The sequence below is a fragment of the Canis aureus genome, chromosome 14 (assembly GCF_053574225.1).
Source record: "Canis aureus isolate CA01 chromosome 14, VMU_Caureus_v.1.0, whole genome shotgun sequence".
Lineage (NCBI taxonomy): Eukaryota > Metazoa > Chordata > Mammalia > Carnivora > Canidae > Canis > Canis aureus.
In genome coordinates, this window is record NC_135624.1 from 38,994,781 (window position 1) to 39,126,169 (window position 131,389).

At 60.8% G+C, this 131,389-nt stretch overlaps 3 protein-coding genes and 1 long non-coding RNA gene across 8 annotated transcripts; 3 read left to right on the plus strand and 1 right to left on the minus strand.

The window, feature by feature from the left end:
• The first annotated feature begins 2,703 nt into the window (after positions 1-2,703).
• PTP4A3 (protein tyrosine phosphatase 4A3) lies at positions 2,704-8,897 on the plus strand. The gene is made up of 5 exons (XM_077847449.1): positions 2,704-3,243; positions 5,230-5,322; positions 6,745-6,875; positions 7,410-7,484; positions 8,314-8,897. Exons 1-5 carry the CDS (start codon positions 3,139-3,141, stop codon positions 8,429-8,431), a joined length of 522 nt encoding a protein of 173 aa, XP_077703575.1. The 5' UTR covers positions 2,704-3,138; the 3' UTR covers positions 8,432-8,897.
• A 2,683-nt stretch (positions 8,898-11,580) lies between these two features.
• LOC144283399 (maestro heat-like repeat family member 5) lies at positions 11,581-81,369 on the minus strand. 4 transcript variants are annotated; one of them, XM_077847447.1, is made up of 30 exons: positions 81,126-81,369; positions 71,447-71,628; positions 70,058-70,203; positions 69,143-69,271; positions 64,485-64,644; positions 63,094-63,146; positions 50,855-50,962; positions 50,429-50,545; positions 49,820-49,939; positions 48,631-48,777; positions 47,870-47,992; positions 47,051-47,130; positions 46,481-46,616; positions 44,788-44,883; positions 43,173-43,277; positions 41,812-41,947; positions 41,337-41,509; positions 37,200-37,349; positions 36,284-36,405; positions 28,218-28,377; positions 26,740-27,170; positions 20,132-20,269; positions 19,684-19,798; positions 18,790-18,933; positions 14,031-14,207; positions 13,269-13,424; positions 12,557-12,679; positions 12,295-12,397; positions 12,041-12,115; positions 11,581-11,805 (listed from the first exon to the last, which is right to left on the minus strand). In XM_077847447.1, the coding sequence occupies exons 1-30, from the start codon at positions 81,272-81,274 to the stop codon at positions 11,711-11,713; spliced, it is 4,149 nt and encodes a 1,382-aa protein (XP_077703573.1). In that variant the 5' UTR covers positions 81,275-81,369; the 3' UTR covers positions 11,581-11,710. The 4 variants fall into 4 exon arrangements, with proteins under 4 accessions (XP_077703573.1, XP_077703572.1, XP_077703574.1 ...); XM_077847446.1 differs by having other exon boundaries at positions 12,557-12,676; positions 36,284-36,438; XM_077847448.1 differs by having other exon boundaries at positions 12,041-12,089; positions 36,284-36,438.
• Positions 81,171-84,127, plus strand: LOC144283401 (uncharacterized). 2 transcript variants are annotated; one of them, XR_013351965.1, is made up of 5 exons: positions 81,171-81,592; positions 81,679-81,803; positions 82,480-82,548; positions 83,025-83,065; positions 83,948-84,127. It is a non-coding gene; the product is annotated as an uncharacterized LOC144283401 (long non-coding RNA). The 2 variants fall into 2 exon arrangements; XR_013351964.1 differs by lacking the exon at positions 83,948-84,127 and having other exon boundaries at positions 83,025-83,544.
• Positions 84,128-89,227: 5,100 nt separating this feature from the next.
• Positions 89,228-92,714, plus strand: C14H8orf90 (chromosome 14 C8orf90 homolog). The gene is made up of 2 exons (XM_077846620.1): positions 89,228-89,339; positions 92,253-92,714. Exons 1-2 carry the CDS (start codon positions 89,276-89,278, stop codon positions 92,711-92,713), a joined length of 525 nt encoding a protein of 174 aa, XP_077702746.1. The 5' UTR covers positions 89,228-89,275; the 3' UTR covers position 92,714.
• Positions 92,715-131,389: the final 38,675 nt, after the last annotated feature.

Consider the following 131,389-nt stretch of genomic DNA (forward strand, 5'->3'; position numbering starts at 1 on the left):
GGCTCGTGCAGCGCGGGGCGTGGGGGCCCCCGCCCAAGACCCCGCGGGTGCTGCGGGTCCCAGCCCTGCCCACGGGGCTCCCGGTGCTCCCCCGTGCCCTGCCTGGCCTCTCCTGGGACCCCACGCCGTGATCTGTAATCCCCGGCATCTCCCTGGGTCAGGAGGGGCTGCTCCGCTCTGAAGCCCAGGCGGGGAGCAGGGGGGCAGGGGGGCAGGGGGCGGGCTGTAGCCTCCCTGAGTCTGGACTTGCCCTCCTGTGAACCGGGCTTCAGGGTTGCTGTTGCCGCCTCGACTTGAGATTGAGGAAACCCGCGGTCTGTCTGGTCGGGGCCCAGAGGTGCTGCTGCCTTTCCCTGGCCTGTCGCCTCACCTGCGGACCCGGATGACCCGGGTCTCCTAACGGGTCTCCACACGATGGCTGCTCTGGACACAGCAGAGGGTTCGGTGCCTGCAGGTGGAGGAGGCTGCTGGGGGCCCAGAGCCGGGATGCGGGCCACAGGCAGGAGGGCCCGAGGGGACCCATCGGCTGCCTCATGGTGCTGGGCATGGGGGTGGCTGCTGGCGAACTTGGGTCACCCCTGCCTAGGGGCCCCGGGGCTCACTGGGGGGTGTCGTTGGGAGGAAGGGCCCCCTGGGTCAGCAGGGGTGAGGCATCCCTGCCTGCTCCCACCTCGACTCCACACAGACAAGCGAGGTGTGGGGCCAGACCCCAGTCCAGCTTGGGCCAGACCCCTGACCCCCGTCTAGCCTGGATCCTGCTCCCGCCCTCCAGCCAGTCTAATGCCTCACTCCTGCCCGTGGGGGGCAACTTCAGCCCCAAGGACCTGTTCAGGGAGCCTGGGTCGCAGAGCGAGGCCCTGCGCTGTGGCCCCCGGGTCTCCCCAGGTGGGCGTGGGGTGGCAGGGCAGCCCCTCAGGGAGAGGCTGGTAGTCCCGTGGCTTCCTTGGGCCTTTTTTCTTCTTACTTTCTGGTAAACACACACACATGCACACACTCGGGATCATCGTACCGTCCCAGGAGGGACAGGTGTTTGTGTGGTGTTCAGGGCGCGTGCGGCTGTGCTTCCCTCACCTGTGCTCCGAGCTGAAGCTTGCTCTGGGCCCACTTGGCTTGGGGCCGGCTGAACCGGGACGGGCTTCCTTCTCTCTGCCTGTTTGCCCCTCGGGGGCCGTGGGTGAGGTGTGGCACCTGCCCTGAGCCTGGGAACACTGGGTCAGCTGGTCCCTTCTTACCCAGGGTCCCAGGCCTTGGGCCCTTCCTGCTCCTAAGCTGAGAACCCCCGGGCTCTGCCTGCCTGGGGGGACAGCTGGAGAAGGGGTGCTGGGGCGGGGGCAAAGATAAGAGATGGTGGGTTGGGGGATGGAGGGCCTGGCCCGGTGAGCAGGTGAGTGCCGCTGGTGGGGCTGGGACCGCCTTCAGTGGCTGGAGGGGTCACGGCCAGAGGGACCATGGGGGCATCTCTATAACTGATCATTGTGCAAGTGGGGAAACTGAGGCCATCGATGTGCCCAAGGCCCCCCAGCCAGTCTGTGGGATGAAGGTGGGGCTGGGTGCTCCTGCTGGGGTCCCTCGGCCAGGAACTTGGGGCCAGAGAGGGAGAGACAGTGTGGAGGTGCCTGATGGCTGTCTCTGCAGCCCGGCCGCATCCCTCCCTGGGCCCACCGTGGGGTGACCCACCCCTGGCCACCTGCATAGTCACCCTTGGTGTGTGCCTGGTGGCCGCTGGCCCTCTGGCCGTGGCGGTCGGCCTCTGCTTCTCCCCAAGGGCAGAGCCCTGCTTGTTTACTCCCGTGCCTGGCCAGCCCTGTGGTGAGTGGTGGAGAAGCAAGGGGTGGAGGCTGGCAGGAGCCGGAGGTTCCCATGGGGCACCCGAGAGATGTGTTTACGGTGGTTTGCTGCCGTGAGCGGGGCTGGAACCCCGTGTCCCCCCTGTGTCCCGGCACTTTGGCATCCGGGCCTGACCCCCCTCCCTGAGGACGGGCCGCCCCGGAATAATCTGGGCTCAGAAATTCCACAGAGGCCCGGAATTCCGCAGGGCAGTGTGACTGTCCCTGGGCCGGGGTGGGTGTCTGCTGGTCACAGGCTGCAGGGGTGGCCGGGCCCCGGGGGGCGGGGGTGGACTAGGCTCCGGGGGGGCAGGCAGGCCTCTTGCTACAGACTGCCTTGAAATCTGCTCACTGGGGTGCAGCATGCTGCTGGGGTGTGTGTCCCCGGCATCCCTCCCTCTGTCCTTTTTCAGGCCACCCTGGTGTGGCCGCCAAGGCTGTGAGTCCACCCCGCGGGAGCTGTCCTTCCTTGTGCTCCCAGGTGGGGAAGCTGAGGCCTGACGAGGGTCCCTCACTCCCCCGGCACCCCTCCCCGGCCGCAGCGGCTCCCCGGGACCCCGCCGTCTGTTCATTTTCTCTCCTGTCCTCCTGCAGACGGTGCCTGCTGCTGACCAGCCGGGGATTTATGGAGAGGGCCTCGGGGGGCAGCTCCGGATACTGCCGGGCCCAACATCACTGCCGCGCGAGCTGCTGAGGAGGCCCCGGCGCCTCTGGGCCTCACCATCGCCCCCGCCCGCCCATGGCCCCCGCTGGCCCGCCCCGGGCCGGCCCTGCCGCCTGAGCCCCCGGGCCCCCCGCGGGACTCGCAGTTCCCCGATGGGGTAACGTGACAGAGGCCCCGCGTGTCTGTGCCCCCGCCCGCCGCCCCCGCCCCCAGGCTGCCCCGTGGCTTCAGCCGCGCTCGGGCTTCTCCGGCCCCGGGGGCTCGGGGCGCCCCTTCAAGCGCAGGGGGCAGCTCGCCCTCCACGGGTGCCGCACGGAGCCCAGACGGCAGACTCACGCTGGGCTTCGTGAAGGGTCCCCGGCGGGGCTTCGGTGGTCCCCTTGGCCCTCCGCGGACCGGCTCCCAGAGCCGGGGGCCCGGCCGGCGCTCCGTGGGGGCTGCACGTTTCCTTCTCCGTAAAGAGCTGGACTCCTCGCTGCCCGGCTCCTCCGCCTCCCAGCTATCTGCACCGTATCTGTGCGGCTGGGGCGGCTTGACGAGGCCTGTTCTGGGGTCTCGGTCTCCTCAGGGCGTGGGGGGCCTTCCCTGCTGCGGTCCCACAGCCCCGTGCAGCCCTCCTCCTGGGGCCCCGCCGTGTCCTGGGGGAGCATGGCTCGGATGAACCGGCCCGCCCCCGTGGAGGTGAGCTACAAGAGCATGCGCTTCCTCATCACGCACAACCCCACCAATGCCACCCTCAGCACCTTCATCGAGGTGAGTGGGCCCCGGGGGGGGTGTCCGATGTGCCCCCCCAGAGTCGGTGGGGCTGGGGTTTGGAGTTGCAAACCCTTTGGGGCAGAACTGTCACTCTGGTTGTAGGACCCCAAGGCGGGGGGCCCGGGGGGGTGTCCTGGGGAGCTCCATGTGAGGGTCAGCAGCGCCCTGGGGGCCTGCAGGGTGGATGGCTAGGGCGGGAGGCTCCACGCTAAGCAGACACAGAGAAGCGGGTGTCACCTCCTCCGGCATCACCCATGGCTGGAGCAGTCCCCAGCCTCTGTGTGGAGGCTGAGCAAGAGGAAGGAGGAAGGAAGAAGGAGGGAGGAGGGAGGAGGGAGGAGGGAAGAGGGAGGGGTCCCACCCTGAGAAGTGGCCGCTGACACAGCTGGGACAGGCACACAGGCTGTCAGGGCGTGGAGTGGCCCCATGGCCAGCCCAGGCTGCAGGAAGCCTGCTGGCTCTTGGGGAGGCCTTGGGTTAGAACACGCTGGGCTGGAGGCCTCGGGGTGAAGATGTCTGGGAGGAGGGGCTGGGCAACAGTCTGAGCTGGCCACGGGGAGGAGTGGCCACTGTTGGGGTGAACTGATGTGTTTGCAGAGCCTGCAGCTCTCCACATGCTCTCCTGTAGAAGCCTGGACTCTGTAGAACTCCTTACTGTTTGCAGAGCCTGCACAGGACTGTTTGCAGAGCCTGTGATGGTGCATGAGTGCATTTGTGGTCTCAGACCGTCAGCCCTTCCCTCTCCGACATGAGAGCAGCCCCCACGGGGGCTTGTTGTAATTAATCTGGAACCTGGGCCTATATAGATGGAGATAGGGGCACCCTGCCATCAGGGACCTGGGGCCTGGACACTGTACCAAGAGCCCTGCATGGAGGGCTGCCCCTTTTCACAACTGAGACCCTTGAGGTAATAGGACGTGGGGAAAGACTCAGTCCAGCAGTCAGCCTGTGACCAGGCTCAGGGTCTCTGTCTGACCAGGGTCAGGGGTCAGGGCCCAGGGTGTGACCAGGGTCAGGGCTCAGGCCTCAGTGTGTGACCAGGGTCAGGGCTCAAAGTGTGACCGGGGTCAGAGGTCAGGATATGACCAGGGTCAGGGCTCAGAGTGTGACCAGGGTCAGGGTTCAGGGTGTGACCAGGTCAAGGTCAGTCTGTGTTGAGGGTCAGGGCTCAACCCTGGGCTGGGTGGCTCCAGACTTTGCTGCAGGCACAGAGGAATTTCGAGGTGCCCCTGTGGCCTCAGAGCCCTGTCCGCTTCCGTCTGTCCTGCATTCTCAGAATGGCTGTGTCCTGCTGTCATTGTGCCCAATGTCCTGCATGATAAGCAGGGTCCAGCAGATGACTGCTCAGTGCTCCCAGAATAGCTGTTGGAGCAGGTGGGGTGGGAGTGGCCCCTGCATGTGGCTCCCATGGAGTGGTCCCCGCGCTTACAGGATAAATATAAACAGCCTGGCTGTCAACTACCTTGACCTTTTCTCTGGTAGCCTGGGGCTTCCCTGCTGGTGTGCATGGCCTGGCTCCCTCCTGGCCACCATCTGAACAGATGCCTGCCCGCGTGCCCGAGGTCGCCCTGCCTGCTGAGGCCTGTCCCTGGAGGTTCTGAAGGCCCTCGTGTGGGGCCCATGAGACCCTGGCTACGAGGGCAGCTCTGAGTGGGGACCTTGTAGGGCCACATGAAGGCTGCGTTGTCTTGCCCCTGACTTGTCTGGAAAATGCTGGTACCATGGGGGCTCCTGAGCGCCCGAGGTGAGGGTGGGAATGTTCTGGAAGCAAGGCTCAGGACTGGCTAGCCACACTGCAGTTCAGCAGGTGGGGAACGCCCTGCCCGAGAAGCGTCGGGAAAGCGTCTTCCACCCATAGTGACTCGTTGGGTGGTTACGCTTGGCATCAGCCCTTCTGCTTTGTTGAGGGGGCCGCGGACAGGGGGTGTGCACCCGGGAGCCCTCGGCGCCAGCCCAGCCTGCCTTCGCCCTCCCCCCTGCCAGGACCTGAAGAAGTATGGGGCCACCACCGTGGTGCGAGTGTGCGAAGTGACCTACGACAAGGCTCCTCTGGAGAAGGACGGCATCACCGTTGTGGTGAGGGCCCCTGGCTCTGGAAGCACGGGGCGTGGGGGGGCTGCGGGGCAGGGGCGGCCGGGTCTGTGAATTTGGAGCCCCGTGCCGGGAGGCAGGCCTTGCTGCGCACCCCCTGCTGCCCCCGGCATGTTGGGGCCGGGCCGCAGGACGTATCGGCACATTGTCTGGGTGGCCCAGCCTGTCCCTGGCCTTGGGGCCTGGGAGCGGGAGCACCTGGTGCGTGCACGGAGCCGGGTCCTCCCCGGGGCCTGGCAGCACCACCGCTGCTCGCGGCACACCTGCCCCACGGGGGCTCTGCCGTGGGAGCCTGAGGCTCGGCTGCGGGAGGTGCCGGAGCTGGACCCCCTGGGGAGGGGACCTCGTAGCAGCACCCCACCCCCCCAGGCGGCGCGCCCTGGCCTCCACGGCCCCGCGGGACGGGCGTCCTGAGCATCGGGAGGGTGGGCTGCCGTGGCCCCTGGCCGGCTCGCCGAGCCGGGCGGTCTGGGGGCTCCCGTGCCTCTTGCTGCCTGCTGTGTGGGGCGTGTGGGTGGGCAGGGGTGGGAGGGGAGGGCAGGTGCACCTGTGCCGCCCGTCCCCCGGAGGCTTTCTGCGGAGGCTGTGGGGAGGGAGCCTTGGAGCTGTTTCCTTGGTCCCCTGCCCTGGGGACCGAGTCCAGGCAGAGGATGGGGTGGCTGTGCCGCCTCACACCCGCGGGGTTGTGGCATCTCCCCTAGTGCAGGGCTCCCTGGGCACGGAGTGGGGGTCCAGCGGGGCCCCCCCACCCCCAGCTCTGCGGGCCATGCCTGCTGGTGTCGGGGAGGATTAGTTGGTAGCTTTGGCTCGGGGCCCCGCCTCCCCGTCAGCCTCCGTGGGCCCCTTGGCCTCACCCTTGGCGCCCACCGGCTCTGGCTCAGGAGCGGCCCCCGCTGCCCCCCTGAGCGTCGGTCCTCGCAGTGGCCTGGCTACGCTGACCCCGCGGCTCGCCTCGCCACCCCCTGCACAGCGCCTGGGCCGCTGAGTTTTCAAAACCGAATGAATCCCCGAACGTCTGGAGAGGTCCCCGCCGTAGCTGAACCGGGTGTCAGCCCACCGCCCTTTCTTGGCCCCTTCCTGGTCGGTAACCGGCCGGCCGCGTGGTGCGGCAGGCGCCCGCGCCAGCCAGGTGTGCGGCCCAGACCCCTTGGGGCTGCTGAGCCAGAGACCCTCAGGCTGGTCGGGGTCACGGTGGGCGGGCACGGAGGGGACAGGCTCAGGCGCTCGGGAAAGAAGAGGGCGTGGTGTTCTGGGAGGGCTTCCTGGAGGAGGGGCGGCCGAAGTGAGCAGGAGAGGATGAGGAGCTCTCTGCCCCCAGGGGCCTGCCCTCCCGCACCCTCGTGGGGTCCCTTGCTCATCGTCAGGGCTGCCCGGCCCCCCAGCCTCACGGCCTTCTGGCCTCCGCAGGACTGGCCGTTTGACGACGGGGCGCCCCCGCCTGGTAAGGTGGTGGAGGACTGGCTGAGCCTGCTGAAGGCCAAGTTCTGTGACGACCCGGGCAGCTGCGTGGCCGTGCACTGCGTGGCCGGCCTGGGACGGTGAGCTGGGCGGGCGGGGCCCGCTGCCCCGGGGTCCCGCGGTCTGGCGCGCCCTCGGCCGTGACCGCAGGGAGGAAGTCCTTCCCCAAGTCTGACCCCACGGCCTGCGGCTGGGTTACTGTGTTGTCCCCGTACTGGAGCCAGACGCGGCTGCCAGTGGCCCCCCCAGACACAAAGAGCCCCTCCAGCCAGGTGTGACTGAAGTGACCCAGGTGGTGCACCCCTGTTTCCAGGGCAAGGCTTGCTGGCCGGCATCGGGCCCTCCTCTCGGGCCGGACGCACGCCCAGGGTTGCTCTCCCTCTGACTGTCCAGCACGGTTACACCCGGGGAGCCTGAGGCCCAGAGAGGGTGCCTGGCCTGCCTGAGGCCACACAGCACGTGGTGGGGCTGGGCTGCCGCCTGTGCTGTCCACGGGGGAGCCTGGGGGGCGGTGAGGGTGAAGGCCTGGGCCTGGGCCTGAGCGGCGGCCCGGCAGGGGAAGGGGCGGGGGAGCTGACCGAGGCTTGGTGACACAGCCCTGCGTCTCCCCCCAGGGCTCCGGTCCTCGTGGCTCTGGCTCTCATCGAGAGCGGGATGAAGTATGAAGATGCCATCCAGTTCATCCGACAGTGAGTGGCCGGCATGGGTGGGTGCGGAGGGGGTCTGGGTGGAGGGGCCGTGGTCCTGCACGCCCCGCCCCGTCTGGCCAGCGGGCGCTCCTGACCCCCGGCTGCAGGGTGACCTCACAGATGTCCCGGGTCCCACGCAGCCAGGCCACCCGCCCGGGCGAGGATGGGTCCCTGTGAGGCTCCTGGTGCTGGGAGGGGCCAGCAAGGAGAGGCTCCCGGCTCCGTGGCCTGCGGCTGCGTGGACGGTGACAGGGGACGGGCTGCAGCACCGGACAGGTCCAGACCCCAGCACCAAGCACAGCTCAGGCTTGACCCCGTGACTTTTAGAGGCGGTGAAGAGGGGCTCTGCTCGGGGGCCCTGGGACCTCTCCAGGGTGGCCAGTGTTGAGGCCGAGAGGCTCAGGAAGCTGTGCTGGGCACACATGTGTCTCTTCCATTCGTGCTCCATTGGCCAGAGCAAGGGCCATGCCTGAGGCGCTGGGGGTGGGACAGATGACCTCCTGCAGCCTAAGGTGTCCCCCGCACCCTCACCTGTCACCTGAGGCCCCCCTTCTGTCCCTCCCTCCCGGGCTGCAGAGATGCCCAGGCTCTAATCCATGGCAATGGGGCTGGGGCGGTGCCTGGGTGAACGAGGGGCCTTGCGAGGGTGGGCGCCATGGGGCTGCCTGGAGGAGGTGACAGCCAGGGCAGCCGAGGGCCAGCAGCAGTGACGACGGGTGGGGAAAGGTGACGCCGGGAGGGGACGGCCCGCAGGGGTACTCGAGCTCCCGGGGCCTGGCCGGCGCCGGGCCCGCCCCCACCTGCCCGCCCCCCTGTCCCGTCTCCCCAGGAAGCGGCGCGGAGCCATCAACAGCAAGCAGCTCACCTACCTGGAAAAATACCGGCCCAAGCAGAGACTGCGCTTCAAAGAGCCGCACGCGCACAAGACCAAGTGTTGCGTCATGTAGCCGGGGGCTCCGAGCAGGCACCCCGCGCCCCGCACCCCCTGCCGCGGCTCACCTTCTGTCCCGGCGCCTCGGCACCCCACGCCCGCCGGGCCCGCTCGCCCTGCGTGCCCCATGCCGGCCCCATCCTCCGTTTCCCCGCGTGTCCGTGCGCTGTGTCCGCCCCTCTGGACGCGCGCCTCCCCTTCCTCCCGCCCCCGCGGCCCTGTCCCCCTCCGCGCGTCTCTCAGAGGCTCAGTGGGGCGCCCCTGGCCTTCGCCCTCCTGCCCTGCCCTCCCACCCGGTCCCCCGGGCAGCTTTCCTCTCAGGCTCCTTTGTCAGGGGGCAGGTGGACTTTTTAGCCACTGGGCCTGACCCCTCCTCCACGGCCTCGCGCCCTGACCTGTCCTTGGCACTTTCAGTGATTGGGTCTGGAGACCGTCAGATGTCCTGGACACTCGAAGGCAATAAACAGGACCCTGTGGCTGTGTGTGTGCGTGGAGAGCGGGTTGCGGGCCAGGTGGGGTGGACGGTGCCCCCCCCCAGACTGGGTGGACCCCCGGGAGGTCCTCCTGCACCGGGGCTCCCCCTGGCGTCCACGCCCTGTCCCTGTGCGCCCCGGGTTAGGGCCAGGGGACGTCCCTGATTTGCTGGAGGGAGCGCCACCCCATGTGGGCCCACCCAGTTTTCTTGCCATTTTGGGGGGCCCCGGGGCATTAGAAGGTGAGGCTGGGTCACCAGTGTCGCCCCTCTGTGGGGTGGGCGGGGGTTCACTTGGTTTCTCAGGGCCCCCATCCAGTGGGGGCGCCGTCCGTCCTGCCCCCAGCAGGTGTCCTTGTTTCAGCCTTAGAGGCACAGAGAAGGGTACGGGCAGTGGTGGCCGACTTGGCTCCAGGCGGAGGGGCGCACCATCCCATCAGCCCAGGGGACGGAGGGGAGCCAGGGGGGCAGAGGGTGACCCTGGGGCACAGGGGTGAGTGAGTCTGAGGGTGCAGGACGGGGCGGCCAGGGCCTGCCTTGGCGCATGGAGGGCTGTGCTCGGGTGCCCCTGTGGACGGGCCTCCCAGAGCTGGGGCCGGCCCTTCCCTGGCTGAGGAAACGGGGGCACAGGTGGGAGGAGGGGCCTGGCTGCGTGGGGAGAGGCTGGGAGAGTGGGGTGTGACCCACCTGCGGACACCCCCCCCCCCCCCCCGGAGGCCTCACTGATGGCATTTCCCCCAGGCACTGGGCCCAGCGCCTGTCTCAGGAGTCACCCTGGCCCGAGCCTCCCTCCGTCCACCCTGCACCCTACACACTGAGAGGTCTGCGGGGAAGGGCTCACCAGCTGCCGGGGTTGTCACCCCTTCCCCGCTTCCCAGGGGAGGGGCCCCAGGGCCCAGGAAGGGCAACGGCCGAGCCTTGGCACAGATGGGCGTGCTTGGATGCAGGTGCCCCTCCCTGGGCCCATTCCACTCGTACTTGAACGAGGGCCCTGGGGTGGCCGTGTGGGCCGCCCCTTCCTCGGGGCCCCGGGGCTTGGCCAGCAGGGACCCAGGCCCGCTCCCCGTGTCCCGGCCTGCCGCAGCTGGCCTGGCAGTGACTGTTACCGCGGACACTGCTAATGGGGCGCCTTCCGTGTGCCCGGCTCCATAGAGCCCAGCGGCCTGCTAGGTCGGAGCTGGGCCCCTCCCCGCCTCCAGACTCGAGGCTTGTCTATCACACCACTGTGGTCTGGGAACCCATGGGGTGCAGGCCCACTCGGCCCCCGGCTTTCCCTGAGCCGGGCTTCCCGGAGGAGAGTGTGGAGGAGGCCTCCTTGCCCACGGCCCAGCCGGGGCCGGAGGGAGCAGCTGGTGGGAGAACTCAGGGAAGTCTCCCCTTTTAGGGGCGATGGTAGCTCTGCCCAGGGGCCACAGCCACCAGGCTGGCCCCAGGGGACCCCGTGAACCTGGAGCATGGCCCCCCTGCCCCGGCTGGGGGGTGGAGCACCCACGGAGGTTAGTGCACAGGATGGGAGTGGGGAAAAGGCAGACGCCCTCCCCTCCCCAGAGTCGCTCCTCTGTGGCCCTGTTCAGAGATGGACAGACGGATAAGACATAGGGAGGGGGAGATCTCAGCCCTCTCTGTGCCCCGGGGCAGGGAGGGGGGCCCCCAGCTCCACCAAACGAAGCACCTCCGAGAAGGCTAGTAAATCTGTGCTCTGTGAAGCTCGCTGTATTTTTTCAACCCAGGGTCCAAGCTGCGGGGACTCCCCCTGTGCCCGCCCTGGAGGCCGAATCCCTGCCCCGAGGGGCTCACAGTCTCTGGGGGGTGGGGTCTGGTGCGAGGGAGGGGAGGCCCAGGCTCCGTGGCTGAGGAGGGGCTGGCTGGGGGCTCCCTGTGGCGGGGACATGCAGGCAGGCCCCCGGGGCACGGGGCAGCGTGGAGGGCCCCCTGGGGGGGAGGGTGGGAACGTGCTCCAGGTGGAAGGAGGGGTCAGTGTGGGCACCCGGCACACAAGTGGGGGGCTGGCTGGCCTGGGGTGAGGCTCTGAGGAACTGCAGCGGGCAGGGGAGAGGCCCATCTGCCCATTTCACATGTGGGCAAACCAAGGCTGAGAAGGGAGGACCTGACTGATGGTCAGCGGGTCTCCGGGTGGCCCCCTGGGAGGCGGGGGTGCCTGCGAGGTCAGGACCTCCTGTGGACTCAGCCCTGTGAGGGGTCTGGGAGGCAGGTCTTAGTACCCATTTTACAGATGGAATAGCTGAGGCTCGGGAAGCAGAGACCCTTGCCTCAGGCCACATGGCTCATCCCGGCCCCACTGGGAAGGTCTGGCTCTGGTCCTGACTGTCCCCACGAGGATGGGGTCAGGGTGGACGGAGACCTGGAGTCCTGTGGCCTGAAGGAGGCCAGCCAACGGCCGTTCTCCCCACCCCCCGCAGCTGGGCAGGGACTGTAGGGGTGAGGACTTGGGGGTCAGGGAGGCCCCGGTGAACGGCTCCATCTGCTGGCTTGGGCTCTGGTCAGGTCGGGTCGGGGGGCTTCCACCTGACCCCCGCAGGGGCGCACGGGCAGGGAGGGGCGGTCACTGGGGGGCCCTGCACACACGTCACGGTTTGTCTCTGGGAGACCTGGTCTGTCGGCCAGTGTCGCCTGGGCTGGCCTCCATCCTCTGGGGCCAGGTGGTGGGCAGGGAGCCGACAGGTGCGACGCTCTTTGTTGAATCTAGATCTTTCTTTCAAGTGGAAAAATGTTATGCAACCGAGCTCTGTGTGGATGGGGCAGGGCTGACCAGTGCGGTGGGCACGGGGGAGGGGACGGGGACGAGGGAGGCGGAGGAGGTCACTACGGTCTGGCCGCCACCTTCTGGAGGAAGTAGAGCTGCCTGGTGGCGAATACTCGGATGCTGGGCTCCGGGTCTTTTTTGAGATCTTCAAAAGCTTGAGGGGGAGGAGAGACAAGCCTGGGGTGACCGGGGTCCCGTCTGCCCACTGGGGTCCCTGGGGGGCAGCAGGGTGGAGGCGGTGGCAGGACGTCACCCAGGTCCCCACTCCCACCTCCCAGGCCGGGGTGCTGGCCCTACTTTAGGGAAGGCACCGGCCGCCCTGCTTTATCATCAGAACCCCGGGTGGGGGTGGGGGGGTGGGAGGGACGCGGGGGCCGTGGGGCGCTTACTGGAGAACAGCAGGTTTGTGTCGACGCTGCTCACCATCTGGGACACGGCCTGGGGGTGGTAGCAGATGGTGTAACCTGCGCGGCAGACGGGGGAGCTGGCGGGTGGAAGGGGCTGCGGGGGTGCGGCTCAGCCCCTGCCCTGCCCGGCCCGGGCCCCTCGCCCGCCGCCCGCCGCTCCTCCCTTGCAGGTGCCAGCGGGCGGCCCGGGGCAGGCGAGGGCCGGGGCGCTGGGGCAGGGCCGGGCACCCGCTCACCTATGAAGAGCGCTGCCCAGGTCTTGATGTGGCGGTGGCGGCTGTGCAGGTAGCTGAGGGCCTGTGCCAGGTGGATGCCGAACTCCTCCTGGCTGTGGGTCATCTGGCCGGGGGACAGCATGGTCCAGTGCTTGCTGGACGGCGGACCCGGCCCCTCCCCTGCCAGCCCCGGGGGGGTGCGTGCGGGGTGGGAGCACACGGGAGGGCCTGGCCCTGCCCCCCAGCCCCCGGCGGCGGGTCCCTCGTGCCCCAGGCCCCTCACCAGGCAGGTCCAGAGGAAGTGGCGGGCGCTGAGGCCCCTCTCCCACGCCAGCGTGCAGAAGAGCGTGTGCCGGAGCCGCCAGCGGAGCAGCACCGCACAGCGGTACAGGGTGAACTTGGCCTGCTGCAGGGACAGCGCGGGAGGGGTCACCCGCCGCCCCGGCTCTCCTGGGCCTGACGCCTGTCCCCTCCCCAGACCACGAGCTTCGAGTGGGCTCTGAGGCCCGACGCCGGGCTCCCCAGCTGTACCCTCAGCCCACGGTCGGCCCGGGAAGTCCCCACTCCCGCCGCCACGGCGCAGCCCCAGCCTGGCCCCAAGGGAATCCTCCGGTTCCTTTTGGAACCGGCCGCTTGTTGCCTGTCTTCCCGGCGGCCAGGCTCCTGCGGGCCTCAGCACGGGGCACGGCGGGTGCCCAGGAAAGCCTGATCCTTTCACCAAGTTTGGCAAAGGACCCGAAGCCCTGCCACATGTCACACGATGGGGACGCAGCCGCGAGCGGAGCAGGCCAGGGTCCTGCCCACATGGATGGCACAGCCACAGGTGTGCACACACGTGTGCCTGCGTGTGTGCGTGTGCCCAGGGTGGACCTCAGTCAGGGAGGCAGCTGTGCTCTCGGGGGGCCCTGCTGCCACCTGCGGAGCCTCGGCCCCCACCCCGGCTACCCGTCAGTCCCCAGCCCCACCGAGGGGAGAGCCCGTCAGCAGGCACTGACCGTGACGACACCCGGACAGTGGTCCTTCAGGTGCAGGAAGAGGGGCACCATGCTCTGGTGGACCTGGGTCCGCAGGCTGCTTATCTCCTTGCCCGCCATCGTGGCCACCAGGTCCCCGAACAATGCCATGGCCGCCGCCCGGATGCCATCCCGCTCCTGCAAGTCCCGGGGGCTCGGAGTCACAGATGGACCTGCCTGGGGCCCCCATCTCCACTCAACTTGGGCTCCCCACCCACCTGTGGAGGGGAGGGTCTCCGTGCCCACAGCAGAACCCCTTGACCAGGCTCTGGTACCACCCCCTCCCCCGGGCAGGGCCGTGCCTCCCCCTCCAGGGTCCCAGGCCTCTGCAAGGACCTGAGCTCATCTTTGCTCCCTCACAGTCTCATCCTGACCACCCACGAATGTGGCTGGGGGCGGGGCGGCCAATCCCTCTAGGTCCCCAGGGAAGGGAAACAGTCGCTGTGAGCTCTGGGGGGGGGGGGGGGGAGGCGTGGGGAAGGTGAGGACAGCAGGGCTGCAGGGGCGAAGGATGCTGTGGTCCAGCCCCGTGGAGAAGGGGCGGAGCGCCACCTGGCGGCCACTCGGCCCGGCTCGGCCCAGGAGTGCCCTGTGCACACCCAGGTGTCCCCACCGCCCACCCCTGGGGACCTCGTCTCCCCAGCCCAGGTGGAGGGCAGCCGGGTCCCCCTGCCTCTGAGGACCAGGGGGCAGCACAGGAGAGGCACAAGTAGGGAGACCCCGCCTCTGCCCGGGTGCACTCACGTCGTCGAAAAAGGAGCGGGCGTTGATGGCGACCCCCAGGCTTTGGGCGGCGGCGCTGTGTGCGCCCAGGCGGTGCAGCACGTCCGACACGGTGCCCATGACCTGCACGACCACCTGCTCGTTGTTCTGGAAGAAGCCGTCGAGGAAGGGCGGCAGCTGTCTGCGGAGCAGGCTTTCCTGGGGGCGACGGAGGGGACGGGGGGCTGAGGCCATGGGGACTGGCTGCGCCCACGTCCTGCCCCAGCCCTGCCCCCTGGACCTAGCTGCACCTAGCACGAGCGCAGACCCTCCCTTTGCGGCCCTTCCCAGCCCCCCTCCTGGCCCCGGGCACCCGCACGGTCCCCCGCGTGCCCGCCCGGCCCTGTCCGCCCAGCCTCGCAGGGATCCCACCCTGGCCCTGCACACGCAGCCGCCGTGCTCCTCCCTGGTCTGCGCGCTGCGAGCTGTGTGGTCGCGGACACGGCTTCCCGTCCTGGTTTCAGGGATGTTACCCCCATGCTAGGTGGCCCCCACCTTCTCCTGTCCCCATGCTGGCCGGAGGGCCCCTCGCCCAGTCCTGGAGACCACCCTCCCCCTTCCTCTGCTGCGCCCTGCCTGCGCCCCCATTCCTGGGGAGGGGGCCTCCTGGTGGGTCAGCCGGGGCCTGGGGGCGGGACGAGATGAGGTCAGCCAGGTGTGCACATCTGGGGTCACGGGCTCCTCCCACTGCGGGGTCGGTGGGTGCACTAGAGGCGGCTCGGCACCTCCTGCACCACAGTGACCACTTCCCACTTTTGCACGACTGTCAAGACGACTGAGTCCATTTTCGGCCGATGCCGTCGCCCCTGCCATTCGCCCGGCGCTCCCAGAGCGTCCGGATGAATGGACACAACACGGCGGCCAATGGACGTTTCCCGCCATCGGGCCCCTTGTCAGTGATGGTGGAAGGCCAGGGCGATTTTTACAACGTTAAGACAAGTTTTAGGCCGCCTTGGTGGCTTCCTGAGCTCTGTCTAGTTTTACGGTATTAAATTTTCAGCCAGTGAGTCGTTTGACAGCAAGGCTTTCTGAGCACCTACTGGGCGCAGCGCGGGGGCTGGGATGGAACGAGCAGAATGGGGTTCTCGTGGCGGGGGACCAGAAAACAAAGCACATGCCACCCAATGTGTGCCAGAGGTGGGGGGGGGGCAAGCCGTGGGAGAGAAGATGGAGCAGGGCGGGGCGTGGAGCAGGGTTACTTTAAGTAAGTAGGGTCAGAAAAGGTGTCACCAAGAAGGTGACAATGGAGGAAATGCTTATGGTGGTGCTGGAAAAGCATTCAAGCAGAGGGAGCAGCATGTGCAAAGGCCCTGAGGCAGGAGTGTGCCTGCCCTGTTGGTGAGAGGAGGACAGATGGATTCAGATCGTCACAGGAGCCTGCTGGCTGCTGGGGGAGCCTCCGGGGCAGGAGAAGGGACCAGGCAGGGGGTGCAGTGTCTGGGGGTGGTGCTGGTGGCTTCAGGGAGGGCAGCAGGGCAGTGGCAGAACAGGTAGATTCTGGGTTTGCTTGGGGCTTTTTCCCACTGCCTGGATGGCCCCTAGGTCTGGGGTCCCCATCAGCGGAGATGAGGGTCACAGGAGGTACCCGTCTGGGGTGGGGTGAGTTGTGTGTTGTGCACACGCCGTGTTCGAGATGCGGGTGAGGGTCCGAGCAGAGTCACGGGCTGGGGGCGGGATTCGGATCTGGGGACAATTGGCCAGGAGGCGTACGGGAAGGCTGCAGAAGAGCAGCAGGGGCGCGGCAAGGAGGGGGTGGGGGCAGGGCCCAGGGCCACGCCAGGGACGGGAGGCTGAGGGGATGTAGGGGCAGCGTGGGGGGGAACCAAACGAGTGAGGCGTCCCGGGCCCAGGGGATGGAGGTCACGCAGCCCCGCGTGCGGATGGGCCGGCTGAGGGGCCCCACGGTGACCTCACGGGGTGGCGGTGGGGGGGCTGCTGCCTGCCGGGCTGCCCGCCTCCCCGGCTACACCTGTGCTGCTTTCAGGGGCGGGTGTCCTGCGGCGTGATGGCGATGGCGTCTTCACGCGGTGTCCGTCGGGCACCAAAGGCGTCTCGCCAGGAGGGCGCCTGCTGTGGGGGCCGCACAGGTGCCCCGACGGGGATCCCCCGCCTCGCCTCCCCACGCCGGCCGTCGGCCCAGAGCAGAAGTGAGCGAAGCCCTTGTAGGTGGTGCCCCCAGGGGTAGGGTGTGCCTGCTGACTGGAGTGGCCGCAGTGGTGGTGAGGGCAGCCCCCGGCCGCAGGGGCGCAGCGGGGCGGGGCCGCGGGGCCATCGGGAGGAGCCTGCGTCCCCGAGACCGCAGACCAGGACGGCCGCAGGGCTGGGGGGCTAGAGCCCCAGTCAGCTTGGCTCTTCTGTGTGGGCTTCACGTCGGGCCTCCTCGCACGCGGGCCACTACGCAGCTGGTGGGCTCTGTTTGATGGCAGAGGGGTGGCCGAGAAGGCGCGCACGGCGGGTGGGAACAGGCTCTGGCGTGGGGGCCCTGACTGCTGACCCCCCTCAGCCCTGGGCCTGCCCCATCCCTGCCCAGGTCGGCTGGTCCTGGCCCCACCCCAGCAGGCCTCCTTGGCTGGCAGTGCTCTGGATCCGCACGTCCCCCAGCCCCGCTGTGGCCACCGGCCCACCCCCCACTGGGGAGCCATGCCCCTTCCCCGGCCCTGGCCTTCCGGGTGGCGGCCCTCCTGTCTGTCTTCTCCATTCCCCACAGGACCCCAGCCAGTGTGGCGCAAAGAGACACATGGAAGGTTCCTACTGATTGCCTGCAGGAACAGCTGGAGGAAGGTGTACGGATGATTCACCGACTGACCGACTAGTCCACTGACCAACTGAGTGAATGTCAGAGCGAATGTGAATAACTGAGTGAGTGTATAATATATAAAGAATGAGCAGAAAATAATGAAAGAATAAATCATAAATGAAGGGCCCAAGGAACAAATGAGTGGATGGATGGGTGGATGGACAGATGGATGGGCAGATAGGTGGATAGATGGATGGATGGGTGAGTATACAGCTGGATGGACGAGTGGAAGGGTGGATAGGTAGATGAGATGGACAAACGGATGAGTGGATGGGTGGATGGATGGGTGGGTAGGTGGATGGGTGGGTGGGTAGGTGGATGGGTGGGTGGATGAATGGGTAGGTAGATGGACAGACAGATGGACGAATGGAGGGATGGATGGATAGGTATATGGATGGATGCAGGGTGGATGGGACGAATGGAGGGATGGATGGATAGGTATATGGATGGATGGATGGATGGATGGATGGATGGATGGATGGATGAGTGGGGAGGTGGATGAAGAGGTGGGTGGATGGGTGGATAGGTAGATGGACACACAGATGGACAAATGGATGGGTGAGTAGGTGGCTGTCTGGCTGGGTGGCCGGCTGGCATGGGTAGATGGGTGGGCAGATGGGTGGGTGGACGAGTGGATGGACAGACCAGTGAAGAAGTGCTGTTGGCCCTTACTCAGTACCTACAACATGTCATGTGCAGGGCGCAGGGCTTTGCCAGCAGTGACCCTGAGGGAGATCTCCTCTTAACCACGTGGGGACGTGCGCGGTGAGCAGAATGGGACCCAGGTGGAGTGACAGGCGAGGCCGCAGAATGTCTTCAGAACCTGGCCCTCCTGTGGCGCCCCTGCCGTTGGACGCTTTCTCCCACAAGCCCTGAGAATCCTTATGTTCAGGAGTGGAGGTGGGGTCGGGGCCTCTTGTCTTCTTGGGTGTTCAAGCAGCCTCTGGGACAGATGGAGGAGGCGGGGGGCCGAGGGCTCCCAATGGGGGGGGGCCGCGGGATCCCGATAGAGGAGGCAGGGTGGGGGGGGTTGAGGAACTCCCAATGGAGGAAGGGGGGTGGGGGGTCGACGGGTGGGGGGTCGACGGCTCCCGATGGAGGAGGCGGGGGGCCGAGGGCTCCCGATGTGGGGGGGCGGTCGCCAAGGACTCCCGGTGCAGAGGGTGAGGGCTGCGCGCTCCAGATCAGGTGAGAAAGTATCTTTCTCTAACCTGACGTTTCTATCGCACGGTGGATGGCAGCCACTGGCCCGGCCAGTCCGCGAGCTGCGGAGGAAAGGCCGCAGCCCGCGACAGCAGACGGCTGGAGGTGCCCCCTGTGCCGCACACGCGTGGTCTCCGCCCCGCACGCGTGACCCCTCCCACGGTACAGAGACGGGCACTGAGTCAGGCCCAAGGCTGAAGAAACTTGCTAGTGCGGGGTGAGGCCGGGAGGGACCCGGGTGCTCCACCACTGGGGGTGCCCTCGGATCCCACAGCGGGGCGATGGCAGGCAAGTCAGGGCTGAGCTGGGGGCCCCAGTGGGGTGGCCAGGTGCCCAGGGCAGTGTCGCGGGCCTTCTCTCCTGCCTGTTTGCTGATGCCCCCCGGCTGTTCACCATGGGAGGGGGCTGCTACAGTGAAGCGGGGCGGGAAGCGGATGGGAGGACCCTCCCCTGAGATTCTCAGGGCAAGTTCCCCTCTGGCAGCTGTGGGTGCCGCCTGGTAGCCCCCCAGGCCCCTGGAGCCGGCAATAGTGCTCAGTGTCTCCTGGGTGTGGAGGAGACGACGTCGGGGGGGGATAGACACTCAGCCCCTCCCATGACCCTGCCGAGGGGCCATCACCAAGCCCATCTACCGTTGAGGTCCACTGAGGCCCAGCGTCCAACCCAGGAGGCCCCTCCAGACCCCCGCACCCAGGCGCTCTGGAGGGCGTGTGCCAGTGGCGACGTCCCTCGGGCCCTTACCTTCTCTGGGTGGAAGAGGATGTTTCCCAGGCCCTGCAGGCTCAACACGCGGACCTCGGGGCTGGGGTCCCTGAGGCTTCGGGCCAGTACAATCAGGGCAGCCTGCCTGGGGAGTACCTCCAGCAGGGTGGGGCTGTAGAGGAACTGGGGCAGCCCCCGAGGGCAGGCGGGTCAGGCCTGGCACCTTCCTGTAGGGGCCTCCATGTGCGTCTGGGAGCAGGGCTCCAGGGCCAGGTCTGGCAGGGGCTTGGGGGCGGGGGCGGGCAGGTGATCAGCACCCTCTGGGTGTCTAGGTTAGTGAGTATTTGAAACCCCCTCCAAGCTGGTTCAACTCTTCCATGTATAGCTGGGGAAACCGAGGCCAGAGGGGGAAAGGGCCTGGCCCGATGTCACCACAGCGAGGCTGGGGTCAGGGGACAGCACTAGCCTGGCTCAGGGGGCACCTGGAGACAGAGCCCTGTGGACAGTGGCTTAGATGTTCCTGCTGCTGGGGGTTGGGGAGTGGCACGGGGCTCGATGTCTGTCATGGAGACGCCACACGGCCCCCACGCCTTGCCCCGAGCCCCGCCACAGCCCCGCACCTCTCTGGGTCTAACCGGTGTCCCCTTGGCCTCCCGGTCCCAGGGTGGACCTGAGCCCAGTTCTGCCAACTGACCAGCCCTGTAGGGGTTGGGCTGGGAGGGCGAGGGGAGAGACAGGTTCACCCTGGCCACAGGCCGACGGGGGCCTGAGAAGTGGGGGGCCCCAGGAACCCCAGACCGTGCACCGCCTGGAGCCAGATGCGGGAAGGAGGGGGTGTGAGGTGGGCCTCGGTCCAGGCAAGGTCCTGGTGGGGGCACTGAGGCAGCTGGAGGAGGCGGCGGCTGTGTCGCAGGCCCCCGCCCGGGCCCCTACCTCAGTGAGGATGAGGATGGCCACCTTCCGCTCCCGCGCCTCCTTGCTCTGCAGATTGGGCAGCAGCTGGCTGGTCACGGCCTTGATCTGCTTGCAGTGGTTCTGCACCATGGCCCTGGGGCGAGGGGGAGGCCTAGCTGGGGCTGAGGGGCCAGAGGTGGGCGGGCACCCCTTCTTTGTCCCTCTGCCCCCTGGCCGCCCTCGGGGCCCGGACCTGGGCTGGTGCACGGGAAGCAGAGCAGCAGGCCCCTGGGCGGCCTGGGCCGGGTGGACCCTGCAGGCTCCCGGTGGGCCAGCGCGTGACGGGCACAGGGGGCACCGCCCTCCATGCCTCACATGTGGAGGTCCCTGGGCTGTGCACCAGGCAGGTCCTGGGGGGCACCGGGGTCGGTACGCCCAGCTTCCTGGACAGGTGGTGGCCTGGGTCAGGCCCCGGCCCCATGCCTACCTGGCGAGGAGACTCACGCCCTGTGGGTAGGTGTCGATGGTGGAGAAGAGCTTCCAGCCGCCCTGCAGCTCCAGGTGAGCGAAGTCCTGCCAGTGGCCCGTGGTGGACAGCAGGCTTTTCAGTGCTTCTAGGGACGTGCTGCAGTGGGACGGGGGGTCACTGACCAGCCCTGCCCCGGGGAGGGTGCCCACTGCCCCCTGCCCTGGAATCAGGGGGGTCACTGGCCAGCCCTGCCCTGGGGATGGTGCCCGCTGCCCTGGAATTGAGGGGTCACTGGCCAGCCCTGCCCCGGGGAGGGTGCCCACTGCCCTGGGATTGGGGGTCACTGGCCATCCCTGCCCAGGGAGGGTGCCTGCTGCCCTGGAATCAGGGGGTCACTGGCCAGCCCTGCCCCGGGGAGGGTGCCCACTGCCCTGGGTGGAAGGGTACATTCTGGCTCTAGTCTTGCTTGGCTTAGGGCCCCTGCAGCCCCGAGGCCTCCCTGGGGGTGAGGCCTGGCATGGGTGGGAGCTGTGCTGGGTGAGGGGACAGAGTCCATTCAGACCCCGGGCCTAGCTCTAGGGTCTGTTGCTGGGGCAGGAGCCCGGGGGGCTGCCCCTTTAGGAGTGGGGGGCAGCTGTGGCAGCTGTGTGCATGGGAGTGTGAGGAGGGCTTGGAGCCCCTCAGGGGACACCCGGACGCGTCCGTGGCTGGCTTTCCAAGGCTGCAGCTCCGGGGCCGGGCCCGGGGCCGGAGGGAGATTCGGAGGTCAGTGGGCACCCACAGCACAGGGTACGGAGGGTCCAGGCTGAGCCCTGGGGGGTGATGCCGTTAGACGTGGGGGAGCGAGGAGGAGAGCTGGGGAGCACGGCGCCAGGAAGCCCGGAGGAGTGTCCAGTTGCCCCTCCGGACACTCCTCTGCCTTCAGGGGACACAGGTTCCACAGGGCACATGCACGTGAGCAAGAAAGGACGCCAGACATGGAGCCCGGCGCCATCGTGTGCTCGGCAGCTGCCAGGTGGGGCACGGGCCCGGACCCCGTCCCAGCCTGGCTTCCAGCCTGCCCCCAGGGCTGCCCCCCGCACTGCAGGCCGGCCTTGGGGAGCGGGCCCGGGAAGAGCAGGGCGGCCCTGCGCAGTGGCCTGTGTTCCCACCCAGCCACCCTGTGCCCCGTCCTTGAGGTCCGGCCCCGCGTCACCCGTCGAATCGCCCTGGGTGTATGAGCAAAGCCCCCCGCGTGAGGCGTCAGCTTGGACCAAGCACGGTTCTGAGCCAAACCAGTGTCAAGGGATGGAGTCCCACTCGGCCGGAGGCCCCGGCGGCATCAGAGCAAATGCCAGCTGGCTTGTCGTGTCACCCCCAGATGTGCCACACGGCCCCCACGCCTTGCCCCCCACGCCTGCTTGAAGAGCAGCAATCTCGGCCAGAGTGACGGCAGTTTCAGGAGAAGGGGACCTCAAGGCAGAGTAGCGCTTCGTCCCTTCTGGGACGACTCTTGGAAGGTTCGGGTCCCCGGGGCACCTAGGGCGTCAGCGTCCGTGGGATCGGGCTCCGGGGAGACGGTGTTCGGCTGACGTGGGCGTTCCGGGGGATCAGCTGCCCCTGCAGGGCCCTGAAATCTGGAACCACCCGCAGCCCGGGACGCCGCCGTGCACAGGCCCACGTGTGGCCTGACACCACGCAGCCCCAGACCCCCCGGATGCAGACGCCCTCGAGTGTGAGCCCGGCCATGCAGGTTCCGAGGCCGTGACCCCCCAGCCTCACCTCAGCACGGCCCGTCTCCCCCTGCACGTCCCTCTGCTGCCTTTTTTTTTTTTTTTTTTAAAGATTTTGCCCACTTATTCACAGGAGACAGAGACATAGGCAGAGGGAGAAGCAGGCTTCCTCGATCCCAGGACCCGGGGTCACGCCCCGAGCCCAAGGCAGACGCTCAGCCGCTGAGCCCCCGCGGGCCCCTGCTAACTTGGACTGTGGCAGCACGCACGCGGCGTCACGTTCCCCATCCTACCCATTCCGCGTGTACAGTTCGGCAGAACCAAGTGCATCTCACGTCCGGCCCTGGAAGACTGTCCCGGTCAACACCACGCCCCTCCCCTGGCCCCTGGCGCCACCATCCGGCTCCGTCCCGCGTGCGCGTGGTGGCCCAGGGTCCTCTGAGGAGCGGAGCCTCGTGCAGCGTGGGCTCCCGGGTCGGGCCGTTCTCGAGGGGCGCGCGCACGTGAGGACACGGCTCAGCCCTGTCGTGCCAGGGTCGGGAGGGCCTCTCGAGTCGCAGCATCGTGTGGATGGCCCACGTTTTCCTGATCCCTGCATCCGTGGACGGACACCGGGGTGGCTTCCGCATCCTGGCTCCCGGGAAGGGTGCTGCTGTGCGCACGGCGTGCACACCTGCCCCGAGGCTCCTGCCCGGAGGGGGCTGCTGCGTCCCACGGTGATCCTGTGTTTGACATGTTGAGGAGCTGTCGCTGCACCGTCCTTCACCCCCGCAGCGGGGTCTGTGTTGGGAGGTGGCCGTCCTCCCGCGTGCGAGGGTCTCTCATGTCGCCAGTGTCCACCGCCTTGGCTGCAGGTGTGGGTGAGTGGAGGTGAGTGGGGAGGTGCAGGTGCCTGGAGCCCGCCGTGGGCTCTGAGCTGGGCGTCCTGGGCAGCATTCGTCTGACCCTCCGATGCCTCGGCCGCCGTCCACTGCCGTCCCCAGTAACGCCAGGAGGAAATGAGGCCCCGGCTTCTCTTTTCGGCTAAGAGTCCAGATGCCCTTTCGGGAGTCTCCGGGTCACATGGGAGCCGCAGGAGGGCCGCCCTTGGTCTCCCCCACCGGGACACTGTACACTCTGGCCACCCTCCCCAGTGCCCATCAGACCCTGCCACTCGCTCTGCCACAGAGCCCTCCGTGGCTCCCCAGTGTCCCGGTGTGCAGCTGACTTCGAGGCCTCCTTCCTCTCCCCCTCCGTCCTGTCCCCTCCGCCAGTCAGGGAGCTCAGCCATCACTCAGGTCTCGGCTCCGAGCTGGGTCCTCGGGGACCGCATGACAGGTGGCACGCTCCGGGTCATCCTCTGTGGAGGCGGTGACTCTCCTCCCTTGGGGCCTTCTCCGCAGTGTCACCTGTCCATCTGTCCATCTGTCACTGGGCTGTCATTGACCCCATCTGCCTTTCTCCCGGGGCTCTGAGCTCCCAGGCAGAGAGACCCATCTCTGGTGACCAGTGTGGTCTGGGACCTGGCGAGCGCCTGTGGAAGTGGAAGTGCCAACAGTGGAGCACACGGTGGCCCCTAGCAAATGCTGACGAAGATGACCGTCCGCCAGTCCTCCTCCTTCTCTTCCTCCATGAGCTGGAGGGAACATGGAGCGGGGCCAGGTGAGCCAGGAAAGGACACTAGGTCAGGGCGGGGCTGCGGGGTCCCCAGGGTGGTAAGAGCGGACGGGCTGGGATAGTGCCACGTGAGCCCCTCCCTGCGGGTCCCGGGGCCCTGAGACCACAACGTGCCAACGGGGCAGATGGACAACTGGGGCTGGGGTCGTGCAATCGAACCCTTCACCTTAACCGAGGCCCAGAGGAGTGTCGGCCCCTTGTCCAGGGCCCCTCATCGCGTTGTGTCCAGGACAGAGGCTGCCCAGTCCACCACCCCTCCCAGCTGTGTGGGCAGGGACCAGCCCATCACACAGAGTGCTCGTCGGGGAGGCTAGGACGAGGGCTTAGATCGCACACTCAGGCCCGGACAGCATAGCATTACTGATGGCTTCTTAGTCTCCTCAACTGCCAAAATCCAGGACTGTGAACCATGTTTTAAATTAAAAAAAAAAAAAAAAAAAAAAACTTTAAACTTAAAGCTTTACGTTAATTTTCATTTATTTACTTTTAAAGCTTTAAGTTTAAAAGACAAGTAATCAGAAGGAGATGAGAAGCAAAAAGGAAGCACCAGGCTCTGCTGGAAACTGACGTTCGAGGTGAGCTTCCTGGCAGCCAGGGCCAAAAGGACAATGTGTTGGTCGTACTTGTAAGTGGTTCAAGAGAATGTCTTTGAAATAAGGAGCAATCAGATGCCCCGTGAGAATGGAAGAGAGTCAACGCACGATGGAGACACGAAAGGACCCCCCCGGTGTGGGGCGGGGTGGACGTTGGCTGGAGGAGGACCCAGCTGAGAACTGACCGAAGCAGTTACAGTGTCTAAAGAAAGGGGCTTTGGTCGTCAGAGATGCAAAGGAAATGAAGGGTTGGCAGAGCTTTTGCAGCCCTGCCGGGGGGAGGCCGCCATGCCCACACCCCCACTTGCTGGTCCGAGAGGCCGGCCCAGCTCCGCAGGGTGCCAGGGACCTCAGCACCCTAGGAGTAGCCTGAGCCTGCCCCGAGGCCCACTGGGCTGCCACCCGGCGCCCTGCACCACCCCATGCGGCAGGGCACCTGCAAGCCAGGCGGCCTCTCAGCAGTGGGCGCCCAGATCCCCTCCTTGGCCGCGTCTCCCTCGATGGTATCCCAGCTGCCCGGCATCAGAGCCTGGACGGCAGCGACCCACCTGGGTGACAAGGCCCTCTGAGGCCCTGGGAGCGGCTGCTCACCCCCTGCCACCCCCGGCTGTCTACGGGCATCGCTGCTGGTCGGCCTGTCCTTCCTGTGGGCCCCTTTGGGTTTCTCTCCGGGTAAGGTGGGGGCCAGGAGCTCCATGCGCCCCTGTGGTCCAGGCGATCGGCTCAGGGGTGAGCATGTGATCTGAGACAGGCCAGTCAGAGCCAGTGGACTACCCCTGGGGCCACCCCCTCCTCCCTGGAGGGGACTCACGGGAGAGAGGCCAGGCAGCCGAGCTGGGGGCGGGAGGGGCGGCTGCTGCTTGAGCGGCTCCAGCCAGCCTGCCTGAGGGGGCTGCCCAGGAGCCCCGGGGGGCCGGTGGACAGCTTCGCTTCTGGGGGAGCCCCAGGGGGCCGGGGGTCACCCCTGCTCTCTGGGGGAGCTCCAGGGGGATGGGAGGACACCCCTGCTCTCTGGGGGAGCCCTTTCTGCAGGGTGCTGATAACAGTTGCTAGGTGGTGCTGGCCTTTGGAGGGGAACAGCAGAATGGGAGCAGGACCCCTATTTTAGAGAAGGTGTTTGGAGAGACTCGCAGTAGGTGAGGAAACCGGGGAAGAGCATTCCAGGAAGAGGGAGCAGGAAGTACAAAGGCCCTGAGGCAGGAGCAGACAGTGTGGGTGAGGGGTGTGTGGCAGGAAATGAGGTCCTGGGGGCAATGGGGAGCCAGAGGGAGAGGGGTCTCTGGGCCACTGAAAGGATCTGGCTCTTTCTGAATTAAGTGGGGAGGGGCAGGGGGGCTTGAGGCTGTGGACACGTTTTGAAGAGGGGAGCTGGGCTGCAGGGGGAGGGTGGGTGAGCAGGGTGGGGTGAGGGGGGCAGGGGCAGGAGAGCAGGGGTGAGGGGGGTAGGGGCAGGAGAGGGGGGCAGGGGCAGGAGAGCAGGGGGCTGGCCTGAGCGGGCAGGGGGCAGGGGGCAGAGCAGGAGAGCCGGGGCTGGCTGGGCCGGTGGAGCCGCCTCCCTGCTCCCTCCTCACTGTCGCCGTCCCACGTACGTTTCTGGGAGGAGAACGTTTTATTAGCTTATTAGGGAAGATTCATGCATTTTGCATGGTTGATCTGAATAAAAAAGGAACTTCAGCGCACATTCGAATTCAGGAGCAATATGAGAAGAGGTGACATTTTTTCCAGGGACGTGCTCGGGGAGAGCTGTTCAAAGTGACAAACTGCACGAAGCACATCATAATACAAACAAGTGAACAGTCGCCCCGCGGCTTTCAAAGAGCAGCTTGTTGGCTTTCCCAGGACGTGCCCGGCGGCGGGAGGGCCAGGCAGGCCGCCTCGGGGCCGAGGGCAGGGGCGGCGCGTGGACGCTCCTCCGTGGTCCCGGCCGTGCTGTGCAGGGGCGCGGGGTGCGAGCGTACCGGGTCGGGCAGTGGCCAGGGGCCCGGGGGCCTCCGTGGGGCTGTTCCCAGCTCGAGCCCAGCCGCGGGCATGCTGCGTGTCCCGGGGAACCCTCTGACCCTGAGCCTTGGTGTCCTTAGGCGTACGGTGGGCAAGACAACGTCCCTCTCACAGAATTCCTGCGAGGACCACAGTCGGGAGGACGTGGTGCTGGTGTGGGCGGGTGGCAGTGCTGTCCTGTGAGGTCCCCACATGCCAGCAGGCTCTGGGTATCTGTGCTGCCAAGCGGCTGGGGTAGCCCGGAAACGGCCCTGTGCCTGCCCTGTCCCCTCCGTGCTGCCTGCTGCACCGGCCACGGTGGTGTTCGGGGCTGAACCGTGTCCCCGAAAACTATACCCGAGTCCTAACGCCCAACATGTGGACGTGACCTTATTTGGAAACGGTCTTTGCGGCTGGACTGGAGTTAGGATGAGGCCAGTAGGGGGGCCCTAGTCCAGCATGACCCGAGTCCTTGGAGGAAAGGGAAACCGGGACAGAGACACGCAGGGGAGCTCACCAGGGGAGGAGGGGGGGGAGGGGGGAGCTCGTCTGCAGGCCAGGGAGCACGGAGACCATCGGGTGTGCCGGGAGGGGAGGAGGCTGGGGGTCCTCCCGCGTAGGCTCCAGAGGGAGCGTGGCCCGCCTCCCTGAGCCACCTGCCCCTGCCGCGGAGCACCCCTGGCCTTACCTGTGCGGGCTGGGCATGGCCTCTGGGGCCTCGTGGCCGGGCTGCGGCTCCGGGGCTGAGCGCGGCTCCTGGGGCAGGTGCGGCTCCTGGGGCAGATGGGGCTCCTGGGGCAGGTGCGGTTCCTGGGGCAGGTGTGGCTCCCGGGGCAGGTGTGGTTCCTGGGGCAGGTGTGGCTCCTGGGGCAGGTGGGGCTCCTGGGGCAGGTGCGGTTCCTGGAGCAGGTGCGGCTCCTGGGGCAGGTGTGGCTCCCGGGGCAGGTGTGGCTCCTGGGGCAGGAGCGGTTCCTGGGGCAGGTGCGGCTCCTGGGGCAGGTGCAGCTCCAGGGTGTAGTGCAGCTGGGCGAGCAGAGCCAGGAGGAGCTGCGGGAAGGCCTCCTGCACGGCCTTCTTGAACTCCCGCGCAAACTGCAGCTCATGCAGCATGTTCATGGCCTGTGGGGGGCAGGGGCACGGCTGACCTGTCTGTCCTTCCCGCCCCAGCCTTCAGGACCGCGGCCCTATCTCTGGGTGTCCCTCCGGCCCCCTCCCTGTGCCCTCCGACCCGGCACGTCCCGGACACCTCCCCCGCAGCCCCCTCCCAGGCTGCCACCCCTGCGTCCCACCCCTGCTCTGCGGCCCTGGAGTATTGGCCGGGTGGGCCTCTACCCCTGTTGGCACAGCCGGGGGACAAGTGGCCCTGGAAGGCAGAGCTACCGGACAGCGGCCCCGAGGCACCCTGTGCCCCTCGGAGCATTCGGTGCAGAATGTTCTTGGGGTGTGGCGGCACACAGTGGAGGCCCCCCTGCTGACCCCATGCTGCTGTATGGTTTCTGAGAGGAAGGGCCCGCATCAGCCCGGGGCTGGGGGTGTCCGGGAGGAGCGGGAGCCGGACACACAGAGGGCACTTGGCCTCTGCATCCATGTTCCGCCATCACACACCTGTGTTCAGGCCGCAGGTGTCTGAGGGGCCCCGGATGGGGAGGGGCCGTGGGGAGCTCTGGGCTGCTGTGTGGGGGGTGGCTTTTGGGGTGGGGGGTGTCTCAGCCTGGAAAAACACGGGGTCGGGCCACTGCAGCTGCCTCGTCACAGTCCACCAAGGGCAGGTGTGGCCGGCTCGGGAAGTGAGCCCCCTGTTCCCGCGGCCCCGTGAGAGGGAAGCTGGCTTGGAGGGCTCCTCCGGGAGCACGGGGGCTGCAGGAGGCAGCGTCTCAGATGCCTCCCAGATCTACAACCCCAGACCCCAAATGTGGACGGAGGGCCCCACCGTTGTCCCCACAGCCGTCCTCTGCCTGAACCTGCCTCCCGAAGGCCCTGTGCTCCAAGGCCACCCATGGGGAGTCCTGCCTCCTGGGTGCATGCAGGACAGGGTGGCTTCCACGGCCTGGCCCTGGGGCCGCCCCTCCCTGGGGACAGCGGTGGCCAGAAGGGCCGTGCACATGTGAAGCCAGCCCCCACTCGGTGGCAGCGGGGGCGGCGTTGGGGGTAGTGGCAGAGACTCACAGCGAGCGAGCGCGGGCAGGGCTTGTCCTTGGGCTGGGGGCCGCTGTCTCGGGGCCCGGGGGGCAGGGCCCGCTCTTGCAGCCAGGCCAGCAGCACAGCCAGTACCTGGCGGCTCACGGGCTGCTCGGCCCCCAGGGCCCTCCACAAGCAGAAGGCGTGGCTGTGGGCAAAGAGGAGTCGTGAGGGGGCCGCAAGGGCCTGGGGAGGGGGGATGGGTCCTGCGTGGGACCCTGGCCTGTGGGTGAGGGTGGGTGGCGGGGACCCGGGGGACACCAGTAGACGGTGGGCCAGCCGCCCTGCTCCGTGCTCCGGGGGCCCCTGCTTCCAGGGTCCGTCCTGCAGGCTCCCTGTACCCCAGCGACAGACCCTGACTCCATCACCCAGTGGCTCCAAGGTTCTTACAGGACAAGTCCAGCTGAGCCCTGCCCTCTGCCCTCTGCCCTCCCGTCCTGCCTCGGGCCTCCACGGGGCCATCCCCCCTGTGCTTAGAGCACCCCTCCACACCTGGCCTGTGCCCGCTCCGCACACCTGCCCAGAGGCCCGCCCTGGCCGCCTCCTCCTAGCCTGGGTTTGCTGGGGTCCAGCTCCCTGGTCCACCCGGGTCGGGGGGGTGGGTGGCGTCCGCCTGTATGTGCAGAGCTTCACAGTCTCCTCGTGCTCCTTTTGCAGGTGGGGAAACTGAGGAATGATCAGGCCCTCCCCTGACCGATGAGCGGGGGCTGGAGGCCAGGTGTGGTCTGGGTGTGTTCTGGGGCCTTCCCACCTGGTCCACGGGCATGGGCCTGGGGGTCCTGGGGGCTCCCGAGGTGTCAGTGACCCTGACGGCCCTGTTTCCTGTGCTAGGTGGTTGTTGGGCCCCAGTGCTGGGTGCAAGGGGCTGGAGGGCAGGGGTGCCCCTGGAGGGGCGGGGGGGCCACAGTGGGGACCTGGATAAGCCCCCACCCCTGCTCCAGCAAGGACCCTGGGCCGGGTGGGCACGACAGCTCCAAGGACTCTGACATCGTTGTCACAAGGACCCGGGCACCAGTCCCTGCTCTGTGGGACTCTGGGGGCGTCTCTGGGATGGGGCCCGCCTCGGGAGGCTTAGGTGACCTGCTTCTGCAGGAGCCGGGGCGCCCAGCGTGCACCGTCACATGCGGGCAGTGAGCTTGGGGACAGAGCAGTGACAGGACCGGTAAAGTCCTTGCCTGCGTGGGAGTGACCCCATACGGCTCCACAGCCAGCAAACAGGGTGCGTCAGACTAAGTGCATCGGGTGGAGGAGGGGTGGGGCGGGAGGGGGACAGCAGGAAGGCGCATCTGGCTGTGGTCAGGTTTTCGGGGACAGCTGGGAGGCCTGTACCCAGAAGGGATGGCAGCCAAGACCCGAGGGCGTGAAGGGGAGCCACTCTGCCCTGGGGCTGGGGGGAACCTTCTGGCCCCTGCACAGAGCTGATCTTGGTGCGCCTGGGCCTGGCAGGGCGGCAGCCTGGTCGGGGTGGAGAGACTGGGTCTGGGAGAGGAGGACCATGAGATGGCGGGGCCAGGTGCTGACCTTGACACCACTGGGAAGGTGTCGCCTGGACTTTGAATGGGGGGCCTCCGAGGGTCCGCAGCAGAGGAGGGATGTGGTCCGACTGATTTCTAAAGCCTCCACACCGCTGCTAGGAGGGATGGGGGCCCCGGGAAACAGCCAGGGACTCCATGTGTGCTGGCCATGTCCCGACTTGGGGGAGTGCAGGGCTGGAGGGGATGGGGCGGGGGTGGCCAGATGAGGTGCAGGATTCCTGGAGGAGGGGCCTGGGTGTGGACAGGGGAGTCAAGGTGGCCCCTAAGGCTTTGGCTTGAGAAGCTGGGCTGATGGCATCACCGCGGGGAAGCCCACCAAGAGGACAGTTTCAGGGGAAGGCCAGCGGGGGTGGGGTGTCCAGGGGGTTCCAGTGTGGGATGCCTCCCGGATATCTAGGTGCGGTTGTCAGGCGGGGCTGAGCATTCAGGAGGCGTCTGCTTGGGGACACTTAAAGCCCCAAGGAATGGAAGCGGCCACCAGGGGTGTGGGTGTAGCTGAAGGGAGCTCTGGGGACCAAGCCCCGTGGCCCTGTGCTGAGAGATGTGGAGAGAGGACGGACCAGCGAGGAGGCCGAGCTGGACTGGCCAGGTGGTGGGAGGAGAGCCGGGCGGGCGTGGGCTTCTGGGAGCCAAGTCAAGAAGGTGTTCCCGGGGGAGACAACGGTTGCCACGAAAAGACAGAGGAACCCGAAACGTGTATCGCTGAGGACTAGAAGCCAGCCCGAAAGCCTGCATGCTGCACGGCTCCAAGTCCATGACCTTCTGGAAACGGCAAAACCACGGAGACGGTAAAAGGCTGTCAGGGGTTGGGGGGACGGAAAGTTTTTCTGGCAGCGACGCTACCCTGCAGGACACGCGATGGTGGCCCCACGTCACTGCACATTGTCGAGGCCCACGGGACGAACAGCGCCAGGAGCGAGCCCTGCTGGGTGTGGGGCCGCAGTTAACGACGATGCACCAGTATGGGCCCGCCGCCCCACGCAGGGTGTGAGCAGAGGAGGAAAGCGGCCGGGACGGGGCATGCTCTGCCTAAGTCCTCTACAAATATCAAACTGCTCCAAAAGCAAAGACTTATTAATTTAAACATCAACAACAATGAAAAAGGGCTGGGAAGAGCCACGTGACACAGTCCCAAGGAAGTGAAGCTGGTGCTGCTGGATTTGTACTACGACAGACGACCTGCATCTAAAAATTTGTGTTAACATCGGGAAGTCAGGAAACAAGTCTCCAAAGACTACAGGCACCACCACCACACTCTTCAGTGAAATTGCAAAAACTACAAGAACATGTTTTTAGGAATACGTTTAGCCACAATGAAGTGAAAAAGAAGGGAAAGGAATGACGAGCGTTGGGTGGGTGGGTGGGTGGGGGTGGGCTGGGGGCCGGGGACTGGTGGTCCTCCCCTCTGTCCCTGTCCTTCGCTGGAGGTCATGACCTGGATCCCAGCCTTCGTGCAGGTGTCGGCCTCGCCGGCGTGCATTCGATCACTGGAATGAATGAGCGCCGTAAGAGCCAAACTAAGGCAGGACACGCATGCAGTGATGATGGACAGCCAAGGCTCATGCCCACGCCGCTGGCGTGCAGCTGAGTTGTCATCAAAAGGTAAAAGAGAAACACAGGGAAAAAAGAAAGAAAACTTGGCAAGCCGAGCATAAGGTCACGTAGGAATGTGAAATGCCACACTCGGAGGGCAGCCGAGGCAGCGTCGGGGAAGGAGGAGCGGGAAAGCCCTTCTGTATCTGGTGCGGAGAAGCTGTAGGATGTCATAGGAATTGGGACCTTGGGTGTGAGCACGGGGACAGGCTAGCGACAGACTGCGGCCTGCGGGTGCTTGGCTGGGAGGGAGGGAGCATCCGGGCTGCAGGCCTGTCACTGAGCGATGCTGGCGGTTCCACAGAACTGCAGCCCGACCTCACGTCCGCAGCCACCTCCCTTATGGGTCGGCTGGAGACCTGTGTTTGAAAGGCAATCACCAGAACTTTTTTCGTGTAAGATCGTGGATGCGAGTGATTGAACCTGAAACTCCTTTTTATCAAAAAGCACATCCGGGGAGCGAAAAGACAAGCTGCAGAGTGCGAGGAGATGCTTTTAACACAATCGACAGGGGCCTTGAATCCAGATCACATAAAGGATTCCCGGGAATTGATAAGAAAAAGAGGGGACGACCCAATAGGAGGACGGGTCGGATGCTCCAACAGATCACCAAAGGAGATACTCAGATGGCCAAAAAAAAAAAAAAAAAAAGCAGATAAAAAGATGTTCAGCTTCGTTATTTAATTAGGAACTTGCAGATGAATGTCACTGTGCGATTCATACCACCGGGTTGCTAATGTTTTGATGAGTTGCTAGGAAGTTGGGGCTAAGGGTGCATGAAGATGTGAAGCAACAAGAATGTCCCCCCCAAAATCCCTGGCAGAGTGTGAGGTGGCAGGAACATTCTGGAAAACGATTTGATGTGCCTGTTGAATTTGGGTACATGCAGGGCTTTGTGGTGCAGACGTTTGCGTCCTAGACACACATACACACGCGCGCGCACACGCATGCTGGAGACGGAGTGCTGATGTGCATCGGGATGCGCAGGAGCAAGTGGGTGCGGTCCTTAGCCACATACCCAAGCAGGGGACAACCCAAGTGTCCGTCTGCGGCAGAAAGGGTAACCGGCATTCACGATATACCAAACAGCAACAAAAACAAATGAACTCCGACTCTGTGTAACATATCGGAATGAATCGTAAACGTGTTGTCGAGGGGAAAAGCCACATACCCAAATTATATTGGAAGGCTACGTACTACACAATTCTGTTCACAGTGTCAGGACACGCCACATTGTTTCCAGTGTTTCTAAAAAAGAAAAATTCTTCCAGGTGGGGATCTACGTCCATCACAGAGGTGGGCCCCCAAGGGCTGCATGTCCAGCGTAAGGATGATGGAAACCAACCCAACTGTCTGCAGAAGGAAACAGCCAGGAAGCCCGCCGGCCTCACTGGGAGAGTCCGAATCACAAAACCTGTTCCGGGGTCTGAATTCACACCAGCAGTGAGGCTCAAAGAAAGCCTCAGGCATAGACTTTTAAATCTGAAGTGGTTCCAGGCTGACAGCGTCCCCGGGTAACTGTGAGTCCAGGTGTCGGGCACACTCGACGACGACGTAAGATGCATTCCCATCTTATCGATGTTCAAATGTGAAAAATGTGCTTCTTAGAAGGGAGGAAATAGGGTATAAATTGCAACGTGGACCGAGGTGAACCACAGCCTCCTGGGCAGCTGGAGACAACTGTGGCCTCCAGGGTCCCCACCCCTGAAAGACAACGTGGAGCAAGAGGGAGGAGAAGTAAAACTGCATGGAAACTGTGAGGATGCCCAAACTCAACATTACTGAGAGCAAACAAGATAAAAGTCCCAGAGTCGAGCCCACTCACCTCCAGGATGGTGAAATCCATCCCCAGCTTGAAAAGAGAGAAGAGCATGACCACGGGGAAAGGGATTGGGCAGCCTCCAAGATGCACAGCTCTGGGAGAGAAATAGGGGAAAAAGAACCAGGTGCCTTTGGAGATTGGGTAGTGAAAGGGACCATGCAAGAGAAGGAAAATGTAAAACTCTATGGGAGAAAAGAGAACTAAAAACAAAACAAAACAAAACAAAACAAAACAAAAAAACCCACAAAAAACCCAACCCCAAAACAACCCCCAAACAGGAGGACGTATGAACCTTTCACTTGCTGCCTAGACAAAGAATCAACTGAATTCTCTGGACTCTGCTCTCCTAACAGAAGAGGGTGCCATTGAACGTGAAATCCTATAAAACACTCCAACAGCGTTTTATAGGAACAGGAACAAAATGAACAGATACACCGAGTTATTGCAAAACAACAACAACCCAGAAAAAAAATATAATCAGTGTATGACAAAAGAGGAATAGCTCCCGTCCAAAGCAGCCATGGTGCAGACAACGCCGTGAGGCTAATACCCCGGATGGTGCTCCTTCTGCTACAGCAGCACGAGAAACAGGCAGACCCACCGTGAATTATAACTTCAAAAAAAAAAAAAAAAAAAAAGGAAAAAAAAAAACCCCAACAAACCTCAGCAAAGAAAGGAAAAGAGGGTTTGAGTGAGTTCAGGAAAGAGGCAGAAAAAAGGACAAAATTATCTCAGAAGTGGAAAAAAATGCAAGATGCCCAAGAGGGACAGGACGTTCGCTAAGGGGCGTTGGGGCAAAAGCAGAAAGACGACTGTGAAAACTGGGAAAAGGACCAGAGGGAAAGTGTTGGAGATTGGGGAAGGGCGGGAACAGGGTGGCAGGGCCAGTGCCACGGGGGAACAGACGTGCTGTTTAAAACTATCACCTAGAGAACTTTCCAGAAGCAATAAGAACGCAAGCCCTAAATCTACATATTCTAAGGACCTGCCGGGTCCCTGGGAGGATGAACACAGAATGATCAACTCTGACATATTTCTTAATAAAACTGTTCCATTTCCAAGGTAAGCAAACACCCTCCAAGGTGTCCAGGTGGAAAGACCTCTTACAAAGGCAACCAACTAGACAGAGGCAAAAACAAACAAACAAACAAACAAACAAACAAACAAACAAACATCATCATCTGTAGACTTTTCAATACAAAGCAAGGTGACAATTGAGCAGCACTTGAAAAATACTCCATAAAAGAAAGTGCGAACCAAGGATTTTATGTCCAGCCAGGCTGTCCTTCAGGCACAGGGGAGCCGCTCGGGAGCAGCGTCTGTCGGAGGCAAGTCTGGGTCCAGGGGCGAGAGGACCAGAGCCTCCAGCGGAGGATGGAGGGCGCTTGTGGGGACCCAGGAGCGACGATGTGGGGCCCTGAGCAGGTGAGCAGAGGGCAGACTTCCACCTCCTGAATATGCGCAGCTGAAAATGCAGGAGGAGCAGGGGGCAGGTGGTGATGTGCAGGTGCAGGCCCGGTAGGGGTGCCGGAAAAGACCCCATGGATCTGGGACACCCGGGTGGCTCAGCGGTTGAGGTCTGCCTTCAGCCCAGGGCATGATCCTGGAGACCCGGGATCGAGTCCCGCATCAGGCTCCCTGCAGGGAGCCTGCTTCTTCCTCTGCCTGTGTCTCTGCCTCTCTGTGTGTCTCATGAATAAATAAATAAAATCTTAAAAAAAAAAAAAAAAGCAATGGACCAGACAGTGAAAGCTCAAACAAGAACACAAGGGTTGAGGGCATCAAGGTGGATCGGGACACCTACTGCAAAAATACACCTCTTCTTTAATTAAAAAAAAAAAAAGGATCAAAGAATACACAGCCTGTAGAAAAAGAAAATAAGGTAACAGACAAAGCCAGGTGCACACGGCTACGGGACATGATGCCGGAGCGGAGAGTCCACAAACCGGTCGTGTCCACGAACGTGAAAGGAAGGATTTCACTCGCTTATTGAGAGAAACGGACTTGCAGTTTGGATCACAGATCAGAGCCAGGGTCTACGCTGCGTGTAAGACAGGGAGCACGTACCGGGCACGACGGGAGAAGGTGGACACAAGGTGCTCCTGTCATCCTGAGAACAAAGTGGAACCCAAGCCCCTGCAGCATTAAATGTGACCGGGCCGGGCACCGCTTCACGCTGAAGTCACGCTTGCTAAGGGAGGTACATGTATGCAGACCCCTGTGCGGCGTAAAAACCGCAGGACATGGGAGGGGCCGTGGGGAGAAACGCACTGGTAACGGCTCTGATGTGTTCTAGGATGACACAGATCGGGGTGGACGGTCGTCCGGGGAATCTGTGATCTACACCAGACTCCCACCTGATGCAGAGAGAACGACGCCCTCTTCCCAACGGCAAGGGACGCTGAGAAGGTGGGTGGTGGACTGGAGGCCGTGCAGGGCAGAGGAGACCCAGGCATGGAGAAGTCGGGGTGAGGGAAACCCCAAGATCCAGACGGGGGGGGGGGTGGTGGGGAGTGAGACGGTGTCTCACCGGGAGCGACACCTTCAAGGACCCAGGGATGATGCAATGCAGGTGCCTGATGGATGCATAGCTGGGGGGCTAGACTGAGCACCTACCTGGGCTTCAGAGCTGGGATTTTGGGGAGGAAGAGGACCCTGGCCCACCTCCAGACTTGGGGGTCTGAGGAATTCACGAGAAAGCCAGCTCCCCACCGCCCCCTGCGCCATGAGAGTTACAGGGTGGCCACGGCGGGGGGGGGGGGGGGGGGAGGAAGAGGAGGTCCTTGGAGGATCAGGAAGGATGGTGAGACTTTGGTGTTGGCTGGGGTCTTGCTTGGCGCACACCTCGGGGCCTGGCACCCTCCCCCTGAGGCTACAGGTGAGTGATTGAGGTTGCGGCGGCGGCGGGGAGTTCTGTGGACGACACCTGTAGGATGGGTGACACCCGCAGGATGGACGGTGAGCGGTGCCTCCCCGGAGCCTGCCTCGGGAGCTGGGCGGTAAATGAACGGGTACGTGGGCTCCCTCCCTGCCCCCAGAGCCCTGGGGGTCCCTGTGAGGGGGCAGGCAGGAGGGCAGAGCTGAGGGCAGAGGGGGGCTGGCACCTGTCCAGGGGTACGGAGAAGTCCAGGAAGGTGGCCACCAGCTCGGGGGTGTGGTTCTGGGCCAGCAGGGTGATGGCGTGCAGAGCCTTTTCCTTGGCTTGGGGGATGCAGACAGAGCAGAGCTGCAAGTGGATGGCCCGGCCCAGGTTGGCAACCTTATGGGGAGGCGGGGTAGAGGGGAGAGGGCTGGTCTGAGGGGGAGGCCAGGTGCCGCAGGGACGTCTGAGGGCGGCACTTCCCTGCTCCACTGCCTGGCCAGGAGGGGGGTCCCAGGCCGAGGGGAGCGAGGCCCCACCCCCGAGGCACAGTGTGAGAGGCGCTCCCACTCTGTCCCAACACGGCCCAGTCCCTGGAAGGCACAGACACACCAGCTGCACATCTTCCGAGCACAGTGCGTGCTGGCCTGGCCCCCCGGGACCACCTCTGGTCCCTCTTGCTCACCCACCCGGGTCCAGTGTTGCCTACCAGGGGGGCTTCCTCATCTGCAGGACTTGGCATGGATCATCCTGTTTCTGGGGAGGGGCCCGCACCCCACTGGGGGCACATCGTTGCCTTTGCATTACCTACGCTGTCCAGTCCTTATCTGTGTCTATCCCCTCCGTGAGACTGAGAACTTCCAGAAGGGTCTGTGCCTTCTCCTCCCCCATGTCCCACACCAGAGCCTGGAACGGCTGTTCCATCCGTGCACGCGTGCCCCATGGCCCTGCAAACACCACTCGGGGCCCCACCTGCTGGGGCCATTCCTTCCTTCCTTCACTGGAACCTGTCAGCCCGGGGGGCGGGGGGGGTGCTGTGTCTCCTGCATCAGGGGCAAGCTGAGGCCCCCAGAGGCCCGAGCCCCAGGGTGCTGACTGCCGGGCGTCCCTCTGCCCCCGCCTGCCCCGGCCCACCCTGAGTGGGCGCCCCAGCCACTCACGGTCTCCAGCTTGGCCCCATGCTCCCTGATGGTGGTGAGCAGCATGTCGGCGGCTGCCTGAACGCGGAAGGGGCTGGCGGAGCCCAGGCCTTCGATGGCTGTCCAGATGAGGTCGGTCAGCTCTGCCTTCGTGAGATGCTTCATGACCTCCTGTAGCAGCAGGAGAGGAGGCAGCTGTCACCCGGGCTGAGTCACCTGTGCCCAGGTGTCTGCCTCCTGCCGTCTCATTTCCCTGTCTCCTTGGCTTCAGGCTGCCCGGGTCGCTGAGCACCTCCAGACTTCTGAGCCCTGCTCCTCTAGACCCCCACACGTGTACCCCATTTGGCAGGCTGCTTGCCTGCACATGTTTCTGAGCCAACCGGGTTCAGGAAGGGAGAGCGTGATGCCCATCGTAGGGCAGACGCACAGCTCCCTTCCTCACTCAGACCCTGGAGCTTGTCTCCTTTCCACCCCTCCTCACCTCATGGACCTCCTCGTCAGCTAGCCTCCACCCACCTGGGTGCTCCCTGTGCCAGGCTCCTGTCCTCCTCACAGCATTTTAATCAAGAAGAACTGAACTTCAGAGCTGTGAAGGGTCTTCAAGGTCACCTGGACCAACTCTCAGGCCTCAGAGAGGTGCCTGGGCACCCTCACCCCGGCACAGGCTGGGTCCAGAGCCCAGGGCTCCTGTCCCACAGTAGGGCCTTCCCAAGAGGCTCTCTCTGCCCATGTTTTCCCAGGAGAAGCTCTAAGTCTAGACCGTGAGCTACTCGGGGTAATGAAGAGGAGCTTGGGGAGATGCAATGTGGTGGGTGGGACCCCTGCTCCATAGCTCGGACCACAGTCTCTGAGAGGGAGGGCTGGGCCAGCCTGGGGCTACCCAGGTGGAACCTTCCAGAAAGACTTAGAGCATTGTTGCCCAGCGTGGTAGCCACCAGCCACGTGTAGCTGTTTAAACTTAATTAAGTAAAATTGAAAAACTCCGTTCCTGTTAGCACTAGCCACATTACAAGTGTCCAGTAGCCACAGGTCGCCGGTGCTACCTTGAATAGTGCAGATAGAGGCACTCTCTCCTCCCAGAAAGTTCTATTGGAAGGCTCTGATGTGGAGCACTTGATAATCAGAGGAAGATAGAAGACTGGTAATGGGGGGCTTGGTAGAAAAGTATAAGGTCTGCAAGCATGTTGAGGGTAGTAACATGCTTCTTTGCATGTTAGGATGTTTGTTAAAACGTTTGAAAGTCTGTTAGGATGTCTGTGTTTATATTAGATAAAAAATAAGTATTAAATAACATGTTAGAATAGTTATTAGAATAATTACTCTAAAATTTTGGTAAAATGTGAGAACGTTAGGATTATTTGTTGGTTAGAATGTTTAAAGTGATTTTAATGGCATATTTGTAGTTTATAACAACTTTAAAAAATAACCTTAAGCCATTATACATCTGGTTAGAACATTTGTTACAAGATTACATTTAAAATTGTTTTCTGAAATGTTAAATTTTGGTTAAAGTTCTAGCATTGAGCATATTTGTGAAGAAATGCAACTTGGATTGTTGGTTAGATTCTTAGAATCCAGCAATACTGCAATCTCAGGATTGGTAAATACCCATGAGATGTCTTACTTCAACCCAGGGCATGAATGAATGTGAAATGACATGGTGGTTATGATGGTGATGATGGTGGTGATAGGGGTGATGGTGGTGATGGGGGTGGTGATGGGGAAGATGGGGGTGATGGGGGTGATGATGGTGGTGATGGGGGTGATGGTGGTAGTGATGGTGGTGATGATGGTGGTGATGGGGGTGATGGGGGTGATGGTGGTGGTGATGATGGTGGTGATGGTGGTGGTGATGGGGGTGATGGTGGTGATGGAGGTGGTGATGGCGGTGATGATGGTGGTGATGGTGGTGATAGGGGTGGTGATGGGGGTGATGGGGGTGATGGTGGTGATGATGGTGGTGATGATGGTGGTGATGGGGGTGATGGTGGTGGTGACGGGGGTGATGGTGGTGGTGATGGGGGTGATGGTGGTGATGGGAGTGGTGATGGGGGTGATGGGGGTGATGGTGGTGGTGATGGGGGTGATGATGGTGGTGATGGGGCTAATGGGGTGATGGTTATGGTGGTAATGATGGTGGTGATGGGGATAATGGTGGTGATGGTTGTGGTAATGCTGGTGGTGATGGGGATGATGGTGGTGATGGTTATGGTGGTGATGATGGTGGTGATGGGGGTGATGGAGGTGATGGTTATGTGGTGATGATGGTGGTGCTAGAGATATGGTGGTGGAAGTGGTGGTGATAATAGTGGTGGTGGTGATGGTGATGAAGACGTAGTGTATCCAAGATCACAGAGGGAATCAAGGACATACTTAGGGACAGAATCCAGGTCGGGTCTCTGTTCCATACCTTCCCACATCCACCATCCCTTGCTCAGCACACCCTCCTGTCCTCTCCTCTCCGTGCCCCTGCCGGCCATGGTGTCTTGTCCGAGGAGAGAGAGCCAGGGCTTAACACCCACTCCCTGTCCTGGGACAGGGCAGGATACAAAAGGCCCACTCAGCCTATCTGAGAGCCTGAGTGTTTAGTGTGGAAAATCTAAAGCCCTGGGGCCCCTTCAGCACGGGCTCCCTCTGAGCTGGTAGCCAGGGAACCCTCCTGCCCAGCCCCACCTCTGCCCCCAGCCCAGGTTCTTTGACATAAACTGAGGCCAAGCCAGGCTTACCCATTCTGGGACTGGAAAATTGATATTGGCCTAAGGGCTTTAGATTTTCCATATTAAACTTTTTTTTTTTAATTTTTTTTTATTTATTTATGATAGGCACACAGTGAGAGAGAGAGAGGCAGAGACACAGGCAGAGGGAGAAGCAGGCTCCATGCACCGGGAGCCCGACGTGGGTTTCGATCCCGGGTCTCCAGGATCACACCCTGGGCCAAAGGCAGGCGCCAAACCGCTGCGCCACCCAGGGATCCCTCCATATTAAACTTCTAATCGACTGTGGCACTGAAAGCTCACTGCAGTTGCAGGGAATGCAGGTGCTGGACTCAGCCAGGACTGGATTCAGAACTGGCTGGGGCACGTGTAGCGGGCACTTAATGGGTGTTTATCAAATTCTGGCTCTACCACCACGGCCTGCACTGGGCCCTGGCAGGACCCTGCTTCTGGCCCGGAGCGCTCCAGGTCTAACAGGGGGAGACTGACAAGCACCCCGAGGACGCGGGTCCTCCTGGCCACAGGCTCAACACCAGGGCTGGGCCAGCAGAGTCGCCGCAGAAATCGTCAACTGACCACCCAGAACATGAGGCTCCGGGGAACTTGGCTCGTCCCCTCGACACCAGCATCCAGCCCACACTCCCGCGCCCTAGCCGTGCTCGTGTTCAGGAGAGAACACACGTCAGATCAGGTGCAGAATGTCATAAAGTTATGGGACCTCCCTAGGGTGATGAGGGGGACACTGGGGAACTTGGGGAACTGCTGGGCTCCCCCAGGCTGCCGACCAAGGAGGATCTGGCTGAGGTAGGCCAGATGGCAGTGCAAGAGAAGCCGTACATGCTCTGCCTTCACAGGAGGAGGGCCTGGCTTTCAGAGGATTCACAGAGGCCCCCGGGAAAACGAAAATGAGTACTGTGGGGATATTTCTGCGGAGTGCTGCTCATCCTGCAAAAACTCAGACTCAAAGGGAAGGACAGTGTATGGTGCCTCAGAACCCCTGCCATGGGAGCCATCCTAAAGCACCATTTACCGGGTCTTCATGGTGGCCAGGACTTCGTGGCACCATTCTACCCATTTTACGGAGGAAGACGGAGGCTCAGAGAGGAGAAGGGGCTTGTCGAGGTCACACAGGTATGAGGGACAGAGCGGGGACTCAAGCCTGGGTTGCTGACCTTAGGGTCTATCCCTGGTTCCTCCCTCCAATTTTCTCTCCCCCAACTCCCCAGTCCTAGGCCAAGGGCCAGGGACCTCTTCAAACACTCCCAGTTGATCACCAAAGATACAGGGGAGATCCCAGCCTTGGTTTTAACACTCACACCTGGCCCAGGCTCTGACCCCTTGGGTCCAGCTGGAAGCCCTATCAGAGGGGGCGGCAGTGGGGGTCAGAGCAGAGCATGGCCACGCCTACCCACCCGAACCTGCCCGCCACCCTAAGGGCTTTGACCTTGATGACTTGGGAGCTGTCAAGCTGGAAGATGTGATCCTTTGGGAATGTCATCTCCGGAGGGGTGGGGGGAGCTGTCTTCTGGTCTCCGCTGCTCCAGACGGGAGCCCCATCCACGCTGGCCGGGGAAAGCTGCTTGGGGGCTTGCGCATTCACCATCGGAGCTGCCCTGGCTGGCCGGGGGTGGGAGTGGGCAAGGGTGAGCATAGGGCAAAGGTGGGCCTGGGGTCTAGGATGGGACAGGCAGGAGCTAGGGTCAGGGTCATTTGGTGTCAGGGTCAGGTCTGTGCCGGTCTGGGGAAGGGAGTCCAAGTGGGCCAGGGGTGGGAGACATTTTATAGGGCTGTGGTTGGGGCTAGAGGTAGGTTTGGGAGTGGATCTGGGGTGGGGTGTGTTGGGGGGTGTGGACATGGTCTCAGCTGTGGCTGTGGCTGGGGTGGCAGTGGGCCCACTGGGGCGGCCCTCGGGGGCTCACCTGTCTGGCTTATTAGGAGCTGATACAGGTGGCCCAGCCCTTCCACGCTGGATTGCTGGATGGCCCTGTCCGGGTCCTGGCACAAAATCCCCAGCATGCCCACCAGCTGCCCAATCCGCCTGAAGTCCTCTTTTGGCTGTGGTGAGAGACCCGACCCTGAGTCTCCCTCCTGCTAAGCACTCACCCCAGGAAGGCCAGCATCAGGAATCATCCCCTCTGACAGTAGTGGCAGGGCTGGGACTCAGCAATCAGGACCCCAGGCCCAGGCTCTGCGCACCCAGCTGGGCGACTACAGTTATCAGCCCAGGGCACACTGGCCAAAGCTTTCCCAAAGAGGTTGCCCCCAAACTTGCAATATTTTGATGCAATATTTAGAAAAATCAAAATGAAGGTAACAGTCCCGAGGAGCACAGTTTCAAAACTAAATACAGATGGTCTGTCCCTGCGCTTCCATGACCTTACCTCATCTTGCCTCATTCCCCTGGCCCTAACCCCAGTCCTGATTTCAATAAAATTTTATTTACAACAACAGGCAGCCAGGCTGGTGGCCATTTGCTGAGTGGATTGTTTTAAAACATCACATTAAAGTGTTTATCTTGATTGTGGAGAGCCCTGGTGCCTGGTAGATTTTGTGCCCCAGGTGAGTGACTCCCTGTGGACGGCAGGCCCCATTCTGGTCGTGGCAATTGATTTCGAGTAAACTGCAGGCCCTTTTAGGCCCTCTAGAGGGGTCCTCCTCACCCCGGGAATGCCAGAGGAGTGCGTTCAGGGCGCTCTCCCCTGGCAGGGCAACCCCTGCTGCCCGTGCCCGCCGGGCATCAAGCAGAGGAGCTAATTTTCTCACGACCCCACGAGTCTCCCTGAGGAGTGAGCGCTGCTTTGGGCTGAGAAATGCAGAAGCGCTCACTCCCCGAAGGCGCCCACATTCACTGAAGCCAAGGGTTATAGTGGCAGGTGGCTGTTAGGCTGTGAAGCAGGACAGGCTGGGTGGGGGTCACGACGGGTGGAGGGTCGTGGTGGACGGAGGCCGTGCCCGCGGTCACTGCTGCCCCCGGACTGGGGCGGGGCTGCACCTCATCTGATCCCCAGTGTACCCCTCTGAGGACTCACATCCTCCCGTTTCAGGGGCGGGTAGCAGGCTCGGGGGTGCAAGAACCTGCTCAAGACTTCGGGGAGCGGGGGCAGGAGCCCAGCGTCCTGGGTCAGGGGTCCGGGTTCTGGGCCCAGAGCCCAGCTGGCAGGACTTGAGCAGAGGGACCCCCTGTCCACTGGGTCCCTGAACCCCACGAGCCCGCCAGGCTCCGGGAGGAGAGCGGCCCGGCTGGGGCAGCGGAGGGCGGGCGCCTGGGGCCGGTACTCACGTCCAGGGAGTGGCTGTGGCTCAGGAATCTGAGGAGGGCGGTGCTGCGGTCCACAGCCCGCTGCCGCTCCTGAGCCTTCTCCGACGCCAGCCAGGGGTACAGGTGCTGCGGGGAGGGCAGGTGCGGGAGCGGGTGCTGCGGCGTGCAGCCCTGCCCCGGCCCCGCCCCCACCCCCAGGTCTCGGCTCAGGCCCCGCCCACCTTCGGATAATCCCCGCCCCCGTCCGCCACGCTCCCTGCCCTGCCCACCGGCCCCCGCCCCGCCCACCGGCCCAAGGCCTCGGCTCAGGCCCCGCCCACCGGCCCGGCCCCGCCCACCCCAGGCCTCGGCTCAGGCCCCGCCCACCCTCGAATAATCCCCGCCCCCGTCCGCCCCGCCCCCTGCCCTGCCCTCCGGTCCCTCTGCTCCGCCTCCGGGGTCCTGTGCTTCCCACCCCCGACCCCTGGCGCCAGAGGACGGCTCACTCCCTGCCCAAAGCCCTTGGAGGCTCCTGGCTTTTAACCCGCTTTGCGACACGCACCCCGTTTCCAAACAATGCTTTTCTGTGCACCCCGTGAATGCACAGAATTACAGGGCAATGCCAGCAGGTATATCGAGCAGTTTCAAGCCCGATGTGAGCCTCCTTGTTCAAGCGACAGATGATTCCAGTTAGTGATCCTCAAGTCGGATGACAGTAAACAGTACGTGGAGATGCTGTGCCCCAGCAATGTCCTGTGACCCAACTGCCACTCCCGGCACTGCCGTGGTTTGTGGCCAACATTTCCAGAGGAGGGACACTGTTGCAGTGGGCGGTGAGCGAAAATGCAGGTATTTCCCCCCAGCCGGGCTCACACCCCGACTTCCGTGTGTGCACCTGCTTGAGCAGAGCCACCGACTCCCCTTACCTCCCCAGGCCCCCAGGCTGGGTGGGGTCTGGCCCTGCTGACTTAATCGAACCCGCACCCAGCTGGCCCCCACCTGAGCGCCCTCCTCATGCTCCAGCCGTGCAAAGTTCTCTCCATTCTGTGCTGTGCTCACACGTGTCTCACCATTGGTTCCGCCACGCCCTCTGCCTGCTGGGCCCTTCCCTTCCCTTCCCTTCCCTTCCCTTCCCTTCCCTTCCCTTCCCTTCCCTTCCCTTCCCTTCCCTTCCCTTCCCTTCCCTATCCAGTGACCTCCTCGGTCCAGTGTCCCCTCTCTGATTCCTCCCTTCCCCCTGGACTGTCCCTGCCTGTTGACTGATCTCCCTCCTCTCAAGGTGAGCGCCCTGGAGGGCAGTGAGAGAGTGGAGGTGTCGCTTGTGAGCCCCCTCCTCACAGCTGGAGACATGGCTGCAGAACAAGTTCTCTGGGAGGGAGGGCAGGTCCCAGCCAGGGGCAGGGCCTGTTTCCTCATCAGCTCCCTGTATGTGCAGCGCTCGAGGCCCACCTAGCACCCTGTGCACCTGCTGTACCACCCTTCAGTCCTCCAAGCCACTGTGATCCCCGATGGTGGACAGCCCTCAAGCCTCCGTGTTCCTGGACTCCCCTACCCCACCCCAAGTTGAGGCCCTACCTCCTCTGGGACATCTTCCTTTGTCCATCCTTTGCCCTGCCTGGGCCGCCCCACCCCCTGCCCAGTGCCAGCTGGTCCTCACCGACAGCAGTAAGTGCAGCTCGTCGGTCGTGGGGCTCTGCATGATGAAGCTCTGCAGCAACTGGTCCAGGGCACTTGAGGTCTTGTTGTAGAGGGTCTGTGTGGGGACGTGGGGCAGGTCAGGTGGCCGCCAAGCCCCAGCTGCGAAGGAGTGCCAAGGCCTGCGGCGGGGCCTGAGTGCACTCGTTTCTCAATGAGAGTGGTTCCCATTCCTGCACACTCCCGAGGTGGGCTGCACACCCTGGGCGTTCACACCATGTCCAGGCAGGCCCCGGTCACACTCCCTGCTCGGAAGCTGGGGAGATCGGGGGGGGGGGGGGACATTCTGGGTCAGACCTGCCTGAGGTCTGGTCCTCAGGGGCCCAGGTCAGTGCATTCCCAGCAGGGCTGGCTTCTCGGGCAGGCCACCTGCAGAAGGCCTGGCGCCCGGATGGATCTACTTGGTTTAGTGCTCTGTGGTCCCATCTTGAAATCCTTCATAAGCTTTAAGCAAGGGCCCACATTTTCATTTTCCATGAGTTGTGGCAAATTCTGCAGCTGGTCCTGACTCTTGGGTCTCATGGGAGACCTCCAATCTTTGCTGCTTGGCTCACCAGGCATGCTCGGGGAGGGAGAGGGCCACAGAAAGCACGCAGTCCACCTCCCTGTCAGAGTGCAATGGAGCAGAGCCCTGGGCGCTGGCCATCAACTCCCTGGATGCCCTGGGGAACTCGCTTCAGCTCTCTGGGCCTCCCTTGGTGACCCAAGAACTGGGTGTATGGCCAGCCCCACCTGCCAGGGTGGGGGTGCACCCTGAGTGGGGATGAGCAGGAGCCCCAGCCTGGTGCCTGGCACTAGGCTAAGCTCCCTGGGTGAGCCAGCCATGATGTCATCTGGTGATGGGGGTGCTCTGGACTCCTGTGGGTTGGGGGAGCTGCTGTGGTCTTGCCCTGGACCCAGGGGACCCTTTGTACTCTCACTGCTCCCCCCACCCCAAAGTGCTTATATGTCCTATTCCAGTCTGGACCCAGCCTAGGAGTGTGGCGTGAAGATCAGGGCCCAGGGGCCGGGGTGGAGTTCGACCCTGACTCTCCCACCAGACACCTCCATTTCTCTGAGCTGGTTTCCTCGCCCTCTGGACGAGTGCTGGTGAGAGGAGCTAACGTGCACACAGGACCGGGCACATAGCAGCTGCTCAGCTAGCACTAGCTCCCTGCCCTTTACAGTAAACACTTGGGGACCCGTTGCTGGTGGTGCCTCAGGGAGACGGGTACATGCCCCCTGCAGTGGAGGCTTTTATTAACAGATCGCAGGAGGGGGTGGGCATCTGGCCCAGCGAAGGGTGGGTCGGCAGGGTCCTGGGTGTGGTGTGACCAGCTTAAGGAGCTTCATAGGTGAGACTGAGCCCAGGGCTGCTTTCAGGGCCGGCAGGGACTGAGGCCGCGTGTACTCCTATTCAGAGGACTGCACCGGGATGCCAGTGTCCCTTCCAGCCCGAGTATCACGCACCATCAGCTCCACAGTTATCACCCCCATGTCATAGGTGGGCAAAGAGGAGGCTCCGAGCAGTTAAGAAACATGCCCAGGATCTCCCAGCCCTGTCTATAGGGGGCCAAAGGCCCCGCCTGTTTAGCCCACACCCCCTCACAAGCCATGAGCAGCAGGCAGAGCCGGGGCTCCTCTCATGGAAGGGGTACCATGTGTCCGCTTTGCACCTGTATGTTGGGCGGCTCTAGAAAGAGACAGGTGTGTTTCTCCAGGACGTCTAGCAGTGGCAGGGCCAACACGCTGTGGAGGCAGGTGGACAGCAGCTGTGACTTCTTCTCCAAGTCCAGGGGCGGCCTCAGCTTACTGTTTGGAGGTAGAGGGCTGTGAGGGAGAGCTGTGGGGGCTGGTGACTGCAACAGGGCCACCTTTTGGAATAGAGTCAGGGAGCCCCTTGCAGCAGCCCCTTGCACAGTCTGCTCTTGACCAGAGAGCGTACACTTGACTTGTAGAGTGTACACTTCTGCCTCCCTGGCCTGCAGGCCTCCTGGGCAGGTGAATTCCAACAAGGGTTTGTAAGGGGCTAGTGTGGCCTGTTTGGGAGCAGACGCTTGACAAGCCCTGTACCCCAGGCTCCCCCTTAACTGGACAGATCGGTCTCACCCAGGCCTGGTTCTCAACCTTCCGGGAACGTTGGTGGCTCGGTTTTGGCACATGATGCCAGCTGTAGCTACTGTTTGCTGCGGGCCTGTTACAGGACTGCCCTGGGGTCTGGCCCTGTGTGGGGCTGGGGAGCCTACCAGAGGTTGGAGATGATGTGAATGGTCTGCTGGCGGGTTGGCGTGCACAGCGTGTCCCGGGGTTCCTTCTCCATCAAAACCTGCAGGTCCCCACGTGAACCTGAGTCATTCAGGCCTGGGCCTATCCCACTTCTGACACCCAGGCCACCCCTCATCCTGAAGACCTCGGTGCCTGGTGCTCCCGGGACCCACAAGACTATGCTCCAGCTTCTCACCCACCCGTGGGCGCCTCTGTCACCTGGCTCCACTCAGAGAGCTAGATCACAGCCTTTTGCATGCACAGGTCATGTCTGGGTCCTGGCTACCCACGTACAGGCTGCATGACCTTGAGCAAGTCTCCAAGCTGCTCCAAGCTTTGTTTATTCACAAATAACATGACGTTGTTGCACATGTGTTATGTGTGAGGCAAGGTGTGCCGAGCACAGTGTCGGAGTCACAGCAGGAGCTCAGTAAATTGTTATCTTATTGTTACGGCTCTGATTGTCCCTCACTTGCACGCTTCCTCCACTACCCTGGGGTTCTCTGAGCCCCAGATCTCTATGAGCAGAGGTGAGAGCGAGGGCAGTATTAGCGGAATGGATGGTGTTGGCTTTCTGGGCTCAGCTGCATCAGCTGTGAGGTGGACATACCTGGGCAGCTCAGGGTCACCGAAGAACCAAGAGAAGAGGGGGGCACGCATGTGCTCTCAGCTGCAGGAGCCTATGAGGGGCTAAGCTGCACCCCAGAAATCCAGCTTCCCCACCCCTTTCCAACTCCTGGCCCTTGTGGATGCTGCTGGTCCCAAGAGGCCCCTTCCTCTGCCCCGGGACCTTGACTCACCATCAGACAATCGAGGAGCTCAGACACCTGGGAGAACTCATAGCTGTGGGCCCCCTCGTTACGGCTGACGGCCCCCACCAGCATGAGGACGGCGCTAAGGAAGCTCTGCTTCAGGGTCTCGTCCTGGCATGGGGTTAGGCCGTGGGGGGGTGCAGGGGGCACAGAAGGGGCAGGAGGGAGAGCCACAGTCACCCTGGCTGCAGGGCACCGCTGGGGGGGTACAGCAGAGATCTCTAGCTGGGGCCACCTAAGTGGGGCTTTGGCCGGGGGACCCTGTGGGGTTTGGTTTAAGAATGTGACTATGTTGACCACGTTCCAACATCAGGACGGCCCGATGTCTGGCCTCCCTGGACATGTGGTCCCCTAGAGCTCAGAGATCTGGGGTAGGCAGCGGCCTCACAGGCCTGGCTGGGCCTCCTAGCCCTTGGGGTGGATGCCCCAGGTGCAGAGCGTAGAGTAAGGGGAAGGTCGTCCTGGGGGTTGGGGGGGTACTTAGCCGGCCTTCCAATGCCACCTGGTGAAAACCAGGGAGATTGAGGGGCTGGGGTCCTCATGGAAGCCCTGGTGGCTGTGGGAGGGGTGATGAGGTGAGTAGGTGGGGCAATGAGGAAGCCTGGCTCTTCCTGAGTCCAAGGTGGGGTAGAAGAGGGGGGGAGGGCTCCGAGGCCCTGAAAGGTTCTAGAATTCTCGGACTCAGGTTGTGGTGGGGTTGGGGCTGGGACGAGGCTGTGCTACAGAGAGGGGGCCCCCGGGAGCCGTACCCAGGAGCTGTAGTGGAAATAGAAGACCATCCGCGACAGGATGTTGTCCACCCACGGGAGGATGTGCGCCTTGGCCCTGACCGCCATCTGACCGTAGGACAGGAGGATGGTACTGCTGGCCCACTTCCACTGGAGGTCCTCTGCGTTCTGACCACAGCGGGGGCAGAGATGGAGTGTCAGGGCCCTCCTGACCCTTCCCCGGGGGAGTGGCGACAGGAAGTACTCTGGGCCCTAGCACAGTACCGCAGCCACCCTGTCCTGAGTGCTGGCAAGACTCAGTTTACCTCATTAGGAAAACAGGGCAGATGAAATTGTCTCTGGAGGGTTGGAATGGGCCTGGGGGGTTGCCCACGGTGTGTGCAGGTGCTTGGCTCTGCCACAAGGGGCCAGAGTCCTAGCCCCACCCTCCCTGCCCTTCGGAAGCCCCTTCCCCTGGAGCCTGGGACCAGTTACCCCCTCATTCCTCCCCCCCAACCCGGGGCTGCTGGGGACCATGCCTCAACCTAGAGAGGTGGGATCTGAGGGACCCCCAGAGAGCAGGGGCCATCCGAGACACCCCTCAGATGTCACCCAAGGGCCACACAGCTCTGCGCCCACCAGTGGCCAGGCCTCCTCTGAGAGTTTGAGCTGTGGGTCCCTGTCCCTGCTCTGCCCCCCGCCGGCTGTGGGACCCCGAGGAGGTGGCCGGCCCTTGCTGGGCTGTGTGTTGCTAACTGACTTCCCCATTTGTTCTGGATGAGGCCCCTCATGCACTGTCTTTGCCTGGAGGCGGCATCCGGGGAGCGGCGAGAGCAGGGCCCAGGGCATGCCGTCCATCACGGGGGCACAGGCCCTGCTCTCTCGTGTCTGGCAGGGCACGTGGTCAAACACCACTCATAAACACAGCAGCCCCCACAGCACCGTGAGAGCTGTCCCTGGAGCACCTGCTGTGTGCAAGGCACCTCGAGCCGTGCCTCATTTCCATCCCAACAGTTGTTGGTGGTGAATGGAATGGTCATTCAAGAGGAGAAACTGAGACAAGAGGGCACAGGCAGGTGGGAGGCCAGGATGCTTGGTGCAAAGCCTATGCCCCTAAGGATCCCAGGATACCCTGCTGGAGGCCCAGACCTTCATGGGGCGGCGGGGGGGGGGGGGGGAGTCCTGACATCCCAGCCCCTTGCTGAGGCCCCCAACAACCCAGAGCCAGAACCTTCAGGCAGAAGCTGTGGAGGCTCCATTTAATGGGTGTGCTGCGGCCAAACTGCTCCAGGACAGCCCAGACGTGGTCCAGGTGGCGGGCTGCGGCCAGCCCTATGGTGAGCGCGATACCCTACAGGCACAGGGGAGCAAGGTCACTGATGCAGGTCACAGGACCAGGCCTGGACTCTCCCCCGGGGGTGTGGAACTTGAGGACCAGAAATGGAGGGGACTTGTCCAAGGTCACAGGGCATCTGTCTCCCATCCCCGTGCTCTTTAGGACATGCACCTCTGAGGCCCACCCTGTGGGGGCATCACTTATGGGGGCCGGTGGGTGGTGTGGGAGCAGCAGGGAGGGTGACTCCTTGGAGGCCTGTTACCTCCCTCTGCCCCCACTACCTCTGAGCAGACCTGGGCCAGAGGAAGGAACAAAGGTCCAGAAAATAGACGAGTGACAAAATAGAGGACACAAGCTGTGATGGGCTCAGGGTGTGACCAGGGTCAGGGCTCAGAGTGTGACCAGGGTCAGGGCTCAGGGTGTGACCAGGGTCAAGGCTCAGGCTGAAGTCAGGGGAGCTGACTTCAAGTCAGCTCTGGGATGGGTTGGGGGCTGAGTCCTCACCTCCCTCTGCTTGGGCCACTGATGGGACGTGTCCAGGAGTTTTCTCAGGTGTGTCCTGACGGTGGTGCTGTTGTCCTCAGCTTGAAGGATCAGCCCATAGTAGATGAACAGAAAAGCCTGGGGGAGGTTCAGCTTCTTGTCCTGGGCTGGAGCCACTTCTGTCCACCCCAGTGGCCCGCCACCTCCCCTGACCAGGCTCCCGCAGCCACCCTCATGCCCTGAGACCATCAAGCCTCTGCTGGTGGTGGAGTTTCAAGGGTGCAGCTACAAGTTCTGCAGCTCAGGCTCCTGGCTCTCTGCTTTTCTGGGGTCCTAGTGTCTTTCTAGGGCCCCAGGCCCTGCTTTAGGTGTGCATCCCAGGGACAGAGGCCCTGGGCCTGTGTCGTGGGCACAGGGGGTGCTGGTGAGGGACACGGTGTGGCCCACCTTCTCGGGGGGCTGCTCCTGATGTGTCCGGTCGGGCTTGGTGAGTGCCGACAGCAGCTCCTTGGACCACATGTCTGTGTTCAGGAACTGGACCGACTTGACGGCCAACTGTGAGCAGAGGGGGGTGGGCAGGGCTGGAGCTGGAGCCTCGGCCGGTCCCACCCACCCCGGCCGCTTGAGCCCTGACTCCATCGTGGTCCTGCCTTCCTCCCTCTGAGTCTCCAGGGCCAGCCCTCCGATTTGTCTCCAGGAGCGGGGAACTCATTCCTTGAGATTCCCCTCCCTGGAGGTGTTCAAGGAGAGGCTGGAAGCCAGGAGCCTGCCCGTTACACAGCGGTCACCGCGGTGAGTGTGGTCACCACCTGTCCCCACACGAGGTCATGACAGTATCATTGACCACATTCCCCACGCTGCGCTTTCCATCCCTGTGACGTCCTTAGTTTATTCCTGGAGACCTGTGCCTCTTCGTCCCCTTCCCCTGTTCTGTCCATCCTCCCACTGCCTCCCGGCTGACAGCCACCAGGTTTCTGATGCTTCTCTGTATTTACGAATCTGGTTCTTTCTTTCCTTCTTTCCTTCCTTCCTTCCTTCCTTCCTTCCTTCCTTCCTTCCTTCCTTCCTTCCTTCCTTCCTTCTTTCCTTCCTTCCTTCCTTCCTTCCTTCCTTCCTTCCTTCCTTCCTTCCTTCCTTCCTTCTTCCTTCCTTCTCTCTCTCTCTCTCTCTCTCTTTCTTTCTTTCTCTTCTTTCTTCATTTGTTTTGGTTCCTTTTTTTTTGTTTTTTGTTTTGTTTTGTTTTGTTTTGTTTTTTGTTTTTATTTTGGGTCCTTAATTCCACATATGAGTGGAATGAGTGGGAATCACATGGTGTTTGTCTTTCTCTGTCTGACTCAGTTCACTCAGCCTTATACCCTCTAGCTCCACCCATGTGGTCACCGGCGGCAAGATCACATGCGTAATATTCCATTGTGTATACACACCACCTCTTTATCCATTCGTCTGTGGAGGGACACTTGGGCCGCTTCCATATCTTGCTATTGTAGCTAATGCTGCGGTGAACATAGGGGTGCATCTATCTTTTCAAATTTGTGGTTTTGTTTTCTTTGGATAAATGCCCAGTAGTAGGCTACCCAGACTGTAGGGTAATTCTATTTTTATTTTTTTGAGGACCGTCCATACCGGTCTCCAGAGTGGCTGCAGCAGTTTGCGCTCCCACCACCAGCGCGCGAGGGCTCCTTTTCTCCGCCTCCTCGCCAACACTCGTTTCTTCTGTGTTTGGTTCTAGTCATTCTGACAAGTGCGAGGTGGCATCTCATTGTGGTTCCGACTGGCATTTCCCCGATGCCGAGTGATGCCGAGCATCTTTTCATGGGTCTGTTGGCCATCCGTGTGTCTGGGTTTTGACTATTTCTATCGAGGGGTGCTGGCCGCACAGTGAAAGGCGTAGATCGATGCACTGTGACAAACGTACAGACCCACACAACTTGCGGCCCGCCGAGAACTAGCGCTTACTCCACCACCCCAGAAAGCTCTCGCATGTGCCTTCCCGGTCAAGCTCCATCACTACAGAACCTTGACTTATATCACCATGGACTAGTTTTGCCTTTCCTGGAACTTCATACACTCGGAATCCTGCACGGACTCGTCTGTGTGTCTGATATTCTCAGCCCTGGTCTGCGGTGCCTTCATCCTGTGACTTCTATTCCCCTTCTCCTCTGTGGTTTCTTCCACTTGCTCGTCATCCTCCAGCTTCTTCAGATGGAGGCTTTCGGACAGACTTCAGGTCTTTGGTGGGGGCGCTGCTCTGTCTGGGTGGGCTGTCTCCAGCTTGAGGCTGGTGGGGGTAGTGGGGGTAGGGTGTTTCGAGGGCTGCAGGGGGCCTCCCCTGCAGACTCTGAGCTCGGCCCTCTGCACTGAGCTCCGGTCTCGCTGGTGCCCCACTTGCAGTCCCCTTTTGCTTGAAAGCCCAGTCCCCACACCTGAGTTTTGGGGTCTGCTGGTCCAGTCTACTCTCCAGCCCCCGCTTCCAGGCCAGGAATTGCTGGTGGTCCCGGTCACTGCTGCCGGGTGAAGCTGCCTGTGTGTGTGCATCTTGCTTTGAAGACAAAGGCTGCTGCTAACGGGGCTCTCGGAAGCCCAAAGAGCCACAAGAATTGGTGGGCATAGTCGAACACTTAAAAACTATTAGAGCGAGGGACGCCCGGGGGGCTCAGTGGTTGAACCTTTGACTCAGGGCGTGATCCCTGGGGTCCTGGGATCAAGTCCCGCATCGGGCTCCCCGCAGGGAGCCTGCTTCTCCCTCTGCCTGTGTCTCTGCCTCTCTCTCTGTGTCTCTCATGAATAAATAAATACAATCTTTAAAAAAAATAGCAATGTTAGAGCGTTTGCCACCTAACTCAGAAACCCTGTGTTGGGGTCAGTTGGTCATAGAATGGGTTAGATTGACACTGGGTCACCTGCTGACCTCAAGAAAATTTCCATACATTGAGGTGTGCTGGAAAACAGGCACATCCCCGACCCAGCAGCACATCCCTCTTAGCTATTATTTTGGCTCTGAGGAACACCAAAGGCTTAGCTAAAAAAGAAAAGGCAAATGAACAAAAAGAATGAGACCCTTAAGCCCCAGGGCGCCAAGGGCCCTGCTTTCTGACATACCTGCTTGTTTCCTGTTTCGAAACTGTGGTCTTGGAGCTGTAAAAATCTGCGAAAATGGCAAAATCTTACTAAAAACAGCCTAACTTTGCACAAGGCCATTATGGGAAAGATTCCAATTAGACAGGATCATTTATTTCTGAAGGGGAACTGGAGAGCAAGGCTTCCCAGGCTAAACGAACGGAACAGGAGACCCAGTTTAATTGCATTGGAGAAGCTTCCAAAAGGCTTCACCATCCCAGAAAGGCTGCAGCCGAGATTCGTTGCAGGAAGGTTATGAACAGCAAGAGACACAAGAGGGGCCTAGAAGAAGACCGTGGGGCTGACGGGACCCATCTCCTCGCTCCTTCCTCCTTGACCTGTGTCCCCATGCTTTCCTGACTCTGCAGAGACTATGACACAGTTCCCTTTATTTTTAAAAAGATTTTATTTATTTATTTATTCATTCATGAGAGAGACAGACAAAGACAGAGAGAGAGAGAGAGAGAGAGAGAGAGAGACATAGGCAGAGGGAGAAGCAGGCACCATGCAGGGAGCCCGATGTGGGACTCAATCCGGGAACCCCGGGGTCATGCCCTGGGCTGAAGGCAAGCTAAACTGCTGAGCCACCCAGGGATCCCCGACACAGTCCTGTTGGGCTGGCAAGACTGGGGACCTCAAAACGGCCGACCCCAGGCCAGCAACCTCCCAATAAGGTGTTTGCCACCCTACCCTAACTTGGCACACAAAGACCTGTAACCCTTGCCCTAATTGGAATGCCGCCCTGCCCCCATCTTCCCGCCAAAAACTCTTTATAGACCCCCCTGCGGTTTGCCTGGGCGCAACTTCCCAGCTGGCAACTTCCCGGCTCTCCTCTCCCGTGCGGGCCGCGGAACCTCGGAACCTCACCCGAGAGTGCATCCCAATAAAAGCCTGTTTCGACCAACTTTCGTCTGGCCTCTCTATTCCATTTCACTAACGATCGAATTAAACCTGACAGTTCCCTTTAAAAATGAAACCAACTATAGGCTCAGTCGTCTTCCTCAGCGTCTTTTACTCCTTGGTCAAAGGCCAAACTAAGGACAATTGTCAAAGAATTTCCTAAGCCCAAGGAGGGTCCCCAAAAGTTTCCTGAAGAATTTCCTGTCCTTACCAGGGGCCGTGACCCCAGGATGCCAGGTCTGGGTCATCTGTGCACCTGCTGGTGGGGCCCTGGGGAGCCCAAAAGTGGATACAGAGGCAGGATGGGGTCACCTGAGGGTGCTCTTCTAAGTGCCCAACATTCACCAGGGTCCCCTGAGGGACTGCAGAGAGCGGTGACCTTTCACAAGCCATTCCTAGAGCTCCCCCGGCTCCTGGGAGGTTGGTCTTTCCTCGAATGTGCCAACGACGGACGCATCAGGGGCAGACTTTACAGCCTGTCTGGAAGGCCCGTCCTCCGGCGTTCCGGGTTCCAGACAGTAACCTGGGGCACCCGACGTGTTCCAGCTGCCCTATTTGTACATGGATCATCTCCTGACATTAGTGGATTGAGAGAAAGGCAGAAAACAGGATGGGAGGCCAGGGGTCTGACTTGAACTCAGGACCACAGCTGCGTACTCTGGAAGGACGTCGGAGCAAGGCCACTAACGGGACAAAGTCCGCCCACCTGTTGGCCTGATGGCCACGGCGTCAAGGTCAGGGACCCAGAGCAGCACCTGGGCCTTCCAGACCTGGCATCTCCGCAGTAATCGGCCGGACAGCGGCTGTCCCCCCAGGCCCCACGGGGACTCGCCCGCACCACCTCGAGCGTCCCCAGGGCCGCCCCCAAGCCGGGGCCCCACATGGACCTCCCAGGCCTGCGGGGGCTCCTGGGGCTCTCTGATCTCAGCCACTCCCTTAAACAGTCACGAGGGACTCAAATTAAATTGGTGGGCAGCCTTGCCACGTTCTGATCGACCCCAGGGCTCCTGGGACGCGCTCTCCCCGGACAGCACATCCCTGGAGCCAGGAGGGTTTCCGTAGGGAAGGCATCTGGCCGAGTGCAGAGGGAGCCCCTGTCTCAGCCGGGGGCCCCTTCCCTGGAACACGGTCTTTTCCTGTTGTACGGTATAGCCTCTGCCAACCTGTTCGGTGGGGACCTCCTTTCTGAATTCAAAGGGCTAATAGGTTTTGCCTCCAGTGGAGACCTCGCCTTAGAATTTCCTGACGGATGGGGACCTTTTATGTTCTTTACAATCTGTCCTTGACATAGAAGAGGAGGTATTTCAACACAAGTCCCTTAATTTAATTGAGGTTCCCGTGGGCCACTTCTAATGCCGACTCTGGGACAATAGAAGTCAAGAGCCTATAAAGATTCACACGGACACGACTACACTTCTTCCCAAATTGCCTCAATACCCACGGAAGCCCGAGTTCAAACGAGGCCTCACGCCAACGGGAGAAAGACCTGACCGCCCAGGGGCTGATCGCTTCTGTACCAGCCCTGGACAGGCCATCTTGCCCATCCAGGACCCTCGTGGACAGGAGGGCCATAGGTCCGGACTGATAGCCACCAAGACAGCTGTTCTACGTTTCCCAGTTGTTCCCAAATCTGGATTCCCTTTTGTCCCAAGTTCCACCAGACTCACGGGGGTCCACTATTCACAATGGTGGACACTGGGGCACCCGGGGGGGCTCTGTCGGTTGAGCGTCCAACTCTTGATTTCAGCTCAGGTCATGATCTCCGGGTCATGAGATGGAGCCCCACGTTGGGCTCCGTGCTGGGCGTGGAGTCTCCTTGGGGTTCTCTCCCTCTGCTCTTCCCCCCGGCCAAGAGTTGTCTTTCTCAACACCCCTGGACCCCAACAGCCAATATCTGTTTGCATTGACTTGGAAAAATTGACAATAATCCTGGACAGGCCTCCCTGAGGCCCCCTTCTTATCTGTCCCAAGTGCCCCAGGATTGAGGTATCCCTACTTCCCCAGGAAATCGGGGCTCTATGGTACAGGGACAACCTCCTGCTGCGCTCAGCTCCCAGCAAGATGTCCATGGAGGAGTCCAAGTATTTGCTGCCATGCTCAGCCGCAAAGGGACATCGAGGGTCTAAAGGGAAATTGCAATTATCTCGAGGCACCGCTCGTCTCCTAGGTCATAATCCACGCCCTGGAGGACTCCAGCTCTCCTCAGGAAGGGTTAAGCTAATCAGAGAACGTCCTATGCCCACGACTGAGCAGCAGTTTCCCATACTTCGTACTTCGAGGCTGGCTCCTTGCGGAACATGGGCTCCTCATTTTTCTCCATTGGCTTCTCTGCGCTACGAACTTATTAAAATTCCAGTCTCTTGAACGCACTCCTCGGGGGAGGTAAACACGAGCAGCTTCATAGGACTAAAATCGGCCTGCAGGGACCGGCCACCTCAGGCCCACGTAATCATTCCACCCTTTCCCTCGTTTGTGCAGGAGAGAGACAACCCCAGGATGCTCGTGTGTGCACGGTGGGAAATAGTGGCCTACTGCGTGTTCCAGCGCCTGGTCCACCCCGCGGCCCAAAGGCCCCCGCTGGGGCTGCCAAGCTAGTAGAAGCCCTGGCAGCTGCAACCCTAGGAAATGAGGCTTATTTGCCAACTGCACGTACCGTCCCGAGTTTCGTGACTCCGAACTGACTCACTCTTTCTCTGCGGCAGACTCACCTCCTATGAGATCCTTCTGCTTTCTCCACCCAAACGACATCAGACACACTCCTGCGGTGTCATCCCTGCCCATGTCATGTCCCCTCTGCCTGGAGAGGGGCCCACGATGACGAGGTCATCACATGTTGTGTGATGCTGTGTCCTGATTTACGAGATGTCCCCGTGACTGATCCTGATCTAACTATGCGATGGGTCCTCTTGGGCGAGCGGGAAAGGACACTTCCGAGCTGCTTATGCTGCTCGGGGGTGGGGGGCCTGGTGCACACTGAATCCATCCCTCAAGCAGGGCTCCAGGCCCTCGTCAGAGAGTTCAGTGACCAGACGACAAATGTAATATCATACTCTCAGCAGCTTTGCCTGCAGGGTTGTCCATGATGGGGGATGTTCTGGAGACAAAGGGGTTTCCTTACGTCCTCTGAGACCCCCATCAAAATGGACCCCAAGTAAACGAGCTTCCTGCTGTTGTTCCCCTTCCTTCTGGAATCACCAGCATCACTACCAAGACTCATGCGACACAGACTGAGCCTGAGCCTGGGAGGCACCCAGCTGCCCTCGTGGAAAGGTGGCAGCTACACCATCTGCAAAGGCTGTGGCGCAAGGGCTGACGTCCACTCTGCTTTGGCAAAAAATGACCCCTTGCTGCCAGGTCTTTGCCACCCCGACACATGGCAGCCGTCTGCTCCTGAACCCGAGACACCACAGTGGGCCAACGACGGTTTGCAAACTCGGTGGATGGTCGAGGTCTTGGGAAACGGCCACTTGGTTCTTCCTGGCTCCCTGGCAAACCTCATTTTGGGGGGTTTTTAGATTCCCTCATCTACCGTGGTGCATTTTAAATGACTCAAATTATGAATATGCATCGGTGGGGGATCTTGTACAAAATTGCAAAAACCTTCTACTGTCAGTGTCTGGCCTGTCGAACCCAAATCCCAGGGAGACTAATCTTGTTCCCAGAGGCCTCCAATGCCTCGCTCCAGACGCTTTGAGCACCTGGACTTGGTCCACCAGCTCTTGGCAGGGGTTATCGACACATCCTTGCTCCTGGATGCTCTTGTCCGGACGGGCTGAAGGCTTCCCCTGCTGCGAGACCCAGGCCCTCACGGTGACCAACAAACTGCTGGAAAATGTGTTTCCCCCTTGGGGTGTAGCTCCCGCCGTCTCCAGTGATGCAGGCACCCACTTCACGGGGACGCCATGCGAGCCTTGATGACCACCCCGCCAGCTTCTTCGCATTACCCTGCTCGTAATAATCATAGCAACAAGCCAACAACCCTGCTGCACCCTGTTCTCTCTGAGGCTTTAAATGTGTATTCCCAGGGGAGCCTGGGTGGCTCAGGGTGTGATCTCAGGGTCCTGGGGTCAAGTCCCTGCATCGGGCTCCCTGCTCATCAGAGAGCCTGCTTCTCTCTCTGCCTCTGCTGCTCCCCTTGCTTGTGCTTTCTCTCTCTCTCTCTGTCAGATAAATAAATAAAATCTTAAAAATAAAATGTATGTTCCCAGCCACTGCTCACCAAGCCAATGACCTCCCCAAGACTGGAACTCCAGAGAAGAAATGAAGGCAGACAGTGACCGGCTTGAGCACTGAGCCTCAAGTCCTGGCCTGTGACTATCACAGAGATTTAGCAAACACACCAGGCCTGTGGATGTCACACAGGATGGACAGAAGCAGCAGAACCTCACAGCCGGGGTGGGGGTGGCATGAATGCCTTGGCTTCGGGCCATACCTCTCGTCAAGTTGCCAGGCTGCCCAAGAGGCAGCTGCTACTACAGAAGCAAGAGGCCCCAAACGCAGTCACCAAACCTCAGCTCAGCACCTCACCTGGCTGCACTTTCCACCTTCCCCGGGCCTGTGACCTGGGGCCAGTCAGGGATCTCCCGATCAGCAAGGGTGAGGCAGATGCCCGGTAGATCCCTGCCGGACCCCTGCTCTTTCCTGGTCCCCATCTCTTCTGCCTATAAAATCTCCCGGGTGAGAGCCCTTTGCAGCTCCCTTCTCTGCCAGATGGGATGGTGCCTGATTGATGAATTGTTGAATAAAGCCAGTTTCATCTCTACATTTAGTCACATTATTTTTTAACAATGGTAAATCTTGGGGCAACCGGGTGGCTCAGTGGTTGAGCGTCTGCCTTCCGCTCAGGGCGTGACCGACCCCGGGGTCCTGGGATCGAGTCCCGCATCGGGCTCCCTGCAGGGAGCCTGCTTCCTTCCTCCTCTGCCTCTCAGCATGTCTTTCATGAATAGGTAAATAAAATCTTAGAAAAAAAAAAAGCAACAGTAAATCTTGAAGTCAGGTGCTGTTATTGCAATGTTCTCCTTCTTTCAAGATTTTTTTGGCCATTCTAGAGCCCTTGAAATTTCCATGTCAAATTTTAATGTTTATTTAAAATTTTAATGTAATTAAAATATAAAGTTTTGTAGTTGGGTATTACACTGAATTTATAAATCGGTTTTGGGGAGAATTGACATCTTACCGTTGTTGAATCTTCTTATCCATGAACATCGTATGTCTCTTCTCATGTAGGCTTTCCTTAATTGCTCTCTACGATGTTTTGTGAGGATCTTGCACATTTTGTTACATGTGTCTTTGAGTCTTTTATGTTTTTAAAATCACTATTTTATTTTTAAGAATTTTAAAAAGATTTTATTTATTTATTTATTCATGAGAGACAGAGAGAGGGAGAGACACAGGCAGAGGGAGAAGCAGGCTCCCTGCAGAGAGCCTGATGTGGGACTTGATCCCAGGACCCTGGGGTCATGCTCTGAGCCAAAGGTAGATGCTCAACCACTGAGCCACCCAGGTACTCCTGTCACTTTTTTTTTTTTAACTTTATCTTCTAATTGTTTGTTGCTAGTATATAGACATTCAGTAGACTTCTATTTATTGATCTTGTATTTCAAAATCTTGCTAATTTCTACTAGTCATTGACTGTTTTTAAAGCGTCTGTAAGATTTTCTGCATATGCAATCACATTGTCTGCAGGGAAAGATAGTTTTACTTTTTCCACTGCAACCCGTAGGTCTTTCCCACCTTTTCTGATCTTCTCAGGTTGGTTAGAAATGTCTGGGAAATTGGACCAGGAGTGCAGGGAGTGGACTGTTTGCCCTCTTTCTGACTCCGGGGGGGGGAGGGGCTCAGTTGGTCATCTATAGTATAGGGTGTAGGTTCTCCATGGGTGTCAGTTTCCACATTCTCCTTCTTTGTTCAGGGCCATTATCATCATGATATTGTGATTAATCATGGGAGAGATATATTTGCTCTTCATCCCATTTCCAGCGGAGCCCCTACACCCTTAGGGTTTCCTAAGTGATAAGAAAGATAAAGGTGTCTTTTGCTTTCATTCAAGCCTCTTGCAACCACACCTGAGTTCATGTTAATGTGGGGACTTTGGAAGCCCGGAGGTAACCACAAGATGAAGCTGGTGGTCAGGAGAGCCAACCATGAGGAGGAAACCCCCCCACCTCCAGGGAGGAGAGAGGAGCTGCATGGTGACTTCATTACCACTGGCCAAAAATTTCATAGTCATGCCTGGTAGTGAAGACTCCATTCACATGCAATGGGACCGGGGTCCAGGAGCTTCCTTCCAGGTTGGTGCTGGTGTGGGGAGAGTGACACATCCAGAGAGCACACGGAAGCTCTGCTCCCCTTCTGCACATCGTGCCCTGTGCACCTCTTCCATCTGGCTGCTCCTGCATTGGATCCTCTTACAATAAACCAGTGATCCAGTGAGTGAAATGCTTCTCTGAGTTCTGTGAGCCTCTCTAGCAAATGAATCAAACCCATGGCAGGGGACACAGGAACGTCTGATCTGTAGCTGGTTGGTCAAAAGCATAGGTGGTAGGTGGACTTGCAGTTGGCATCTGAAGGGGGGGCATCTTGTGGGACAGAGCCCTCAACCTTTGGGGTCGCATGCCGCCTCCAGGTTATGTCAGAGTTGAATTGACACCCGATCAGTGTCCACTGAGAACTGGAGAATCGCTTGTGGCCTTGGAAAACACGCATGGAATCAGAAACCTTTTGTCAAATGCTTTTCCTTCATTGAGACGACCATAATTTCCAGACTTTGCTCTGTTAATGTATTGAATCGCACTTACTGCTTTTCACATGTTAAACTGACCTCGTGTCCCTGGGGTAAACCCCCTTCCTTATGGGGTATTGTCTGTGTTGCTGGATTCATTTTGCAGATATTTTATTAAGGAATTGACTTCATCTTCACAAAGGCTGTTGGTCCATAGTTTTCCTCTAACGTCTTTTCTGGGTTGTGCTGGCCTCACGAACTGATTTGGGATGTGTTCCTTCTTCTCCTATTTTTCTGAGAGAATTTGTAGAGAATTGATGGTGTTATTACTTAACTATGTGATGGAATTAACCTGTGAAGTATCTGGGTCTGGAGTTTGCTTTGTGAGAAGGTTTATAATTATGATTCCAATTTCTCTGATACTAGACTACTCAGATTTTCTGTTTCTTCTTGTGTTAGTTTGATAGTTTGTATTTTTCAAGGACTTTGTCTATTCAATATAAATTGCTTAGTTTATTGGAATCATATTTTGTTATTGCTGTCCCATGTCTAATGGATGTGCAGCGATAATCCTGCTATTCTGAGAACGGGATCTTGTGTTTTTAATTTCTTTGATCAAGCTGTCAAAGAGCTTATCATTTTATCAACCTTTTTAAATAACTTACTGTTGGGTTTATTATTTGTCACTTTAAAAAATTTCTCTGATTTGTACTCTCGATTTTCTCATTTCCTTCCTTCTTACTTTGGGTTTAATTTCCACCCTTGGGAGAGCGTTTTAGATAATAGATTTATACCCTTTTTTCTAATATTGGCATTAAAACATAAATTTTCTTCTGAGGTTGCTTTATGTCGAAACTCACAAAGTCTCATATGCTGTGTTTTCATAAGTGTTCAGTTCAAAGTACTTTCTACTTTCTCTTGTGACTTCTTTGACCCACAGATAATTTAAAGGTGTATTGTCTAATTTCCAAATATTTGGATATTTTTTCCAGTTACATTTTTGCTATTGATCTCTGATTTACATTCTGGTCAGAGAATGTACTCTGTTTGATTTCAGACTTTTTAAAAGTATTGAAATTTGATATAGTGCCCAGCAAACGACCTGTCTCTGTAAATATTCTATTTACATTTGAAAGAAACGTCAATTAGATCAATTTTGTTAATTATGTTGTTCAAGACTTCTTTATCTTTAGTGATTTTCTGTCTTATTTTTCTATCAATTACCCGTATTTCTGCCACCCTGGTATCATTTCTACCAGATGCCACTTGTTATAGCTGTTCTGGGGTTACTGTTGTTAGTAACTGAAAGTACAACTAGTATTTAACAAGGGCTTCCCGTGTATTGGGAGCAGTGAGAAGCACTTTGCGTGGGTTGCATCCTATAGTCCTCACAACAAACATTGGAACCAGGTATTTTATATCCCTACTGGACCGATGAAACTAAGGAACAGAGAGGCAAAGCAGGCCACCCACGTCACACAGCTGTGGTTGGTTGAATCTGGACTCGAACCCAGGTACGTCAGGGGGCCCATGTCCGTTCCCCCAGCACAGGAGCCCCTCAGGCGGGCGTGTGGTCAGAGGGCACCTGCAGGACACCATGCTTCGGTTGTGGCGGCTCCGTCCACTCTGGCCTGCTTCCTCCCAGCCGGGTCTCAGGGTTTCTGTGTGCTCTCTGGGCCCGAGACTGTGTGTCCAGCACCCAGGATGAGGAGGAAGGGCCTTGTCTGGCTGGACACCTGCTCTGGGCCAGGCATCCAGAGACCAAGGTTCAACACCCAGCTCCTCCATGGGTCACTTCCCCTCCAGGCCCGTTTGCTCATCCGTGACAGTGAAGCTTCTCCCTCCTTCCCCTCCCCACCCCTCCTCCCAGGGCCGGCAGGTGTCCTGCTCCACTGTTGCCACCATCGTCCCCACAGGAGGCCCCAGTGGCTGGGCTCCTCCCTACCTGGGCCAGCTGCTCTTCCCAGCATGCCTTCTCTCCCTCATTGAAGATGGCCTCTGCGGGACAGAAGGGCATCAAGTCTGATGTCTGCACTGGGGCTGGAGCTCTGGCTCCTTGTCCCCCAGCCCTTAGGGACTGGACTGAGTCAGGGTGGCACCGTCCTGCCTCTGCTTGTCCTGGCTTTGTGGAGGGGGGTGGGCTGAGCTTGGGCTCGAGGTCTGGATGGGGTTGTGGCCCTGCCACCCTTGCTGTGTGACCTCAGGCAGGACATGCTGCCTTTCGGGGCCTCAGCTCACCGATGGTGAATGGAGGGGTCGTCCCTCTGGGCCTGGCCATTGGGAATGTGCTAGAATGTTCTAGAATCCTCTGGAGGGTGGAGAAATAGGGTCTGGAGAGTGGTGTGCTGTGAGAATAGAAAGCTTTTATGGGACGTTGGAAACTCAAGCTCAGAGGGCAGCTGCTTTGGGGATGACCCTGGGAGTCTCAGAGCTCATCTGGGCACAGAGGGACCTCCACCCAGCTTGCCAGTCCTGGGAAGGGTGTACGAAGTCCAGTTAAGCCTGGGCCTGCCTCCTCCCGGCCTCGGAGCCAAACTCCCAGGCTCAGTCTTTGAGGTTTCCCCCGCTGGGCCGGGCCCCCCTCTAGATGGGCGAGCCCCCTACATCCATTTCCTTCAACCACCCCCAACCCCTTGCTGAGGTCCTGCAGGGGATCTGCACCATTCCCTCCTCAAACTCCTACATGTTCCTCGAGGCGTGGCTCCCACGTGGCTGCCTTCTCCTTCAGGAAGCCCTCCCTGAGGTCACTAGAGTGGCCCAGTGTCTTCTGGGGACAGCAGTGTGCTTGGCTCACGCTTGGGAGCAGTGAACGAAAGCTGGTTCCTGACTCCCTCTGGAGGCCGTGAGCTCCTGAGGCCCGGAGCCTGGAGCCCGGCACAGGGCAGGTGCTCAGTCAGAGCTGCTTGTTTTGCCTTCGCTAAACACTCTTCCCGGCAAGGCCCCTCCCTATAGGTCCTCCCTCAAGGTCCTCAGCCACCCCCTGGGTGTCCAGGGCGGCCCTTCCCCCGGCTCAGTGACAGTGGCTGCTCTAGAGGCACTGGAAGCTGGACACCCCAGGCCTGTGACATGCGGCTGGGTGGCTGGCGGTCTCTTTTCATGGGGGTCCCGACGTGGCCCAGGCTGGCCGTGGGGTGGGAGCCGTGGGGGTGCTCTGGCATGGACAGGCCTGCCTGTCATGTGGCTGGAGTCTGGCCCCGCGTGCGTCCCACCTAGCCCCCTTCTGCATCTTTCCCTGTGATGTCTCCCTCCCCAAACCCTGCTGCCCCTGGGAGTCTGGGGATAGAAGCCGGCCCAGGGCAGGCTGGGGGTGCCTCAGGCCCCTCGGGCAGGACATACCATTCGAGGTCAGGATGCCCATCACGTAGAGGAGGCTGCGGTGAGGGAAGACTCCCGTCAGGACCTCGGTCTCCAGGTGCTGGGCCACCACGCGCCATGAGTGCCTACAGATGGCCAGCAGCACGTCGCTGGCTGCGTCCTGGTACACCTCCTCCAGCTCCTGGAGGCGGGAGGCGAAAAGGAAGAGTGGGCGCTTGGAGCAAGCTCTGGCATCTCACACGCGGGGCCAGTTTGGTAGACGGGGCGGCTAGTGTCCACCCAGGGTGGGCTGGGAAGCCGCGGCCAAGCTAGCCCGGCGCACAGGCGCCAGCTGAAGCGCAGGCTCCCCCGGGGCTCAGGGCTTCCCGTGACTCTCAGCACCCCTGCTGCACCCCTGCTCCTCCTACGCTTCCTGCTGCTGAGCCTGGAGCGCTGCTCCCGCCCGCCTGTCTCCCCAGATCTAGTCCAGTTTTAAAGGCTGCCCGGAGGCCCTCGCTCCGGAGATGCGCCCCGAAGGCTCCCATCAGCACCACTTCTTTTCCTGAGCTCCTGGCAGCTCGGGGCAATGTCATAGCCTTTCATTCTTTATGACCAGGAATCCAGAGCCACAGCTGATGCTCCTGCGTGGACTTCTGTGTCCCGAGGAGCCAGAGTGTCAGGTGCCAGGGGCCACAGGCCCACCATGGTCTGGCGAAGTTTGGCTTCCTCTTTTCTCTGATTCTTAGTAAGAACCATCAGGTGATTCCGTGGCTGCGGGTGTGAGGGGGGTGCCACACGGTCGTCGCCAGGCTGAGGCCAGGGGTCCGCTCTGTGTTTGGTGGCATCTGAAAGTGAGGGGCCTGTGGTCCCTGGAGGCCCTGTGATGCTGTGATGCTGTGACTCCTCATACGAAATCATTCTGTCGTTGGTAATTCACTGCAAGTTTCCATACTAGGGCTTCGCATTCGGATGGTGCATTGAAGCCGATTTTGCTCTTCTCTGTTTAAAGATTTTCTTTATTTATTTGAGAAGGAGGGAGAGAGAGTGCACACAGTCCAGCGAGTGAGAGCACAAGAGTAGGGGAGGAGAGAGGATCCCTGGGTGGCGCAGCGGTTTAGCGCCTGCCTTTCGCGATCCTGGAGACCCGGGATCGAGTCCCACGTCGGGCTCCCTGCGCATGGAGCCTGCTTCGCCCTCTGCCTGTGTCTCTGCCTCTCTCTCTCTCTCTGTGTGACTATCATGAATAAATAAATAAAATCTTAAAAAAAAAAAAGAGTAGGGGAGGAGAAAGCAGACTCTGCACTGAACAGGGAGCCCCACGCGGGATTCGATCCCAGGACCCTGGGATATGACCCCCGCTGAAGGCAGATGCTTCACTGACTGAACCCCCCAGGCACCAGATTTTGCTCTTTCAAACACCTCAAAACAAACAAACAAACAAACAAACAAGCAAACAAACAAACAACCTCAGCAAAACGACATTTAGGAGATGATTTACAAAGGACGACAGCAGCCACGGCCTGGGAGCTGGAGAGACGGGGAGTGACAGGTGGTGGGGCTGAGCATGGGCCCAGGTGCTGGCCCTGTCACTGCCGGCAGGACTCCCGGGGGGCGCGTCTCCCACCCCTCTGCACCCAGGGGGCCTGGGGGCGGTTCGGAGGTTTAGGAAGGAGCCAGGTGCCCGGATGCTGTGCCCACTCCGTGCACCTAGAAGGTCCAGTGAAGTCCGGAGGCTTGGTCCCCCGAGGGGGCAGCTGCGGGCCTGTGGTGGGAGGCCAGGCGTCCATGGTGTTGCCCTGGGGCCTCCGCCTCCAGCTGGCGCTGTGGCAGGGTCTTCCCTGGGAACTCTGGGTGGCCCGGGATGGGAGACACGGAGGTGAGCACAGGTGGCGGGCGGCAGCAGACCCCGGCCCCCCCACCCCGCCCGGGTGCTCCGAGCTCTCCGTCGGCGCGAACCCCGGGCAGACAGCCACGCTGCAGAAGCCTCGGGTGTGGGAGACGAAAACCGGCACCACACACCCGACAAAACCAGAAAACAGCTCCTCATAGGAAACGCAGGCCAAACAGAGATAAAAACTTCGAGCAAAGCTGTGTGTTGAACATCCCGAGAGATAAGAGGAGGTATTGCAGCCACGAATGCTATAAACTGCTTAATGCGAAAAGGAACATTCTGGAGGTGAAAACCAAGATCACGAGAGAGTTGGAGGCACCAGGGGCCCGAGCTGGAAATGCCACGGGAGGTCCGCAAGACTATGAGTCTTCAGAGAGCTGAACAGAGGACAGGGAGCTGGTTGGGGGGAGACCAGGGGAGAGTAGGGGTGACCGCCGAGCACCCCACACCCCATGCCTGTGTGTTAAGTGTCTCTGAAGCCTCGGGGGGACGAGGACAGAGAAACCCAGGGGGCCAGACCATCAGCGAAGTATGGGAGGAATGTTCCAGAAGCAAGGGGCCCAAGCAGCCAGATAGCAGGAGGCAGGGCCAGAAGGCATGGTGGCTAGGGACAGACGCGGAGCGAGGCGCCCTTGGGAGCCGCAGACACAGGAAGGTGCTGCAGGCCGGCCCGCGGGAGGGACGAAGGTCTAACGTCCAGGATGGCTCTGAAGTCTCTGGCCACACCCAGGGCAGTGGGACATTATCGCCAACGTGACAATGATCTCGTCAAACAGGAAAGAACTGACCTGCAAAGCCAACGAAAAGTGTATTTGGGGCCTTTGGGGAATTCTGATCTGGGAGACACAGATCCAGCAGGCAATGGAAATGTGCTGGGAGAGGGGAGGAGAGAGAGATTCTCTTCATTTTCCAAAGATTTTATTTATTTATCTGACAGAGATAGTGCGCACAAGCAGGGGGAGCTGCAGGCAGAGGGAGAGGGGGAAGCAGGCTCAGCAGGGAGCCCGAGTGGGGCTCGATCCCAGGACCCCGGGGTCATGACCTGAGCCGATGGAGCCGCCCAGGGGCTCAGAGAAAGAGTTTATAAAGGCAGAAACCACAGGCTTATTATGGAAGCCGTTTGAAAGGACTACGATTGGCGGAGGCAAAACTGATTCAGGTTGGTCCCCACAGGATAGGTCCCTCTGCTGGTCGCCGGGGCGGTGCTCAGCGAAACAAGCCTCACTCTGGGAAACGCAACACGACGTGGCCGTTTGTGGTTCGCACGGCCTCAAGTTCACCCTCATCCAGGGGTGGGCATGCAGGAGACCAACGTCCCTGGTGGCCTCTGCTGCCACCCCGACAGTCCTGACTTCATTTCAGATGTTTCTGTCCACGATCTCCAACACAGAGTCCGGAGTGAAACAACAGAGAGATTTCCAGAAATGCCTGTTCGCCACCTGTACTTCCCAAACACCCTTTTTCAGGAAGCTGCTGTGTGTGCGCGCGCGCGTGTGTGTGTGTGTCCTCAAAGGGAGAGAGCAGGCCAGGAAAGAGGAAGGTTTGGGGTATCCGGGACGCTGTCCTCGGCTGCCAAGGGCTACGGGGGCCCTAGGCTGGGCTTTGGACACCAAGACGCCTGCAGACAGGCTGGGCTGGCCGGGACCTGGGTGATGAGGTGCCTGCTGTCTCCTGTGAGCCCTGGGCCAGCTCGCGGTGCCTGCTGAAGTGCCCGACCCACGCTGGAGAGCTGGCGGTGGGCGGCGGCGTGCACAGAAGCCGGCTCAGCCTCGGAGAGGCTCTTGTCCACTCTCAGGGAGGCTGAGCCAGGCTGGCGCCTGGACACTGGTGGGCTCCGCTAGCCTTGCAGCCATGGACAGCCTGCGTGCCCCTTGCCCCGGTATTAGCACTGCTCTGTCGACTATACATAGGTGCCTTACATTTTAAAAATATGCCTGACATGCTTCACACAATGACTTAAATTTAAAAAAAAGGACAGAATTTTAGAACACACATACACGGGCTATGGACTTTGTTCTTTGTTTTTCCCTGACTCCCACACTGGGAAGGGTCCGCAGGCTTCTCTGCAGGGAGCGTGGAGGCTGGTCACGCCGGCCATTTACCGGCCAGGTAACTGCTGCAGGCAAGTCTCCTAGACCGCCGAGCCTCCCTCCATCTGTAAACAGGGGTCATAAAGACCTGTTCCCGCTTTGTGGGGTGCCAAGACTCGGGCCTGTGATGGTGGGCCTCAGTGACGAGTCACGTCCACTTTGGGGCAGTCCTGGGCTGGTCTAAGGAAGAGCCACCAGCCCCCAAGTCCCTGGAGCTGAAGTCAGCCAAGGCCATGGCCAGGCCTGGGGTAGGTAGGGCTGGTGCGGTTCGGGACCAAACTGAAGTCTCCAGCAGGCGAGACCAGGAGGTGGCAGTGGAGGTTGAGTTAAGCCTGGAGAACGGGTGGGACTTGCAGGAGGGCTTCCAGAGCCTGGGTGTGGGAAGCATCCACAGTAGGACAGGTGGTGGTGGGGGCACCCAGGGCCCATCTCAGGGCTGGGACCTCTGGGAGAGGGCTTTATGCTCCAGCTGACATTTGGCTCTTCTACTTTCGGGGCCAGTAGACCCAGACAAGCCATGAGCTTTCCGAATCTCACCTTTCTCAACTGTAAAATGGGTGCATGAGGTTGTCCCTCTGAAAAGGCTGGTGGTAAGAAAATGAAATGGACAGAAATCACTTGGTCAACCATAGGGCTGACCATCCCCAGCATTATTTGGATGCTGGGGGCAGCAGCCTGTATTCCCAGAAGTGGCCTATTTTCTGGGATGGGAGGCATACCGTGGACTTGGTCATGTTCTCCAGGGCCAGCTGCATGAATGATTTCTGCCAGGCCTCTTCCAGGGAGTTGCTGGCTTCAATGACTGCCTCCAGGACGTGGAAAAGCCGGAACTTGTGCCGGGAGGAGATCTGTGGGTGGCAAAGTGGGCAGAGGCTCAGGGACAGACTGGGTCTGGTCACACGGGGAGTTGGCTGCCAGTGTGGGGAGGCTGAGGAGGCCAAGGAAGCCAGAGGGGGAGGGCCCCAGTGGATGCACTTGGCCATTTGTCCAATAATCATTTAGTGAATATTTATTATGAGCAGGCCCTGAACTAGGTTCTACAGAGACAGATGAATAAAAGTTTGTCTCTACCTTCAGGAACTGTTATGGGATTTTAAAAACATTTTGCCTCTATAGTCAGTTCATTCATTCATTCACCCATTCATTAAAACTTAATCATATCTTCCCCCTAATTATCCATCCATCTACCAACCTATCCATCCATCCACCCATCCACCCACCCACCCATCCACCATCCAACCATCTATCCATCTATTCAACCATCCACCCCCATCTATCCATCCATCCACCCATCCCCATCCATCCATCCATCCATCCATCCACCCATCCACCTATCCATCTAACCATCTATCCATCCCTCTCTGCCACTTAATCACTCTGTGACTTTAGGCAGATCACTTTCCTTTCCTAAGTCTGTTTTCTTATCTATGGGGATCATAACATCTATATCATGAGACTATTCTGAGGATGGCCCACCTTCCTTCCTCCCCATTTAGCTCATTGGACATATGAGGAGATAAACTTGCCTCAAATAATTTAGCAGCACCAAAGAGCCAAGATTTGAACCAGCCTTGAGGTCTGGCCCTCCCCACTACTCCCCATGCAGACCCTCCAATGGCCCAAGCAGCTCCCACCTCTGGATTGTCTACCAAGTAGTCATGGATGGTTTCCAGCACCAGGTTGGGGGCTCTGTAAGCCATGCCTTTGATCTTCTTGATGATGTACTTCAGATGGAGGGGATCTGACCCATTCAGGTCGCGGAGCATCTTGAAGCAAATGGCTAAAGGAGATGGAAAAAGGTGTGGGGTGGAAGTGCTGTGGGAAGGTTATATTGTGCCAGCAGGGACAGGTGAGCAGGGAGGGGGTAGGGCCAAGGAATGGGAAATAGTGTTCTGAAAATGAGGACTAAAGAACCATACACAGTGGGAATTCCTGGGCCACCTAACTATCCAAACAGTCCTCCTGGAGTTCGAGATAGGGTAGGAAGCAGGAATGCATGCAGGTTTCACACCCTTATATACCCATGTATATTTCTATCCATTTGTTGATTATACCACTTTTTCATGCCTCCATTTATCCAATCATCTATCATCTACCTATCCATTGATCCATTTGTCCATCCACCCACACATTCCTCCATATGTCTGTTTGTACATCATTTCATCTATTCATTCACTTCTCTGTCCATCCTTACACTCACGCACCAATCCATGCAGTAATAAATGCATCTAGCTGTCCATCATATGCTCATAAATTTATCTACCCACCTGTCCATCCACCCACCCATTCATAAATTTATCCATCTATCCATCCATCCATCACTCATCCACTCAAATTAGCCATCCATCCCTCTGTCCCTCCATCTATCCATTCCTTCACCTCTTCACCCTCCATTTAGTCATTCAACATTCAATGATGTTCCTTCTCTGTGGTCATAGCACTGTGAATGAGGCCTCAAAGAGGAGTCAGGACCCAGCTCAGTTCTGAGGGAGCCTTCAGCCATGGGAGCCCTACCCAATATCAGTGGATTTGGTTCTGTAGTTGTATAGAATGCCCTGGGCACACAGAGAGGGGAGGGGCAATACATCCCAAAAAAGATGGCCATTCAGGACTGGCTACTCAGAGGAGGTGGCAATTTAACTTTGCCTAGAAGGATGAAGGCAAGTCATCCTTTGAATGAGGGGAACAGCATTCCTGTGAGAGGGTCAGGCCTAGGTTGAGGTCCTAAGGTGTGAAGAGGTGTGGTAAGAAAGTGAAAGATGAGGTGTGAGGGAGGGAATTTTGGGGCTTTGGATGGTGCCTCAGGAGGCATGAAGAGGCCAAAGAGGTTGTATAGGGTTCATTGCTGAAAGCCTCATTATGTCTACAAGGTCCTTGACATCTATAAGGTCTCGGGGTGGGGTAGGGGGTGGTAGATTCCCTCTGGCCCTCATTCCCCAGGACTTTTTTGAGTGGAGGGACCTGATGGAGTCTGTTACTGACCACCCATCTCTACCTTGCAGAGTCCCAGGGCTGGTGATCACCTGCATTGTAGGCTTCCTCCATGAACATCTTGTGCTCCTTGGGCATCAGAGCAGCCTGGCTGCTCCGTGACTTGCAGAGAAGAATGGTGGTGGGGTGTGCCTGTTTGTCCCTGTGAGCAGGGTCCTGAGGTACCTTCATACAAGACAGGTCCTTCATGGATCTGGAGATAGGGGAGGAGATTCTGAAATGGAAAAGAAGTCCAGGGTGTACATATCTGGGCACCTTTGTGTGCATTCATGAATGCAAGTCCAGTAGACACTGAGAGCCATGTTGGTCAGGATCAGGCTTGGTAACATGCTTTGGTGTGTCTGTCCTTCTATTTAATAGTCTGGCTGAATTCCAAGGGGGGGAGAGTAAAGAGGGAGTCTGGAGGGGATGCCATTAAGTAGGCAGCATTGCCTGTGGGCCTGGAGAGGCCTGGCTTCCCAGCAAGGGCTGGTGGCATAGACGTGGCTGGCAGGACCAGGAGGGCTCCAGGTATGGCATCCCCAGCTCTAGCTCTTGCACTGACCTGGAGGAGCCTGTCTTTTCAGGGCCACACATGAGATTGCCCTGGCTACTCAGAGGTCACTGAGGAGCCTTTGAGGGAGATCCAAGAGTTGTGGGAGCAGGAGCCATGAAAATGGATCCACTGGACCATAACTCCATCTGTGCTCCACAGTCCACCAGCCTGGTCCTTGAGAACAATTACATGTGTGTGATGGAGACACTGAGAAGAACTATGTGGCAGGGACAAGGAAATGACATCTGCTCCTTGAAACTGGTTTCTTCCTACTTCTGCTTCCCCTCCTCTTCTTCTGCAAATATGGGGATAGGAATCCCTCAGACTGTGCCCATTGCCAAAGTGGTCCAAAAAAGGAGGCATTCTTCATTTAGGGGGTGGTGACAACTTCTTGGATCCTCCTGGCAGGATTGGGTTCTACTCTACACTCTGGGACCTCATTTCTTGTTCACTCTCAGTTCCTGGTTCCCAAGTACTGACCACAGTCATGGTGTGTCCTTTCTAGCTGTTAAGGATATAATAAGGACATAAGGATATCTAATGTTTGATATTAGTGGGTTTGTATATTTTTTTCTCAATTTTTGAGTCATTTAAGGCAGGAGGGGGGATCTAGTCCTTGTTGTTCCATCTTGGAGGGAAGCCCTGGTGTTGTTTTCATCATCTTCAGGACTTTGGGTTTTTCCTGGGTGCAGTGAGGAACCATAGAGGGTTCTGAGTGACATGATCTGACATACATTTCTTATGTGGTAGAACAAATTAATGGATAAATGTTAAGAGACGAACCACCTTCTGATATACCACATAATGTACCTATTGAATTTGTTCATGGTTTGTTGTCTTGCTCACATCAAATGAAAAATTATCAGGCACACATGGCAGCAAGAAAATATGACCCCTAAGTAGGAGAAAAAAAAGTAATTGATCAAAAACGACACAGAAATGACACAAATGATAGAATTAGTAGATAAGGACATTAAATGTTATTGTAACAATATTCAACATGTTCAGCATGATGGATTAAAACATAAGCTTCGTAAGGAGAGACATGGAAAGAAAACAAAATGAAGAATACAACGTTTGAGATTAATACACTGGATGAGTTTAAGGGCAGATTAGACACAGTAGAAGCAAAGATCAGCGAACTTGAAGACACTACAGCAGGAACTATCAAAAAATGGAACACAAATAGAAAAAAAGGCTGGAAAAAATGGAACAGAGCAGCAGTAAATTGTAGAACAATCTCAAAGGGCATAGTGTGTGTGTAATGTGAATCCTCATGGGGGAAGAAGGGGGAAAGAATATAATATTTGAAGAAATAATATCTGAGGTTTCTAAATTAATAAAAACTAAAAATCCCACGAATCCAAGAAACTCAATGAACCTCAAGTGAAAGAAACATAAAGAAAACTATACAAAATGATCTTGAAATAAAATTGCCTAAAGCCAATGCTTAGAGAAAATCTTAAGAAAGAAAGCCAGAGGAAAAAGGTGGATTATAGGCAAAAGTTTAAGACAAGAGCAAGAGTATAGTTATAGTCAGAAATAATGCAAGCCAGGAGAAATGGAGCAACATTTTAAAGCACTAAGAGGAAAAAAAATACCTGGCAAACTAGAATTCTACACACAGAGAAAAAAATTTAAAAAATTGACAGTAAAACCAAGCCTTTATCATATGCACTAAACCTGAAAGAATTTATAATCAGCAGATCTGCACCATAAGAAATGTTTGTGGAAGTCTGTCAGAGAAGGAAAATAATACCAGATGGAAATATGGAAATTCTTTTCTTACACAGAAGAATAAAGAGCAGTGGAAATGGTAAATATGTAGGCGAATGTAAAATATTTCTCCTGATTGTTCAAGTTTAAAGTAAAAATAACAATGCTTTGTAGGGCCTAAGCAAATATAGAAGTAAAATGTATGTCAACAGTCCCATAAAGGCCAGCAGAGGGAAATGGAAATAAGATGTTGTAAGATTCTTACACTATAAGTAAAGTAGCATAACATCATTTGAACGTAGACTGAGATATGGTAAACTTGTAAACTATAAGCCCTAAAGCAATCACTAAAAAAATCAAAGAGTAAACTAAAATATATATAGCTAATAGGTCAACAAAAGATATAGAGGAAAAGAGAAGCAAACAGAAGAAGAAACAAAGTGAAAATAAATTGCAAGGTGGTAGATTAAAACCAAATTATATCAATAGTCACATTAAATGTAAATGATTTAAATATCTCAATCAAATAGCAGAGAGTGTCAAATCGAATAAAAAATCAAGACCCGAGTATAACCTACCTATAAGGTATATGCTGGAAATGGAAGAGACACAAATAAATGAAAAATAAAGGATGAAAATGATATACCATGCTAACAATAATCTGAAGAGAATTAGAGTGGCTATATTAATGTCAGATAAAGTATAATTGGGTACTAATAACATAACCAGGGATAAAGAGAATGAATTCATAATGATAAAGGCTTCATTTTACCAAGATGACTTACAATTCTAAATGTTCATGTACCTAACAACAGAGCTTCAAAATATATAAAACAAAAAAAGATAGAACTCAAAGGAGAGATAATTGAAGAATAGTTGGATCATAGTTGAAGATTTCAGCATCCCTCTGTCAGTAATTGATAGAGCAAGAAGATAGATAATCGTTAAGGATATAAAAGATTTGAACAGTACCCTTAGCAAATGGAATCTAATTGGCATTTACAAAACTCTCCATTTAACAACAGAAGAACACACATTCTTTTCAAGTGGATGTGGAACATCTACCAAGATAGATCATGTTCTTGGGCCATAAAATAGTCTCAGTAAGTTTAAAAGGATTCAGATCAAACAAAGCATACACTTTGACCACAATATAATTAAAGTAGAAATGAATCACAGATAGATAGATGGGAAATCCCAAGTATTTTGAAACTAAATAACAATTTTAAATAATGCATGAGTCAAGAAGAAATTGAAAGTTAAAAAGTATTTTGAACTGAATGAAAATGAAAACACAATATATAAAAAATACATGAGATGCAGCTAAAGCAGTGCTTTGAGGGAAATTTATAGCATGAAAACCTATAGCATTAGAAAAGAATAGAGGTCTGAAAAACTTAAAAACTAGGGTGAAAGGGGCATATGAAGCCCAAAGAAATAAAATGATAAAAAGTAGAGCAGAAATCAATGAATAGAAAACAGAAAAACAATAGAGAAACATCAGTGAAACCAAAAGCTGACTCTTTGAAGAGATGACTGCATTTGACAAACCTCTATCAAGCTTTATTAGGCCAAAAAGGAAGAAGACACAAATTATTAATATCAAGAGTGAGGATGGGTACATCATTAAAGATCCAGCTTACAGACATTAAAAGGATATGAAAGCATATTATGAACAACTCTATACTAATAAATCTGACAACCCAGATAAAATGGATGAGTTCCTTGATCATAAAATCCAAAGCTTAAAATTAAAAAGAACTAAAAAACCAGAGTAGCCCTTTGTCTACGATTAACATTCGGTTTGTAGTTGAAGGCCTTCCCTCAAAGAAAACTTTAGGCCCTGGTGGCTTTACTCTTAAACTCTACCAAGTATTTAAGGAAGAATTGGTATCAATGCTATAAAACTCGTGTAGAAAATTAAAGAGGAGGGAACGCCTCCTAGCTCATTCAGTGAGGTGAGCCTTAGTACTTGATACCAAAACCAAAGAAATTCTTAATCTAAGAATCCAAAATATATAGACATGCACATCTACCATGACTAGGTGGGCCTTATCCTGGGCATGCAAGGCTGGTCAACTTTTGAAAATCAGTGTAACTCACCATATTGGAAGATGAAAGAAGAAAATCATATAATTACCTCAGTAGATGCAGAGAAAGCATAGGCAAAGAAAACAAAATTCAACATCTATTCACGATAGAGACAAGAATGAAAAGAACTTGCTTAACTTGATAAGAAGCATCCACAAAAATCCTACAGCTAATGTCATACTTTGTGGTGAAGACATCCATGTTTTCCCCACATCATTGGGAATGAGGGAAGGATGGATGTCTGTTCTCACCACTTCTATTCAACCTGGTACTGAGGGCTCAGTCAATACAAACAGGTAAGAAAAGAAATTAGAAGAGTGTAGACTGGGGCAGCCTGGGTGGCTCAGCGGTTTAGCGCTGCCTTCAGCCCAGGGCCTGATCCTGGAGACCCGGGATCGAGTCCTGCATCGGGCTCCCTGCATGGAGCCTGCTTCTCCCTCTGCCTGTGTCTCTAGCCCCCGCTCTCTCTCTGTGTCTCTCATGAATAAATAAATAAAAAATCTTTTAAAAAAAAGTGTGCAGACTGGAAAGGAAGAAATAAGCTATCTTAACTTAGGATGTTATCACCTAGTTAAAAAATTCCAAAGAACCTACAAATAAGCTACTAGAACTGAACAGTGAGTCCAGCAAATTTGTGAAAATAAAGTCAGGATACAATAATCAGTCATGTTTCTCTATACTAGCCCTGAGCAACTGGGAATCGAAATTAAAATGGTGCCATATACAGTAGCATTAAAGATCACGAGATATTTAGGTACACATCTAGCAAATAATTGCAAGGTCTGAGAACTGTAAAATATAAAATTAGCAATGAAAGTAATCAAGAAGACTTCAACAAGTGGAAAGATATATCATGTTCAACAATATTGTTATGATGTCAGTTTTGTCAAAATTTATCTAAATATTCAATGCGAAAAAGACTCACATGTACAAGACCAGCTGATTTTTTTTAAAGTCAGAGCTCTATTCATTTAATTTAATTTAATTTTTAAAAGTAGTCTCCACATCCAATGTGGGACTTGAACTCACAACCCTGAGATCGAGAGTCACATGTTCTATGGACTGAGCCAGCCAGGGGCCCCAAGGTCAACTGGGTCTTGATAAAAGTGCAAAAGTGATTCAACTAAGAAAATGTATTCGACAAATGGTGTGCAATAATTGGAGGTACACATGCAAAAATGCTCAATTTATCCTTCACACTCTATACAAAAATTAACTCAAGATGGATCACAGACCTAAAAGTAAAACCTAGAGTTCTAAATTTCTAGAAGGAAATGTAGGAGAAAATGTTTGTGATCTTGGGTTAGACAAAGATTTCTTAGATGTGACACGAAAAAGCATAATCCATAGGAAAAAAAACGTTAAATTGGATCTCATCAAAATTAAGAACTTCTGCTTCTTTTTGAAAAACAAAAATTTAATTTAGATTCATTTTGCCAACATAAAGTATAACACCCAGTGCTCATCTCATCGCGGAGGCATGCGCACTCCTTAATGCCCGTCACCTCGTTACCCCATCCCCCCACCCAAGAATTTCTGCTTCTTGAAAGACGTCTAGAAAAAAAATGAAAAGATAAGCTGTGGACTTGGAGGAAATACTTGCAAGTCCCATATACGATGCAGATCTGTATCCGGGATGTATAAAGAACTCACGAAACCAAACAAAAACTCAAACACAAGCACAAACAATCTAACAAAATACAAAAGATTTGAACAGACGTTCCACCGAAGGAGATAATCCGATGGCAAATAAGCACCTAACCAGTGCTCCCTGTCATTGCTCATGAGGGAGACAAGTCAAAACCAAAGTGGGATAAGACCACACATCTCCTAGAATGGCTAAAAGTGAAGAAAAACCTGGAAATACTACGCGCGGGTGGGTAATCGGGCCTCTCGCAGGGCTGGTGAGGATGCGGGAAGTGGTGCGGCACTTTCTTGGGAGGTCACACATACGCTCACGACCCCACGCTGCCGCTCCACTCCTCGATGTGCGCTCAGGTGACCTAACAACCCACGTTCACACAAAATCTGTACGCGAGCATTTGTTATCGGCTCTGTGTGTGGGACAGCCCCACGCCGAAGAAACACACGTGTCCTCTGGCACCTGCATCAACTGTGTATTATACCCACGGAAGTACTGACCGGACCAGCAACGAAAAAAAGAAATGAATCGCTGAGAAACAGGACGGCGGCGATGGTCCGCATCATGCGCCACGTGAGCGAAACCAGGCCCTGAAAGCCCCTCGCCGTGTCGCCCCATCTTTCTGACTCTCTCTGAAGAAGGTCACATGCGACAGGAAACCGGTGAGCAGTCCCCTTCCTGGGGACAGGAAGCTGGGGGGGAGGGCTGGCCGCAAGGGGCATGGGGGACCCCGGGGAGCTAGACCTGTTTCAGATCTTTGCATGTGGTGGCGGGTTCACGGCTGTGTGACGTTGTCCAGGCTCTGCACGGCCGTCCACTACACACGGTGACTCTTACTGCGCGTAAATTATACCGTCACGGAGAAGAAAGCAGGGTATCTAGGAACAGAGGTGATTTCACCCCCTCTCTGGCCTCATTTCCTCCTGCCTTCTCTTGCTGACGCCATTCCGGCCCCAGTGAGCTCCTGCTGCCCCCCCCCCCCCAGCCCCCGCCAACCACTAGGAGCGTTTCTGCCTCAGGACCTTTGTGCTGGCGGGCCCTTGAGTCTGGGCGACGTCCTTCCTCCGGATAGCTCCTTGGCTCAGTTTCTCACCTCCTTCCAGTCTTGGCTCAGTCACTACCTCCTAGACGAACTTATTTAAGATTGCAGCCTGCCCCTCGCCCTGCCTCTCCACCCCCTGCCCCTCTCTGTTTTTCCCACATCACTCTTAACCTTGTAACATTTTACAACTTACTTTATTGCATCTACTGCTGATTGGCGGTCTGCCCCCCTCGGAGGTAGCCCCCCCGGGCAGGGTCTCTAGGTCTTGTCTCGGGCCTATGATGGAGCCTGGCACACCCAGCAGGCGCTCAGCAAACATTTGTGGGATGATTGGTAGAGCGATGTATCAAAGCAACAGTCCGTCCATCCCGATCCCTGTGGCAGCCGCCAGCTCTCCCCCCGCAGCCCCCTCGCCAGGCTCCAGCTGCCCAGGCCTGTCCCCCTTGACTGGTCGGCCTTTGCTCTGAGGGGTCCGCTGCCCAGAGCATGGGTCCTTTCTCTTCCTCTCGCCCTGTCCCTTCAGGGCAGCGCACAGACGCCCACCCTTTAGCCTCCTGGACTTGGCAGGAGTGTCCCGGGGCTGGGGATGCCTCCCCTGGACTCCCCGGCTGACTGGCTCCCTTGCACTCTGGTGTCACTGCTGACCCACCCTCTGGACCTTTTCCTCCCCACGTGTCCCTGGGGATGTGCCGTCTGTCGCTGGGTCCCCAACACGTCCCGGGGCAGCTATCAGTGAGGGTCTGCAGAAGGAACGCGTGCGCGGGTGAGTCTGAGGCACGGGGGGGGGGGGTTTCCTCAGGCAGTGAGACCCTCCTCCTCCCGTCCTCCCGTCCTCCCATCCTCCTGAGCTGTTGCTGGCAGTCCTGCTTCCTCCAGCTCCCTTCCCAGATGGCATTCACACTCACTCCATCCCATAGCCATGCCCAAGCCGAGGACCCTCCCCGCCATCTGCCTCTGTGGGAGCCCGTGACCGGATGGCCAAGCAGGGGACCCTCCCGGGGTTGCCAGGGATGTTGCATTTCCCCACTCGGCCAGCCCGGCCTCAGCAGGCCCGCAGGGTCTGGGGCATGTGTTGGGATGACAGCGTTTACAGGGTGTCGGGGCAGAGACGGGCTGGCCTTGGCCGGGGGTGGCTGCGGAGCCCTCCGCAGAGCGCAGGGCAGCCTCGGCCCTTCCTGCTGTCATCCCCTCGGTGAGCACTTATTAAATGCTTCTGTGTGCCAGGCACTGCTCCGGGCCCTGGGGGCCGTCTGAACGAAACACACAGAACACCCTTCCTCGTCGTGCTCGCGTTCTGGGGCGGAGGCGATGGGCAGACCCTGTGAGATGGAGAAGCTGAGCAGGGACAGGGTTTGCACAAGCTGTGGGGCTGTGCTAGACGAGCCTGGGCGGGGAGCCCCAGCCAGTGGGGTGCCTGGTGTGGGGGCGCTGGGTGGGAGGAGGATGAGCGCTGTGTGGACGGAGGCCTTCAGGGAAGGGGGCCCTTGCCCCGGCTGCATAGACCGTCCTGCCGGAGAGCGATGGGGGCCCCTCTCATCCCCTCACCTCCCACCCTCCGCCCCCACCTCATCATATTCCACGCGGTCCTCGCACACCCACCCCACGCTGTGCGGAGACCCAGACAGGCCCAGTGACCTGTCCCAAGATGGTGGGATGGTGGGATGGTGGCTGGCGGGGCTCAGGGCACACTTGAACCTTCCTACCGCCTCGCACAAACCAGCCACTTCCCTGCCGCTCCCAGGAAGCGAGGCCTTTCCGACGGAGGCTGGCTGCTGCCACGGGTTGGGGCCCGGCTCCCCTCCGCATGCAGGGGGGACCTCGGGCTGCTCAGTGTCACCCGCAAGCACTTGGCCCCGTATCCTGCCCTAAAATGGCATCCTAGCCCTCTGACGACCAAAACTGAATATATTTTTAAATACAGAAAAACGACAGAAGCATAGTCAAGCAAACAGCTGCAGAGGGGAGCGTTTTCTCGCCTTAGAAGTGATGATCCAAGATGTGGCAAAGGAGGAGACGGGCCTGACAACACACACATGGAGGCAACTGCGCGCAGATCAAAATAACTGAGTTCAAAGCAGGTACGAAGCTGCTCCTTCTGGAACAGCCCGCCACGATGGGCGCCCCTCACGGGAATCCTGCTCCGGAACCCGCCGGGGATAGTCGGGAGAGCCGGGCCCGCCCCGGGGGCCCACGGAGGGTGCCCGGGGTGGGGGGGGTTCTGAGCTGGCAGGGGAGGGCGCCTGCCGGCCTCTGACCTGCACCCCCACCGGCCTCCCCGGGGCCCAGGCAGGTGGAGCTGCCCGACGGCCGAGGGGCGCCTTCCTCAGGATGTGCCCGTCTTTGCACTACTGTCCATTCCGCAGATAGGAAGCTGAGGCTCAGGGAAGCAGGGGGATAGTGTCAGCCCAGCTTCCCCGTCCCCTCCTTCACGCCTGCAGTGTGGACAGGGCCAGGGACACACGGCCACCCCCCACCCCCAGGCCACACCAGCAGTGGTATTGAATGCAATGCCGTCCCTCCCAGCCTCCTCTCCACCAAGCAAAGGGCTGCCACGTGGGGCTCAACCCCAGGGACTCCTCCTTCCTTGGCTCAGGGCCTGGGCTCAGCCCCCAGATGCGCCCCCGGGGGTGCCCCTCGCTGCCCTGCAGGGAGGTGCTCTCCTGAAAGACAGAGAAGCCAGGGTACCTGTGGGAAGCAGGGCATGGGGCATCCCCTTCTGGGTTCCCACGTGTTCCAGCCTGGCGCTGGGCTGCCCTGGGGTTCTGGGACATGGCTGATGACGTCCTATCAGCCGTGGTGTCGCTCTGTGACTTTTCAGAATGCTGCCCGTCCATGTTGGGATACCTTTGGAGAACCCACAGGCCCCAGGAGTGAGCTCTGTCCTGGGTGGGGCAGCCCTATCTCCGGGTGTCCCCCTCCCCCGCCCCGGCCAGCCTTGACCTCACCCCTGAGGTCACAATGGTCCCAGTGCCCGTGGGCTTCCCAGGGCCAGTGCTGTGGACCTGGGCCCTGTTCTGGGCACAGTCCCTGCGTGTACCTGCATTCTGCATGTGACCTCGGGCTCGGCCCCTCTGTCTCTGGCTTCCGAGGGACCCTGAGACCCCCAGGCCCAGCTGCCCCAAGCCTGGATTCCTGACCTAAGAAACTGTGAGGTAGTAAATGTGTGTTGTTTGAAGCCACTGGGTCTCAGGGTCATTTGTTACCCAGCAACGGATAACCAGCCCATGTTCTGTTCCAGGGAGAGTGGGAATTAGGTTATGGCCTCCCATCACCCGGCGCCACAGTCCAGCTGCAAGGCCGTGGAGAGAGCGGGGTCCCAGCACGGCCCCTTGTCACCATACTCGGCTGCTGGAAGCCCTACGGGTGGGGCTCCCCTTGGAGCGAGGGACTGCTGGGACGCTGACCAGCCACCTCCAGCCCCAGGCGTGGCTCCCCCTGCCCAGCCGGCCCCCGGGCTCAAGCCCCTGCAGCCACACGGTGCATGCAGCCCTGCACCCCGGAAACAGCCATGTGTCTGCGACCAGGGCCCTGCTGGGGGAGGCCTCATAGACGACAGACAGCCCCCGCTCACCCCTGAGGCCGTGGGCATCCCCCGGGGTTCAGACTCCAGCTCTGGGACTGACTTGTCTGAAGCTGTGAGCTTTGCCCAAACCGGGCTGACTGTGCCCTCCTCCCCCCAGGGGCTTCGGGTTTTCTGTGAGATGTGTTCGGTGCACAACAGAGCCCGGATTCCCCCCAAGGCCCAGAGCTGAAGCTCTGAAATGGGAAGGGTCTTGCTGGAAACCCTGAGCCTCACTGGCTCCCTCCCAGAGCCCCGAAGGGCGGAGAACTAGGCCCATGCGCTCGTTTGTGAGGGCAGGTGCCTGGAAAGCCGGACCCTGCAAAGCTGCCAGGCAGGTGTTTGGGGGGGCGGGCGCCCCTTCTCTGAGACTCATCCTCTGATGCCTCTGGAGTGTGCCTGGGGCACCTGGTGGCCTTGGCCAGGGGTGTGCTGCAGCTGCCCTCTCAAAGGCTCTCATGTCTGTTCCCAAATTTCCAGGAATCTTGAGAGCTGGTTGTTAAGCACAGCCACAGAAGCTCACCACGAAATGCGTTGTATGACAAACAGGTGACACATACCCCGAACTCATCACTTCCGGATCATTCGACTAGATTTCACTGTGCCCTAGGGGTTATTGACAGCCAGGGATCTGTCTGCGGGGAGCCATCCTGCACCTCTGTGGGACTCTGCACTGCAGGGATGCCCGTGGCAGGAGATTAGCCCCAGCGGGGGGACCCCATGGCCGCCCATGAGGCACAAGTGGGGCCCCCCTTTCTCTTCAGAGAGCTCCCTTGTAGATGTTTGCCAGGCTGGTTGCGCAGCATGGGCCAACCCGTGTCTCCCCCACTTGGGAATTTGCAACTGGGGCCAAGACTAGACCTTGGGGTTGGGAGGGGGGCCCCTAGGGCTGCCCATCCCCCTTTAAGGGTCCAGGCAGGGGGGAGGCGACAGAGGAGGGGACAAGCCTGGGGCCCTGCAGATTCTGGCCCCTTTGGGCCTTTGCGGGTTCCGGCCACGCCCTGGGCTAATCCACTTTTCTGCAGCCTCCTCTCTGAGGGAGAACCTTCCGGCAAGCCCTGGCCAGGTACGATGAAGGAGCCGCTTCCGAGGGGGCACACTCCGGTCCCTGCAGGTTCAGGCCAGACTAGATGCCTGGGAATTTGATCTTCACACCGGGGCGGTGGGAATGGATGAGCCTCCCTGTGGACCCTCCTCTGCTCTGGGGGACGCGGGGAGGTCACGGGCTGTGACCTGGGAGCTGACATCTGTCCCTCTCCCCACTGCTCACCACCAACATGGCCAGCTGTCAGGGTCGAACTGCTGCCGGCTGGGTCATGCCTGGTGCCCCTGCTGAGACCCAGGGCATCCTTGCACCAGGGGCACCGCCTCTGAGGGATGCGGGCTCCCTGCCTGGGAGCGCTCGCCACCCCGGACGGGGCTGAAGCCCAGAGAGGGGAGGTGGGCGGGAGGTCACACAGGGTCGGGGTGCCCCGTGGACCCTCACGCCACTCCTAGGGGGCAGGCGGGGCTGGCAGGGAGGTGCCCGCCTGTCCCTCCCCATGTGGCCGGCAGATGGCGCTGTGGGCCCAGGCAGGCCTCCGGCCACTTCATCCCTGCAGCCCTCCCCACCCCGCAGCCCTCCCTGCCCAGAAGGCGTTTGGGGAGGGGGCCCTGGGCAACCTGGGGCTGCTGACCCCACTGCCCACGGGGAGGCGGGTGCTGCGGGCCAGCGCCAGCTCGCTCCCCGCTCGACGCCTCTGCGCAGGGTCCCTCCAGCTCCACCCTTGCGAGGGACCACGCCAGGGGATGCTGCTACTGCCCCAGGGCAGGGGGGGGGGCACCTGCCACCAGGCCTCCCTCTACCCGCACCCCCTCCTGCTCCGGGCTGCAGCCAGGTCAGCCCCTGGGGCCTTGAGCGGTGCCTTCCCCTGGAATGCCCTTGACAAAGACTCTCTGCTTGGTCAAGCTCCGGAACCTTCTTCTGGGCCCAGCTGCGCCCTCTTATGACGTCCAGTTTTAGCAAGAAGCCCCCCACCCGAAGGCCCCCCACCTCTGATCAGTGTCCTCATCCCCCCACCACGCTGGACCCTAGAGCGACCCCAGAGCCCTGGTCTCTGCACCTGTTATGATAGCTCCCCTTCCAATAAATCCCTCTCACCCTCTTCAACAAGTGTCATCCTATTGTTTTAACACCCAGTCCCTCCCCACCACACCCCTGCTTTCGTAGGGAAACTCTTTGCACTCCCCTATTTGCCCTCAGGCCCCCCCCCCCCCGCCCCCGTCACCTCCCCACCTCCCCAATGAGGCCACCCCTGCTTTCCCTGGGCTCCCATAGCATTTATTCATATTTATTCAGCGTGAACTCTCCCAGTGCAGGCTCCTGCTGGGCCCCCAGGGGGGAGGGAGGGGGGGAAGGGAGGGGGAGGCGGGGTAGTGACAGCAGGTGCCTCGCAGACAAGTTCCCTCCGGAGGACCGGAGGACCTGGAGGACCGTGCCCCAGGAGACAAGGGGCCCCATCTGACCCCCTGACCTCTCATATTGCTTAAACGCATGGAGTACGACGAGCCTCAGGGGGCTTCGTAAGCAGGGCCGGGATCCCACCCAGGCTGGGGCTCTGGGACCTCTCGCTGCTGCTCCCCCTTCTGGGCCTTGGGCTCCGTGGCTCTACTTCCGGCCCCAGCACTTCCTACATCAGGGCGGGCGCCACCCCTTCCCTGAGCCTCCTGTGGGCGCGGGTGAGGGCGTCTGCCTGCCTGCAGGCCCCTGCGGTGCAGCCCGTGGCCCCCGGTCAGTTGGGTGCTGGCAGCCCACCCAGGCTCACTCTGCTCCGTCCACGCACACACTCGTCCGCCCCGGGCTCCAGCACCTGTCACTGCTCTGGGCAGCCTTTGCTGACGGCCCTGGCCAGCCTCGTGCGCCTGCCCCGGCCCCCCAGTCCCGGGGGGTCCCCTCTAGCCCTCGTGCTCCATGAAGGTGGACGACGGAGTCCTCCCTGCTGCACCCCAGCACCCAGTAGGCCCCCATGACGAGCCCACCCGGCGAGAGCAGCAGGTGCGCTCCCTTGTGGAGGCTGCCCCGGCGGGGGGGTGGGGGTGGGAGTGGGGGCGCTCCTTGTGTCTGGCCCCGGGGTCCCCACAGGTGCGTGGCCCAGGACACGCTGTGCTTTCCAGGGTCCACACCGCTTTCTAGATCCCTCTCCGAATCTGTCACAGAAGAAAGCAGAGAAAGGTTTTCTCCTCCACTTTCTGGAAATGAGGTTTTAAAAATAACTCGGAGGTGGTGGCAGCGCCAGGAGGGGATTATCTGGGGGTTCGGGCTGCGCGGGGCCTCTGCTCCTCGGGTCTCCCCGCCCCCCGCCTCCCCCTGCGTGGCTCTCTCCACCTGGACACCCTGGGCGGCCTCTCAAGGAGGCAGGCACCTCCCTCCCTAGAGATGGGGAGTCACAGAGGGAAGACACACGGTGGGAGCGCTGCTGAGAGGGGAGGAGGCCTGGGAGGAGATGGTAGCCGAAGGAACGCCTGGGCCTGGGCCGTGACTCCAAGCTGGAGAAGGGGCCTGGCCCCCGTGGTCTCCCCAGGTCCTTGCTGCCCTCCCTTCTCTGGTGAGCTCATCACTCACCGGCCACATGGCCTCCTGGGCGACTTCGTGCTCCTCAAGCACAGTGTCTTTCCTGCCACAGGGCCTTTGCATATGCAAAGGGTTTCTCAGACCCTCTTTCTCCCCACTTCACACGACATACTGTCCTTCCTTAACCTCAGCTCGATGTTATTTCTCCCGCGAAGCTGTCTCGGGTCACAGACCAGGACATGGGGTGTTCCCACGGCCCCTTCCCAACTCCCTGACAGCTTCTTTCTCTAGCCTTTATCATGATTGATAGTTGTTTTATTTACTGACTTGTCTTTCATGCCTCCGTGAAGGTAGGGACCGGGGAGCAGGTGACACAGTTTCTGCACCCGCATCACCTGGGCGCTTACTGTTGGTGTTTCAGGGCCGGCCTGTCGTCTTTGAGGGGGCTCCAGGCCGCCGGCTGACGATGGCCCCACACTTAGGCACGGGGAGAAAGGCGCTCTACCGCCGTGACCCCATGCGTCGCCACTGGCCCCGGGCATCGGGGTGGGGTCTGGAGGTGCGGTTGAGCCTGGCCCCCCCCCCCGCCTCCTCCCACCCCCACAGCGTGCCCTGGGACTGCTCCTCAGGTGACCTCTTGTCCTCACACCATCTGCCTTCGGGTGCGGTGGGAGGCTGCATCCCCCCGGGGACGCCGACGTTCAAATCCCTGGAATCGGTGATTGTTATCGTGCGCGGCAAAGCAGGACTTTGTGGCTGTGATGAAGTCAGACAGCCTCAGATGGGGAGATTATCCCAGATTTTCTGGGGGGCCCCTCAAGGCAATCACACGAATCCTGGAGGGGCAGGAGGAGCTCTGATACACGGAAAGGAGGCCATGCCACTGCACAGGCAGGCAGTGGGGCGACGCGGCCACACACGGGGAGGCCAGCAGCCCCCCGCCCCCTGGAAGCTGGGAGACACAAAGCACAGATTCTCCCCTGGAGCCTTCGCGGGGAGCGTGGCCTGCGGACACCTGGGTTCCGACCCCCGGCGACACAGTCGGTGGTGATTGGTCACGGTCGCCCTAGCAAACGAACGCAGGGCGCCAAGACACCCGGGGTCTGTGTGCGTGGTGGGGGCAAGCTGGAAGCCGTCCTGCAGGTGCTGGCACCCGCCCACTCAGGTGTGGGTGCCCCTCCCAGCCTCCCCGGCAGCCAGGGGCACCTGGGGACATGGAGCGACAGCATCCATGTGCGCTTCCCTCTCGTGCTCTTGCAAGGACTGCCTGTTGCCCCTCTGCCCTTCTGGGATGCCCTGCGGCTTGATACCCGAAGGGCACCGCCGCATGGGGGCACCACCTGCATGGGGGGCGCAGCTGGGGGGAGCCCCCACCCCAGGGAGCTGCCCTGGCCACTGCCGCAGACGCTGCAGGAGGGACGAGGCTCCCTGGACTGGGGGCTTTGTTCCCACGGCACCCTGGTCGATCCGGCTCCGCTGAGCGGCCGCGACGTGGTCCTGCCCCCGGAGGCGCCCAGGCATGGTGTGCAGAACACGGATGTTGGTGGCGGTATCATGTGGTCCTGCATTGACCCCATGCTGTGGAAGCCTGAGCCGCCACCCAGCGCCGCCACTGCCCCGACTGAGTGGCTGGAACTTGGGATGATGGAGAACACGCCCCTCACGTGACTTACCGGCACCCCCGTGCCCGTGGGCCTCCGGCTGGAGGTGCCCCTGGCCCATGAGTGCGTGGGGGCCGGTGCTCAGCCTCCATATGGGGCCTGGCCTGGCCGGGGGCTCAGGAGGTGGGTTGGGCCAAAGGAGGGTGCTGTGCCTCGCGCGGGGGCACTGCTTCTCGGGACCCCGCCATGGCCCTCAGGGCCGGGGCCTCGGGAATGCTCCGCGGGGCCTGTGCTCATGGTGGGGGAGGGCGCTCAGGGTGGAACTGGGGAATCCGGGGGACCCTGTGCCCCTGTCGTTGTGTGCGAGCGTCAATGCACCAGCAAGAGCTCGCAGAGCAGAGCTGGGGAGGGTCCGGCCTTGGTCCCCCCAGCTCAGAGACTGGAGCTTCCCCCTCCCGAGGTCCAGCCGGCGGGGACGGGGGCACTTCTTTGTGTCCGGGGTGCATTTCCACTCCTGTCACATTGTGTCATCCTTCAGCACACTAATGTTTTAAACAAAGATTTTATTTGTGTCTTTACTGGGGGAGCGCACGTGTGCGAGCGGGGGGAGAGGGTGGAGGGAGGGAGACTCCCAAGCAGACTCCCTGCTGAGCGAGGGGCCTGAACCAGGGTGTGGGGCTCTACCCCACGAGCCTGAGATCACGGCCTGGGCCGAAATCAGGAGTCGGATGCTTAGCCCACGGAGCCCCCCAGGCCCCCTGGGTACCCTGATTCTTCCACGGGAGCCAGGTAGGTGTTTCAGCTGTTTTATAGATGGGGAAACTGAGGCCCAGCGAGGTGACGTGGTTTGCACGGCCTGCGATGAGCGTGTCCAGCGTCCTCTCCCGAGCCCCATCCCGGCTCTGCCCCCTCCTCAGCTGCTTTTCTGAGGGCGGTGGGAACCCCTGAGGGGCAGCTCACGGGGGGACAGGGGCTCAGCCCTCCCGCTGGGGCCGACCACGCCAGAGCTCTGGCCCAGACAGGGTGTCAGGCCCGTCAGGGAGACGATGGAGCAGCTGCTTATCCTCACCATGGCAACCGCGGCCTCTCGGGCCTCCTACTCAGGCACCTTCCTAGGCCTGAGGTCTAGGCACCTGACCCCAGATCTCTAACCAGCCAAGGCACAGCCCCCGGTGACTTCCAGTGGGAGGGCCGGCTGGGCCTCTGAGGTGTATGGGGCAGGCAGAGAGGGCTTCCTGGAGGAGGCAGTGTGAGCCGGGGCCTGAACCATGGGTGTGAGTCTGCGCCGTAGAGGAGGTGTGGAGATGCACACACACCAGAGAGCGGCTGAGGGGCCAGGCGTCGGAAGACCCCTCCTCCTCCCCCTCCTCCTCCTCCTCCTCCTCCCCCTCCTCCTCCCCCTCCTCCTCCCCCTCCTCCTCCCCTGGGTGCTGGGCTCTGCAGCGCTCAGTGGGTTCGGGTAACAGGCAGCCCTCACCCCTGTCCCGTGCTCCGTGGTGTGCGCCAGAGCTTATTTCTTGCTCAGGAACCAGTCTGAGGCTGGGGGTCGGGGCCTCCGGTCTTCCCCGAGCATGGCCAGTGGAGCCCTGTGCAGGCCACAGTGCTGAGGACCCCCGTAGCAGTCAGCACCCACCGGCACCTGTCACGGGCTCACGTCCCCACTCTCCCGGTGGTGTTGGGTCCCCTTCGAGGGACCCAGAGCCCAGCTGGTCCCTTGAGGCCAGAGGCCTGGTTTGACTACTGGAGTCGCTGAAGATGGGGCTGCAGATCCACCATATCCTCCGACCCTGGGAGTACTCGTGGGGTGCCTGCGGGATGTCGCCCCGTGAGCACAGAGGATGGGGACCGGGGGGAAGAAGAGGCGTGGAGGCCCTTGAACCTGGGTGGGGGCTGGTGCAGAGGGGCCCAGAGGTGTCTGGGTGTCAGGGTGGGGTCAGATGGCTCCTGAGCAGGGCAGGTGAGCTGCAGGGGCGTGGGGGGACGGGGGCCTCCCCCTCCAGGGCCCAGCTCACTTCCAGGTGGGGTCCCTTTAAATGCAAGGTTCTCTCCCCTCACAGAAGCCCCCCCCCGCCCTGTCTGTCTCCTGGGCAGCCAGGTAAACAAGCCCCATCTGCAGTTTGCTGACATGGCTTCCCCTCTCTCGGACCCCAGCCCTGTAGGTCTGCCCCCTGCTCCTGTGGCCCCTCCAGGTGAGTTCCGCGGTGGAGGCAGGGACGGGGGAGAAGGAGGTATCCTTGCCTCTGGGGCTGCTGTCCTGCCCCCTCTTCCTGGGAGGGGGGAGGTTTGCCAAGTTTGCACCTCAGGACAGGGTTGCGGGGGGGGCACTGACCTCACCCCCCAACATTCCCTTCTTCCCTCTCCCCTCTCGGCCCACTGTCCTGTGGCCCTCCCGGGGGTCCTGCAACCCCTGGGTCCCTGAGCCACTCAGGGGTTCTCCTCACCCCTCAGGCCCCTTCCAGAACATTCTCTGCCCCCCTTTCCCCACTGCCTCCTAAAACCCCAGTGCCGGGTCCCCGGTCCTCAGGCGTACACACCCATCACCCCTCCTGGACAGGGGCAGTCATTCACCCCCTTGAATTTGGGACCCTGGCCCTGACCCTCTCCATCCCTGTGGTCGTGGCCGAGGTGGCTTCTTCCTTCACCCTGGCCCCTCGGTTCCCCAGACTCCCCTGCAGCATCCTGTCCCCCTGCCCCCATCCCCCACCTTCACCCTGGCCGTGCCCTTGGCCTCATCAGCGCCCCGACTGCAGCCTGGCCCTGACCCCATCCTCTGGAGTCGGGAGTCTCGCCCGAGCTCAGGCCCTCAGAGCAGGACTCCCGTCCTCCTGGGGCGAACCGCAGCCCAGCGTTTCCAGCACGTTCTGTGTTCTCCCTCCCTCCCTTTCCGCTCACCCAGCCCTGCCACGATCATCACACCCGCACACACACCCTCCTTCCCTGGGCCCTCTGTGTTTTATTGTCCCAGCCTGGCAACCCCCCAGCTGCCCGCCCACGCCCCGCCTGCACCCATGCAGCTGAGCGAGCTGGGGATAAACTCAACCGCTAATGCTCTTTAAATTCCTGACTGTGAGCCTGAGGGCCTCGGTCTTCGCCCACTCCCACCGCATCGCTCCCTCTGTCCGGTCTCTCTGGCTCCGAGCCCCCCCACCTTCCCCACTCAGCTGCTGGCCTTGCTCCCTCTTTCAAGAAACTAAAGCCATCGGAAGAGGACTCCCGGGGCCCCAGCCCCCCAGGCACCTGCCCACCTGCACCTGTGCCCATGGCGGCTCTGTCCACCCAATCCCGGCTCTCAGCAGGCCAGGGAGAGGGGGAGGCGCTCCTGCCTACTCAGGCCACCCCCACCCTCCCTCTCCACTAGCGTGACATCTTCTCTCCTCGCTAGATCTTTCCAGCGACATAAAAGCATGCGGTTGTACCCTGTCTCTTGACCCCTTTTCCCTCTCAGCTACCGTCCTGTTTCTCTGCTCCCCATTTATAGCAGACTCCTCACAAAGGTTAGGTACACTCGCGGCTTCCCAGTCTCCCCTCCCACCCGCTCAAGAGCCGCCCTCCCTTCCCGGCACTTCACTAAAGCGGCTCTGCTCAAGGTCACCGGTGACCTCCATGGAGGAGAGCGGGGTCAGCTCTGAGGCCTCGCCTGATGGGACTCGTCAGCGTCTCTGGGCCCAGGAGCGCCCCTCCTCCTCGCCTGTGCTCCTGGTCTTCCTCTCGCGTCACTGCTTCCTCCTCCTCCCCCTCTCCCTGGCCTGCTCAGAGAGGGGGGCCCCAGGCCCTTCCCTTTCCATGCCCCGGCCCCTCCGCCTCATTCCGCTCCATCTCCCCGGGTCTCGCTCCAGCCGGGAGCCCCTGCCCCAAGTTCAGACTCCAAGCCCACTGTCCTCCACGTCTTCCACCGGCCCCTCACCTGCATCGCTGCCCTGCCTGCACCCTGGGCCCCTTGCTGCCGCCCTTACCTCCTCACCTGCCTGCACCGCAACAGCCAGGCTCACCTGGCCACATGCAAGTCAGAAGGCGGCACTCCTCTCACGGGTGCCAGGGTCCTCCCCTCTCCTCCTCTGGGGGCTGCCTCCAGACCTCCTCTCTTCTCTGCAGCTTTCTCTCATCCCCAGCTCACAGCCACACCACACAGCCTGCCCTACCTGCTGGCACTGAACCCCAGCCGCCCCCCCAGGAGGCCTGCAGGGCAGCGGGCTGGGGGATGGACAGGGACCCTTCAGCCCCATGATGGGAGCGCCCTGCCCGGGCCTCCTTGGAGCTGTCCCGCGGTGCTGAGCACAACGGTCCCTGAACCGGCCCCTCTGGCCTTGTCCACAGCCCCCTCAGAGCCAGATCCCCCCCATCCCCACCACGCCACCACCTGGGGACTGGTGGCTTGGGCACATCCATGGGACCAAGCTGGGAAATCACCCTCCGGTGACAAAGTAGATCAGTCTGTGCCATCTCGTCTGTGAGGGTGCAGAACAGGCTGGATTGTTCCCAACTCTTAGAGGGGGACACTGAACACACCGGAGGGTTGATGTGCTCCCAGGGGAGGGTGTCCAACAGACACAGAACCAATTCACCCTCTGTCCCCTGGGGCTGCTCCAGCCCCCGGGCCCCAGGGTCGCTGTGCCAGGCTGGGACACGGCTGTCACCTCCGCCTGCAAGGCCTGGTATTGGGCCCCTCTGTCTCCTCCCGGCTAAGTGCTTCTCCGTGCTGTGTCCTCACCTCATCCTCACGGGCCCTGATCCCACCTGCAGGCTGGGCTCCCGCGGTCCCCCCTCTGCACAGCCTAGCATCAACTTTCCACCCAGAGTGACCACATCACCCTCCCCGGCCGCTGCTGTGAGCTGGGCCCGGCGTCAGAGACTGTGCAGGAGGCCCTGCCAAGCTCCCCGGGCTCCTCTGTCCCAGTCTTCCCGGGAGCAGTGCCGAGGGGCCCACCCTTCGGCGCCCTCTGCCCTCCTTGTTTTCGGGCCCTGGGCCCTCGGGGGTTGGCCTCGCGGTTCCCCTGTCAGCCCCGGGGGGATGGGGGCACCGCGGCCTTGCAGGGTGCGCCCTGGGGCCGCCTCTGGGCCAGCCGCACTGCCCTCTGTCGCCCCCGGGGCCGTGGCCCCCCCAGGTCCCGCCGTGCCCCCGGAGCCCCCATTCCCGGACATCTACGGCGGGGATGCGCAGCTCTGGGCGGCCCACTTCCGCGGCATCGGGCGCGCCTACCGCGCGCTGGGCAAGGAGGATGACTTCGCCATCCGCGTGCTCACCGAGGACTTCACGCTGCCCTTCCCGTTTGCCTGGCCACCGGGGCCCGACCCGGCCCGCGGGCCGCTCTTCTACGACCCGCACGACCGCGCGGGCTTCGACTTCCTGCTGCGCGGCCCGGGCGCGCCGCCCCCTGCGCTGCTGCGGCCCCTGCACGCCACGGCCCAGGCCGCCCTGCGCAAGCGGCGCCTCGAGCGCCTGGCCCTGAGCTACGCCAGCGTGGGCGCGCCCTGGCCCGGCCTGCTGCTGCTGGCACCTGCGCCCGGCCCCGCCGCCTTCCCGGGGCCCGAGGCCGCCCCCGCCGGGGCCCCCGGGCTGGGCTAGCTGCAACCACGCCGCCAATAAAGCATTGCTCTGCTCCGCTCGTCCAGGCTCTTCGCTGGGCATCCCCGGGCAGGCGGGACAGGGGGCTGAGCCCGGGGCGCGACCCGGTCGCCGGTGCTGCCCGGGAGCCACCCGGGGCTCCAGGGCACATCGAGTGAAGGAGTGAGGTCAGAATAGCCCCTGGCGCAGGCTGTCGGAGGGATGGGGCCCGGGATGGGGGCTTGTGGCCGGGCGGCCACCCGCAGGGCCTGCATTCTGGACCCCAGAGCTGGGGGTGGTTGCTCAGCCCACAGATCAGGACACTGAGGCCCTGAAGGAGCATGGGGATCGGGTTCCCTGCACACCCGACCTCCAGTTCAGTGGTTTCTCCTTCCTCCAAGATGAGAGTTCTGGGGGGATGGGGAGCCTCCTCTTATGTCCCCCAAAGCCTCTGGTGGGCCCAGAACAACCACCGGCGAGCCAGCCTCCATCCCGGGTGCGCCTCCCGCTGTGGGGCGGCTCCAGCAGCACAGAGCCTCCGCACGCATGGCCCTGGCAGGTTTCTCGGCCGACCCCGGGGGCCAGAGGCTTAGGTGTCCTCCTGGGGGGTGGGGTGGGGGGGGATTCCAGGTGTGCCGGGGAGACGGGCGCCCTGGGAGGGTGCGTTCTCACTCTGGTGCAGACAGAATCCGGGTTCTTTTTTTCCTTTCTTCTGATCTGGGAGTTATTTATAGCTTCCCAGTCGTGGGCAGAAATGGTTTTTCCAGAGCCTTGCTTGGTTTGCTTGGAGAACCAGTGACAGGAAGGGCTCACCTCTGGAAGAGAAGGAGGTCCCTGGGCTCTGGGAGAGGGGTCCCCAGCTTTCCCTCCACCCCTCCAGGCTCCTTCCACCTGTCGACTTTGTCTTTTCCATTTTATTGGGATGCACAACAGTTCCTTTGTAATATCTGTGCGTCTGGCTCCCCATGGGGCAACAGCAGTAATGACACCAGGTGCTGTGCCTCCTATGTTGTGTATTAATTGTTTAGGTCCACCCAGGAGCAGTCCCTAAACATGGATCCGAATGCAGTTTATTTGAGAGTTGACACTCAAGTGGGCGAGCAAGGAAGTGACAGAGGAGGGAAGGAAGGCCTTGGCAGGTGCGAAGCCCAGAGAATTAACCCTCTGGACACCGGGGGGTCCCCGTGGGGGCCCTGGGAGACGGCGCTGGGTGCTGATGCATGCCCCACCCCAGGGGCAAGACAGACAGGGGTCTATCTCCACCCCCGGGGCGGCTCCTCTGACGGCTCCACCGGCCCTGTGGGGACAGAGCTCGTGCATCTCCCAAAACAGCAGAAACAGAGTCGCCATTGAAAGATTCCTGAAACAAGCTGGCAGAGGAATTTTATGGCCGCAGGGAGTAATGACAAAAATTCAGGATTTCTGCTTAGTATTTTTTCTTTAAGTAGAATTTTTTTTTCTAGAAATGTATTTTTTTTTTTTTTATAAATCTAGTTGATGAAAGGATATTATTACTCGGGAACAGATTGGAAATAAAAGCGCTGGTCCTTTGCCACCACTTGTTCGAGAGGCATTGACCGAGGGCACAAAGATCCCAGATGAGTTACCTGATGAAGACACTCACATGATTAGAAAGAAAAAAAAAAAAGTAAAAGGCGGCAATAAGTGCTAGGAAGAAAATGAGAAGGGGCGGACGGTATTTCACACAGGGTGGTCAGGAAGGGAGCTGCAGGGCGGGGGACGCAGAGCCCCTCTCTTCACGGGGGCACAGGCTTCTCGGTCCCAGGGCCCTTGCACAACCACAGCCTTATGTCATCCTCATGGCACCTCCGTGGAGATGGCAGACAGACGAGGACATGGAGGCCTCGAGAGGGCACAGGGCTTGCCCAGGGGCATGAGGCCATGTGTTCTAGAACTCAGTTAAAACCACGGCCTGCCCTAACAGGTTTAAACTACAAAAGGTTCAAAAATGGTTTATAAAACTGGAAGATCCAGAAATAAACTGAGCTTCAGGTAAGGTTCGATCCAGGACTCAAGCCTTGCTTCGGGCAGTAGCGCACATTGGCTGGCTTGGGCCTGTGTTGCCTGAACCCCCCCACCCCGCCCCCAGTTCCCTTGACTGGGTTGTAAGGACCGGGCCTGGAGCACCGTGCAAGCCTCGATAGGGGAGGAGGGAGGAGTGATGGGGGACGGCCTCCGTGTCCATCCCAGCCGAGAGGCATGGGCATTTGGCCCCAGGGCTGACGACATCTTCCAAATCACACGTTTTCTCTTCCAGTCAGATGTGCTGGTCCCACGGAGGAGTGTGGTCAGAAAAACGAACGTCTGCCCTTCAGTGTAGAGCGGGGTGGAAAACCTGAGTAGTGTTCTGAGCACGGGGGGCAGGTGCTGGGTCCAGTGCTGGGGCCGAGCGTTCAGGCGGGGGAGGCGCAGGGTTGGGAGGATGTCAGGACATCGCCTGCCTGTCACCCCTTAGATGAGCGCATGGGCAGTCGCTGCTTGTCCCGCGGGGAGAGCCCGGGGCCCTCGCTTGGCCACTGGGATGGTCAGAGCTCATCTGTGGGTCAGGTCGCCCTGGGGCAGAGCCCGGTGGGGAGAGGACAGCTGCCTCCGTCGTGACCATCATGTGTTCCCTTGTCTTCACCCCGGCGGCTGCCCCTCCTCTGTCCGGGGCCCTGCTGCCTGCTGTGCCTCCCGCAGAGCCTGGCATCCACCTTCCCTCCGCTGACCTTGCTCGCTGGCCTCGCTCGCTCGCTCAGGTCGGGGCGGGGGGAGCCCACAGCCTCGTGGGTAGTTCCCAGCCCTGGGGCAGCAGCCCCCAGGGGCAGGGCTGTGACCTGTCAGCGTGCAGTGGGGAAGCCCGTGTTGGCAACGGTGGGTGCTCACCTGGTATTTTCTGAATTTGTGACAAAGGCCTGGGGATGCAACCAGGGTCCTCCCTCCCTTCTGGGTGCAGGTGGGCCCCGGGGGAGGGGCAGGGCCCTGGCGCGTTGGTTCAGAGCCCCAGGCTGGGTCCCCTACCTCACCGTCGTCACGGGCCTTCCCAGGGAGAGGGGGGGGTGTCACGCCCTTCCGCGTTCTGTTGGATTCCTGGGCTGCTGAGAACAGGGGTCGGGGCACCCTCCCCCCCGCCCCCCGCCTTTGCTCCATTTTCCTCTGGAACAGACTCTGAGGAGCAGCGAGGATGTTTAATTAATTGCAATTACAATCTTCAAAGGAAGCCGAGAGTTGAAAGTTGTTCCTAATTACTGTGTTATGATGTCGGCCGGCTCCCCAAATTGATTGTGTTAGAATTTCCGATGGAGGATTAATTGAGTTGCCGTGAGGACCCACTCGAGTCCCTCCCCCTTCAGATAACGCCCTGCTCGGCCGGAGGCGCTGGCCTGGAATGACAATGAAGGCCCGGCCACTGGAGGCTGCAGGCGGGCGTCTGGATGGAGGGCTCAATGCCCAGGTCGGGACCGGGGGCGTCGGCGTGGGCGACTGGATGGGCACCGGGAGGGTTCGCCCACACCGCGCACCGAGAGTGTCCTGTTCCCGCCTTCTGGAACAACCCAGGGCGATGGGTGGGGTCGGGTGACTAGGGTCGGCCAATGGGTCCTGGGCGCCATGTGTCTGTCACTTCTGGGCCAGCGTGAGTCCCTCTGCCTGGCGACCCGGGGGTGCTGGCGACAGTGGCTCCTCCAGCATCCTGAGGCCCGGGGCCGGCCTTCGGGGCCTCGCGGCGGCTCATCCCACGGCGGGCTGGGAGCGGAGAGACCCCACAAGGGCTCTGGAACATGCCCTGGGGGTGGGCACCAGCCTGGCTCCCGGGGATGAAGAGGGCGCCCCCCTCGTGTGTGGGGCACCGGTGCACTCGCAGGACGCCTGCCTCCTCTGTGGGTCCGAGGTTCTGGCAGCGAGTCAGGAAATGTGTGCAGTGACAACGAAGGAAAGGTCTGGAAGGTCTAGAGAGCTCGTTCAGCTGCTGCGACCTGGGGGCAGGCCGGCGGGGACAATCCAGTCGGACCTGCTGGACATCGGAGCGGAGCGGGGAGGCCGCAGGGTTTCCTGAAAGCAGCCCGGGAAGCAGGGGAGGGCGCAGCCAGGGGCGCCCAGGCCTGGGAGGGACGGAGTTTCGGGAGCCCCCTGAGGGGGCGGCCCAGGCGGCGAGGCCTGCGGGCTCAAGGGCTCAGCGCCGAAGCAGGTCTGTCCGATGGCGGCTGCGTCTCCCCGATGGCCCCCGAGGCGTGCACGTGGGCCTGGGCTTCTCGTCTGTGCAGCGGGCCGGCCCGCACGTGTGTGCCCGGGGCCCGGGTCTTCTCTGCTAGTGGCGCCGGGGACTGTCCCTGGCAGCGCCGCTGGGGCCCATTTCAGGCCCTGGCGCCAAGTTAGGGGCGATGGGTTCTCCTGTGGCCCTTTAATTCCGAGCACCAGTGAGCCCTGAAGTTCCACTAAGGGGAGTTGCTGACGGCCCCAGCCATGGGGGAGTTGAGAGGAACCTCGGGGACAGGTGGGGGCCGGGGAGGGGTGGCTTCGAGCAGGCCACGCCAGGCTCCACCTCGGAGGGCGCCGGGAGGCTTCCAGGGAATTCTGAAGTTTGGCCGAGTCAGCGTCCCAGCCCCAGACCAGGCGGATCCCCATCAGCCCCTAGTTTCTCAGCTGGGGAAACTGAGGAATGCCACAATGGCTGGGCGGGTTTCCGTTGTGCTTCCAAGGGCGGCCCTGCGTGGCGGCCAAGCTCCCCGACCTCTCCGAGCTCCGCGGCCCTCATGTGTCAAGTGGGGTGATGGGGGACGGGGTTGAGCCGTCCCGGGGACCCCAGGGGCCGGGGTGTGTCAGCGCTCGGCCCAGGCCTGGCTCATGAGGGCTCGGCCCCACATCTGACGGCGGGGCGTCCCGGGGTGGGCCTCCGTCCCCTGACCCCAGTCCTGTCCGCGGTCACGGCCACGCTGAGTCACCGCCGGTTCCCAGGCCGGGCTCTGCGGCTGGAAAAAGTCCCAGGGAGCCGCCCCCACTCCCCTTAAACGCACATTTGTTCCAGATCCATGAATATGCGATTGTCGCCCACCTCCTCCGGGGGACCGCGAGCTTCCTCCACTTGTGCAGCGAAACTCTACATTAATCACGGCTAATTGCTAGCGGGACTCGTTTATGTCAAGAGCCGTTATTCCCGGGAATAAAGGGGAATAAAGGATGGCTCCTTTCAGGAAGCGCCGCGTCGCCCGGGAAGGAGCAATGCCAGACCCGGACCAGGCCCCCGGCCCCCGCCCGGCCCACTTCCCGCGGCCCCAACCGCCTGTGACAAAACGTGGGGGCCTCTGGCCTTTGCTGAATCTTCAGGGAAATGAGCACATCCATCATGTTCACGCGTTTTTCTGAAGTTGTTGTGAGTTTCCTTGAAACCAAGGAGCAGTTTTTTTTTTTTTTTTTTGTCTTTTTTTTCCCCCTTTTTTTGGCAACAACAGCTGGGAATACAGTGACACTTTCTAAAAACTGCCACTTATTGCCTGGGGACGGGGCAGGGGAGGAGCCCAGCCTGCCAAGCCCCAGGCCCAGACTGTGCGCATGGCCGGATGGGATCCTTCCTGGCTTCTCCAGAGGTGCGGGGAGGCCGGGGCACGGGGCGAGGCCGGGGCAGGTCCGGGGTGGGCTGGGGGGTGTCGAGGCTGGGGTAGGTGTGGGGTGGGCTGGGGGGGTGTCGAGGCCGGGGCAGGTGCGGGGTAGGCTGGGGGTGGCAAGGCCAGGGCAGGTGCAGGGTGGGCTGGGGGGGCGGCAGGGGGGAGGCAGGTTCACCAACCAGGACCCCAAAGACAGGTCCATCCAAGGGCGGTGGAGGGGAGTTTCTGCATGTGACTCGTTTGCACTGGGGCGTGTCCTCAGGAGTTTACTAACTGGAATATCGCTCCCTGTTTCCTTATCATCAGGGTGTCTGACTGACTCGTGTTAATCCTGCCCGAGGCCACACCTGTGGGCACTGGGTGTGCAGAGCTGCAAGAGCTGCGTGCACATAATCGCTTGTGTCTGTGCCCATGTGCCCGTGTGCATGCGTACATGTGTGTACCCGCCTGTGTTTTCACGTGGGCTTGCGGGTGAGGACACGTGTGCACCTGCGTGCATCTGCATGTGTGCATGAGCGTGCGTGCGTGTCTGTGGGCACCTGCGCCCACCAGTGTTTCTCGAAGGCAAATGAACAAAGCGCTTTGCGGTCCCGGAAGCTCCACCCACTGAGCTCTGGGCTCCGGCTCCGTGATCTGAGGACCATCTTGCTGAGGCGGAAACTGTGCCTGAGTGGGTCTGGGGTCGTGCCAGGGTCGTGCCAGGGGCCACACCCGAGGACCAGGCCCACAGGGGGGTGAGCAGGTGGGGGCAGCCCCTCCTGCCCCTCATGCCCCTCCCTCCCCCTTGGCCGCCCCCTGCTCTTGCCAGGCCTCTCCCCACCTCGTGCCACCCGGTGACCTCAGCCTACCTGCCTGCAGGCGGTGTCCCCGGCTGTGCTCCTGTACGTCCCCCACCCCCCCACCCCCGAGGCTCACAGGTGAGCTGTGCCCGCTGTCCTCCCCTATGGCCCTGGGGAGTCTCTGGCTCCTCCCGCACCCCCACACCTCCCCCGGGAGCCCAGCGCCTCTCTGCTCCCCCTCGGCTCCATCTCTCTGGCTCAGGCGGTCTGGGGACCGCACCTCCTCTAGGAAGCCTCCCTGGCTCCTCCCATACCCCAGAGTTGGGATCCCCCAGGGCCGCCCCCCCCACCCCGGGGGTGTTGCCCAGCTCAGGGACGGTCGCTCCGCCGGGTGCCGTCCCCTGCCGGGGGCACAGAGGCAAATGCTCTGTGGTCCCACGTGTTGGGGACGTGAGCCACCTGTGAGGAGCTCGGGCTGCAGTAGGTGCCCCATCTCCTGCCCCGGACACTGAGTCCCCTCCACGTCCCTGGGGGATGGCGGGCAGGTTCCAGCTGTGGCGGGTGCTTGGCCGGGGGGCCAGGGGCGGGCAGCACGGACTTCCCGCGGCGATGTGCGGAGACAGACCCAGACTCTGGTGGCAGCACCGGTGCCGACGGCCGCCTGCGTGCCCTGAGGCCGCCTGTAGCCTGGCGGAGGCCGGTGGGGGTCCTGTCTGCGTGTCTGCCCTGGGGCGGGAGCTGGCCCAGGGGGCTGCGGGGACCCAGGCGAGCAGCAGGGGACCGGCCGAGGCTGCAGAGAAGCGGGCCGATCCGCGGGGCCGGCGGGGCGGGTGCGCCCGGATCCCTCTCCCGGGGCGAGGAGCCAGCAGTCCGCGCGAGAGCACGGGACCTCCCTTTGGGTGCTCGGCCACAGCCTGCTGGACGCGGCCCCGCCCCGGGGGGCTCGGGAGGCCTCGGGAGGCCTGGCAGCCCTTCCCCAGCCTGGGCACAGTTCGCAAAGCCCTTTCCGTGCGTCCCCGGGGCCGCGGCTGGTGAGCGAGTGGACTCCGCCCGTCCACAGGGCCGGGTCCCAGGCTGTGCCGCAGGACCCCGCATCGGGGCGGTGCCGCCGGCTTCTTCCGGCCCTGCCCTCCGCCCCAGCCTCCTCGAGGTGCCCGGGCTCCTTGCCTCATCAAACTCCAGCCTCCCGGGAGAGGCCGGGCCTCCGGGCCAGAAGGACGCAGGCTCCCGCCCAGGCGTCTCCTCCGAGTAGCGGCGCCGATCGGGCAGGTGTCTTCCTGCCCGTCTCTGGCTCCTCGTCTGTCCGCGGGGACGAAGTGAAGTGAGGTGCACGTAGGACCCCAGCGAACTCGGGGACCTGGGTGGGGACCGGTCATGCCGCTCTTCGGGGAATCTCCACGTCCCCAGGCAGGCTGGCCCACCTCCACGGCGCTTCCGAGTCTCCGCGAACGACCAGATGGCGTTTTGAGCATTTTAATAAGAGCTATTTGCAGTGTTGCTGCCATAAAAAATTCCTGCTTAATGAGCAAATGCACGTCGGTAGTGAGTTAAAGGCGCTTGGATGTTTTAAATATTATGTACGTCGTGTTCGTGTTAACAAACCTGATTTTTAATTACACCTTCCCTGGCTGCCTGGCTGGGCTGAGGGTAGGGGAAGGGAGAAAAAAATCAGGCAAAACAAGTGTGCTTTGCTGTCAGGAGCAACAGCCAATTTCCTGAGATTCCCCTTTGGCCGACACCCCACCGACGGCCACATAGACACGGAGCCCTGCAGGGACACGAGTGTGCCTCTGAGCCTGCCCCCAGCCCTGACCCGGTCCCACGTGGGGCCCTCCCCTGGTTGGAGCACCCGCCCTGATCCCTGCTTGAACACTGAGACCAATCCTGGCCACGTCCTGAGCCCTGATCCCCGTCAAACACTGAGCGGGGACCCTGGTCACGGACTGAGCCCTGACTGCAGTCACAGGCTGAGCCCTGATCCCAGGCACTAATGGAGGCTTGGCCCCACTACAAACTTTGCCCTATTCCTGGCCATGTTCTGATCCCCAATCACAGCCATGGACTGAACCTTGATCATGTTCACAGACCAAGCCCTATGCACTGAGCCTTGATCAGTTCACAGACCAAGCGCTATGGACTGAACCTTGATCATTTTCATAGACCAAGCCCTATACACTGAGCCTTGATCAGTTCACAGACCAAGCCCTATGGACTGAGCCTTGATCATGTTCACAGACCAAGCCCTATGGACTGAGCCTTGATCATGTTCACAGACCAAGCCCTATGGACTGAGCCTTGATCATGTTCATAGACCAAGCCCTATGCACTGAGCCTTGATCATGTTCACAGACCAAGCCTGTCCTCATGTGCTCGTGACCTCGGTGACCTGTGCTGGTGGGTCAGAGCACACAGGGTCGTCCCGTGGTCCCAGGGAGGTGATTTGGGCTTCTGGGAATGTGTCGTGGGATGGACTCCTTTGCTGACAGCTTTCCAGGAACCCAAGTGTCTTCTCAATCCACAGTGTTCCCTCCTGCTGCCCTGCAAGGGTCCCCAGTCCCTCAGGAGCCCTGTGGTCTCATTTGTGGGAACAGCCGGTGCAGTGGCTGTGGTGGTGTGTCCGTGTGGTAGGCCCTGTGTGTGCATGCTCCTCGTTTCTCCACATGCCCCCACCAGGACGACCTGCTCTCCCCTTTCCCAAACGGTAAGATTTTAGCTCTGGGAGGTGGGCTGCCCACAGGTGGGGTCAGCTTGGGTGCTGTCGGCGTCACCAGGACTGGAACAGGGTCCTCGCCGAGGTGGGACCCTGAGAGGAGTGGCTCCCAGGAGGCCAGGCGAGTCAGCCTTGGGGAGGAGCTGTGTGGGGGGAGGAGCCAACGAGGGGAAGGTGTCCCCGGGCTGGACCCAGACCACCCCATGGTCCTTGCCAGGCTTTGAATGTCTAAGTGTTCCGATGCCCCTGTTCCCAGGGACGTTCTGCTGGGCGTGCAGCCTGGGGCAGGTACATGGAGTGGCGTGTCCTAAGGTGATGGGCTTTGGGCAGGGGGGCTTCCAAGTGCTTCCTTGTGCCCCCTGTGTGAGCTGGGGGAAGCCCCAGAACCTCTTTGAACCCCGCTTCTTCTGCTTGAGGGTTTGCCCTCCCTCATGTGTGGGTCGTAAGGGCGACACGGCAGGCACACAGGTGACCCTTAATGGAGCCCAGGCTGTGGGGGTTCAGCCCCTTGGGGAGCCTGGGCTCTGGGCTGAGCACAGGCGCCCTTCTCAGGGTCCCCCCACCCTTGCAGCAGAGCCCCGCGCACACCGGGTCCCAAGGATCTGGGGCTTCCTGTCTTCCTCCTCCCCATGCAGGCAAGCAGTGCTCCCTGTGACCAGCAGTGACAGCGGGTGCATCCAGGTGGGGACATTAGGTCCTGAGACTGCGGTCGGCCCAGGGACCTGTCACCCCTAACCTCAGGCTCGGTTCTTCACGGTCCCGGATGCAGCCCTTCCCTGGCTGGGCATTTGCAGAGCGCCAACTCTGAGCCGCGCGGGACAGGCCCCGGTGACACACAGCGGACGAGATGCAGCCCCTGCACTCCCGGAGCTCGTGCCCAGTGCTGGGAGACATGTAGGGTGGGTCCTAGGGGGCACGTGGACCGTGGTGATCGCTGGGGAGGTGAATGGGGACTCCGGGGCGGGGTTGGCGGGAACCCGAGGATGTGATGTTGCAGCGGAGCCTGGACAGGGAGGAGGAGGCCTGGGGACCCGGCGTTGGGCACAGGGCATGCAGGGCCGCTGTGGGAGGGGGGCCCAGAGCCTGGGGGCAGGCCGGGCGGGGCACAGGGCTCAGCACCACCAGGCTCTGGATGTGTTTCCACACGTGTAAAGGGAGGTGACAGCTCAGTGAGCAGCCCCTCCTCCAGGCTGGTGCGGGTCCAGGAGGGGACCAGACAGGACCCCTGCCTCCTGGGGCCTTCATCCCTAACCTCAGGGGGGCCTGTGCAGCCCGAGGCGTCCCCAGAGGACCCAGAGGTCAGAGCCGGCTTCACAACAGCACACAGAGTTGCGTGCCTCTGGTGTGGACACCTGTGCAGAGCGTGTGCAGGTGGCAGGTGATGCCACCCACAGGTGGGCACAGGTCAGAGCCTGGCACGTCCTCGGCTCCCACACCTGGTTCCCAGGGAGCCCCAGCTGCACGCTCACACGGAGCCCCGTTGGGACGCTTGCATGGAGCCCTGTCACTTCAGAAGGCCTTTGGTGATGCCGGGACCAACCTCTGTGGATCTGTGCCTGGAGCACAGGTGTGTGTGAGTGTCCTGGGTGTGTTACGGGCTCAGTTAGTGTCCGCCTCTTACCCCTGGTGGGGAACTGTGCCCTGCTGGCCATCCTGGGTGGCCTCAGCCCTGTTCTGTGGCCTGGGCCCAGGGACCAGGGAAGTAGGGCCTTTAGGGTCACGACCCCAGTCTAGGGTGCTTGCACTTGGACCCGACTGCCTAGTGCTCCAGTCGCCCTGGCAGGTTCTTCCCCCCAGGACCCTCCTCTCCCTCTGGAACGAGGGAGAGTTAATCCTTCCACAAAGGGCTTTTTTGAAGGCCAGAGGGTCTAAAGTCCTGGCATTTGTAGAAGTTCTAAAAATCATCACTGGGGATGATAATCTTCCCACAAACCTTATAAAACAGGCCCCAATATGTCTGTTTTCAAAACACTGAGGCTCAGAAGGACGAGCTGACCGGTCCGGGGCCCCACAGTGAGCAAGGGTCCCAGCCAGGTCTGCCATCTGTTCCTTAGGGCTGTCCGGTGACCCTGGCCGGCCAGCTCCGCTCACTCTGGGGTCCCCCACCCACACCCCACCCCACCCTGGTCCGCAGCTCAGGCCTCTGCAGAGCAGATTTCCCTGGTGAGTCCCCCTCAGAGCTGGCTCCCTGGCCACTGTCATGAGGACCGCTTTCCCATTGCCGCACACTGGGGACGGAGGCTGGGGCAGACGAACGGAGGGAAGACGGGCTGAATGAGCCGGGCTGGGTGTCCGGGACGGGGGAGGCTTCCGGGATGGGCTGGCAGCCCCCGTGTCCGGCTCTCAGGGCCACGTTCCTTTTGCTGTCCCAGGGAAAAGTTGAGGCGCAGGGCTGGCCTCAGCGGGAGCGGCTGTGGTGAGCTGCTGGAGCGGGACTTCTGGGTTTTGCTGGTGCCCGGAGCTTACCTGCCAGTCACGACACCCCCACCCCTACAAGGGGTCAGGTAGACGGGACGGGGATGGCGGCAGGGTGAGGACTGGGGGCCACTTGGTGGCAGCTGTCACTGGGGAGGCTCCAGGCAAGGGGACATGGGGGCAGGAGGTATGGACGTGAACCCATGGGACGGGGGCCCAGGGTTCTGGGGTACAAGCTGTGGGACAGAGGAGGCCACAGGAAGCTCTGCGTGGACATTGTTAAAGGGCCATGTGGCTACTGAGTTGGGGGTCCCAGGGTAGGGTGACAGCAGGAGGGGTTCAGGGAGCCCCCGGGAAGGCAGTAGGGCGTGTCGGGGAGCTGGGTCAGCTGACAATGCTGGGGGTTCCCCACGATCTCTTCATGGAGGTCTGATGGTGGCCGGGCACCTGGCGGGGGCCTCTGGACAAGCGACAGGATGCCATCAGGAAACCAGTCCAAGGGCTCGGGACCTGTGCACCCACAGCCGCTTGAATGGGGGGGTGCTGGAGGAAGAGGGGCCGCCCTCAGGGCCGGCTCCCCACCCGGGTTGGTGGGGCAGTAGGTGGGAAAGGCACCTGTGACCCCGGGGGAAGCCTTGGACCCCCAGATTCTCCACAGTGGATCCCCAGGGGGTTTCCCTGTCCCCCCACCCCTCGAGAGCCCCTTGCAGCCCCAGCTGAGCTCCAGGCACCTTTGGTCAAAACAGGGGGGCTGGGCAGCTCTCCACGGTTGTTGGTCAGTTGGCCGGGCTGACCCCAGAGTCACTGGAGGAGGGGGCTCCTCTTCCTCCTGCCTCTGGGCCCCCCTCACCTGGGACACTGGCCCAGGACATGGTCCTGAGGGCGCATGCGTGGCGTGAGGTCACTGGGTCCTGTGTGGGCTCTGCTGGGGACCCTGGGAGTGACCGTGAACCCTCGTGGCTAGCAGGTAGAAACCTGCTGTGAAGGGTAAGAGAACCAACCCCACAGCCCTTCCAGCCTCCTCTCTTGGAATTTCAAGACTTTTTTGGGGCCTGAAATCCAACTGCCCCTCCTTCTGGCCACGACGGGGCAGGGCTGGCTCATCCCTGGGCGCCAGAGCTGCTGGAAGATTCTCTCTCGGAAGAGACTTGCTGCACAAAAATAGCAGCCTGGCGCCGACGAGCATATGCCACCCCCAGGGGGCTGGCGGGAGGCACTGGGGCCCGTTGACGGGTTCAGAGCTGGAGCCCTTGAGCTCCGGAGGAGGGCGTCTGTGGGGCTGGCCCTGACGTGGGCTGGCAGACGGGAGCTGCTGCTTATGAGGCACCTACTGTGTGCCAGATGCTGCAGTATGTCGTCAGTCGCTTCCCAGGGACCTGCCAGGCAGGTGCTGCTGTCCTGTCCCCCAGGTAAGGACACTTGGTGCAGAGAGGCCAAGGAACTGCCACGGCACAAAGAGGAAGGGGCAGAGTGGGGCTGGCCAGCCTGATGCCAAGGGGGATGGCGTGCTGTTGACGTGGGTGGGACAGACTCACCCGCCCGCCCACCCACCCATCTGTCCACGCATCCCCCATCCACTACTCATCCGTCCCTCCATCCCTCCATCCACCCATCCACCTATGTATCCATCCATCCCTCCATCACCCACCTACCCACTCACCACCCATCCATCCAAATATCATCCACCCACCACCCGTCCATCTATCCATTTTCCACCCACCCACCACCCATCCATCTGTCCATCACACACCCACTCACTCACCACCCATCTGTCCACCCATTACCCACCCATCCAACCACCACCCATCTGTCCATGCATCACCCATCCACCCTCTACTCCTCCATCCATCCATCCAACCACCCACCTATCTGTTTATCCATCCCACACGCCACCCACTTGTCCACCCATTACCCACCCATTCACCACCCTTCTGTCCAACTATCGTCCTCTCACCCACCACCTATCTGTCCGATCACCACCCACCTACGCACCCACCATCCATTCACCCATCACCTACCCATCCATCCAACCATTATACACCCACCTACTCACCCATCCACTAATCTATCCATCCATCCACCACCCATCCATCCATCACCCCCTGCCACTCATCCATCCATCCACCCACTTATCTGTTTATCCGTCCAACCACCACCCATCTACCCATCCACCACCCATCTGTCCATCCAACACCCATCCACCCACTCACCTATCCATTCATCCATCACCAACCTACCCACCCACCCACCCCTTAACAATCATCCATCCAACCATCACCCACCCACCATGCACCCATCCATCCATCTATCTGCCCACCCATGTATCATCCACCACCCCTCTGTCCATCTATGACTGGCTTAGACACTGAATTCTCACTTCAAATTGGGCTGGCTCATTATGAACCAGGGGGCTCTCTGGGCCTCAACTTCCCCATCTATGAAATGGAGGAGGTTGACGTCAATAAGTAGCTCACCCTTCGGAGCTCTGCACACTCCGGCTCAGAGAGTGAGTCTCCACATGACCCTGCCTGTACACAGGAAGCGGTCCAGCTCCTTAGCTTAGATCCAGGGCCCTGTGGCCTGGCCCAGCCTGCTTTTCCCCTCCTTCTGCCATGCCTGCCTTTTTCTCCATCAGCCCCCATTCAGGCTTCTCTTCCTTCCAACTTCGGGGTTCCCCTCCACTCTGGGGGATGCCAGGAGTATCCGCCGATGAGGTCTCTTCCTAGTACAGCTCTTCATGGCATGGCCTTGGAGGGGCTGCTTGACTTGCCTTCTGGCTCCATTCACTAATCTCCCTGTGCCTCAATTTACCCATCTGTGAAATGCGGGAGGTCCCACCTTAGCAGGTGGTTGGGAGGATTCAATGGGTCCATGGATCTAAGGTCCTTAAAATGCCTGGCCCAGACAGGTGCCCACGTGTTGGCTGTTAATGATTATGATCCAACATCTTCTGGGCACCGGGTGAGATCCAGGGACTCAGAGGTGAGTGACCCTCGTTAGGTCCCCCCTCTGGATCTCAGGTCCAACCGGGAACCTGACATCAGTCATCAGCGTGGTCAACGAGTGGAGACCGGTGGGCAGCCCCACGGAGGGGCATCGGCTGAGGCTGACCCTGCCCCGTCTGGCCCAGCTTGCCGGCGGTGTTTAGACATGGGCGTGTGGGTGGAACCTGGGTGGGGCTGGAGACCTGCTCTGGGCTGGGGGCTCCCCTGGACTTGCCCCCGACTCTACGGCACCCCTGGGGGTACACAAAGTCCCCCTGCTTGTCTATCCTGGCGTCTACCTGCTGCGGCTCCCGTCAGTCTCCCTTTTGGAACCTAATTACCAGTTGGAGAGGGGGGCGCAGAGCTAGGCAAGGCTTCTGGGGGGACACTTGCTCCTTTCAGAGGCTCTTCCCAGAGCTCCCTGTGGCCTGAGCTGCTGCCCCACGGGGAGGGGAGCAAGGTGGGCTTTCCATGAAGGGAGAGCTCTGCTGCTTTCTCATCCAGGATGGCATTAGGATGGTGAAGGCGGGGAGGCTCTCGGGCGTGGGGGGTGGGGGGACTCTGAAGCACCACCCTCGGTGTCCTCACCACCTGTCACCAACTCCTCCCCCAGAACCTCTGCCTTAACCCTGGGGGACCTGTGGCCCCAGGTCCCGATTTATGAGATGAGGTGCTCGGAAGCACCAGAACGTCTCCTTCATCCAAACATCCCCGGGCTGGTCTTCTAGGACCTGGGAGCCATCTGGAAAGACGGTTTCCACACAGGAGGGCAAGCCGCGAAGACCTTGGGCAACACCCCCTGCGTGTCCAGGCAGAGGGGTCCCACAGATGGGTTGGACCCACCCTGCACACCCAGGGCCGTGGCGGGGATGTACCAGTGTTCAGTGGGCTGCCCGTCTGCAGTGTCCCCGAAACAGGAAGGCCCAGCTTGTCAGAGCAGTGGCAGGTGACATCTCACAGATGGGGAAAGGGGCCTGTCCCCTCCTCTGGGGAGAGCAGTGCGGGTGTGCGCCTGGGCAGGATGGGGGCCTCCCCCACGCTGGCCGCCTCCCTCGTGCCAGCGGCTCACTGTCCTCATCTCTGTCCTCAGCGACGGTCTCGTGAGACAAGTGCCCTCCCTCCCACCCTCTGGATGAGGACAGAGGGACGGGGGGCTGTGGTGTCCATCCAAGGCCACATGGCTCTAGTGAAGGATGGAGAGAGTGTGAACTCAGGGTGACCGGGCCCAGGCCTTACCCCTTACACACACATGCACAGACCCACACACGGACACACACGTGAATGCACACTCACACTCGCACATACCGACACACCAGCACGCATATATACAAAATTAGCACCATCCCGTGCACTGCACAAACGGGGCATGTATCCTCACACTGTATCCTCATCCTCATGTGTCCACCACACGGACCCACACCCTCATGTGCACATATGTGTGTGCACACACATGAACACACGCATAGAAGCAAATCCCCGGTCCCCTGTGCATCCCCATCACACCAACCCTGCTCGCACATCCCCATCGGACACACTTCCCCGCACTCACATCTCTGTGGCACGAGTCACACAGACACACAAACCTCATTCAGAAGGTGTGGTTTGCTTGTCACACGTGCACAGAACGCACGTGTGGACAGAGCACGCCCCTCCCCTCAGACTGCAGAGTACCAGGCCCACCTGGGGCCCCGCTTGCTCACCTGGCTGGGGCTGCAGGTGCATCTCAGTGAGCAGAGGGTGTGAGGATGGCACTCGCCCCCCACCGTCCCGCAGCAAAGATGCCGCTGGGTCCGCCACAGGGCTCACCTCTCTGGTTGTTAGGGGCAGGTAGGGGAGGGGGCGCGGGAGGCGAGAGCCTCCCGTGACCCCACAGAGGCTGCGTCCTCCCTGACAGCTTCCCCTTTGCCCTCCCATCGGGCCCCCGAGGGCTCCTGTGGGCTAGAGATGGCAGGTGGGTGGGTGGACCCCCAGGAACCCGCCCCACGCAGGGCGGCTCCCATCCTGCCACCGGGTGGTTCACCAGTGGGCTCTAAGCCGGCTGGGGAGGAACCAGGAGTCCGCTGGCGGGGGTGGGGGTGGGGTGGGGGTGGGCAGATGCCCCCGGTGCCCTTTCGGATGCAGACACCTTTGGAAGGAACCGGGATCCTTCGCTGGGCACTGACATTGTTCACTGCTGGAGGCCGAGCTGCCAAAAATGTAAATTTCTAATTAAAATAGAAATTAATCCTCTCCCCCAACTACCTGCTATCTCCAGCCAGATGAGCAAAAGTTTTATGCCGCTAATTAATGTAATCGCCCGTTAGCTTTATTTACATAAGCAGATATAATTCACACGGCTTTGCTGGGGCTGATGGAGAAACTAAACAAAAAAAATTTTTTTTAAGTCAAAAAAATTAATTACCTTGATCCTCCCTCTTGTATTCTAATCACAGACTTGCAGGGGTCCGTCTTCGGCGCTTCCTGGAGCCCTGGGTTGGCACCTTCTTTGATGAACTGGGAGCTTGTTCCAAACGCAGGGAGAAGCGCTGAAATTGCCGCGGAGCCGCTCGGAGGAAGGCGCCGCGTCCACACATGAAAGACCCGATGGATGTGATAATTATTTACGGTTCCTGGTGCCGGGGGTTTTGTTACCCAGTTAAACAGACTCTAAATACCACATTAAAATCTTGAAAAGTCCCTGGCAGATTAATAAATCATATTAACTGCTCTGGCGTTCGGCATGTTTTTTCCAGGGGGGTTTGAGTCTGTGCGGCGGCTGCGTCTTTAGTCGCCTCCCGGGAGGGTCCACGCGGGGAGTCTTCCCAGGGAACCGGTGGCGGGCTGGGCGTCGCCGTGCTCCGGGGGTGCGGGCGGGGACCCCAGTTCGCCTGCAGAGTCAGACATTCAGACAAGCCTCCGGGGGCCGGGCGGGGGTCGTCTTGCATAAAGGGTGCGGGGAGTTGTGTCCCCGCGGTGGCAACGGTGGGGTTGGTCCGTGAGTCGATCATCAAACATCCGGGGGCCCGCGCTCCGTGCACACAAGCTCCCCGACTGATGTGGGTTGAATCGAGCCATCCTCAGAAGCTGTACCTGTGAAGGTGACCTTATTGGAAAGCGGGCTCAGATGGGGTCAGCCCGGAACGTGGGGTGGGCCCCTGACCCGTGTGACTGGGTCCTCGTAAGGAGACAGACGTTTGGACGCAGAGACTGGAACGGAGCGTGTGCAGCCAGAGCGGCACGGAGGCCAGGAGCCGGCCTGCGTCAGAGCCTCCGGAAGGAGCTGCCTTTCTGGCACCTGGACTTGAGACCTCGGTCTCCAGGACGGGGCGGGGTTGGGGAGGCATCGATTTCTGCCCCATGGTGATGCCACCCAGGCTGTGGTGCTTTGTTGCCGCCGCCCCAGGAAACCGTACACGGCCTCGGGCGTGAGGGGGACAGATGGACAGTATGGGTGCGGAAGCGTAAGGGCCTCCTGCGCAGAGCTCAGGGTGCCCTGGCCTGTGTGGGGGGCACAGGGCGCTTGGTGTGGTGGCCCCAGGGTCGGGGAGGGCTTCCTGGAACAGGGAGACCGGGGTCCCTCAGGGCTCCTCCCTGAGGCCCGTCCTGCCCCGTCCTCACCCCAGTCTTGGTCTCCGCCGCAGCTCCCGCCTGGCTGCCCCCTGGAACCCCTCCTCTGGGGCCCTGGCCCACCGATGCCCCACTGTCGCCGCCTCTGAGAAGCCTCCCTGAGCAGGGTGCCCGGTGGGGCCTCTGTGTCCGCCTCCCCAGCCTCGGCTCTGCGCTTGGTGCCCGCCCTGCAGCCACGTGCCCTGATGTCTGACTCCCCCTTCCCGACCACACCTGAGCCCCCGGAGGCCTCACTCCCCACAGCGTCCCCGGCCTGTCCTTCGGCCGCACACCCAGCTGCCCGGCAAATGTTGGGCAGACGCGTGGTGCAGCATGTCCTCACGGCCTGGCGAGGGCAGGAGCGGGGTGCTCCCAGCTGGGCACGGGACTTCGCAGACACTCCTTACCCGCCGGGGCCTCGGCCTGCACGCCCTCCCTGTCTGCATCTTCACCCCTGCCGGGCGAGGATGCCCGCCCCGGCTCCCGTCCACCTGCTGGCCGGTGTCGGGGACCAAGCATCGCCCCGTGACCCGAGGCCCGGCCTCCAGAGAGCCCCACGTGGTGAGGAAGGACGGGGTGGCTCTCAGGGGACGGCAGTCGGAGCAACTTTGAAGAGCCCCCGCCCCCTGGTGCGGAGGAACAGCTGCAGAGTCTGAGCCTCCTTCCCCCACAGAGATTCTGGGGTGTTTTTTCCCCTCCTTGAATGAGGGAAAGAAATGATGCTGAGTAGCAAGTAATTACCCAAATCGAGGCGGAAATCAGCCATGAAAGGGGACAAATGAAGAGGAAACGTCCCCCCTCGGCCCTTCCTCTCCGTGCCCCACCTGCCGCTCCGCCTGCCGCCCTGGCGACAAGGACGCTGTCCTTCGGAAGCCCCCGCCCGCTGCCCGCCGCCTGCGCCCGGAGCGTCAGCGTCTTGCCAGTCCTTAGTGCTGGGACCCAGTGTTCTTTTTCTTCTCTGCTTTTACAATCGCACTGGCCTCCCCTGTCCGCGGGGGCTCCTGACAGGACATGGACCGTGGGGAGCCCCTCCGGCCTGTGGGCCTCCGTGGGGCGGCTGCCCCTGCTGGGGGGGGGGCCTGCAGGGCGTCTGCAGGGGCGTGGAGGGGGCCCAGCTCACAGGCCCCGGGAGGGCCAGGCCGTGGGCCGGAGAGTGTCTGGGAGCAACGGGTGACCTCGAAGGACTCAGCTTGGGTTTGCCTGAAGAAAGCTGTTAACACTGAAACAACGATCGGTGTTGAGGTCCACTCCCCGCCGCGTCCTGTCCACCCATCCCCACCGCACGGCTCCGTGGGCTTCACAGCATTTCCAGAGCTGCGTGGTCGTCACCACGGGCATCTGAGAATGCTTTTGTGGCCCCAAGAGGAGAGGTCCTTCCCTGGGCCGCACCCCTGCCTCCCCTGCCCACACCGCTCCCCCCCCCCAAACTGGCTTTGCAACCGCGAACCCGCTGGCAGCCTCTGTAGGTTTGTCCATGCTTCACGCTTCATGCACGGGGCGTCAGCACCATGAGGCCGGCTGCGACCGGCCCCCACAACACCGCGATGAGATGCTTCCCAGGCTTGTCCACGTGAGCCGGTGCCAGTGCTGCGTGGCCGTGGCCTCCCGGCCCGTGCGCACACCGCAGCTTTCCTCGCGTGGGTCAGCGGCTGACCGGGAGGGGCCGCGCTGCCAGGGGCGCTGGAGGGCCAGGCTCTGTGAGGACAAATGTCCTCAGGCGGCTGGGGTGCACACTTGGCCACGCGGGTGCCAGGCGCATGGGGGCTCTGTTTGTCCGTCCTGGCCGCCCTGACCACACACCTTGGTGGAGGCACCAGGATGCAGGATGGGATGTGGCACCCCCTTCCCGGGACATGCCGGCTGGAGAGGAGGTGGGATGCGGGAGCCACCAAGGGCACAGGCCCTGTGCCAGAGCAGAGCCAGCCTCGCCGTCAAGGCCCAGCACCCAGCATCCACCGCTGGCTGGCTGTGACCCTTGTCACCCTGCCCCTCCCTGCCTCGGTTTCCTCGATTGTAGAACAGATGCCTCAGAGGGTTGTCCCCTTAGGTCAGGTGCCCCTAAAAGCACATTCTGAGCAGGGAATTGAGTGCATGTGGTTTATTTTGGGGCCTGTGGGGTCCCAGGAAGCAGCAGGGGGTGCCATCTGGCTGTTAGCATGCGGGCACCTGGGCCTCGGGGGGCCGGCCCGCTCAGCAGTCTCCGGGATGACCGCCCCAGGGACGCGGTGATGGTGGAAACCTGGGGAGGACCTGAGAGGTGCCTTCGGTTCCAAGACAGGCCTTCCCCTCCATTTGTTCCTGGGCAGAACCTACCGGAACCCCACGTGCCCGGCGTGGAGGTGAGGACGGTGGGACAGAGGGCGCCAGCTGGGTTGGAGGAAGCACAGGCCTGGGAGCCCGCACTCTCGGACCTTGCGCCCTGGGTCTCGCTCGGCCAAGGTCAGCGAGGGAACCGGCAGGGCGTCTGCTTCCCGTGGCCGGTCCCGGGAACAGGGAGGCTGAGTGCAGGTCAGCCCCTGGCTGCCCAGTGGTTCGGCCCACAGGTGGGGGGCATCTGCCCCGGCAGGCAGCCCCTGGGGAGCTGGGGCAGCGGATGGACCCGGTGGTGGCGGCCAGGGACTGCCTCTTAGCTCACCATGGGGAACACCGTCTTCTCCTGGGCGCCTGCGGGGGTTAAACCATCGAGGTGCATGCAACTGGCGCTTGATAAATGCTCAGTGCCCAGCACTGTGGTGGGATGTCCATGGCGGGGGTGGCCCTGGAGCCCTGTTCTGCCCCCGAACGAGGAAGGGGCGCTGGGAAGGGCACCGCGGGGTCCTGCTGCAGGGTCCCCGTCCCTGGGGTGGGAGCGGCAGTGGCTCAGGCTTGTCTCCTTTATAGAAAGTGACATTTGGAAGGAGGCGGGCCTGGGGCTCACTTAACATTTGAGCGCCAGCGGTGAGTGCTCCCTGGGGCCAGCCAGACGCCTTGGCGGGCCGTTAGCCGGGCTGCAGGAGTGGCACAGAGTGTGCGGGCAGGATTTAGGGGCTCCAGAGGGGTGCTTACCGGCGCTCTGGCCTCATCCTTCCACCCCCGCGTGGAGGGCGGGGTGCGCTGGGGAGAGAGGGGGCGAGGCGCTTGGCCTCCAAATCTGGCCCTCTCTCCTGGCTGCAGCAGCTCTGGGCCCCGGGGCCTGGCTCTCCAGGGCTGCATGTTGGCTCAGGCCCGACATTCCGACCCCACACCCCGCAGGCTGTCACCGCAGCGCCCACGGGACACCCGACCCCCTCACCCTGAGCCAGCCCCTCCCACGTGTCTGCGGGCAGCTGCCCCTCTTCCTTCTCCCACCCGTGGGTGATCGGGTGTCTTCTCCTCACCCAGGCCTAAGCTTTGGGGGTCCCAGGGGCCGTCTGGGCTGTGGTTCCCCCGGGCTTTGGCGGAGGGGTCCGGGTGGGGCCTGGAGTGGCTAACTTTCCCCTCGGTGCCTCTGATCCTGCAGAGCGTCCTCCCCAGGTCAGCCCGAGGTGTGCTCCCAGGGTGTCTGGGGGGGCCCATGGCTGTGCACCCTGCTAGTGGGGTCATTACTTAGAGCAGGTGCCCGTGGATGCCGCTGGGAGAGGTGGGCAGGGGCCTCTGGGAGGTGGGTGGGCCCCTCACTGCACAGCACCTCTGGGACCAGGCCCTTAGAGATGGTCTCTGCCAGCCCGATGCAGCCCGGGGGCTTCCTGGAGGATACTGAGGCTCGTTTGTGGCTCCCAGAGCAAAGGGCCTGGTGACCCTGCCGCACTGAGGACCTGCAGGCGCCACCCCTGCTCCTGCCACAGAGGATGCCAGGCCCCACCTCCCTGCTTCCTGCAGCTGAGGGCAGGGGGAGGCGGGTGCTCTGCGGCCTTTGTGCCACCTTCGCTGGGACTCGTGCCTCTCCAGGCTGGCAAGCAGGGCCAGGGGTGAGGCCCTGGGGACTGGGGACGTGTCCTGGCCCGTCGGCCATGCCTCATGAAGGGCTGGCAGGGTCGCCTCACACTGGAAAGCCTCTTCCTTTGTGTGTCCCTGGCCGGCTGTGGGTCACTGCGGGTCAGTGGTTGTCACTGCAGGTCACTGCGGGTCAGTGGTGGGTCACTGTGGGTCACTGCAGACCCCGCAGCTTCTCCAGAATCAGGGCCTCCAGGAGAGAAGGCAGTTTGCCCAGACTCTCTGTGGGGTCCCCACAGTGTGTCTGGAGACCCCAGGGGTCAGTGGCTGGCCCGTCCCCTCCACCGTCAGCTCGGTCAGCAGGGCCCAGGCGCCTGCGCACCTACGGGCTGCACTGAGAAGCCAGGGGCACCTGCCTGCACCGGTTCCCCGCACGACACCCGGGTGCCTGCTACTGTCCATCGAGGCTCCGCCTGCTGCTCAGGTCCTGGTGTGGCACAAAGGGCAGGATGGGTGCCTCAGTCCTGTGACTCAGTGGGCCTGCCCAGCCCCTGCTGTCCCCGCGGGGGGCCTCGCTGCCCCCTCTGCCGCCCCCGGAGGTGGGCCACGCTATTCAGGCCTCCAAGGCCTTCTTCCAAGCTGCTCTGTCTGCCCCCGGCACCGTATTCCATCCTCTGTCCACCCAGACCAGCCTGTGTGACCCGGTGCCAGGGTCGCGTCCTCAGGGGCTTTGTCCCGGCCCCTGTGTGGGTGACCGGGTCCCTCTGTGTCCTGCACATCTGCAGCCCGGAGCCTGCCACAGCGAGTGGCCTTTTGCTGCTGACGGCACTGCCCTGCCCAGAGCTGCCTGGACCTGCTGAGTGTTGGGCACCGACCGGTGACCTAGGAGGGCACGCCGGGGAGCAGCGTGGACAGGTGAGCGGAGTGCCCGGCAGGGCCCATGGTGGGGAGTCCTCAGCAGGGAGAGAGGCCAGGTAAGCCGGGCGCGGGGGCAAGGGGCTCCCCCGGGCACAGCCTGCACGCAGCAGGCGCACTGGGCATGCTCTGGGCTGCAAGGTTGCACGGAGGGGTGTGTCCTTGCAGGTCTTTCGCCCTGGGGGGACCCTGTCCTCTGCCCCCAGCCCGGGCTCTGCCCGCTTCCCTCCTGCAGGCTCCCATTTCCCGGGGCCCGGGCCATGCTCTGCGCACCTTAGCCGCGCCCACGTGGGGCCCCAGAGCACCCCGCACGACCGACCCCTTCCCGACTCCTGGGGTGCAGCCCGGCCAGCATTTGCTGCTTTTGCCCCAGGCTCTGTCTCTCTCCGTGAGGGCATTGCTGCCTGTCCTTGGCCTCCCGGCCCCGGCGTCCCTCTGCTCCTGGGGGACCCCGGCCACTGCTCCTGGCTTTGCGAGGCCCTCTCCCTGCCCTCCTGCAGCACAGCAGGGCCCCCACCTGCCTGCCGGGGCCTCAAGGAGGAGCCAAGCCCTGGGGGGTCGCCGTGTCAGACTTCGGGCTGACTCATTCTCCAGCGGGACCCCCGCACATCTGGAGGTGAGTCACGGAATCACTTTGCACCTCGTCTCTGCTCCAGCTGACCCCGCACACATTACTCAAGGCCGGTGGAAGGCTAGTGGGGAAGAGTGGGTCCCGCTCACCTCCCCGGGCGCCTCCCCTCCTCCATCCCCGCGTCCACTGCTTCCTGACGTGACTGCCCCTGCCAGCTCCCCCGGGACATGCTGCCCGCAGGACTGTCACCCCAGCTGCCCCCGCGCCCCTGAGGGCTGCGGGACCCTGGCAGGCCCTGGGATGCTCTCCAGGACTCCGGGTGGGGAGCAGGGGGTGGAGGTGCTTGAGCCCAGGGGCAGCCCCCGGGAGATTCAGCCACCCGGCCAACGGTCCCTGGGTCCTGGCCGAGACCCCTAGGCCTCCCCTCTTTGCTCGGGGCCGAAGAGCCTCTCTCTCTTCATTGGTATTTGAAATCGTGAGATGAGTTTGCTGTCGTGACTCAAGCCAAACAGAAGCAACGGTGACTGTGCACGATGGTGTCTCACGCCCCTGTGTCCTGTGGGGGCTGGTTGCAGTCTCACTGTGTGACACCCTCACTCCCGAGAGAGCGGTTGGCGTGTGTGCGTGTGCATTAGAGTGAGTATGCGTGCGCACCACTGTGCTGCACGTATACAGGTGCAAGGAGGGAATAGCACGTCCGCGTGTGCACTTGAGTGTGCATACGTGGGCAAGTGTACAAACAAGGAATATGTGAGCATGTACACAGGGTGGAGGGCACGGGCACGGCCTCGTGAGCGCATATGCATGCACACGTACCCGTATGTGTGCGTGTGTGTGTCTGTGCACGGAGGACGGTAGGGCTGGTCTCCACCTCGCAGCCACTCCCTGTGGGGCTAAGCGGACGTTGACATGCCGCAGGGCGGGAAGGATCAGGGTGGGCAGCTCCCCCGCCGCCCACCGGGCCCTGGAGACCCATGGGGAGACATACCCCGGGGGCCAGCACCCCTCGGTGTGTTTTGTCACAGTCCACCTGTAGGACGGACAGGGAACTCTGTGCCATCTGGCAGCACCTCGTTGTCCTCACTGTCACCGTACAGCTCCCGCGGGGGTGGCCTTCTAGTTCACAAAGGGGTTTCGCCCCCGCTGTCTGCGTGCACTCCCGTCAGCCAGGGGGCCAGCAGGGACGGCACGGGTACAGACGCTCCCGAGGGGCCCCAGGCAGCGTGCTGGACCGACTCACAGACGGGCACTGAGCGGGGACGGACGGATTGGGGCAGCTTCCTGGAGCAGGTGGCCCTGGACAGGTGGCTTTGGCTCAGGCAGCTAAGAGCCGAGGCTCTGGAACCCCCACCCGGCCTCCCTCCCTGAGGCTTCGAGCTGTGCCCTCTGCTCTCCGGCCTCAGTTTGTCATCTGCAACGTGAGCGCGAGCTGGACTTTGCAAGGCCCTTCTGCCCTGGGGTGTTGTGACCCTGACTCTTGGCAGAGGGGGGCTGGGGTCCCGTGGGGGGTGGTGGGGTTGGGTGGGGCCAGCCTGCTGCCCTGAGCCGGCTGGTGTCTGTAGGCCGTGGTGAGGACAGACAGGAGGACGCCCGGGAGATGCCACCGGGGGATGCACGCTCCTTGCAGGTGGCAGCCGGGGGCCTGGGACACAGGCAGCCAGGTGGCCGACCCGTTCCGCACCCCGAGGGGGTCTCTCTAGGGCAGAGGATGAGATCAAGGGCTGGAGCTGGGGCTGCCTGTGTGGATCTCAATGGCAGTAACTTCAATCTGGGAGTGTGAGCGAGCTCGGGAGGGCTTGGGGAGCGACCATCTGAGGGGAAGAAGGTCTGACACTGCGCAGGCAGAAAGGCTTCCATTTGTTCTCGGGGCCGGGTGAACGCAGGCAGGCACCTTCCTTCTCTCCGGGCTCCGTGCCGGCCCATCTGCTTCAGATGTCCCCACGCCTGGGGGCCTGCCCAGAGTCCTCCGGGTAAGGCTGAGCCTTGCCTTCTCTATTGCCATCAACCCAAAGTGCCTCAGAACCCCTGTCCCCTGTCCTCTTGCCCCTTCGCAATGTCACCTCGTAGCTGTCTGCATCAGGAGGCAGCCAGATGCTTACTCCTTGGTCCGCTGTGGTCAATGGGACAGTAGCAAATGTGACATAAAAGAGGCCGAGGGATCCCTGGGTGGCTCAGTGGTTTAGCGCCTGCCTTTGGGCCAGGGCGCGATCCTGGAGTCCCGGGATCAAGTCCCACGTCGGGCTCCCGGTGCATGGAGCCTGCTTCTGCCTCTGCCTGTGTCTCTGCCTCTCTCTCTCTCTCTCTCTCTCTGTCTATCATAAATAAATAAATCTTAAAAAAAAAAAAAAAAGAGGCCAGAAAAGGTGCTCGAGGGTTGGGACGTGCCCCGTCTTTGTGCTCTTGGGAGCACCCAGGAACTACTGCCACGTGAACACGCCTGGGCCGGCCCGCTGGGTGACGGAGAGCGGGGGGCCCGTTCCCTCCATCATCCCGGCTGCTGCCAGCCAGATGTCATGCAGGGGAGTGAGGCCCACAGACCTGCTGTGCACAGGTGAGCCCGTGACACCTCATGGGGTGCGGAGATGAACCGTCCGCCTGGGCCCTGTTGGGATCAGCACCCCAAGGGGTGTGAACACATGAATGATGGTTGCTTTAAGCCCCTTAGGTTGGGGCTGGCTGTTACACAGCGGTAGCCGGCTGCTGCATCTGTGTCCCCGGGGCTCTTTGCGCATCACTCTTCCTGCTTGGATGATCCTGGTCAGCAGCGCTGTGTCCCCTGTGTGTGTGTGAGGGGCAGTTAGAGAGTGGAATCCAGAGTCGGGGGGACTTGGATCAGAGCCTTGCTCTGTGAGTCCCGGCCCATGCCTGGAGGTGCCACTCAATGTCGCTGAGGCTCCTCCGATCAATGAGCATGAACGCTTCACCATCCCAAGCTCTTTGGGTTACTGTGCTGATGAGCACAGGCGGAGGAGTTAATGTTCGAGCACCAGGTCGGCTCTCAGTGGATGGCCGCTGGCAAACCTCCTTGCCGCCGTCACTGGTTGCCTTCGTGTGACCCCTCGTGGCTTGTCCCTGGTTCCCACGGTGGGAAATGGGGACAGGGACTCGTCCGGCCATGGGTGCTTGGGCTGGCTGCTTCCACAGCCCAAATACCCTGCTCCTCCGAGGCGTCTCCCTCCGCACCCCTCTGGGATCCATGCATCTGGCGGGGGGACCACTTTCCTGCTACGTCTGGGAATATTTGCATCCATCATTCATCTTGGCATTTGCTGTTGACATTCCAAGAACAGTCAAGCGAGATAAATGTCCCATGTCCAGGACCACAGTCCGCCTGCCTCCCATCGCTGTAAATTCAATTCCACCTACGGCACAGCGCCGGGCAGGCATCTACCAGAGAAAGAAGGTGCCTGCCTGGGAATCACAGTGCTGGGGTGGGGGCTGCTCACCGAGGCGGGTCCTGGGGCCCGTGCTGGGACCTGTGTGGGGCCGGGGACCTCACCCCAGACAGAGGCGCTGCAGCTAAGGGGGGTCTGGGCATCTGACCTCAAGGGACACACGTGTGTCTGCCATCCCCGTGCCTCCCTCACAGCCCTGAGTGCCCGCGGTAAGGGCTGTGGGGTCAGGCAGGCCTGAGCCTGGAGCCCGGCTGCCCCTTCTACCGGCTGTGTGGCCCCAGGGGGGTGGCTTGGCCTCTCTGGGCTTTGGCCTCACCGTCTGTAAAACGTGGTGAGAGCACTGTGCTGCGAGGCTGGGCAGGGAGCAGGAGCCGCGGGCTGGCCTGGTGCCTGCTTCACTTGGTGAGCGCCAGCTGTCCGCATGGCTGACCCTGCTGTCCAGATGAGCACACTGAGGCTCGGGACATGAGGGGCCTTGCCCGTGGCCTCCCCCATGTCAGGAGGGACAGTGGGCACTTCAGGCAGAGACGGTGTGCTGGGCGGAGGGCAGGATGGCCGCAGCTGGCGCAGTCGGGGAGGGCTTCCTGGGGGGGTGGCCCCTGGGTGGAGCCTCGAGGGACAGTGAGGCCTTGGCTGGACGGTGAGGTGGTAAGAGGACACTCCTGTTGGGGGGGGATGAGCCACACCCTGGACACCCATCTGCCATCAGAGAGGAGCCCCATGTGGCCTGAGTGTCAGGCTCCCTGGGAGGAGCTTGCACACCTGCAGGGCCAGGAGGTTCACCACCCTACAGCCAACCCAGCGCCTCCGTACATCCCTGGACTGTGAATGGCTCTCTCCCTGGACTAGGCCAACCCCCACCCTCATCTCCTTGCCCCAGATGCCCCCGGCTGGGCCTCCCAGTCCCCTGGTCTGCTCCTGGTCACCTTCCTCCGGGCAGGCTGGGTGAAGGGCCAGCTGTCCCTCAGGGGGGCCTGATTTCACCACCACCCACCCACCCACCGTGGTCGGGGCTGGTGGTGCAGAGAGCGTGCCTGTACACACTCCCCCCCCAGGCATACACATGTGTGCAGGTGCACACACAGGTGCACACACAGGTGCACACACATGCACGCAGGTGCACACATAGGTGTACACACAGAGGCACACACAGGTGCACATGCAGGTGCACACGCAGGTGCATACACACACAGAGGCACACGGCCCCCTCCCTGGGGCACACTAGTGGCCCTGAAGGACCAGCCGCGTGTGCACAGCTCAGGGTACCCGTCTCCCAGCCTCAGTGAGGGTCGCCTTTCAATGGGGCTTGTGGGGTGAGAGGCCCCCGCATTTGCTCTGGCCTTTCCCCCATATCTTTCTTAACACTTCCCTGGGCAGAGGCCCCTCCAGGACCAGCCGACAGTCCATCTGCTGCTGGGGGTTCGTGGGGACGGGATCGGCGGGGGGACCACTTTCCCGCTATGTCTGGGAATATTTGCCCAGCCCCCTCCCCGCCGTGCCGCTGGCCCCTGGGGCCGGGCCAAGCCTGAGCTGCTGCAGGCTGGCAGCTGATGTGTTTATTTGCCCGGTGGTGGGGGCGGGCAGGCAGGCGCGGCGGTAATTGGTACATTTTGTAAGCAATCATCTGCTGGCACCTTCTGCTGCGGCATGTGGGCTGCCCGGTCCTGTTAATCATGGCCCGCAGCCTGGGGCCCCCTCGCCTGACAGCCTCGTTCCTCTCCCCGGGAAGCTTGGAGCCTTTCTGGCCCCTAATGGCATTATCTGTTATTCCCGGACACGCTGCTGTCTCCTGGCGCGCAGACAGCGCAGGGCCGATGTGCAGGGCGCAGAGGGTGGCTGAGGGGGTGACACTGATCGCGGGGCACGTGTCTGGCCAGGCCTGGGCAGGGTGTCAGGGACCTGGTCTCGGCTGCTCCTCTGCACGGCGCTGCATCTGTTTAGCCAGCAAAGAGACAACAGGCAGGGAGGCTGAAGCCTGGTGCTGGGTCACACCGCTGGCAGGGACGGGAGGCGGGGGGATCGATCCCGGCTCCCCCGGGTTAGAGCCCTGCAGTCGGAGGAAGCTATGGGGTTCAGGGCCCACCGCAAAACGGAAATCCAGGCCTAGTGTTAAAGAAGATTATTGATAATTTCAAGAGGGCGACAGCAGAGAATTAAACCAAGCAGTGGGTCTTTGTGACTCGGGGCCCAGTGGCTGCACGGGTCACTCATACATGACAGCACCCCGTCCAAGGCCTGCACGTATCACCTGCCACACGTGTGCACGTGCCTGTGGCATCAGGGAGTGCACGGGGGTCACGGCAGTAGGATGCCGGCTCAGGTCCTGCTTGCTCGAGGTCGTGGGCGGAGCCCTCCCTGCCCTCAGGCTTCTCGCTTCCAAGAGGGACCCGGGACAGACAGCGCCAGGGGTGTCATGTGGTCCAATGCAGGCAGTGGCCCCAGGCAGACACCTGCTCGGGTGTCATTATTAATGTTTTTGATGACAGAAATGATGACCATGTATGGAAAGGACAGCAGCAAATTAATCCTATGTGATTAACGAGCAGCCCAAAGTGTGCCAAAGTGTGATTAATTCCTGCATTCATTCTGCCACACGCACGCATGCACGCACGCACGCACACACATGCACACGCACACGCAGCCCCCACTGGGCACCAGATCCTTGCAATGAGTTGACTCTACTTGCCCAGCAGTCCACTGAGGCCCACTCAGACTTCTATGTTCTAAGCACTCCACCCACCTACCCATCCATCCATCCATCCACCATCCATCCTCCATCCATCCACCATCCATCCTCCATCCATCCAATCTTCATTCATCCCTCATCCAACCATCCATCCATCCTCTGTTCATCCCCATCCATCCATAATCATCTATCCATCTATCCACACATATACACACATCTCTCTTTTTCTTTCTTTCTTTTTTTAGATTTTATTTATTCATGAGAGACACAGAGAGAGGCAGAGACACAGGCAGACAGAGAAGCAGGCTTCATGTGAGACTTGATCCTGGGTCTCCAGGATCACACCCTGGGCTGAAGGCGGTGCTAAACTGCTGAGCCACCCGGCCTGCCCTTTTTCTTTCTTTTCTTTTCTTTTCTTTTCTTTTCTTTTCTTTTCTTTTCTTTTCTTTTCTTTTCTTTTCTTTTTTCTTTTCTTTTCTTTTTTCTTTTCTTTCTTTTCTTTTCTTTTTTCCTTTCTTTCTTTCTTTCTTTCTTTCTCTCTGTCTCTCTCTCTTTCTTTCTTTCTTTCTTTCTTTCTTTCTTTCTTTCTTTCTTTCTTCTTCTTTCTTTCTTTTCCCTTCCTTCCTTCCTTCCTTCCTCCTTCCCTCCTTCCCTTCATCCCTCCCTCCCTCCTTCCTTCCATGCACCCACCCACTGATCCATCCTTCCATCCATCCACCCAATCAGCCAATACTCATTCCTTTAGCAAGTGTTCATCACCAAGTGCCCACTTTGTGGGATCCAAGAGTGAACAGTCCACATGAACTGTGCCCTGGGGACCATCCCAGCTGAGTGTGTGTGGGGGGGTCAGTAGAGTAAAACCTCCCTGCTGCCCCTGAACTCTGTGCTGCAGCCAGTCCAGGTGTGGAGGTGGGTGTGGAGGAGGGGGATGGATTGGTGAAGCACCTACCCGTTGAGGAGCAGGAAGGGCTCACCAGGGGGGACATTTACCTGGACTTTCTCGGTGAAGAGGTTTCCCAGCCTGGAAACAACAGTGTGGGCAGAGGGAGCTGGAATTCAGAGACAGAGGCAGGACGGGGCCTAGGGTGGATGGGGTGGGGACTTTGGCTCACCTGGACACGGGACCAGGCACCCAGCACTTGGCCGGCACACGGGCTCTGCTCAGCTGCTCCTAGCCCTGCCGCAGTGGGCAGGTCGCCCGGAGTCTGTGCCTCAGCTGCCTCGTCTGTAAGTTGGGGATGGTTATCACACCTCCCATCCCAGGACTGCGGTGCGGGATTAAAGGCGTCAATTCAAGTCAGGCCCTTTAAATGGTGCTGGGCGCACTGCGAGTGCCATGTCAGCATCAGAAATACATAAAACTTCTAAACAGACCCTTTTTTTAAATAAAAAAAATTATTTTTAATTCCAGTATAATTAACATATAAATTGATCTTTTACATTTAAAAATATTGCAACTTGATAGGACAGTCTGTCTGGACCCAGCCCAAGTTCTAGTTGAGAAAATGCGGTGGGGAGGACATTTAACACAAAGCAGACGTGCAGGAAACCCTCCCAAGACGGGCGATGTGCCAAGCCTTCCTAGCTGTTGATCCCAAGGGTGGCACGACAGTGTTTCTGGAAGGTTCTATGGCACACTACGATGGAAATAGGTCATTTACTTGTTCATGAACTAACCAAGCAGAATATAAATGCTTGAAACCCGCTGAGGTCGGGCTGGTGATGGGGGGTGAGGAGGACACAGCAGCGCCTGGGGGGCTCGGAGGAGAAGAAGCCGCTTCTGCTTGGGGGTCATGGAGACCCCCAAAGATTCACCCACGCTGTCCAGGCTAACAAGCAGAGGAGGGCCTTCCTGCAGGAGGAACGGGCATATGTGGAGTCCGGAGCGGGAGCCGATGGGCACAGCGGTCGTGCGCCTTCCAGCGGGGAAGCCTGTCAGGGTTTGGAGACGGAGCCGTGCTGCCGCCGGGTAAACGGAGGGGCCCACGTGGCACGACTCTCGGAGCCGAGACAGCGGTGCTGCCCGCATCTTGAGCATAGCAAACCGCAGTTCGGAAAGTTTGGGTGGCCAGGGAGCAGCTGGACTGGACGCCAGGCCCCAGCTCTGGGCTCCCATCCTGGGCGCGAAGGCTAATAGGAGCCGAGGGACGTGGATGGGATTTGTGTCTCTGGGTGACAGGGGTCTCCACTTCCAGCCTGCAGTGTGGGTGGGTGGTAGCCAGACCCCTCAGCTGTCCCCCTGGGGAGCCAGGTGGCCAGGCAGGTGGCTCCCCGGAGCCCTGGCTGAGGGGCTAGTGGGTGCAGACTTGGGGCTCCCCAGGCCTCACTGGGCTGGGAGCCCCGGTGTCTCCTGATGGCCCCGACTGGGGCAATGCCTCCCGGGGCCCAAGGAGCCAGCCCCCTGATGCTGCTCTGTCCCACGGAGCCCACGGGAGGCTGGGGCCCTCCCCGCCACCTCCACGGTGCCGCCCAGGATATGCCTCAGGGTCCCTCCCCAGGACAGCCCTGCCGTGTCCCTACTTGTCACCCTGCTTCCCGCCTCACCTGTAGGGCCCCACCTTGCCATCAGCTTCACCTCCCTCAGACTCCACGGTGACGCCGTCTCTCCCTGCTCTAAAATTATCAGTGCCCACCACCCCCCAACCTGCATCCACCGGACACCGGCCTGGGCTCTGGACTCTGGGAGCTTCTCTCGTCCCTTCTGTTTTCTCCCCGGTGCCCAGCTTGCTCACCCGCCCCTGCTCTCCAGAGGCCACTCAGGGGCCCTCTTCTCCTGATAGTTGTCTGTAGCTCCCTAGTGCCCTGATCCTCAGGCTGGGCTGGGAGTGCCTCAGTCTCATCCCCCATCAGTACCCCCGAATCCCACCTTGAGGTCCTCAAACTGTGCTCTGGTGTGGGGGGGATCGCTGCCTACCCCACGTCCTGTTGGGGATCCAGCCCAGCCCAGGCTCCATACACCCACCCGGAGACATCCCCAACCCTGCACCCCCGAGCTTGGGGCTGCGCCCTCCAGGAGCATGAGGTGACTTGTGGTTGCTGGGCCCCTGCCCTTTCCTGCCTCTGTCTTTGTTGCCTTGGCTCCTGACCCCAGCTGCCTGGGTTGGACACCCCCAGAGATCTCTTTGAAGCTGAATCACCTTATGAACCAAGAGTCCTGCAAATTTCCACCAGAGACGAAGGGGCCCCCTGGCCTCAGGCGTGGGATGCTCCAGTCCCCCTACATGGATGAGGGGACGGCCCACTGTGCTCTGGGATGCCGCGAGGCCTGAGCTATGACGCACGTCCATGAGGGTTCCTTCAGCCCTGGCTCCGTCGGGGGCGCTGGGGCGCAGCTGGTCGGCCAGGTCCCAGATCTGCTGGGTCATCCGTGTGATGAGAACATGGACCCTCAAGCCTGGCCACCTGGACTCAAGCCCCGGTCCCTCCACTCAACGAGGTGCGAACTCAGGCAACTCTGTGAGCCTCAGTTTCCCCATCTGCAAATTGAGCAATCTCTCTTGTTGTGAGTTGACAGTTCATGAACGTAGAGTGCTGAGTGGTTAAAAAGGCTCCTGGTGTTTATCTGGCTCTGTGCCTGATGTCCGTGTTGCCTCTTCTCCTAAAAGCTGTGGTCATAGCCTCCCCTTTGCGGCTTTGAGAAGGGACGTGAGTTCTGCACCCTTTTGCAGCAGAGCAAGGCTGCCTAACATCAGCTGAGGCTCTCCTACAACCTCAAAGGGGTATTGATCTGTCACCGACACGCACGCTGGTGGTGAGCAGCTCTCCACAGCACACACCCCGGAGAGGACATGAGAGCCTGCCTGGGCAGCCATCCTGTGTTCTGGCCCTGTGAAGTGTCACTTCGGGGACTTTGAGGATGGCTGCTGCCAAGCCCTGCTTCTAGAATGCCTGAGGGTGAAGGGGGAGGCCACTGCCTCTCGCTCCTGGGGCCATGGGCGGGTGGGGTGGGCGCTCCGTGGGTCAGCACCATGGACAGCACTACAGGCCAGGCCGTGGTCAGGAAGGGGGGGGACAGGGTGTCAGGGGCAGGATGTCAGGGGCAGGTGAAGGGCCAGGGCCCGGTGGCAGGTAGCTCCCGGAGGCTGCACGGGCGCAGGGACGCAGGGCAGGCAGCTGCAGTCAAACGACCACTGGGACGGGTGGAGCACCCACATCCAGCAAGGGTTCCCTTGGGCAGGGATGCTGGGTGGTGGGCCAGTGTGTGGGGCTGAAGGACGAAGGTGGGGGGGGACCCCGGCCCAATGGACGATCTGGGTGTGAATGCACCAGCGGGGCTGTTGGGCCTGCTGTGGTCTCTCAGCCTCACATGCTGTGTCTGTAAAGTGGGGCCTTATGCTGTGCCCTCAAGTGACCCAGCGACAGCACAATGTGGGTCACATGCCCTCAGCACTCCTGGCTGTGTGCTGTGGTCCCCGAGCCGTGGGGTCCTCCTGCACGAGTCGGGCAGTGAGGCTTTCCCCAGAGTGAGATTTCACCTTGCAAACAACCCCCCAGCGGCCTGCTGAGTCCTCAAGAGCTGCCGTCAGTGGCGGTCTGAGCCGGGAGGCTTCCAGGGCGGGTGCAGCCCTGGGAGGGTGGTGGGGTGGGGAGCATGGGGCCCGCGTTTCCCCCTCCTGCCCTTGCCGTCTGGGCGGGGAGGGCTCAGCTGCATGGCCGGGCTGGGCTCTGGGCAGCTGCTCCGGAGGCACGGGGCCCCGGAAGGCGGGCCTGCGTAGATGGATGACCCCGCTATGCTCGGCATGGAGTGGGGTCCGTGGGGAGACGGAGAGAAATACGGCCTTTCCTCTTAACGACCGCGTGACGGTAGCAGGAAGCATCAAACACGCGGGACGTTTATGTGCCCTCATAAAACAGGGGCTGTAATTCTCTCTCCGTCCCGGGCAGAGCCCCGGGAACCGCGTGCTCTGGGTCACCTCTGGGAGGAAGGCGGCCTCCTTGGGGATCCGTGGAGCCTGTGTGGCCCGCGGGGCTGGGGACTCTGGCGGAGGCAGAGTCCTTCACGTCCCAGAGGGCGGCAGGGTCAGCGGCGGAGGGGGGAGGCCCTGGGGACCGTCTGGGGAGGCCATGGGAGTCATGGGTCTGAGGGGGCGGCTGGCGGGAGTGCCAGGGGAGGGTGCACAGGACGCGGGGAGACTGGCCACCCAGTGCTGCGGGCCAATGCAGGGATGGACCTGGGAGAGGGCAGTGAACTCCGTCCCCGGCGCGTTGCCTTGGGCCAGTCCCCTCCCTGCAAAGTGCCAGGCACTCCCTACCTGCTGCCAAGCCCTGGCGGGGCCCCGGGTGCCAAGGGGCTTCATCTGAGACTTGTAGCCCAGTCGGCGGGGGTGACCTTTCCTGGGTTGACAGCACAGCTCCATGCCGGGGCCGGGGTCTGGGCCACTCCATCCCGGCGGGTCAGGTGCCCCGGGGAGGCTCCAGGGTGCGGTGTGGTCCCCTGGGAACGTCTGGGTGTCCCTGGGTTAGAGACGCCTGAACAGGTGTCTCTCCCGCCCTTCTTACTCTTATGTCCCTCGTGTCTCTCCATGGAGGAGGCTGCGGGCTGTGCGTCCTAACGTCCATCTGACCTAGAATCTTCTTCAGCAGCATCTCCGGGGCTTTGTGCTTGTGAGGCGGGAGTTCGAGGGTGCTGCCTGGGGAGGGTGGTGCTGGTCCTCCACTGTTTCAGGTTCACGAAGCCGTCGCTCAGCGGGGCTGCCCGACTGTCCCAAGGTCACGCTCCCTGCCCTGCGCTGACAACCAGGTGGCCACCGCCACGGGTCAGGGGGCCCTTGGAAAGAGGCCGTGCAGGTGTGGGCAGGGGCAGCGAGGCCCCGAGACACTGGGAATTCTCAGGTGGGACGAACACAAGGCGGGGGGAGGGCTTTCAGGACCCTGAGTCCTCGAGGGCAGTGGAGGGGTCGGCCCGGAGCCCGCTGGCCAGATGCAGAGGAGGGGGAGGAGACCTGGTGTCCAGGCGCCGACTGGGGTGTGGTTGCTGGGTCAGAGGGGATGGGGCTCACCCATGGAAGGGTCCCCCAACACCTCCGAATGGCCCCCATGGCTGATTCTCACAGAGACAGCTGGGGCTCCGCGGTCACACAGCCGTGGGCAGAGCGGGACTGCAGCCCGGCTCCGGGGCAGGTCGCGCCCCCACGGAGCCTGACCCCTCTTGGCCATGTCCTGAGGTTCCCTGAAATGTCCACCTTGTTACGGCTGGTGTGTTTATAGGGGGAGTGCAGCCCTGTCAAGCCCGGAGGGGGCAGCCGTGTCCTGTGAGGCGGCCCCGCCTAAGGGCCCCCTTAGCTTGTGGGTGATGGTGGGTCACTGGACATGGACAATCCACGAAGATCTCAGGGGGTCATGAGGAGAGATGACGGGGAGTGTCCTGGGGAAGACTCAGAGTCTGCAAAGACGCACTTGACCCCTTCGGCAGCCACGGCCGGGCCTGGGCTGGGGCAGAGGGTGGTGGCTAGAAGCCAAATACGTCCCTCCCCTCATCACGGGGGCCAGGGGGTGGGATGTGGGGGGCACGCATTGTTGTTCAGGGGGAGAGTGAGTACCTCCATCTGCTGAGGTCTACACCAGGGATCTTAGGTGTGACACTCGGCCGGCGGTGCTCACCCAAACCCGCCTGCACGCGGGCCTCGGACACGGGGCCCAGGTGCCAGGGCACAGAGGCTTCTGGTTGAGCACCCCCTGAGGGCCCCGGCCACGTAGCCCTGGGCCATGGCTCTCAGGGGTGAGCGGCAAGGCAGGTGCCCCCGTGGGCGACCGGACCCTCTCTCCTTCGTGTCCCCCCTGCTGTCCAGCATTTCCTCGCCTCAGGGCCGTTGCTGCTCACCCTTGTTCCAGCTCCTCTTCTGCTGCTGGCCCTAAATGGGGCTGTTCCTGGGGCTCGGCCCTCCATCTGCTGTCCCCCTGGAGAGGACCCCAAATCCTGGCCCTGGCTGCTCCCCGGGGGGCTCACCACGACTGTGTCTCCCCTGATGCAGCCTGGGCACCCCGGCTCCAGAGGCTTCCTTCCCGACACCTCCCCCTGGAAGCCCCCCCAATCTCACGCTCGCTCCCTCCTCCCCTTTGCCCTCTCCATCCCCATCCCACTCCGGTCCCCTGCACAGGGCCTCTCAGCCTGGCCTCTCCCTCTGCACACCTCTGGAAGCAGCTCCCCTCCCCATGCTCCCCTGCCTCCTCTCCCTTCAGCCTTTATTGGAAGAATATATGGCACCTTTCTTCCCTGTAGGAGCACCTCCCCGTCCCGGCTCCACTTCCCCAGGGGCCACAAAGGCTCTGAGTCCTGCACACAAGTCTGTGCCGGGGGTCCTGCATGGCATCTACCCCTCATGGAAGCCTCTGGGTCCTCCACGTCCCTCCAGGAGCCAGGTCCGAGTCCACAGCTGGGGTCAGGTTGCCAGCGACGCATCAGAGGAGGGCCCGGGGCTCCTTCCCCCGAAATGCCCAGCTGCCCTCAGACACGTTCTGCACAGACCTTCACGCTTCCCAAATAGCAGGTCAGGTGCAACCCCTTGAAGCAATCTGGGAGGCAGTGACCTGCTGTCTGTGGGTACACGGCCCTCTTGACCTTGCTCTTACGGACTCCAGGGACACTTTGGCGCCAGGCGCCAGTGCTGCAGCCAGGGAGGAAGGCCGGCGTGTGTGTGTGTGTGTGTGTGTGGGGGGGGGGGGGGTGGGCAGGGCGGGGAGGGAGAGGGAAGCAGTGCTGGGATTGTTACGGGGCTGGCACCAGCCGTGAACTCTAATCAATTTAAAACCCATTTTCTGGGTATTAAACTTCACCACCCGTTCAATACTCCTGGGCCGAGCAGGTGTTTCTGCCTGAGGCGCCCCTCGGATGCACCTGGCCTGAGGCTGGTCTGGGCTGGGGGCCCAAGGGACACCAGGGACTTCCGTGGGGTGGTGGGGACGGGGTGAGGCTGCTCAAGCCCCACACCCTGAGTCAGGAGCTGGTCCCAGGACCCCCGCTGGCCCACACAGCCGCCAGCAGGGGTGGAGAGACCGTTCCGGAGGCTGGATGGGCAGAGCCAGCAGCCCCGGGCAGCAGGTGGCCTGTGCCCAGAGCTCGCTGCTCTTCAGCGGGTGCCCCCAGCGTCCATGGCAGCAGGGACTGGTGTCTCCTCCCCTTCACGGACGGCGACACGGAGGCCCCGAGATGCTCCGGGGGCTCATGGGGTCACAGGTCCTGCAGTTCCAAGCAGCAGAGTCCAGGCGCTCTGTGGAGTCCCAGGTGGGGCAGAAAGCGGGTCATCCGCATGGGGGGTTCCCCCCTGCCCCAGCCCTCTGGGCAGAGCTGAGCGCTCCGTCCACACGGATGGGAAACAGGTCGCTGCATCGGTCCTCTGCTCTGAATACGGGGGCCTCTGAGTTGGGGTGGGGGGGAGGTTTCCAGAGAACCCCCAGGCTCCCACACCCAGGAGGTGCCTCATAAATACAGGGGAGAGATGGCTGCAGGGCGCCCGGGGCACCTGCTGTTTCGGGACCCCAGTGCCCTACCCGCAGCTCTGTTATGGGTGACCTTGCTTATCTACAGTCTGGGCGTCAGGAGCTGGAAACAACCCGGGCGGGGTGCGTGGGGTGCGGCGGGGGAGAGGGAGTTGGGCTGCTCCCTGCTCCCCGTGGTGAGGGGGGCCCTGCTTCGCCCCGTGGGGGGTGGGGGGTGGATCAGGCCCAGGCAGGTAGCTGCACATGCTCCGTGGGCCCCAGTCCTTCCTTCCTCCACGTAGCGAGCATTTATGAGGCACCTCCTGTGTGCTAGGCCCCGTGGCAGGAGGTGGTGTGCAGGGCGCAGCCCTGTCTGGAAGGAGACGGGAGGAGCCTAAGCGGGCAGTTCCAGCCGGAGCAGGATGGCCTATGGGGGGTGGGCGCTGCCCAGCGTGTTCCTGGGGTGCTAGAGGCGTGCTGCCCTCGGAGGTGACCTCGGAAACGGGTAAAGGGGCGGGTAGATGTTCTCCAGGAAGAGAAGCGGAGGGGCATTCAGGGTGCAGTGACCAGTCTGTGCAGGGGGGCACATGGGCAAAAGCAGCTCCGTGAGCCTCAAATAGCCCCTGAGGAGGAACCGAAGGAGGGGCAGGTGTGCTTGAGTCCAGAGGGGGAGACCTGTCGTGCGTTGGAAGAGTGTGCATTAGGGGAGCCTTCCTGGAGGCGGTGGCACGCTGCGAGGCCCTGATTCGGA

Excerpts from the sequence above, each read along its gene's own strand:
- C14H8orf90 (XM_077846620.1), top strand. The coding sequence starts at position 89,276 with ATGGCTTCCCCTCTCTCGGACCCCAGCCCTGTAGGTCTGCCCCCTGCT. Across the intron at positions 89,340-92,252 it reads TGCTCCTGTGGCCCCTCCAG|GTCCCGCCGTGCCCCCGGAG; the intron begins GTGAGTTCCGCG and ends TGGCCCCCCCAG.
- LOC144283399 (XM_077847445.1), bottom strand. The coding sequence starts at position 81,274 with ATGGACGGGCAGCATTCTGAAAAGTCACAGAGCGACACCACGGCTGAT. Across the intron at positions 19,799-20,131 it reads GGCGTGAGTCTCCTCGCCAG|GGCCATGGTGCAGAACCACT; the intron begins GTAGGCATGGGG and ends CCCTCGCCCCAG. Across the intron at positions 12,398-12,556 it reads ACTTCCTCTGGACCTGCCTG|ATGACCCACAGCCAGGAGGA; the intron begins GTGAGGGGCCTG and ends TCCCCCGGCCAG.
- PTP4A3 (XM_077847449.1), top strand. The coding sequence starts at position 3,139 with ATGGCTCGGATGAACCGGCCCGCCCCCGTGGAGGTGAGCTACAAGAGC. Across the intron at positions 5,323-6,744 it reads AGGACGGCATCACCGTTGTG|GACTGGCCGTTTGACGACGG; the intron begins GTGAGGGCCCCT and ends TGGCCTCCGCAG. Across the intron at positions 7,485-8,313 it reads GCCATCCAGTTCATCCGACA|GAAGCGGCGCGGAGCCATCA; the intron begins GTGAGTGGCCGG and ends CCGTCTCCCCAG.